At 39.1% G+C, this 107,577-nt stretch overlaps 8 protein-coding genes across 8 annotated transcripts; 1 reads left to right on the top strand and 7 right to left on the bottom strand.

Annotated features, from left to right (window-relative positions):
- Window positions 1-3,044: 3,044 nt before the first annotated feature.
- On the bottom strand, window positions 3,045-8,410 carry LOC145463063 (uncharacterized). Its single transcript, XM_081446776.1, has 4 exons — window positions 8,269-8,410; window positions 5,109-5,452; window positions 4,592-4,743; window positions 3,045-4,205 (listed from the first exon to the last, which is right to left on the bottom strand). Exons 1-4 carry the CDS (start codon window positions 8,312-8,314, stop codon window positions 3,587-3,589), a joined length of 1,161 nt encoding a protein of 386 aa, XP_081302902.1. The 5' UTR covers window positions 8,315-8,410; the 3' UTR covers window positions 3,045-3,586.
- A 4,736-nt stretch (window positions 8,411-13,146) lies between these two features.
- On the bottom strand, window positions 13,147-24,728 carry LOC145463485 (uncharacterized). The gene is made up of 3 exons (XM_081447235.1): window positions 24,640-24,728; window positions 21,496-21,683; window positions 13,147-19,487 (listed from the first exon to the last, which is right to left on the bottom strand). Exons 2-3 carry the CDS (start codon window positions 21,680-21,682, stop codon window positions 18,787-18,789), a joined length of 888 nt encoding a protein of 295 aa, XP_081303361.1. The 5' UTR covers window position 21,683; window positions 24,640-24,728; the 3' UTR covers window positions 13,147-18,786.
- A 55-nt stretch (window positions 24,729-24,783) lies between these two features.
- LOC145463481 (vacuolar protein sorting-associated protein 53 homolog) lies at window positions 24,784-78,121 on the top strand. The gene is made up of 24 exons (XM_081447232.1): window positions 24,784-24,899; window positions 35,443-35,523; window positions 36,010-36,059; window positions 37,054-37,120; window positions 37,977-38,063; window positions 38,642-38,757; window positions 39,853-39,972; window positions 40,676-40,754; window positions 40,860-40,930; window positions 41,553-41,625; window positions 42,177-42,319; window positions 42,679-42,808; window positions 45,044-45,076; window positions 45,637-45,716; window positions 46,432-46,677; window positions 47,740-47,863; window positions 48,874-48,956; window positions 71,686-71,764; window positions 73,006-73,154; window positions 73,950-74,019; window positions 74,639-74,724; window positions 75,418-75,469; window positions 76,254-76,358; window positions 76,868-78,121. Exons 1-24 carry the CDS (start codon window positions 24,810-24,812, stop codon window positions 77,039-77,041), a joined length of 2,388 nt encoding a protein of 795 aa, XP_081303358.1. The 5' UTR covers window positions 24,784-24,809; the 3' UTR covers window positions 77,042-78,121.
- On the bottom strand, window positions 53,245-54,856 carry LOC145463484 (adenosine receptor A3-like). Its single transcript, XM_081447234.1, has one exon. It carries the CDS (start codon window positions 54,842-54,844, stop codon window positions 53,927-53,929), a length of 918 nt encoding a protein of 305 aa, XP_081303360.1. The 5' UTR covers window positions 54,845-54,856; the 3' UTR covers window positions 53,245-53,926.
- On the bottom strand, window positions 58,929-61,248 carry LOC145463482 (adenosine receptor A3-like). Its single transcript, XM_081447233.1, has one exon. The coding sequence runs from the start codon at window positions 59,927-59,929 to the stop codon at window positions 58,943-58,945; it is 987 nt and encodes a 328-aa protein (XP_081303359.1). The 5' UTR covers window positions 59,930-61,248; the 3' UTR covers window positions 58,929-58,942.
- On the bottom strand, window positions 64,864-66,450 carry LOC145463925 (melanocyte-stimulating hormone receptor-like). The gene has a single exon (XM_081447715.1). The coding sequence runs from the start codon at window positions 65,848-65,850 to the stop codon at window positions 64,930-64,932; it is 921 nt and encodes a 306-aa protein (XP_081303841.1). The 5' UTR covers window positions 65,851-66,450; the 3' UTR covers window positions 64,864-64,929.
- Window positions 67,211-70,290, bottom strand: LOC145463499 (adenosine receptor A3-like). Its single transcript, XM_081447247.1, has one exon. It carries the CDS (start codon window positions 69,876-69,878, stop codon window positions 68,922-68,924), a length of 957 nt encoding a protein of 318 aa, XP_081303373.1. The 5' UTR covers window positions 69,879-70,290; the 3' UTR covers window positions 67,211-68,921.
- Window positions 78,122-78,141: 20 nt separating the features above from the next.
- Window positions 78,142-99,643, bottom strand: LOC145463486 (uncharacterized). Its single transcript, XM_081447236.1, has 13 exons — window positions 99,588-99,643; window positions 98,762-99,136; window positions 97,872-98,249; window positions 97,142-97,516; window positions 96,431-96,802; window positions 95,713-96,084; window positions 94,999-95,370; window positions 94,318-94,689; window positions 82,401-82,778; window positions 81,683-82,048; window positions 80,807-81,178; window positions 79,967-80,347; window positions 78,142-78,924 (listed from the first exon to the last, which is right to left on the bottom strand). The coding sequence occupies exons 1-13, from the start codon at window positions 99,634-99,636 to the stop codon at window positions 78,914-78,916; spliced, it is 4,173 nt and encodes a 1,390-aa protein (XP_081303362.1). The 5' UTR covers window positions 99,637-99,643; the 3' UTR covers window positions 78,142-78,913.
- Between the last annotated feature and the right edge of the window lie 7,934 nt (window positions 99,644-107,577).

Genomic DNA, 107,577 nt, shown 5'->3' with positions numbered 1-107,577 from the left:
ATCTATTTTATTTCTTAGTCGTTCTATCACAGAAGAAAGACTTTTAGTCAACTACTTGCTTTTGACAAAACAAGATCTTTATGAAAACCTGCTTCTAGGATTATATTTCAGCAATTTAAAATCACTCTACCTCTGGGTAATGATTATACTGACGGGAAAAAATAGCAAACAATGAAACAAAAACGCTTTGATCACGCATTCACATAAGGCGAGAAAAGTCTTGTCAAAACAAACGAAAAAACTTTACTAGTTTTAGCATGATATAGATTTGACGTTTTAAAAGCTTAAAACCAAGACTGCTCTACTCTTTTAAAAGAAAATACATCTTATTGAAACTCACATACAGACCGCTGTTTGAATAAGTTGCTCTTGCACGTTTTTTACGGCATTAAAATTGCTGGAAAAAAAACACTTTCACTTTATTTGCACCAGCTAATCCATGGTGAAAAACACACTGCCTATTCGTTCTTTTTCATCTACATATACCTTTGTGCTCGGTTCATGTTCAGGAGGTCAGACACCTTGCCGGTCAATGGCCTGGCTTTGAAAAACTTGAAGCTAAAGCGCAAGAAATATTGGCCAAGCTCAGCATTTACACTGCGAGCATTTTGTAACAGTCAAGCTTAAATTAGATAATGTCCAAAGATCATTTTCAATTTCTTTCAGCTCTCTTGTACAGGTTTTAATAACTGCCAAAATTCTTCATAAACGGCAGGCGGCCTTTTATCTTAACTTTAGATAATTCCAAAGCAAAGATCGAAATACAAAACAGAAAGTGCAATTGTAAATAAGCGGAAATTGCAAGCGGCTAAAACTGAGCGGGAAGCTTTGGCAGGGTGTCTTTTATTACAACAATGATATTAAATTGATGTTAGATTAAAACAATAATAATTTGTGAGCTGCAATCTCAAAAAAAAGAACATCTCTCAGCTCTCGTTTGATGATCGAAAATGTCAGCGCCCTCTTCTAATCGATTGGAACGTCACTAACGAAAAGAAACAGGTATAGTTATTTTTCGGGAAACACCCGAAAAGTTTCGGATTTCTATCAAACAAGCAGGACATTTTGCGAGAGCTCGCGAGCACACCGGCCTAGCGCCTTCGGCCAAACTACTCGGAACTGGTGCTTATTTTTAATTCGCGCGCTTTAGAATGGAGAGTATTCAAGTTGACTGACTCTCGCGGGAAATCACTCAAGCCACACAGGCTAGGCTTCTTGTGTTTCTTTCGCTATGAAGCTCAAAAACTTGTATAGAATTTTTCGTTGGTGATCACCAATTGTTTATCATTTTGTAGTTATTAGCCTTGTGATTTTAGGGTCCGCCATGTCTACACAGTGAGTCATATGACTTCAAGTTGTTTATCTTAGTTTATCAAGAGTACATAAGCTCCGAACAAAACCCGATCAATAGTCATGTTCGAGTTTGTCTACTGGCCTTAGTCTTTATCTCCAACAAAGTTCCTGTTTAGGTTTGTTGCATTTGTTCTCTAAACTTTAGTTTCTGTTGGTTGTTTCATGATCAAGAACTTTGTAGTTCGATTCTGAAAGTCAAGTGATAATTAGTGTTTGGGTTAGTATTCCGGCTTAAAAGATGCTCAATCCTCCGAGGTCAGTTCGTGCCGTGTGGCCCACACATGGCTACCGATAGGCTATTTAAGTGCATGAGTAATTGTTAGTCAAATAGTAGTTCTTGAGGAGTAGCACCTTTAGCAGTAGAAGCAGCTGTACAAGTAAGACGGAGACGTCCAAAGAATAAAAGCCCCAGAGACCAGAGTCTCAGGACCTCCTCGCTTTGTCGATAAAGAGAGAGATCCAATACTTTTGTTGTTTAGAGCGCGCGACAGTCAAACCGCGCATCAATTATCGCTGACTTCAAGCTACCCATATACCGAAAAGCCCGAAGAAATGACAAAAGCCGACATTTTCACTTTTGCACACTTTGATGAAACCAAGAGATTATCAAGGTAAGCTTACCTTGATAATCTCTTGATGAAACTCAAAGACCGTAAGATGGGATAACTCCTGTAAAACTGGTGTATTTCTACAGCCCGCTCTCTCGCACTGAGCTCGCTTTCACATGGTAAGCTTATATTTAAGTCCAAAAACAAGTCTTGATAATTTTCATATTAAACTTGCTAATGCCAAGTTCGCCAAGACTCCTAGACATATACAGAGGAAGAAAATAACGGTCATTCAAGCATTCTGAGCAGACGTTTTCATCGATGATTATGAACGCCACTTCATGCATTCTGGGCAGAATAGAAGTTTTCAATGCTGATTATAAACGCATGCGTTATACCCCTTGAGCAGAAGTTTTCAATGTTAATTATGAACGCATTCGTCATGCATTCTGAGTAGAAGTTTTCGTGGCTGATTTTAAACGCATACGTCGTGCATTCTGAGCAGAACAGAAGTTTTCAATGTTGATTATAAACGCATGCGGGCAATCAAAGAGTCTGCAGTCGAACGGGCACGAAGACTTCAAAAAACGAAGTCATGGTGCTCAGTACTCCAATAATCCTGATCTATAATTAGTGAGACAATCTCAGATAGTGCAGTTTACAATGTATAGCTCTGACACAATACTCACAACACAGGTCCTCACCCCTGCCATTCACTTCCGGTTTTCAGTGACTATGGTAGTCAGTTCGAGCTTTTGCCCTTACAGGTCTTCCATCTCGGACTAAGTAGATCGGGAAAGCCTGGAGAAAAGACTTCTGTGGCTAAAAGTGGGGGCCGCGGTTACCTCATGGTTAGTGAGCTCGTCTCCGGATCGAGCACTCCGGGTTCGAGCTCTGGCCGGGGACATTGCGTTGTGTCTTGCGCAAGACACTTAACTCTCACAGTGCCTCTCTCCACCCACGTGTATAAATGGGTGCCGGGGGTGACCCTGCGGTAGGCTAGCATTCCATTCAGGGGGGAGTAGAAATATTCCTCGTCGCTTAATGCTACAGAAACCGGAATAAGCTCCGGCCTGATGGGCCATTTGGCTCGTATGCGGACACATTTACCTCAGAGTAAAAGAAATAGAAAATCGGGAGTGATTTTCAAGAACTAAAACAAGTGCTTGCCTCTCAAACGTTTTTATTTGATTCAACAAACTTTGACATAACTTCTGACAAACCAACACACAAAAATTAATGAGTCCCCTACAACAAATTTGTTACAAATAAATCAGCAAATCTCTATGGTGAAATGAAATATATCTTCTGCACTGAGGTGATATTTGTGATTAGTCGTGCTATGAAAGACCTCGATAGCATTGGCTTGCTTCTAAGAGCATAGGTCAAAAATAGCGCTCATAGCCCCGACTACAGAAGTACTTATTCAATTGAATTTATCGCGAATCAGTAATTTGAGCTTTTGTTATGGCATCCAAATAGCTTAAAAATAAAAATAAATCAGCGAGCTTATCAAATTTTTGAAACGTAATAACTACAGTTAAAAGTTTGACATCTACGTGAAAATTTCAAACATACATAAGAACTTGACCACGATATTAATAAAAGTATTTTTTAGACGATCTCTACTAAGCGAATCAATGCTTAAGGAATAAAACAAAATAGAGCGGAAGACTCTTATGGATCTAATTCTTATCTCCCCTTCGCTTATTGAACCAATTTTTCATCACACTTTTGAGCTTGCTTTTCATGGCTTTTCCTCGCTTCATCCAGTGCTTCATCTTCTGGTTTCTTCGTTCTGACATGAGGCGGGAGAGTATATTAATCCGGGAGGACTCCTCTTCCGATACGGGAGCCTCTTCTTCATCCCCCTCCTCCTCTTCCTCATCATCGTCATCCTCCTCTTCGACTGCTCCTGCCACTGGCACTTCGTCCTCACCTTCCTCTTCTTCCGATTCTTCACCAGTCTGCGCCTCATCATTTACCACTTCTTGATTCCATTCCTCGTCGGGGTACTCCGTGGGCAGTACCTCTGTGGTAGGCGTTGATAGCATCTCAGTTGGCTCGAGCTGGTCCGTGGTAACGTCGGGTGTGCTCGGTAGTTCTTCGGGCTCGGTGGTAATCGAGATCGTCGGGGCAAATTCGTCAGTGAAAGGTCCATCAGTAATTAGCTCATCAGTGAAAGTCGCCTCTGACGCTTCTTCGCTTTCTTCCGCTGACAGTTCCTCTTCTGTGCTGGGTCCTAATTCTTCTGCTTTCTCTTTCAGTTCGCGCAGTTTCACTTGGAAGGCTTCTTTCATCTCTCTGTAGGGAGAGAGAGAGAGAGAGAGAGAGAGAGAAAGAAAAAAGGGGGGATCAGTATGTATAGTGCTGTCTTTTCTTTCGTCAATCTATCAAAGTGGCTATAAGCCACTCAACTTGGAAAATGGATAGTCTGCACACTGTGGAAATTGTGAAGCCACTGCAGTGAGCTTTTAAACCGTGTCATATATTATCATTTATATAACGAGCAAGAGAAATGGAAAGTACCTCTTCTGATTATATATTCAACAAAATAGGAAATCGTTTCAAATCCACTTCGAATTAAAGGTCAGGCTCCCTCGTCCGACTGACCCACTTTCTTGAGAGGGACCAACCTCGTCCCAGAGAGACAGAGAGAGAGAGAGAGAGAGTGAGTCCATTCTACTTACATGATAAGGGACTTCACCCCCGCGCGAATATCCTTAATTTTCTTCCAAGGTTTTTCGGGAGCAGTAGCGTCCAGTCTTTCCTCGAGGCTGTCAATCTCCCGTTTGAACTGCTCAAGGTTTTCCGCTGTCATGCTCTTAAACGACTGCCATTTCTAAAAGTTTAAAAAGACCAAATAAATAACCTGGTCATTCAATAGCCTGCTAGAAGGCTCATGTACACGCACGAACACCAGGCTCCTCCCCGCCAGATCGCTTCGCTCGCGCGCGTGATTAAAAGGCGAGCCTGCTCCCAGGCAGGCTGGCAATTCAGGTGGTACGAGACATTCACGCTTGTCATTGTTAAAGGAGCTCTGCAATAGTATCCTGAGTTATAACTAGTTTACTAAAGTAGAAATGGTTAAGGACGGAGAAGATTAACACGGATTAAAAAAGTCAAACTTGAAAAATTTAGGCTAAAATTTTTAAGATACGTAAATCGTGACGTAGCTTCGCTAAAAAAACATAACGCTACACTGACCTCTTCAGCTTGTTGGCGCCAGGTACCTTTGTTTTCCTTCCACATTTTGACCAGTTCGTCTTTGTTCTCACCAGCTTTGTTTTTAAGTTCCTTATACATTTCTTTCATCTGCTTCTTTCGCTCCTTCCACTCTTCCTTCTGATTGTTGACCTTTTCTTCGATCTTTTCTTCAATCTCTTTCCACATTTTTTTCACCTTTTCGGTTGGTTGTAGCTTCTCTTCCACGGTTTCTTGAATTTCTTCGACATTTTTGCTCGCCTTCGCTATTATCTCCCTTCCAGCTTCTTTGATTTTCTCGAGGGCTTCGTTGCCAGTTTCGAAGGACGGGAACGAGAATCCACATGCTTTTGAGAAAAGGATGAAAAAATAGAGAAATAAAAAGAGAAGAATTAAAATGCGACTGTTAGTCTCACCATTTTCAATCCGGCACTTCCGATATAGATTATTAATTCTTAAGAATTCAAGAATCTTGCCAATCAAATGATGTTCATGTATGTATTTTCTGGCCTACTTTTTTCCTTGTGCCAAGGCCCCCTCGGCTATAAGAGGGACAGACTGCTCTGGGAACAAGGACGAGGATAACCGCGGGGGATAAAGAAAACTTCAAGTGAAATTTTGGCTTCAATACGAGATGTTTCGTTTCCAAAATTACAAAAACTATAATCGACGTACGTTGTGTGTGGGCTCGTTTTCGAGCAATTTTGCACAGTTTTATTAAATTTTTAACTTGTGTCGAATGGGCCTACCAGAAGGACTAACTTGAGCAGGACAAATACAGTTTTGAACAAAAGAGAGCTCAAACAATAGCTCTGATATCACGAGTAAACAGTCATGTTTTTGGTGCTGTATCATGTAGTCCACTTATAGAAGGAAAAACCTTTCTGAAGAAATATTTTTGAAAGAAAGTTCTTGAATTTTGTTGAAATCCGCAGGAGGCGAGAGATTACTAATTTGGACTTTGGTCTCATCTTAACTGCTTCTTGATGAGTTGACAATCTCGTGATTCGCAGATTGTTGTTTGTGTCACCTTTTACAGCTTGAGTTGAGTAAAATAATTGGATTCTACAAATCGACTTGAAGCCTGTGAGAGCATCCGGATTTTTCCGGCTCTTGTTTCTCAAGTTTATGGGGCAGACAGACTGTTAGTCTCACCATTTTCGATTAGGCACAAGGCTCTTGTTTCTCTAGTTTATGGGGCAGGCAGACTGCTTGAGCAGTCTCTGTTTTGAAGCATTTGAAATCGAGAGGAAGAGATGAAGTCGATACACGGCAGAGTGGAGGTGTGATAAACGTGCCGAGGGGCAAGAAAAAAGCAACGAAAAATATTTTGGCCTCGCGCTACGCATCGCGCTTCGCGTTTTGCTCACGAAAACAACAAGCTATCATAAGCTCAGCACACGCGCTAAATCTCAGCCAAAAGGCCAAGGAGACCTCAAGAGCAGCTACTTTCACGAATAGTCATTTCAAAACATCGTTCAAGGTCCGAAATTCTAAGAATAAATGAAGACAAAACACGATGTCATCGAGTCATCGAGGAAATCGATCCTGCAGGGTATGAGCCCCCCCACACACATGCTCTTTGGACTCGTCAGATGTTGTCTGCGTAATAAAAATAAGATCATCGAAGAAATTCGATTCTCGCAAAAACATAATCCGAGATGCTCAGAAGTAAGACTTCCTGGGGTGAGATATTCGATAGATGTTTTATACAACAACCTCAAAGAAAAGGTACAGTCGATTTCTCCAACCCTCGATTTTTCAAATCTCCCCGCGATAACTCGAACAAAAGTCGCTTCTCTATTCAGTCGAACATTGTAATTCTGGAGCAGCCCGATTTTTCAAACCATGCATTTTTGATCAATTTTCGTTTCAGTGGAGGTTCCAAAAATCCGCTGTGTTAATTTTCTCGGCGCGTGAAACGAGAGCTGAAAATACCGGATGCTCTCGCAGGCTAGTTGTAAAGCATATGCACTCAAAACGTCTCAGATTCTTTGGAGTTTAATAAATTAACTGTGCAAAATTCTACGTCACAAACTTGATCCTAATAATATACTTGTATATGTTAGAAATTGTCCCTCGCTTCTAGAAGTTGGAGAAGAACGGACGTCATTTATTAGAACATTAAGAAAATAAACATGGCAGGAACTTCAACCGTGATCTATGAAACAAATTTCCTAAGAAAATCCGAGGAGGGAAGGGAAGTCTCCTAGCCAACCATAACAAGACGGGAAGTTGATAATTGCCGTGATAAGCATTCTTCTCCGAACATGTTTTTCCCTAAGATCATACTGACTTTGTTCAGACCCAGTAAAACAGCACTAGACTTGGAATAAGCCCGGAGTTAATGTCATGAGATCTTCAGGAAATCCTTGAGAAAAGTAAACATGCACTTTGGGATTGAGTGAGCTTGAGCTCATGGTTTCGAGAGATTAGGAAAAATTCCTTCAAATGTATCCATTTACGAATTGCGTTGTGATTTCCCGTTTGGCTACGCAACGTTTGGTGATCATAAAGGATTCTGTAACATTGCGCCGGAAATAGCGGTAACCGAAAAAAAAAAAAAGGAAAAACAGAATTTAACGAAATCTGCAATCAAAAGGCAGGTACAATGAGAAAATCCCACTGATCGCCGTAACAGCCATGACGCTTTTCGTGTTTGGTCTTTTTAGAAGACAAGAATTTCCGGACACCATTTTTTTTTTCTCCGGCTAAAATTCGGACAAAATCAGAGATCAAGTACTGTGTTTTATAGCTTGAGTGCAGATTGTCTTACTCCACTTTCTAGTTTTCTTTTATTTACATGGACAAGCGTGAAGGAAGGATGAAACTTTTCACTGTTCTAGTTCACGCAGCGCGGATTTCGCGTGGTTAGCCGCGCGTTCTTTCTCGCGACTTTATTACGACAAAACGTTTTTCGAGACGTGCGCTAAAGAAAACTCTCAAAACTCAAGCAGTTATACAAAGTATCGAAACAGCCAACCTGAATCTTCAATTTCGGTGGTAAAAAGAAAGGAACATTTGGTTTTAACGTCCAGAAAACGTTAACAAAGAGGTCAACGCCAGAAAGATACTGACAAATATGAAAATGTATCGATGTCAAGAGGTTGTTGCGTTGTTTCTAATTCTTCGAGTAGAGAGGAATCAAAACGTAAACACATACCTTGTTGAATAACTACGCAAACCAGGATCGCTACAGCAACCTTCATCTTGGTATTCCGCTCGATGTGTCCCCAAGTTTTTAGCGAGTGGTTGTGTAATGTGCAAGTGAGGCGTCTCGCAGGACAATCAGGCCTTTATAACCGGGTTTAAAATTTGAGAAGGCATTGACAGAAGTGGCCACGTTGGAATGCTGAAACGGATATTACGTCATCAACAATTGAAGTCAGGTTACAAGGTCATTTGAACGATCATTCGCGAGAAATTAATTGTTTTTTTTTTTCGGGCATAGGCCAGAACTATATATCCTAGCATCTCATCCTCAATTCCTCTCAAAGAACCTTTTAGAAATCTTTACAGTAGGTCGCTGTGGATGCCACTGATCGCTGACCTGGGTAAGGCGGGAAATCGGGCAAATATTGGTGGGAAGTATTTTTCTCAAATGGCAGCTCGTGTTCTCTGCACGCGAAATGACGTGCTTTGATCTCAACAATGGTAGCAGTCGAACTCATCAATCAACGGAACTTGACTACAGGCTCCCCAGGGGGAGGGGCACTCTCTTAATGGGCAATATGGGTATGTGCGGCCCTAAAGGGTTTGATTTTTTTTAATTACAGATTTTCGTCTTTTAAAAAATAGGGTAAGGGTTTTGGGAAGAGGGCCGCACACCCCTACCCGATTTTTCTACGAGTAGCCCCCCGGGCGTAAAGGTGTCTTTGTCAAAGTGTATCGATGCATAGCAAGCTTTAGCCTGCGTCACGAGCGAAGAGTTCCGAGTTTCTCGCCTGCTGGCTGGTCGCGCGAAAATTGGGGCGAGAGCACAAAATTGTCAGAGAGGGGGTGGTAGGGAAGAGCTCTGTACGCTTTCTACTCAGTATGTGAGTACAATTTCGCTAATGATGACGTAATCCACTTTTGTGGGTTTCTTTACGAGGTGCGAAGCCGCGGCATCGAGAAGTGTATGTTTGATTTACACATTCATTCACGCACCCTCTCCGACGAAGGGGACGGAAAGATTGCGCGGTGCCTCTACTGCTGGGAGATCTTGAACCTCGTTCCAGGGCCCTTGCTCTTTCTCTACATAGCCGTTTAGCGGTCTCTAGTATCAGCGCATGATTCTCGCTTCTCGTCTTCAATTCCAGTGGCTCCGGGTTCATAACCAGAGTGCCCACTAATGTTTATACTCTTTTTGTACAACTGGCAGATTTGTACTCATGCCCACAAACAATCCGTGATCACAAAGGCTCATATTAAAAAAAACAAACAACAACAACAACAACAACAACAACAACAACAACAACAAAAAACAAAACCTGGCAATTTTTCCAATTCTCTAGGGCGGTCGTCTTTTCTTTATCAACTGGCAAAGTATTTCACTCGCCCGTCGACACAACCTAACAATTTTTTTTTTAAAGTGCATATTGAATTTTGTTCAAACTTTGATCTCAGGCGAGGCAGATTAGAGTTAATCACTTCCTGCTTCAAGCTTTTCTCAGAAGAGTTGTTTTTTTCTTGCATGTTCTTGGCCAGAGTCACCTATACTCCCAAGAAAACGTGAAAAGGTGCTGGAGGGGTACTTTGGTAGGCTGGGTGGTTATGACCTCCGGTTTTCCAAGTTTAGACCCCGTTTTAGAACGAACCAGCCTTCAAAATGATACCTTAACCTTTAAATAACACATTTGAAAGCCTATATACCTCTTAACGACCTAAAAGTTTGAAGCTTTCGAGCGCACAAAATATTATACCCCATTCTATAAAATGTCTAGAATATGGATACCCCGGTCGTAGTTGTTCAAACGGATGGATAGCACTATCAAACGCATAAATCCGTTCAATATCCAGTGGATAGCTGATGGAGTTTGTTTTGTTAACACTTATCCAATGGATAGCGACTTATCGGGTGGCGTTATCCACCTTTTGAACAATCTACCTTCGGGACTGTCAAATCCCCACCCCTTTGTGCGTACTATTCCCGGTTATTGAGGTAGTTTGGGGGTTCCCGTCTCCCTTGAGATAAAAGGAATACCAAAGAAAGAAAGCTCGCGAGGATGGCGCTGACACTTGTCCAGGCCTCAGTCTTATTTGCGTGCTAGCTTGTAAGCATCCTCGCAGACCCAGGGGACAGTCAGTGGGTGAAAGTCAAAACATCGGGGAACCGTACTTGGGCAAAGAAGGGAGAGAACAACATTATTCTTCACCGAAGGGAGAGAACAACATTTTTCTTCGCCGATTTTTTCCCTGTTGTTTTTAGACTTTCTCTCGCTGATGACTGCCCCTGGATCTCTGATCTGAGGATGGCTTGCTAAGCCCGGTTCTCACTTGCGACGCAAGCGTAAGCGAAGCATAATAAAAGAAGCCTATGCGCTAACTAATGGGGACGACCGGGCATAAGCTACTGTAGGTTCGATTACCAGCCGCTGGTCAAGAAAGGAGCCCGCGCTCCTCCTCCGAAGCCAAGCTCTTCTCGTGGATTGGAGGAACGTGGACCAGACACGAGAGAGCGGCGAAAATCGGGACTAGGCACAAGCATAAGCTGAAGCCTCAAATCCTAGCCTGTGAACAGGCTCTCTGGTCGCTCGAGGATGGGGCGAAAAGAAAGCGGGAAGAAAGAGACCAACCCCCACACCATTCCCCCTTCGGCAACTTTACTTCTTGGCCCAGACCCCTCCAGCCGAAGCCTGCTCACAGGCTGATCAAATCCTTACGTTCTTTTTCTGCTTATGTTTGCTAATTTGACTTTCAGACGGCAAATTCATTTTTAGGAATGCAAAAGGACACTAACGCAACAGTTTGTACGCCTACTTTTTTTTTCACATTTTAATTAGGTGACGTGTAGGCACGTAATGCGTACTAAGAAATGATATTGATTGAACTTGTGAAATTCCTTGGCGACCACCACTAATGTCTGTGGATCATAAATCAAATGTTAGGAATATATTTTTTTTACAACGTGAAAGTTTTACAGGAAAATGTAGAATTCCAAGCGCAACTTAGTATGTGACATGCCGCACTTAAATAATAATATTAATAACAAAGATTTGTGTGGTGCAAATTCAACATAAGCTTTTAAATGTGCCTCACAAAATGATAGAACAGAAAATAAGAAAACAACAAATAAATACATACATAAATAAAATAAATTAGAAATCTAATATTCGTTGATTAACTAATCAATTAAAGGCCAGTTCAAGGATATGTTTTCAGTAAGTGAGTCAATCTGTTAAAGCCGTTGAGGAAGCGTGTTCCACAGTTTTGGTGCTGCAACGATAAAAGCTCAAAAGTAGCAAGTCTTGACAGCAGAAGACCTTAAAAGGATAGGAATTCATCATTTGATTGCAGACTATAACTGGTGCTAGGTTTAAGAGAAATTAGGTCACATATATACTTTGGAGCTAATCCACCAATGGTCTTAAAAAAAATAAAAAAGTAATCACTCGAGAATCATGTATTGATCAAATAGAGACATCAACATTCCTAGTCATTTGATAAGTTGATACACCCTGGGAGGGGGGGGGTGGGGGGTGGGGGGTCGGAATTTGACATCATCCGGTTGATGTTGGGGGACAATACTGTTGGGATGTGTGGAAGGGGATTTGAACAAGTTACCACCAGATCTGGTGAAGTGTTGCAACACTTTTCTTTGTACACAGTGTGGATCAAAAGCAATGCCTTCAAAATGTTGCTACAGTGTTTGAAGGTTAACATGAAGTCTCACTAGTGAAGAATTAGTCCCTTTCATGGTTTAATAATAAATAAAAAAAATCATTGTTCTTAGCACAGTCATGGCTACAAGCAGTTGTTTGCCATTTGAGGGTAACGTTTTTCCTTCTCCACTACTTATTTTTCTGGGGGGTAGGGGCATTTGATCTCGTAGCATGACCCTAAGGCGGGGCCTTTGAACAGAACTTTTAGTCCGGGGGATGGGAATATTTCACCACCTGAAAATCAAAATATCTAATGCCCTTTTTGAGTTTATGGAAATATAAATTTGAATAAACATGTCTGTATGTAGGGGTTACCCAGGGAGGGGATGTTGAAGTTTGGAATTGACTGACACATCACCATGTTTAATTTTATAGAGGAAGGGAATACAGTCTGACAGAGAAGACTCTTGAAAAAGAAGGGGTACAAGGGAAATGATCAAGAAAGCACGGTCCTTCATTAAGGCTGGGGGGTTTCCTTGTATAATGCCCGGATCATGCCTATAAAAGGCATCTGCAGTTGAGTGTTGATTGATACTTGATTGCCACTCCATTGACATCTTGGTTGACACTCGATCGACTAATTTTCGATCGATTCATATGAGTCGGTCGACACGCAGTCAACTATCGACCGACTATTGATCAAGTGTCGATTGAGTGTCAATGGAGTATTGATCAGGATCTCGATCAAATACTGATTGAGATGCTGATTGAGGGTATCGATCGAGAGTATCGACCGCGGATGCCTTTAGCACTTATGATCCTTATGTCTATACTAGTAGGCCAGGGGGTACCTTTTCAGGCTTCAGGTATATAAAAGGGCAGGGATTTTACAAGTTTTGGTGTATGAAAGAATAGGGAAATCTGTCATTTAGTCATTTTACAGGGCATTTAATTAAAATATTTTGAACAGAAGCACCTTATGGCTGTATCAGTTCATTTATTAGGCACTACATGAAAATGACTGGGAGATTTACTTTTTTGGCAACTTATTTATAATATGGGCCAGTTATGAAAGTATGTGAAAGAGGTACCTTAAAGCTGTACGAAAGGAATACCTTCTGTCAAAATGGTATACAAAAGGGTAAGGGGTTGGAACTTGGGGTGAAGGCTCCCCATGTGAAACTTTGTCCCCCTCCCTGGGAATTAAAGAAGATGAAGAATAAGAGAGAATCACATCATTAAGTTTTGTGGTAGTATCCAAGAGTAGGCCATGAGAGGCCAATGTTTAATCTTCAATAAGTTCAATCATCAGTTACAAATACTTTCACACAATTCTATTACACTATTAAGAAACTCAGTGGTGATGACAATGCTAAACCTTGTTATCAAATTACAGTTATTTGCATGTTTTCTCGGAAGTCAATATCTCCGTCTAATGGCGAACCAAAAATAAATATCTATCTTACTTTCTCAGCAAACACACCTATATCTCTCTTGGTCAAACAAAATAATAATTTAAATGTATATCCAATAATTGCCCCACATACATGTACTAGCCAAAATTCAAAAGGTTTTAAAAGCATTGTTTGCTCATTTAATAAACAAGATCAAAACTAAAGTTAGAGGAGTCTTAAACAAACTCTTAGCAAAACTTAGGGTAAATTATTTAGCGGTGCAAAAAAGAAATTTTCTGAATTTCTTTGAATAATCTGTTTCTTTAAGGTCTCCAAACTAGAAACAATGTGCTATAACCCTTTCACCTCCAGGAGTGCTGAATCCCAGGGGAAAAAAAACAAAATAAAATATTAATAAAAATAATAATAATAACGAAAAAAACCAAAACCAAAAACAGAAAATCAAACAACTTCATTTTAATAGTAAAATATTAAAAAAAACCATAAACAAAGTGTTAAACATGTGGAGATAAAAGTACTGCCCGACAAGTTTCATTTAAAAAGGTCACTCACAGTTTTTCGCATGCAAAGAAATTTGGAAAAAATAACACAAAAATAAACAGTACCATGTGAAAGTACTGATCAATAGCTTACAATTTAATGGTCACACACTTAAGTTTGTCAACTGACTTAACAGCACCTAGAGTGTCATTATACTGCTCAAAAGATGCCACTGAACAGTCACAAGAGATTTAATTTGTCCACAGCCACAAGTGTTTGAGCCATCTTAATAAACCTGAGACCTGCCTCTGGGGGTGAAAGGGCTTTGTTAATTAACAGTAACCTTGATTTTAACATGCTGTAAGTTACCGTGCAGAAAGTTCAAAAACAATATAAAGGACTAATAATCTTTTGTAATGTTAATACAGTAGAATCCTAAAAGCTTGAATCCGCAGGGGGAGTGAAACAGTTTGAGCTATTGAGAATTTGAGTCATCCAGTGTGTGATAACTATCGTAGTACTATTAGCACTCCATGTACCAAACTAAATACCCCTCATCTGAACACTACAGTACACTAAATATGGCATCACAATCTTTCCTAATATTTTGGTTCATCAAAACATTGCAATCCTCGGAGCTCATCGAGCTGACAAGTATGAATTATTAGAATATTACCCACCCCCCTCCCCGGTGGGACTCTCATATGACAAGGACAAGGGTGCTTGTCATACCTTTTAGGGTTTAAAAAACAGATTTGATATCTCTTAGGGTGTTCAGCCTAAGAAGATCCCCAGTGGGAGCTTTCGTGGTACCTTTTCTAGGGTATTAAGCTGAAAAAAGTCAATGCCATTTGATGTGTTATTTGAGAATAGGTACCTCTTAGGGGTGATAAAAGTTTCAAGCCACACCCACAAAACAGGACCTTGGTACCTATTAGCGGTTCTTTTCAGCATTTCAAATGAGCACCCCTCTCCTTTTCATAGGAGAGTCCCCACTCCGAGGATATTATCTTCAATCCTGGGTTCTAGTTATCAAGATTCTATTGTATTTACTTCAAACACTAGTTCCAAAGGAATTCACTTTAATTAGAACCTTTATTCCTCTATTAAAGCAACCACAATAACAAAATGTTAGGCAATGTTGTCACGGAGATCCCAGCATGCCTTGCACTAGTCCTCTTTGCATCTGTTACTTAGCTTGTCACACAAAGCTTCTGTCATTTTAATTAGCAGAGGAAACGTTGCAGGGTAATCTAAACAACATTTGCAAAGAAGACCAGCCATTGCTTTGTGTGGTTTTGTAGTTTAGGTAAAGTTAAGACAGGGTGAATGCAAAGGCCACTCAAAAACCTGAAAGTGCAAGTGCCATGAGTTTTAAATTGCTTAAAAAAACTTCAAGTTTTCCACAAGGAATCCAGAATGGTGCCATTGACCTAAATTGGCTACAAGGAACGTGATAGGATTTTTTTTCTAACACTTGTTCATTAGAAAAAATGGCTGCAGTACAAAATGGAATCTAAAAATGGAAAGGGAGTGCTGGAATTAGTGAAATAGCTAACTTTGAGATCATAGATGCTTATGTGTTAGATGTCATGCTAAGATGAAAGTTGCTGGATGATACATGTTGCTTCTGTAATCCAGTATGCAAGTCTTACATTTTTTGTTTAATCTGCCAAAATGTCTTGCCACCAAACATCAACGGTCTCATAATAAGCTATTTTACTATCTTTATCAAACTCTTTCCATTTCTGGTATCCATTTAATTCCAGGACCATTTCTTTGAGGAAGTGGGGGGGGGGGGGTGGGGTGGGGAGGGTGTGAGGGAAGGTCTGTCAAGGTCACATGACAGATCAAGGCAGATCAAATTCTCAAACTTATGACTTGATAATAGCAACAAAAGCTGCTTGGTAGATAAAGGATGTACCTCATGACACTGCACATGCAGCTTACAATATTTTGCAGTTTTGTCTGCAGAAGCAGCTGGATTTTTCCTAGTTGTTGTTTTTTACTTGTTGTTTCATGATGATATGAAAAAAAACCAACTGCTTTCACAGGCTACGGTTAGTTCACACAAAAAACAAATTTTGTCCCATACATATCCATCAGGGAATTCAGATTATGAAAAACTACAGAACTGTACTTATTATTAGCAGAGGAGAAAAAAAAATCTAGTACCTTTTTTTTCCTACATGTACTGGCAACCCATAGGAAAATTCAGAAATACTTTGATTTCACTCGTAGATTGAACCAATTTTCTCTTATACCAAAGCTGCACTTGGAAACTTGTACACTATTAATTTTAAGTTATTCTTCATTCCCAAAAAATGAGACCTTTCCATAACAAGTTTTACAGTGTGACTACTCCAAACAAGGTCAACAGACAAAATTAGAAAATTGCTGAATGAAGACCTTGGATGTTCAATTAATATTAATAATTTTGACAAGTTATCACTCCAACCAAGCTGGGCAGAACAATAAAGGAGATGATTTTGGAACCATTTTTATTGTTTTAATACTCAAACATTACTGGTCAATTTTCCGAGAATTTGCTAGGGTGGCCTTGGTTGGAGCAGTCACACTGTAACCTCCCTAATTTCTAATGAAATAGCTTTCTACAGAAATGTACCTTCATGAGCCTCCGATGCAGATGAGCCTAAAGAAAGTCTGCATAGAAGGCAAGTACGTGTCTCTCATAGTGACGAATATGGACTTCTATTAATATTAACATGCATGGTAACCATGCTACTAGCTAATGCTTACACAGAAAAGGACGCTAGTATGTTTTCTTCCTTGTTACTTAATTGATGTATGTTCCTGCTCCACATGGAATTTATTGTCTCCAGACATAGCAAAAGTATTTTGTACATTCAAAATAATAATTTACTATTAACAATGATTAATTTACTATTTATTAGCTCTTGAAATACCTACAAAGTAATACCATCCAGCAACAATTTATCAATGTCGTTATAAATCAATGAGTAATAATTACATGTAATATTAATTATTGAATCATCAATTGCACAATCATAGTCCATTGCAAGAAAACAGATGAATGGGGACAAGTATGTCAAATCAACTAGATAAAAATGTTTTAAAAGCATTACATGTAACATGCATTTTACCCTAAGACCAGAAACCCAACCAAGTTTGAGTCAGAGTCTTGAGCTGAAATATGAAAAAGCAAGCTGGCAAAAAGAATAATTTAATCACCCACAAAGCATTTTAATTGATGTATGGTTTGGAAACATGTTGATACAATCCATAGAGACTCCCTTAAAATTTGTCAGCATTTCAAGAGCTGTCACCCTAACCTTTGCTAACAATTTGGTGATCTTCATCTGAACAGCTGACTTTTAATAATAAATTAATTAACAGTGTGTTTATAACCTGTACTTGAGTGTCTTTTTGCAATGGGCTATCACTTGCAATTCATGAATTGGTAATGATTACTCATTGCTGTATTCACATAAGCATTGATCTGTAACAGCTGGGACAATGTACAAAATAAAATATTAAATGGTCTACATTTTCTATTTAAATACTCTGACAAATGTTACTATAATAACAAAATAACGCGAAATATTACAATTGTTCTAAATTATAGTACTCTATATTTAACTCTTGATAACTATCTTCTATCAGTTACCCTTAACAGCAAATACTGAAATAAATTAATTATCTAATGAATGTTCAATTCTGCGCACCATAAAATAACTGACATGTACCATACACAATGTATGTCCACAATTGAGACTTGAAGCTATGCTTCAACATAACAAGATTAAGCACTCTAGAACAGGTCTGCATCTTGTACAAGTACAATGGCTCAGAAACTAATAACAGTGTTTTAAGTAACAGGCTTTGCCTTACGCTCAAACGGGAAATAAGAAGATTGGTTTACAGAGTAAACTGTAAATGGCAGGCTGTTAATGGAAGCTCACCTTTAAATCTCTTCCTTCAAAGTGTCTCCAACCAACCAACCCTCTCTTTCGGTGTGATATTTTGTTCAAAACTGCTGCACATCACACTAGCTACCGTGCACTAAAGGAATACTGTATATTTAAGGATAATTATTCACGACACATACAAAAAAAGCTTTACATGGTAATTTCATTACCATAACTCATTTAGAAAAACCTGGTACAAAAATGGGTGTGTGAGCATTTATAATTCTGCTCTGGGGTGACAAGGGATTTTTACTATGCTGGAAATTCATGGTTATAGTTGTTCATCACCCAGTTCAATAATGTATTCTTCAGACTTCTCAAACTCATTAATAATTCAGAGCGTTTAAACAGATATCTGATCTTAATGAGCAGAGATTTTTAAGATTTTTTCCTCTGTTTTGATTGAGAAGATATATATCAAACACTCAAGACATTGTTCATCAAAAGCTCGTCAAAAATAATCCGCTGTGCGTCATATTTTCAACTCTCTTTGTGGTGTCTGGAAATGTGGTGAAAGACTGTCTTTTTTGTTTGATATATTACTTCAACTTCAATGCTTACAGTTCTCACTAAGACTATCAACAATCTGCACCTCTGTCAATAGCGTTTGAAAGTTCGAATAACCTAATATTGCAATGGTAGTCCATTGTTTGGCCTTAGGTGTCACTGTTTATACCATACATTCCCTGTCCCTTCAAACAGTATCATAAATGCTCGCGTGCCCATTCTTATTCCTGGCTATGAGACTTCTAAAATGAGTCATACAGCTGCAATAATTTATCATTTAATAATAACAACTTACAATAATTATGGTTACTGTATTCAAGGCTGAATTCTACAAGTACTGTTAGTAAAAGTGCTAACAGTTGCCTAACAGTTAACTAACTCATTACCAAAGGCTGAGAGAGATACCTGCAGCAAACAAGCATGGCAAAACGTACGTGCACATGTAGAATAGAGCCCTGCAATTATTACATTATTTGCCTGGAACCACTAAAATACAGTACGTCCATTGAAAGAAGCCTATTGCAGTCTACCCAACTGTGAAGTCATGTGGTATAGTGGAAACCGGGATTTCTCGCATGTGACATACCTGTAAACTTGCGCCTGCAGCACCATATGGGAGTGGAGGTTTGAAATTACCACCAAATGTTGGATGATCCATTTTCAAGGGAGGGCTGAAGCTGGGTTGTTTTTGAGGATATACCATGGATTGCGTAGAAACTTTTGTGGTGAAAGCAGGTAAAACCACCCCTCCCCGTGGCAAAGACTTCGGTTTCCTTGACATGGCTTTCCTTTCTGGTTTGGGATCGTGTGTCTTCTTGTGTGAGCGGAGCTGACTGGCCTGGGTGAATGTCTTGTCGCAGTGGCTGCACTTGTAGGGCTTCTCACCAGTGTGGAGGCGGACATGCTGGTTTAATTGGCTAGCTTGCTTGAATGAGCGACTGCACTGCGAACAGTGGTATGGCTTCTCTCCTGTGTGAAGCCTCATGTGTTGTTTGAGCTGGCAAGCTTGCTTGAAGGATTTGCGGCACACCTCACAAGGGAATGGTCGTTCATCTGTGTGCGTTCGCAGATGTTGATTAAGATGGCAGGGTTGTTTGAATCCTTTGTTGCATTGAGGGCATTTGTAAGGGCGATGTTCAGCATGATTGAGCAGATGTTTCTCCAACTCTTCCTCAGTTTGGTACACCCTTTCGCACATTCTGCAATCAAAGGCTCCAGCTCTGCTACCTAAAACAGAAAGTACATGATTTTCAGAGGGCAGAGTTACCGGTAGGTGCCAGCCTGATGGTCCACTAGACTCCAACACAGACTTCAGTTTTATCACAGGCAGCCCAAGCTCTCTCTATGAACCACACAAGCAACACAACACGGCATCGAATTATAAGAGTTTATATGGGATTTTCTACAAGATATCCATGGAGGTAGTTAAAAGTGAAGATTCTCAATAAAAATGGCTGACCTTATTCCAGATGTGTGTTGTTTGCTCCTGGTGTGGTTATTTTACCAATTGAACTTGATTTAAGCGACTTTTCTGAATTCCAATTTTCCCTCTATAAAGAGAGGACAAGGCGAAACACCTCAGTCGGTACAGCCTGCCAAACGAAGTCAAAAATCCCAGGCTAAAATGTACCCACGGCCATAAATCTACCGCAGAATTCAAGGGCAAAGGTTGATCTTTCATTTCAATCCTCTAGCCACACAATTGCAGCCCTGCGAGCGATGCCAGGCGGCTCTTCGTGTCTCCAGTGAAACGATAAAACTATGGAAGAGCTCCGTGCCGTTTGATTCGCGACCCAGCGACCGTTGAAATCGGCTTGGTAACCTCGTCATGTTGGCAAACCAAGACTCACGGGGGTACTAGACCGCAATTTGTCAACTAAACTTCTTGTAATCCCCTCAGGTCGAATTTACAATGCAAAATAAAAATCATACAGAACGCTTTTGCAAAATGGCGTCAAAACCAAAGAAACTTAAGATCAACGGCGAAAGCTCCGTAGAAACTGAGGAGATACAGTCATTTTTGAAGTGGAAGTGGTAGTAAGTTTTCTCGTTTATGCACCTTTGATTTGTTTGTATAAAATATTCCCGAGCTGATAAACTAAATTTGCTTCTCTTAGGGTATTGTGGAATTACGAATATTGTGAGGAAACTGTAATGGAAGCCAGCAAAATTTTGTCTAGAGCATACGAAGAGAAAGAAATTGCCGTAAGCAAATTGAACTCTCTTTTGCTCGGGAGAATTCTGAACGAATTATCGGGAGATGAAGTTAAATTGGTGAGGCGAGGACCAAGTAATTCAAAGGTGCGTAAACGTGAAAACTTACCATGACTTCCACTTCAAAAATGATCTCAGTTTACGGAGCTTTTGCCGTTGATCTTACGTTTGACAAATTTGACAAATTGCGGTCTAGTACCCCCGCGAGTCTTGGTTTGCTAACATGACGAGGTTACCAAGCCGATTTCAACGGTCGTTATGTCGCTGATCAAACGACACGGAGCTCTTCCATAGTTTTATCATTTCACTGGGGACACGAAGAGCCGCCTGGCGTCGCTCGCAGGGCTGCAATTGTGTGGCTAGAGGATTGAAATGAAAGATCAACCTTTGCCCTTGAATTCTGCGGTGGATTTGTGGCCGTGGCCACATTTTAGCCTGGGATTTTTGACTTCGTTCAGCAGGCTGTTCCGACTGAGGTGTTTCGCCTTGTCCTCTCTTTATAAAGGGAAAATCGGAATTCAAAAAAGTCGCTTAAATCAAGTTTAATCGGTAAAATAACCACACCAGGAGCAAACAACACATGTATGGAACAAGGTAAGCCATTTTTATCGAGAATTTTCACTTTTAACTACCTCCAAGGATATCTTGTAGAAAATCCCATATAAACCCTTATAATTCGATGCCATATTGTGTTGCTTGTGTGGTTCATAGAGAGAGCTTGGACTGCCTGTGGTTTTATTTACTCTGGGTCATGCAGAGGTACATGTATGACTAGGAAGAATAAATCAGGCTCATTAACTGGCTTAGCCAGCTTAGCTGTTGCCTTTGCACCTTCCACAATACCCTGGTTTATTTTTTTAGTGAAATGTTAGCCGGTGATGAGCTCTCTTTCAGCTGGGGAATTTGGCTAGAAACCGCCTGTGAGCTGCATCCCTTGAGATAATTATCAAACAGAACTTCAAAGATTTTCTGATTACTAGGCAATGGAAAGAACTTTGCCAAATTCAACTGATCAACGAACCTTCACTTCTTGCCCTCTTTGGTATCATACTGTCACTGAGTTCTTTCTTGCTATACTGGGATGAACGAGTCATCACATCGCAGCCTCTGCTGTCTGGTGATGAAAAGCTAGGTGTTGTCCCATGGACTAAGGTTGAACGATGATCACAAGTGCAAGAGGGTCCAAAATTACACTCCAAGTAGTCCATCCTGGCAGAAAATAAAGATGATGTAAACTCTACTGTCTGTGATATTATAACAGCTGTACAGCAATACCAAAGAAAACAAATAAAGCTGAACTTCTCATTCCATAGGAAGTGGGACGTATGGTGACCTAATAATTGGTTGCTGAACAGGACTCTGGATCAAGTGGCCCAGGTTCGAGCTGTAGATGGGGTCAATGATGTGTTATGTTTTAAGGCAAGGCAAGAGACTATTCTCCCTCCACTCTGGTGTGTAAGGTGGTACTGGTGAATAATGCTGGGAGTAAACCTGCAATGGACTAACATTCTATCCACAGGGGAGTAGAAAATAAACCCTTGTCCTTTACTAGGACATAAACTCTGGTTGTCTGAACTACTTGGCTAAAAACATGTACTCCACTGGGAAGAATTAACTTGTAGTTGTGGAGAGACACTGTTAGCACAAGAAAACCTGGGCATTGTAGAGAATTTGAAGTGGCTCCAAGGAATGAGAGAAATGGTCAACAAGCTGCCTTTTTGTTTCAGCCGCTTGAGTTAAGAGGTGATTAAAAGAAGTGGCCACAAAAATGTTGAAATTCTTCAAATTGTTGGTAGAAAATAAATTATGATGAATACACACAAGCCATAAAAATAAATAACATTATAAGAAAACAATAAAATTATTTATACAGCTCAAATATTAGACCTTTTGATTTCACTGATAATTGGTGGAAAGTATGCCCTGTATGACTGACATTGCTAACACTGCAAAATTGTGTTTGGTTTAGATAAGAATTATCTGAGAAAGTTAGAATTATCCTCAAAGTGCCCACACACATACATTCTTGGTAACAGCCTGCCTATAGCTGCTCTGTAAAAAAAACTAGTAGATCATGAAAGTAGCTTGAATATTAGATCTATCTATGGATCTCAAATTTGGCAGGCAGACACCTAAATAAAGTTTCTTTCTTACTTAAGTGCTACTTACTTACGACTCGAATAAAAAATATTATATTTTGTTAAGCACAAGTTCTCCATGTGTTCTTTGTTCTTCACACTTTCCTTTTTCCTTTAGGCAACCAATCCATTACCACCGGCTAGTTGCATAATTGTTAAATAATCAATAACAGGTATTTCATATTCATGCGTGGCTATGGCAGCTGAACTGGAATGCAGGAGTGCAGTATTTGTCTACTATCCAGCTTGGGGTTAATGGTGTAAATTTGGTTGGAAAGTTTTGTTTGTTTGTGTGTTTGTTTGGTTTTTCTTTTTGCTGGTGATAAACAGCATTTGGATAATCAGTTTCCAAAGTTTAGCGGTAGTTTTCTTGTAAAATATTCGTCATTGAGATGATGCCATGCATGAAATAATCATGTGGTAATTATTTATCCCTGCAAACTATGACAAAAAGGGCATCTGAAAACTTAAGTGCAATGGCAGCATTAAAATTCAAGCAACGAAATCCCTTCTCGCTGAAACATGGGTTTGTCCCAACTGCTAACAAGCTTAATCTTCTTAACAAGCAATCTGCATGAATTACCATGTATAAGCACAGTTAATGCCCTGGCATGATAATTAATCTTTAAAGCAATTCAGATGGAGGATCGCTCCAACTGCCCTGCCGAATTTTCAAGTTTATATTAGTAGTGTACCTCTAATTTATATAGTCCGATGATCGTTTTGTGAAATGCGAGTAACTCTCTTGTTCTATCTTCAAAATTTGTACCTCAAAGCAATATGATTGAATGAATGAATAAATGAAAAAATAAATAAATAAATAAATAAATAAAAAAGTGAATGGATGAATAATTGAATAAATAAATCAATGAATGAATGATTGACTGAATAAATATATAAAAATACAATAAAAAAAAAAATAAATAAGTAAAACACAAGTCCACAGTATCTCTTCAGATACGTAAACAACTTAGTAGCTTCAATCAACAGGTCAGAAAATTTCGTGACTTAAACAATAATTTGGTGTTTTTCTGTCGTCTGTTGTTTCATCATTAACTCAGCTGCAGGCAAAAAGGTTTTTACATATTCAGTTACATAATTAACACAATAAATTTTTGGTTATAAAACATACATGTATTTCCTGTAAGGTGGTTAGGAGTTGGAGATGAGGCTTTGTAAACACAGTCATGCTTTGTTTCGCTTCATTTGATAAAAGATATAGCATAGAATATCATGATCTGAGAACTCGAAAGTCCTTGATACTGATAGACGTGTATTCGCTGACTGAACAACCAGATTTTTGCCAAATGCTTCTGACGGAATATAACAAATTTTGGGGGGGTACAAGTCCAAACAAGTTAAAAAATAAATTTGCTTCAATCAAAAAGTCCTTGTGTTAACTGTTATGATAATATGCCACATGCTTAGACCTCAGGTCTTTCAACTGATGGCCACGCATGCATAATTTGCGATGCATGTACCTGATATCTAATTCACATATTGTTTCAGACAAATTGTCTGACTTGACATGAATTAAGTTCATGGTGACCCTTTTTTCCCCGATATAAAAAACGTGGGTAGGTGGAAAACAACCACGAGGAACGTGATCGTTTCGTTTTAAAGTATCCTAGAAATTGTTTACAAAACAAAATGAAAAAAACGCAACAAGCTCAAATACTGTCATGGATCCAGACAAAGCGTGTGTAAAACCTGTCTGGAATCACAAAACGCGCACGAATCACAATTTCAGACATTGGAGATGGGTAAAAGAACACCAGTGGAGACAAAAATATTAACGATACACTTCTACTACAACATCTTAACGATACTCAAATCCAGGCCTTGGAAACCAGGAAAACTAACAAAAAACACGTAAAAAAATAGCTCGAATTTCAGTCAGACAAGCTTCCTGACACTGTCGCATTCTAAATCGGAAGATGTAGATAATTATGTAACGCAATGGGGCGGCTTATTACGATCTAGCCAACATAACAATCCATAAACAAAGCTAGCGAACTTGAACTAACCTTCCACATTACTTGCGGAGAAAATATCCAAGTCTGGCTGCGAGGAATACAGTTTTTGCGAGACAAAAGCGTTAGACGACCTGAAAACAACGAATGCCAAGATCCCTTTGTAACCGAGCCAAGTGGTGACAGTCTCAGCGGCTTTCACCATTAGCGAGTCAAGGTCCAAGATGGCGGCCGAAGTCGAAGATGATTTCTTGGAAGAGAGCTTGTCTAAACCTATATTCTACTCACCTGAAGTTGAAGAGGCGATATCTCAGGTATTAAAAATTCAGCGAGTGTGTGTATTTTAGTTAAGTACAAGCCTGAAGTAATTTAATAATCATTTAACTGAGCCTTTTAACTACCGTCAGATCTGCCCCGCAAGCAGTTGGTTTCTCCTACGGCGAACGAGATAGAATCTCTCTCGTTCGGCCTAGAAGAAACGAACTGCTCGTAGGGTAAGTCAGGTCAGATGTTAGCTTTGTAAAACTTTGGCTTACTGAATACAAAATGCCGGAAGGTATTCTGTTAACCAACAAATAAGCTTTATTTATTTTTACAGTTCAAGTTAGTACTGAGCATCAGCTGGTCAGTTATAATTATTTTTTCAAAAAGAATTGCATTAAATTACATACATAGAGACATGTAGACATATAAAAGCTTTATATGTATAAACTTGAACCTTCGTAATGGACTTTTTCAAGAAACATTCAATTTATTTTTTTACAAACATAAAATTGTTAATATGCATTAATAAGAATGAAAGTATTTACATTTAAATAGAATTGATGATTTTTAACTTACAGTTGATCTTAATAACAAGAACTTTATAATAAAAAGTGCACATGTAGCTTGTAAAGAGTTTTTGTTGTGGAAGAAAAGAGATATTGGTCATTTATATTGTAATGCCACAATTCTGCAATAAAACAACATGGTGTTAAAACTTTTAATCACAGACATATGAAATCTACAGTTTAACAACTTAACTGAGCACATGGCTATATCACTATACGTCACGTGACTTACAATTCACTAAGGGAGTACCTGTGGGCAATCGCCCCACGCTACACTACTCCCCCCTTTAATGAGCATTGTCCCAGTTGTTTTGTTATGTGTAAATCACTTCAGAGTGAACTTAAAACAACTATAATTTGACACAACAGACTGATTCTCTAAGGACTGTTCCTGAATAAACATGACAATGTCCACAGTTCCTGGAAACAAGCAACATTTAAACGTGTAAACTTGTGTAATTGCCTCGCCTGTATGTTAGTTTCAATGAGTCTTTAAACATTTCATGTTTAAATCACTGAGCGATCAGGTTAACCAGCCACCCAAGTTGCGTACTGCCTTGGTGGCTTTAGCTGCCTTGACAGTCTCCCACGAACACTAGAATCTGTTTCAGGTATGACTTGTACAGTCAATTCCACTGTTTCACTGTTGACGTCCTCTGGGTTATGGTCATCTGCACTTGAAGTTGACAATTCTGTGCAAGGTTCAGGTTCCCTCACATTATCAGGTTGGTTGCTGTTATCTGCCCCAATGCAATCAGCATTCTGAGTTCATCCTCTTCTCCCACCATCCACTCTGCCTTGACAAGCTCAACTCCCTCTCTCCCATGATTGGAGCTGACTCTCCATCTTCGACAAAACACTGGACAATCTACGTCTGATGCCTTTCTCTCCTCCTCTCTTGGTTTCGATAACTGCATCTGCCTTTTAGGAATCCATCTCTCCAGTGCCAGGCTTTAATTGGTCTGAATGAATGACCTTCGGCTTGGCCTTCCTGCTCTTCTGGATTCGGTACACTATATCGGACAGCACTGATATCAGATAAGGTCCCTCCCACGGGCAGCCAAGTTTGACATTTCTCCCTTTCTTTCTCCAAACATTGTGCAGCCAAACAGGATTACCAAATGAATAGTAAATGGTCTACCAGCAAGCCGTTTGTCATAGTTCCACTTCTGGCGTATGGCTGCATTGTTCAACTGGCATCTAGCCTAATCGTTTGCACTGGCCAATCTCTTTTGAACAGCTTGGGTTTAGTCTGTCTTGAGTGGTGGTGCATCAGGAGGTGCCTTGGTTATGGCATCCAAAGGAACTTCCAACTCTCTGCCCAGCATTAAGAGATAAGGCCTAACCCCTGTTGACTCATGAACAGCATCCTGATAGCCATCATGTAAGCTGAAAGATGAAGATCCTTTGGTGTACCTTAATCTTTCAACACAATATTTCAATGTTGAAACGCTCCACCTGTGGAGTTTCTGGCAGTGGCCAAGAATGTCAATCGCAATCCATCCCATGGGAGCTCCTACCACATACTGTTTTAAAGGAGCATGATGTTTCTTCCCCCACGTTTTCTTTGATCCACAGATATGGCAACTGGGGACTAATCCATGAACTGCTGATGTAAATCCTGGCCAATGATAACAAGATTGAAGAGCACTTATGGTCTTTTGTACACCATGATGACTTGCAGTCATGTGACTATGATGAGCTTCAAAGGCAGTCTGTTGGAGAGTGTCAGGAAGAACAACCTGGTTGGTTATCTGATCTCATGTCATTTTCCCATTTGCATTAAAGCACACTGTTCCTGAAGAGCAGCCAGCCCCACTGTGACCATAAGGTCTTTACAGCACTACTCTGAGGCGACATATCCTCCTAGAATGGCTTTCTTCCACTGGCTTTCTTCTATCCAATAATGACCTTGAGATCAGCATCTGCTTCCTGCTGCTTCCTCAAGAGTTGTATGTCCATTTTGGTTCTAACTTGATTGTTGCACAAGGATCACCAACATCACCTTGACAGTTAACTGTTTGCTCAGTGTCCTGGCTAGGGGCATGCATTGGAGTTTGGACACCCACATGAACAAGAGACACTTGTCTCTGAAATTTCCAACCCTTACACCACTTACAGAATTCATCACAGGGTTGGCCGGAAAGTGCATCAGCATTCTGGTGTCGTTGTCCTGGTCAATACTAGATATCAAAGTCAAAAGTACTTAAAGGGACATTGTCACCATTTTTAGCATGATTTTGGAAATCTCAAAAACATGTATCGATCATTTGAAGCTGAACAATAATGGTTTTATTTTGTAGAGCAGTATTTGACAAATGATTAAAACCCACTAGGAAGTGAAGATTGCTAACAATGGCGAGGATGGAAATGGATTGTGATATGGATTTTTGAAAAAGCATCAGGATGTCAGTTTTTCAAATGTTCATGTTTGGCTCGAAAATTGTTGAAATGTTGCAAGAATGTTGCTGCAGTGTGAACTTTCTTCAAGAAATTACTTTTAATCATTTAGTTAGAGCTAATTAAGTTCTTATTACAGAAATTTAGGGACTAGTTTGTGAATTTATAACAGTTTTAAGCAAATATATTGTGACAGTGTCCCGTTAAGAATTCAATCCAACATGCCAGTTGTCCTTCTGGATCCTTAGCTTTAATGACAGAACGCATGTGGCGTGATCAGTTTGAATGCAGAATCAGGTAATGCTAATGTTGCTTCACCAACTCAACAATTGTCAAGAGCTCAGATGAATCGCATGATAGTTCCTTTCAGACTTCAACAATGGTCGACTTGCAAATGCAATAGGTCTTTCCATCCCATCTTGAAGCTGTGATAGCACTGCACCAATTCCATGGTCTGATGCGTCAGTGTCTAGCGCAAACTTCCCCTCTCTGGTCGGGTAGGCCAGGACCCTAGTGGATGTAAGTGAACCCTTCAGGCTGTCAAAGGCCTGCTGACATTCTCCTTTCCAAGCAAATGCTGTCTTTGTTTCTGTTAACTTGTACAGTGGTCGAACCGGCAGTAATAAGAGGCAAGTCCAAGGAAGCTTTTGATACCTGATACCTTCTGTGACCATATGTCCCAGGTATGAAACCCATTTCTGGAAGAGAAAATACTTTTTTGGCTTAAGCTTCAGTGCTGCCCAGGCCAGTCGCTCAAACACCTGTTTCAGCTGCTCTAAGGGCCTGTTTACAAGGAGGGAGGGTTACCTTAGCAAGCAGGTTACCCTAGCACTCACACATTTCCTCTTTTTTACTTCGTTGTGTTTACAAGGTAGCTAGGGTTACTACCTGGGCAATTTTGCTCGTAAATGCGGGGTATCTTTTGTGTTCCAGCTAGGGTTAAACCACTTGCTAGGGTAACCCTCCCACCTTGTAAACAAGCCCTAACTCTTCCTCAAATGTGCACCCCATGACAATCACATCATCAAGGTGAATCAAGCAGATATTCCAATGAAAGCCCTTCAAGACAAGTTCCATCAATCTGGTAAATGTGCTCGGTGCCTTACAAAAGCTGAATGGAATCACATTCCATTCGTACAAGCTGTACAAATGTTGCCATTTCTTGGGTGTTCGTGTCCATTGCCACTTGCCAGTAACCGGAAGCAAGATCCAAGGTGGAAAACCATCGTGGCCCACTTAAAGCAGCCAGTGAGTTGTCAGCGCACGGCAAGCAAAAAGCAACCTTTACCATAGCTGCATTTAACTGGCGATAGTCAATGCGCAGCCTCTGGGTGCCATCTTTTTTGGTCACCAGCACAACTGGGGAGGACCAAGGGCTTGATGATTCTTTCACCTTCCCTTGCTGCAATAGGTCAGTTACTTGTTGCGTGATTTCACCATGTTTCCATGGAGAGGTGTACCAGGGCTGTTGTTGGATAGGGGGCACATTGCTTGTTTCAATTCTGTGCTGGATCATATGTGTGGTGCCTAGGTCCCCATCAGAAAGGGAGAACACATGTTGGTAATTGTACGGTAACTCTTGCAGTCTCTCAGTTTTACTGTCAGTCAAGTACTCAGTGCTCCTTTGTAAAAGTTCCTGTAGGGATTCTGGTAGAGTCCTTTCAATGGTTTTGTGTGATACATGTTGATTGATTACTCTGGCTTGGCCCACAATGGTCTCTTGATTCCCTTAGCTAGGGCAACCACAGTCTTTTAGCCTGGGCAGCCAAGTTGTAAACTTCATCAGAATCATTGAAAACATGTAAGGGAACCACCCTGTCCTCTTTTACATCCACCAGAGTCCTTGCAACATAGAGGCCTTTTTGTTGCAAATGTGAACTAAGGCAAGGCTCTAACAATCGCATGCCCAATTGAGATGCCTTTGGATTTAAGTTAGTAGAACATTTGTGAACAGTGACTGGGACAATCACCTCAGTGTTAGGTTCAATAATAAATTATTGTTGACCGTCACACCATGCATCACAAACTGAGGGGCTGGTTCTTGAAATCAGAACTTACAGTCAAACACTTTTCCATTAATCCACACTTGGTATTTTTGCAATGTCAATGTGCGAATCAGCTTGTGACAGGAAGTCCATACCAAGAATGCCCTCATCCTCAACCTCAGCCACAGTTACATGCATTTCAAACTCTTTAGTACCCAGCCACACTACAACATGTCTCAGACCATGTGTTTTCGCTAGCTGACCATCAGCAAGAGCAATCGCAGAATTGGCTGAACTTAAACTAAACTTGACACTGGCAGGTAAAGAATTATAAATCTTGAATGACAAAATAGACTGAGCAGCACCAGTGTCTATCAACCCCGTAACATGAGTTCCGCCAACAAAGCCTGGCAAATGAAGGCCTCGTAATTTGTTACTAACTTGTGACCTTTCCATGGGCACATCATGACAACCCATATCCTGCTTTGACAATGGCTGTGGAATAGCATTGTTCACATCATGTTCAGCAGTGGGGCCAGCATCACTCTCACTCAGGCATCCCCCTGGCCCTTGGGTGGCACCCTGCTGCCGTTTCCCTAGTCCAGTTTATTGTGGTCAGCTGACTTGCATGCGGGGCAGTTACAACGGTAATGGCCAAATTCTTTGCAATCCCAGCATGGAGCATTTCGACTGAAATATAGTGGAGCAGGTGGGCGTTGCTGGTTTTCAGAGGTGTTCAGAGACCTTGACTAGGAGAGCCGTCGTATCTGCTGAACTAATTGTTGAAGAGCATCTTGCTGAGTCTCCTGATGTTGTTGCGCTCGAAGGTCAGAACGTAACATTTCCATCTGAGCTTTAAATAAATCAGGCTCTGTTTCAACTTCATCAACAGAGCAAACCTTCGGAGAGCTTCCTTGCCAATCCCCAGACAAGAGACAAAATGCTTCAAGTTCACAAGCCAACGACAGTGTTTCATCCATGGTGCATGGTTTATCTCTGCATAATCCAAGCCTGTCATCTTGATCTTTGATGTCATCAAAGAAATTCTGGATGACAAATCTTTCCTGAGTGCCAGGAGACAAATCTTGATAAGCTAGACTGGACACAGACCAGATATTTGCAGCAAGAGCTTGAACACTCTCATTTTCCTGTTGGTGATGACTATGCAGATGCGGCTGGTGCAGCTTGTGTTGTTTTTTAACTCCTAACCGAAGCTCCAGTCTGTCAACAATCTTCTTGTAATTTTGAGAGTTGGTATCACAGGCCTTTTAGCACCTTTTGGGCTTCTCCATGAAGGCTTGTGGCCAGGTATACAGCGGCTTCTTCTTTGCTCTAACCATTAACATTAGAGCAACACTCAAAGTGTTTCAAATAATCTCGTAGCGACTGAGTACTGTCATAATCCGGAGGATTTTTGACAGGTATCATAAACTCCTGGTGGTGTGTAAAAAAATTAGCTGAATAATTACTTTGTTCTCTGGCGCAAATGGGTTTGCAGAGTGAGATTGGCAACTTGAATCAGACTCTGGTGTAAATGGATTCCCTGGCTTAAAAGGGGTAACTGGCGTCGAACAACTCATCTTTTTGAATTCTGACTCCACAATTGAGTTTTCCGCCATTGCAAACTGATGAAACCCCGCAAGCAAACACACAAGCTGCCAAATTTCCACGCAGAACCACACAAAACGATGATATTCAGTTGCAAAAGCCATCAAAATATCTCCATTGACCACAGGTAGATGTAAAGTTTGTTTTGTTCACTGCTGCCACCAATTTAAAACCACAATTCTGCAATAAAACACTCTGTTAAAACTGTTGATCATGGATCTATGAGATCTACAGTTTAACAACTCAACTGAGCCCATGGTCATATCTCCATACGTCATGTGACTTACAAGTCACTAACGATAGAATATTTATGTTGCGCTTTTCTTCTCTAGCATGGAAAACTCTGGTCCAAGCAATGCCAAGCTGTGGCTGAAATGTGCAGTTCCAGAAAATATCCATACCCTCCCTAGGAAGGTTAACAGAAATTCAAATGGGGAGAGGGGTTTCAAAAACAAAATTTTTACAGGAAAGTAGGAAGCAACACCAGAATATTCAGAGGGGTGGGAATCTCAAACTAAAGAGAGGCTTCCATGGGAGGGGTATGAATATACAAGTAGTCCCTCTTTTGCTTAGTCTGTTGACTGCAACTGTAAATAAACCACAAGGAAAAAATGGCAGTGTGAAATCCTGGGGGCAAGACATGTACCAAAGAAGGGCCGACCGCCTAGGCCAGAGAGTTTGAATTATGTGTTGCTCTCACACGGCAAAAATATGATTGGCTTATGTTAGGAGCATTGACAACACTTTGTCAACATTCAGGATATGTGTGATGTCTTGCAGGAATGTTTATCTCGCTTTCTGAAAATAGAAAGCTTTGGAACTGGAGCAAATCAAAGCATCGGAATTGCATCTCACAGGCAGTGATGTTCTTGTGATTCTGCCAGCAGGCTATGGAAAGAGTTAAATTTATCAAGTGTTTTGTTTGGCAAAGCTTTTCGCCTGGACCCCGAACGAGAGCATGTTAGTACTTTTGCCCCTCAACACCAGGTCAACAGCATCGTTGAAGAACAATTCCGTAAATATGAATTGACTGAACTTGGCCTTTCTGCCCTCCATTTGAAAGATTGAACCAGACTTTCAATTGAAACCGAACATTCACTTCAAAGATTTTGCTGCTATCAGCAAACATGGCACCGCAGTTTGATGACTGAAATTTGAAATTTTGCAACAACATTTAAATTTAAACTTACAAACACAGCAAAAAAATCATTACAAGATGCCTCCTTTGCCGTCTTCTTTTCAAAACTTCTTAAGCAGTTTTGCTTAACGAACAAAGATACACATCTCATGGCATGGTTTTGCCCTGCTACTTGAAGAGAAAAGCGATTTCATTGAAGACATCTCCTGGGATTGTTAACAGCAGGTGATAATGACAGGATTAAAGATTTTAAATTCAATGTAGTGTCTGCCTCAACTGTGCGGCATTGTGATGATTATTTTATTTATATTTGAACATTTTATGATGTGTAAATATTGTAAATATAGATCAGGTTCTTATAAGGTCAGTAGTTTTTAATTTTTGCTTATTATTACATAGTTATCAGGTCTTTTATTTTAGACACGACCCCACAAGCTTTTAGCTTTTAAAACTTATCGTGTTAAAATAAAGGCTTTCTATTCTATTCTATGTAAAGATGACAAATCCTATTGGATATGTGTAATGAGATTGCAAATTTATTGGAAAAATCGCTCGGCCATGAAAGGTCAAACTCTCTGGCTTAGGTGGTAGTCCCTCCTTTCACCTGCTTCTCATCCCCAGGAGTTCATATGGCCATTTATTCTCTCACAGTTTTCTTTCGTATCATGCATGATGGACTAAGCGAAAGAGGGGCTGGGGTGCCTGCCCTTCAATTAGTCCTCTCAAATGGGTGAAGAAATAATAATACAAAATATTGTTTGTATACCTTATGCCTTCTGTTAATTGCTGTGACTATAATTTCTAATTAAGGTGAATTATAGCTAGTTAACTTGTCGATAAGCAATATTCAAATGGAGGGTACAGCTGTAGGTGCCAAATGAAAGCAAAGCAAGCAATGAGCAAGCGAGTGCGGGCAAAGTGCAAATAAAGGGGGTAACCATGCCTACCTCTGACGGGTAACCTCCCCATGGCACCTGTTGCACTGAATTCTCAGTGGAGAATAAGCATACTTACCTAGGCACAGGGCCCACCATGAACCAAGAGGTGGTTGGGGGGGGGGGGCAAATCAAAAGCAAAAGTGACAAAGCTAGGCAGAGCAAGACCATGAGGGCAAAACTACACAGCAATGGTTCAACTACACATGCCCAAGTCGATCACCTGCTGGCCAACAGCAGATCTCCCAGTTAACTCTGATTATAGATACACTTCATTATTGATAATCTGATTAAAATTGAAGTCAGAGAATGAGTGGTATGTTGCTACAAGAATACATCCATAGTAGCATGTGTAGCACAAAGGTATAAGCCAAAGGTAACTGTTAGCTGAATTGCAGGAGTGAAAGTTATGGTAAGGGTAGGTTTCATTTTTATTTTCATTTTATTTATTTATTCCATTCTAAAATTACAAAGATAAATATAAGGTAAACAAGCAAGAGGAGAAATGGAAAGGGCAAAAATATAGCAAGCTAATTAGATGCCCTTGTTTAATTGACAATAATAATTAGGGTAAAAAAGTTAACTTAACATAGGAGAGGAAGAGGTATGAATTAATTAATACTGAGCAAAATAATACTGGAAGAGTGCTTTTTTAAAACGTTTTCTAGTCGCTAAGTTACGTATAGATAAAGGAAGGTCATTCCAATAGTAACATCCAATAACAGTGGGGCAAAATTTCCTTATATTTATTCTGGAGAAACTGGGATTTAAGTGTTGTAGGGATGCACTTCGAGTAACGTAGTTATGTTGCTCAGATACCAGAGATAAGGTGTAATTAGATGGTTTTTCATCAATTAAGTGGTCATATAATAACTGGCAGGTATATAGTTTAACAATGTCAGGAAGCTTAATAAGACCAAGGTTTACATAATGGGGAGTAATATGATCACGAAGTGGCACATTGTTGATTATTCTAATAGCTTTGTTTTGTAGTCTTACCAATTGTGACAATGGAGCCTCGTAATAATATTTATTAATATTAATAATACTATTTATTATTACCCCACAGTATGCAACCATAAGTTAAATAGGGATATATAAGCCCATAATAAATACTTGTTAGGGATTGGGATGTCACATAGGGTTTTAGTTTTGCAATAGCATTTAACAGTAGGTTGGTGTGGCATTCTGAAAATATTGATAGAATTTCATGGTTGTTACTTAGTGATTCTTGAAATTAGCAAATAATGTGGATTAAGTAATGAGCCTCCCATAGTGTAGTGAATCTAAATGAAATTTTATATTTTACAATGAAACATTGCAAACTGATACTTGTACATGTAGTTGATATTACAAGCTGTGTGAGTTAAGTTTATTTTTGATGCTCCTTGAAGTCAAGGGCAATTGATTTAAAATAGTAAGTCACAAGAAGTTGTGGAAATTCTTTCAAGAAGTTTTACCCTCATTTTCATCTCTGTATATTGAACATAACCTGATCCCTTCAATTTATATTGGAACAGTTTTAGTTTGCACTTTCTGTTCTGGTTTGCCTTTAGTTTCTAGGCCTCAATATTTTGCCATGGTCAATGGTTTTAGGGTCATGTGGTAGGAATGATAAAGTCGCTCTACGTTTCAGTAATGTCACAAAATGTTTGACCGTGATGGCCTGGGAGAAAGCTGTAGTATTAATAGTAACTAGCCAAGGTTGCAGTCATCTACATACACCTTTAGTTACTCATTTTACAATTAGCTACATGTACCTGGAAGTGTTGCTCCTTCAATAGTAGTGATCCAATGTAGGAAAAGCTGTTTAATCCAAAATTAACAAGCTGCGAAGGCTAACCCCCTACGTGGTGGATTCTTTGGGTATTGAAACCGAAACTATGGAAAATTAACAAGGGTTGTTAAAAGAGTTTAAAGCTGGTCTCTGTTTTTGTGTTCTGTTAATCTTTTTTGATTAGGTTTTCAAGAGTGATGATCCCTTGGACGGCAAAGATTTTAACCCAGTGGACTATATTAATTCACTCTTTCCCACTGAACAGGTTTGTTTAAATTCAGTAATTTAAGTTTATTATAAGGAATACTGAATGCAGAAATCACATCAACTCACAAAAAATTCCCAGGTCCAGATGGGATTTGAACCCATGACACTCCGTGATCTAGCTGGACGCTCTAACCACTGAGCTACTGGAGACTCTATGGTGAGCGAGGGTGAAGTTTGGGTCGTTGACTGGGACCAGATCGCGTGGTCACACAACGAAATTTAAGTTTAGCGTACATAAATTCACTAAAATTTAACAACAAATGTGGATTAGTCTCTTATCCTTTGCACATTAATAGTTCCTACTTTATCAAACATTTCATTCCTCATATAAAGCAGTTAGCACTGAATCTTTTGAATGGTGTAAATGAGGAACAGTGAGTTACAATGTAGCAATTTTCTTATCAACTTTGCATGCTACACATGAACTGATGTGTCATTTATTATTTTTAATTATTTATTTTTCTTTTTATTAATTAAATTTCAGTCCCTAGCTAATATAGATGATGTTGTTAGCAAGATGAGGCTAAGAATCAGGTAAGAATTACAAATCATATACAACTTTTTTCCTCTCGGAGAAACAACATTCATTATAAAATTGGCAGATCTGTAGTGGAATACTTACATTTTGTATTTAGACCTCTAGACAGCCTTGAAAATAAGCACAGTCTTTATAAGATTATTTTATACTAAATCTGTGGTTGAGCTGCCTTGGATGTGCTATAGAAGAGAATTAATTTAGTTGCAGAGGTTAAAAATGGGCAGTGAGAGATGCTGCTCAATACCTCATAAAGTCTGCCTACCAGCAACTAGGAGTATTTCTACTCCCCTTCTGGATGGGATGCCCGTCCATCACAGGATTACCCCCAGCTTTAAATTAGCCGGTACCCATTTATACACCTGGGTGGGGAGAGGTGTACTGTGAAAATAAAGTGTTTTGCCGTAAAACACAACACAAAGTCCCCAGCCAGGGCTCGAACCTGGACTGCTTGATCTGGAGACAAGTGCACTAACCATGAGGCCACCGCACCTCCTAAGACCTTAAGGCCCCATGGTGGTATGTTAAACCCAGAATCGAGTGGTTTGGGTTTGGGTCTGGCTAGGGTTATTGCCAGATACACGCATGTCTCGGGCTTGGCCAGATGCTTTTACTGTCACATTACCCCACTCCACGTAGATGTAAATTCTATGGACACTGGCAAATTGTTAACAAGATAGACTGACAAAATACAGTTCTAATGGGGTAAACTAGCATTCGACTAATATGCATCAGAGACAGTAAGATCATAAGTATGTGTTGTGTCAAGTGGCAGACTCTTACTATAATTTTCTTTGCAAGGCTAAGAAAGTCTAGGGCTTGCGGGAAAGTAGCATTTCTCTTGCTGTCTTGCAAAGTCTTGGATTTAACATTTGCTATCTTAGAATATGTTAACCGATGGTAAAAATATTTATAGTAGAGTGACCAGCAATTTTTTGGATGCATGTATTTTGTTTTTGTTTCAAATTATGGCATTGATTTTACTTTGAACAGGGGTCTTGATGAAGAAATAAGGACCGTTGTTAGAGGGCAGACTAACATTGGTCATGAAGGAAGACAAGTGAGCAAGTTTTATGTGTAACTGTTGCAGGCCTTTAAAATAATCAAATAAAGCAATCACTTTGAAGAATAGAACTTTCCAGATAACTACAGATCATTCATCTTGTAGCCGCTTAAGAAGTTGTAATAAATCTGTACTTGTTACACTTTTAGTACCTGTGTCACTGAGCTGACTTTTAAAGTTGCTGGATGAAATTGACAAGGTCATTTTCCATTAGACTCAACTATTCGAACTGCAACTTGTTTAGGTATTTGGAATGGTCAAGAGGTTTCCCAATGAAACACTTTTCCAACTGATCCCTAATAAAACACAACCTTAGCTGATGGGACCATTTAACATCACATTGAAACTCTCCAAGTTTCTGGATGTACCGGTAACGCCAGTATTGAGTAGCACTGGCATTTTACTACTTACTGTTTATTGCGCTACAGAGTGTGGCTCTAGGTAACTCTCAAGTCTGTACATGTATGCACAGACTTGGGAGTTATCTAGAGCCACAAGAGTTGTAATTTTCTTGTTTTAATTGTTAGACTTGATCCAATTAATGCTTTGCTTTTTAATATTTTAGTGTGTATCTTATCTTAGTTTTTTATATTATCGTTGCATATTTGAGTATCTTTCAATCTATATTTTTATTTTTTAACATGTCATCTTTTTCTTCTGTAAATATTTATATGAGGGCCACTGATTTTTCAGTGATTACTGTTGTGTTGAGGAGAACTTTGTCTTGCACATATAACGAACAGTTTTTCTAACTCAAGTCTGTGAATACAACTCAACAGTGTCACACTTTATATCAAGGCTGTTTGATGCCAATATTTCCAACTTAAATCTGGAATTCTGTTTCTGTTGCTAGGCTCTTGATGAAGCCAAACAAGCAATTCAACAGCTGTTTGCCAAAATTATTGACATTAAAGAAAAGGCAGACAAATCAGAACAAATGGTAAGCCAACCCGTCTCAATATTTTTTATCCTCAACCCAGTAAATGTAGTACTACTAGTTCTATAGAACTGAACCCTGAACCAAATCCTCCTGTACCCACTTTCCCACATTCTCATTTTTCTAGTCACCCACATCTCCATGTCCCATGTCTGCAGTCATGCTAGTGGATTCTTTACCAAAATTTTTACCGTGGATAGATAAAGATTATCTTATCTCAGCTGACCTTCACTTGCATAAGGCAAGTAAAATTTTGCAGGAAATACAAGTGACAGATAAAAGTACTGTGAGGGTTGAAATTTTTGTCCAGAGCTAGTGAGAATGGCCTTTGGGTTATTGAGTGGTTTTCTCTGCACACTGTCCAGTTGCCAAGCCCTGTGCCTCCATAATGCTATGTACATTTAACAGAAGGGTCATATTTTTATGTCTCTGTCATCTTCTACCAAACATTTTGAACATTTCGCCTCATATCCCCCTTTCCCATGTCCCCTAATATGCCTACGTCTCCATGTTTTCATCCTATTTGTGTCATCTCTGGTACATCTGTAAGTCTGCAATTATTAAACAATTAATTTTTACAGGTAAAGGAAATAACAAGAGATATCAAGCAACTAGACCATGCTAAACGACATTTAACAAGTTCCATCACAACTCTAAACCACCTCCATATGCTGGTGGGTGGAGTGGACACTCTCATGTAAGTAGGGTGTGTGTGATAAACAAAAACCTCCCTGCTGAGAGGTGTGGTCAGTTCATACAGTTTTAATGATTATTTAGATGCAATGCAGTGTATGGGTTCCCAGTTGAACCCACAACCCACAACTCCTCTCTTGGGAGACAGAAGTAAGTGTTAAAGTGCCATTTTTACACAAAGTAAAGAAGGCATGAATGGCGATGTTCCACCTCATCATGCTTGTTTGCTGTATGCTTGTAGTGGAAGAAAAAGTTATTTGGAACCAAGTGTAATAATTAAACAGAGCTACTTTAGGATGGGTGATGGCCTTAAATGTTTCGCTTACTGGAATCTGGATTGAGTGGTGTGTGTTCCTGGTTTGGGTTACACTCCTGGGCAATACACTTTACTCTCACAATGGCTTTCTCCATCCAGGTGTATGAAATGCATACTGGGCCAATTTTAATGCATAGGTTAACCTTGCAATGGACAAGCATCCCATCCAGGGTGATTAGAAATATTACTGGCCTCTTCAGCTACAGCTGAAACTGTAGATTTGCACCAGCCTGACTGACAATTAAGCTCAAATGCAGATTTTACCTAGTACCTACCTACTACCTACCTGCTTTCTTACAAAATAGTCTTGAAAGCTTGCAAGATGTTGTTTTGCTCCAATCCATATTAAATGTAAAATGCCCACGGAACTGTCTGGGTCGAGCTTGGAATCATTTATTATTTCCAGCATTGAGCTTCATTTTTTATTTAATTTTAAAAATGTCCATGAGTGCTGCTACTCACCCTGGATGACCACTACACATGACATGTCTTCTAACCAGTCGGGTACTGCTGAAGTGTACATGGCCCCCTTCACACCTGCACAGAGAGAGGCATGATATGTAAGAGCTAAATCAAAATTGTGTGCTCAAAAACACAGTCCTACAAGGAGCAATTCCAGTGAACTAACTTTTAGGCTAGTGTACCTGTCCTTCTTGCTTGTTCTACAAAGGGGACAGTATAGTTAATGGGGGAGGGGAGGCTAGTGGGAAGGGCTATCCTGAGGAGAGAAGACTGTCAAGAAAACTGACAAGAAAACTGACATTTGTAAATTTGTAACCTAAGGAATTTAACAAGAAAGCGGCACTATGGAGAGGTGGCTAATCTCTTGCAAGGAGTTGTCAATGTTCTGGAGCACTTCAAAAAGTACTTTGGAATTGCTCAAATTCGACAGTTAGCTGACAAGTAAGTGATCCTCATTCGTAGCCATAATTGTAACATCCCTTAGCCTGAAAGTTTGAAGGGAGCTTCTGGGTAAAGCAAGATGTTAGCTAAGAAAATGTTTGATGATGACTAAGCTATCTCTTATTAGATGGTTTATGGTACTCACTCATTTATAAATAAACCCAAGAGAATTGTAGTGAGAATGATTAAGAGCATAAATTAAGTACGTAACAGAAGGTCAAATTACTATATTATTAATTAAAGTTTCTTGCCAGTAAGAAAGTTGTTGGCTGTTTAGCCAAAGAATACTGTCATCTGCAATCCACCGTAGGAAAAAAGATGGCGGCTGTACATTTTACCACAATGCCTTGCGAACCTAACACAGCCTATAAGGCACTGAGAAAGCCAAATGTTTATAATGTTTGTCCCTGTGCAAAGGACATTGAGTAGCCTGGGTTTGAAGATTTTATAACGTTTCGTTACGCTTTTATAAACATTTTTAAAGTTGTCATGCGCTAAGAACTGTGGGTAAATGTACCAGTCACCATCTTTTTGCCTATGGAGGATTAGCGCTATTTTGATGCTGTACTTACAAGTACATCATAGCACATGCACTTTGGACCACACAGCAGTACTGTAAGTTTTAAAATAATATGTCTGTGACAACAACTACTCAAGATGACTCTGTCTTACTGACATGTACTAATGATTTTGTACTGTTAAGGGTTAAACAAATCCAGAATGAACTTGGCACTCAAATTTTGGCAGATTTTGAAGAAGCCCTATCTGTCAAAGGAGTGAAGGTACATGAATAGTCGTCATCTGCCTCCTAAACCAGTAGTACATTTTATTTCTACAATGACTATTGACTATATCTATTTATATATAAAATAACTATTTTCTCTCAGCCTTCTGCAGGACCAAACTCACAGTTAGCTGAAGCATGTCAAGTGGTGAATGTCCTGGATCCAAAAGTCAAGTGAGTGTTCCAGCTACATGTAACAAATCAATGGAAGGTCCTACATTTTTTCAACTCTGTTATAGCTTAAATCAGGGGTTTCATGAAATTATATGTTTTCAGCAGGAAGGCAATTGGTTTCCACAGGGAGGTGAAACTTTTTTAACTGAACTTCTTTATAAGTTAGAAGAACTTTCCTACAGATGGTCAAACCAGGCAAACCAATTTGATCTTACAGCCAGTTAATTTGTTCGCTGCTTGACCCTGAATGAAACCCCTGAAGTTCTTTGAACACAGCTTCTTGTTCTTAACCAAGTCTGGCTTTCTCTATAGAGTGCTGATATTGACTTATGTATTATTTACTGGGACAACATGATGAGAATTGACCAGGAAAACTACATGTACTTAAAGTTGTATGCTCTTTTGAAAAGAGGCTTCATTTTCGGACGAAATTTTGGCTTCACTGGTACTCTAGAAACTGCCCTTCTGTAAACTAATACATGTACTCAGTTTTTTTACCTGACTTTGTTGGTGACATGTGGTGTGTGTTTTAACTTTGAAAAATTAGAATAAAGTGTTTTAAAATTCAATTCATTTGTTACATGTCCAGATGACATTGAACTTCTTCATATTTCCTTCGCAGAAATGAACTGCTGATGTGGTTTGTCAAGCTTCAGTTAGCAGAATATCAGCAACTGTTTAATGAATCATTTGAAGTAAGTAACAGCTACATAACTTACTATGTTTTCTTGAGTAGCTGCCGCTGGCATGGTATTGAAGCTTTGTCTAATAGACCAAGCCTTTATTCAGGGTCTAGCAATTTATCCTATCCAGTGTTTTGACATCTTTTTGGCTTGTAGAGGCATGATATTTGAAAGATCAAATCGTCGAGTTTCCCAGAATGGCATGTTTAAACTTTTTTGCAAAGTTTGATTTTTTGGCATTTGATCATCATTTCTGTCCATCACCCCTTTGGAGAATTGGGCTACTGTTGTTTTTATGGCATTTAGGTGATCATGTACATGTATGTTTGATGGCACATTTATTTGTGAAGATAAGATATGCTTTGGCAGGAAAATAATTATAATTAGCAAAGGCCTAGAAGTTTAATGTAGTTTTTGTTGTTCCTACAACACATAGAACAAGGCGTGCAAGTAGAGACTATTTCTTCAAAGGTATCCTATTAACAAAATGAGTAGTACTTAAATTGTGCTTTGCGTCTCATACAGATGTACTTTACATTGTGCTTTCATTGTTGCACGTCCAGGTTGCATGGCTTGATAAAATTGACCGCCGTTACTCCTGGTTAAAAAGAGCTCTGGTCAAATTTGATGAAGACTTTCAAGGAACGTTTCCTTCTGAATGGCATGTGGAGGAGAGAATTAGTGAAGAATTCTGCAGAATAACCAAGTATGACTTTGAAATGTTAATTTTCTCTCATACATTTTAAGATTAAGACCTCCACTGTAAAGTCCAGTTAGCCACACATACTCATGTGCACCTATTTTTATGAGAAAACTTTAATAAAATTGAGCAAATCAATAATTAAAATTGCTTGGTCATTGTGATCATCAGCTTTCTTAATCACTATGTCAGTTGCGTGTGGTAGTTTGGCAGTTTATTAAGGTTCTTCGACTGAAACAAAGGTGGTTTAACCACATTTGCTAACAGCTACAGCTGTAGGTATTACAATGTATCTGACGATAGACCTGCATTAAACCATGTGTTTTTACACCATGTATTTGTAATACTTCTGATTTGACCTGCAGGAAAGATTTGTCAAAAATCATGACAGCCAGAGTACAAGAAATTGATGTCAAACTACTGCTATTTGCCATCCAAAGAACAACAACCTTTGAAAGTTTATTGGCACAGAGGTTTGTTCATCATGGTTATGAGGTAAGAGAATTATTATAATTTGTTCTCCAGTTATATGTAATAATAATTGCTATAATTCATTTTTAATGTTTATGCAGAGAATGGTAATACTACACATGAACAGTGGTAAGTCATTACTAGGAATTATAAGTGCCATCTCATAAGTTGATGCTTTTTGAAGTTTCTGTGTCATTTATTGAACGTTGCACTAAAGGAATGGATTACCACAGCAAAAATAATGTGGAATTAGGCAGGACTTGGTAATTTACACTTTGGGGAGCTAGAATGTAAGCTCCTTCTATGTTGCTTTTATTTTGTTGTAATTATTCAAATATCTTTTATCAATAAATTAAAACCATTTTCAGTAATTGCTTAGGATTATAGTACTCACACTTCTGTCCCTTAAGAAACGTTCTTGTTGGAGCTGCTAGTGTATTTAAGACAAGAAGCCTGCAATTGACCAATTTAGTTATATTAAAATTCAGCCTAAAACAATAGACCTCGGTACGAGGTTCGGGGGAATAACTGCAGAGTTTGTGGGGTTTATTCCCCAGAGCCTCGTGCTGAGGTCTACTGTGTTAAACTGAATATATCGAAATTGATCTATTGCAGTTGCTTCCCGTCACCCTCTTTTCTTGCACCAAACTCCTCTAATGGCAGTAAGCAATGAGAGATGACAGCACTCATTGGCTGCTTTACTTCCCATTTAGTATCCATTAAGATGAAGTGCTTCCATAAAACGTTTAAGCTTGCATTCATTTGGCTTTGCAACCCCTTCTTTTCTTTTCAAATCAAAACACATAGTTGTAAAGCTTCGATGCCCAGATGCAATAGCAGATTAACGAGAGATTCACTAGCCTTTGGTGGGTCAGCCTACTTATTACTAAGGAGTATTTTAAAGACTTTCTTTTCAACAGTTCAACTGCCTCCACATCCCGATATAGAGAAAGTGATTACGTGTATTTTTAGAAACGTGTAATAATTTAAGCCTAGATTGATACTTTGATCTTAGCTGCGTATTTACTATTTTACATGTATAATTATGTTTCAATGATCTTGTTTTAATTCAGTAGTGTGCACAACCCCACGAGCTTTGTAGCTTTAATTCTTATCATGTTATGTTGTTATGCTATGTTACGTTATGTTGTGTCATTTTATGTTATGTTATGTTATGTTATGCTATGCTATGCTACATGTATGCTATGCTATGCTATGCTATGCTATGCTATGTTATTTTCTGTTATGTTCTGTTCTGTTACGTTACGTTACGTTACGTTATGCTACGTTATGTTAAAGCCAGTAGACATCCAGTGAGCTTACTTGGAATGGGTGTAGCTATTAATAGCTATTGGTTATGAATGTTATTGATTATAGAATTTTGAGCATTTCTGTAGTTTTTTCATGGGTGAACCTTGCTTGAAAGCAGTAGTACTATAAAACACTGTTAATGACTAAGGTTTTCGATAAACAATTAAGAAAAAAAGCAGCGATATTAAAGAATGACATTTCGACGGCTCCATGCCATCATTCTCAAATTCAAATAAAATACATTATGCGAGTTCATTATATAGTAAATGTACGTGTGAAGGTCTCAGTGCATGTGATTAAGAGAAAAAAATTATCGATGAATGAAAATACCAAGCATGGTGCGCTTGGACTGTCAAATTAAAAGTTTTGCTTTAATGGAGTCAGATTGAGTGTTAAGTGTTGGGTTTTTGTTTTTGATGAAGAGCATTTCATAAATTAAACAATCCAGTTTCCGACGGCATTTCTTGAGGATTGTAAATTAGTCATGGGGATCGTTGTTCCTCAGATTGTGTACGTCCCGCAGGTGTTTATCAATGACAGAATACTTATGCTCATTAATGCTCTGAAATAGGTTTCGGCATGTATAGCCCACATAATCTGCATCGCGCAGATCACATTTGTATTCAAAAACAACGCATTGTTCGTTAACAAGAGGTGGTTTGGGTTCCGTCACTTTGATCTCATCAGAAATTAAAGCAAAACTTTTTATTTGACAGTCCAAGCGCACCACGCCTGGTATTTTTATTCATCGATTATTTTTATATCTTAATCATATGTACTGAGACCTTCACTCGTACATTCACTAGATAATGAACTCACATAATGTATTTTATTTGAATTTGAGAATGATGGCATGGAGCCGTCGAGACGTCATTCTTTAATATCGCTGCTTTTTATTCTTAATCGGAACATTTTAGTTTTGACAAATCTGCCCTGTTTCTTTTATAGGACACTGAAGAACCAAAGGAGGCCACTGGCAAGGTCTGGCTTGTTCAGATTCATTTGTGTTACTGATATGAACGTAACTGAATTCTTATGAAAAAGGAATTATAATTATTTATCTGCCTGCTTTGTTGAAAAGACACGAAAAGACTCTTGTCATAAAACGGGAGCAATGCAGTTCAATCAATTCAATGTATGTTAGTCACTTACTAAGGAGTTCCAGGGTTCATTTACAATTTAATCCTAGTTGGATATGCAGATCTACATGTACTTTGAATTAAAAAAAAAAAAATAAGCCAATAAACTCAGATGATACATAATTGCAAGGTTGCTCAATTACATTTACATTTGGATTCTTGTAAAGTCACCCAGTGGCATGAGTGCAAGATTAAACAAACAAAATTTAAATACGACTAAAAATGTTAAACAAGACATTGTCAATTGTAAAATGTAATGGTTTTACAACCTTTACAAAGAGATGCAATGGAATGTAATTTCTAGTCTGCTCATATAAATAATTTCACGATATCACTGCTGGCATACAGTACATTTGTAGTTATTAATCAAATAACGTTTTAAAATTTCTTTCCCTTTTGTAGCCAAAACAGTCAAAGTTCTTGGGGATCATTTCAAGATGTTTTGAGCCACATCTTCATATTTATATAGAATCGCAAGACAAGTAAGTCCAATTAGCATTCTGAAACATGTATCACCCACATGTAAACCAGTACAAAAGCTCGCTCGCAAAACAAGTAAATGCAAAGACAAACCGAGGAACTAGTGCTAGTGTGGTTTGAAAAGGCTAGAATTTATTCCTAGTGAGGACGCCTTAGTTTGACTTAGTTTGCCTCGATGTTTACAAACTGAAGGATGATTATTAAACTATGTTTCTTAATGTTCCTTTGAATCTTTGGAAAAATGAGAAAACCTCGCGATTTTGTAGAGGACCTTAATTCAGCCACTGCACAATAATGACTGTTATTCTATGGCTAGCTCCGTGATCAAGCAAGATGAACTAAATCCTGGGCTGTGATTGGCTACCCATGCGAGATAGATGATGCTATCTTGCCTGCTCGGGACTACCCGCTGTGTCCCGAAAGAACCTTTTCTCGGAATCCATGTAGTAAATCCTTTATTGACCATTTGTTCGGTCAAGATGGCCTCGTTATTTTTTTTGCGAGCTTATGAACCTGGACTCCACACGCAAAAAAATCTATAGAGCTTGGCCAATATCCAGCCATCTTGACCTCACGCATAGTCAATAACCTATATATATTATTTGATAACTTAGCCAATCAGATTGAAGCATTTGCATTTAGTGCTTAATTCTAGAGAAGTGGCATGCCTTTTGTGGCTACCATTAATCACACTTTGAACATCATATGTTTCAACAGAAACCTGTCAGAACTGATGGACAGGTTTGTCCAAGATTTCAAGTCCCTGGGGATTCCCATGGTGGAAGGAGATGGCAGCAATGTAGTGTTTCCCAGTGCTGGTGAACTGTTTGTATTCTACAAGAAATGCATGGTCCAGTGTTCGCAGCTCAGCACAGGGCCTCCTCTGCTTTCACTAACAGCAGCATTCCAGAAGTTTCTTAGGGAGTATGCCACTAGAGTCCTGAACAGTCATCTCCCTGTAAAGTGAGTATTACTGGTAGATTTATTGTAGACACTTATCACAAATCTGATTGTTTCTGTTATTGTTTGCTATTTGACAAGTAGACAATGAGCCTGAGTTTTGTATGAGCGAATTTCTACCGAGGAGTAGGTGAGTTGGTTATCGCTCAGAGAGACGTCAGATTCACGGATTTCAAATAGAACACAGCTGAGTTACTAACTAAGCACCATGATAGTTGACTCGGGCTACGTCCTCGTCAACTAACATGCATAGAAATCGAGAGCGAATAATCCAATTGTTTTAGTATAAATCTATTAGTCGTTCAAAACTTTATCTAAAACCTCTTCACAGATACTTCGAAAATGCCAAGGAGCGGCCTTTCTTTTGTTAAAAAGGGCACACTGTTACGCTACTCACTGTTTATCACAGAATAGATAGTGAGTAGCGTAGCCAATCAGAGAGCGGCATTTGTGATAGAACGCTAGTAGATTTATAATAAAACTTGCTAGCAACACGGTACATGTTTTCTACTTCTTAAATAAAACAGTCATTGAAAGGGGAAAGGGGATAGGGACTATGATTCTCTGTTGTTCGCTTTCTCTCCACTGCCTTAGAATCAGTCTACTTGTTCCCCCATTGAAGAGTAGGGAAGGGAACTTTGGCTTATGAGCACCTAAAATTGACCGTGACAGTGATGGTGTCTTCTGATAAAGTTTCATTACTCACCACGAGTTTCTGTGAATGACAGCTGCAATCAATTCAGCTGTGCCAGAAAAATATTTCCTCCATTTAAATCACACGCTTGGTCACGTACTTGAATTCCTAATTTGTGAGAGCGTTGTTAACGCAAGTACAGAAAAATAGCCCAATTTTGGCGATTATCGCATGTTTACCTACAAGAAGGTCCTGAAGTTTGGTCTGATGCTTGGACAGATAATATGTGCGTGCGTTTTACCCACCAGCCACGTTGTTTCTAAAGACTTTTGAAAAGTACCTTACAAGGATTAAAATATCCACAAGTCTTATCTGTCTTAACATGGTGTAGAATGTGAAATATTATATGTAACAATCTTTTGCTTGGACAGAACCACGGGTGGTCTTGCCAGCATCTTGAAGGATTCTAGTGAAGTGAAATTCAGCAAAGAGGAACAAAGCCTGACGTGCTGTATCCTATGTACAGCTGATTACTGTCTGGAAACCACTCAACAGGTGCGAAATCAGGACTAACATATTACGCTGGATCATAGGTACGCAGTGCGTGCAAAAGGCTATTCAACCTGTACGTAGCTCCATGCACACATTGCATGCCTGTTATACTTAACAATTATTCCATGAGCGCGCGTTGGATATAAGATGGTTGGCTATAATCATCTCATATCCAACAAGCGCGAGTGGAATAATTGTTTTATTAATAACGCCCCCAAAATATAGAAAACTAAACTAAATTAAGAATAAAAACTCCCCCAAAAATCGCACGTACGCTTACCATATTTGTAGAGCGTGCCATAATACCTCATAATCCATGACGTCTAAGCTAATGAAAACTCTCGAATTGCATTATCCAATGATCCAGTTTTTAATAATATGTGATATATGAAACTCGAAAGACCGTGTTTGACCACATGTCCAAACACCGAGAAGAGAGTTGAAAATACGACGCGCAGCGGAGTAGTTTTGACGAACTTGACGAGGTGTTTGGAAATGTTGTCAAACTCCGTCTTGATTGTTTGATATATTCTCTCGATCGAAACTAAAACCAGGGAGAAAACGGAGAAATAAAATCGTAAAAATCTAAGCTAATTAAGATGAGATATTCAAAACGCCGTCACGGTCTTGATTTCCTTTGTTTAATGAATAATTAATGAGTCTGAGAATGTAATTTGAAAAGTCTTGTGGAGGAAGGTCCTATGTACAGTTTTAGGGCAGTTTTCAAATAGTACTCAAGTAACATCAGTATCGATGTTAAAAAATAAAATAAAATTAGATTTGAAAATTGAAAACCAGTTGTAAAATGCTAACAGGCCCTCTTTGCGTTTCAAACATCTAGTGAAGTTGCCATTTTCTCAGTATCATTCTACAAAATCTGACAATTATTGTTTTTTTTTTTTTTTGTTCTTAACCTACAGTGTACGTATGTTTTTGAACAGAATCGTTGTGAATGTGATCACACTCACTCTGCGATGACTTACTTTTTGACTAATTTACCTTTCCTTTCTCAGCTGGAGGAGAAATTGAAAGAGAAAGTTGATCCCGAGTTGGCAGAGAAAATTGATCTCAATGGTGAACAAGATGTATTCCACAGGTAAGTGACATACACTTGAAATCTTAACATTTTGAAGACCTGATCTCGGAATCAACGTAACTGTCGTGAACTAACACCCAGAAAAAAAACCCACACTTTAGACTGATCTTTGAAAAACAACAACGTGAATCGAGAATATTCCAGTTATTGGATTTGAGAAGAATCCTAGCTGTATTTTAGAGTTTAATAAGGACCTGGTGCTCTTCTTTGTGATTGACGAATCTTGAATTGCTTTATCTAATTATCTTAATTAAGCCAGTCCTATTAGATGATTTGGTTATGTAGAAGTTTTGTGATATGAATTATCCTGTGAGGGACTTGGGTACTGTTACAGTAACTTATCGTCGGTCAGTTGTTGTTGAACTGTTGGATGAAAGCGTCGCTTTGAGGAAATTTAAGGTCATTCCTCACATTTGCATTGCGCATCCTTGCTGCGCAAAATTTATGGCGTCATTAGCGCGCGCTCGTGCACGCGCACATTGAAAACATGACGGATTTGCCTTGATATTGAACTCTGTCAGTTGAAAAATGGTTCTAGCTTACCAACGAGCACGGGCACCCCAATTTTTTTTCCATTCATTGTAATCAACTAATCATAAGCTTTGCGTGAGAAAAGACTGATCTAATTTCTATTGCTGAAAATTGAATAAATAAGAAAAAATAGCAGATACACGGTGGTCTTTTTTATTTGGCAGTCGGTAACCACGTCAAGAAATTTTGGTTCAAATTTTTAACCAAGGATTTAGCTTTCTCTCTGAATCAAACTTAAAACGTTTATTTGTGTCCGACACAATGTATTGACTGTAGTTTAATGCGTGTTCTTATGAGTCCGGGCTCACAAAGATGTTACAATTACTGGGAATGCGTTCTTATAATAATCATTAAATAATGCCAAAATGGGGCATTTTCAATGCCTCACTGCTCCTTAATGAGCACGGGCACCCCCCTTTTTTATTTCAAAATTGAAGTTATCATATGACAAATATTCAGTAGACAACGTTTGAACAAAAATCTATTGTCACTTTTATTTCAGAGGAATTACCTTAAAGCTTTCCATTCAAACAACTCATTAACCTAAAATTCACGTAAATTATTGAAAAAGGAATAAAATTTTGTTGCTGTTATTTCGAAAATTTCGAAACGGATACGAATTGTTGAATTTCCGAAAAGCGAACTATTCAAACGAAAGTTGTGGAATTTCGTGGGGAAATCAATTTGGGTATACCTCGCGAGGTTGTTTGATTAAATTCCATAATTTCCGGAAAATCAGGCTGTTCCATTCGTCACTGAAAATTCCAGAAATTTTTACCAGAATTTTCCTTAGAAGATTCGTTTCACTTTTCGAAAAGTCGCATGCAAACGTTGGTATCCTCATGACGGTAGAATGTCGAGCAGCATCTCCCCAAAAAGGGCGGAATTTCGACGATGTAAAAAAAAAACCCACTGTTGGATCGAAGATTTGCGGAAATTTTGTTCAAATTTCGTGGCGTCATCCTCGGAAAATTCGATCTTTACCTCCATTTCCCGTCGAAATTCGTCGAAACTCGCTCTCAATAGTTTGACACAACACTGGGCCTTTGGAACCAGTAAAGTTGAACCCTGGACGATTTCTCATTACGTCAGATATTAAACCAAGGTCTCTCACTCTGTTATATTTAATTTTGTAATATTTGTAGTAAAACTCAGCTCAGCTCTCTCCTCCTCATATCCTTTCCTAGGCTGTCAAAGAAACCATTTCAGTTCAAAACAACGCGCAGTGGAAGTAACTTTTTAATTGTTTTTCCACAACAGTACATTCATCAGAAATAATTTCACTAGCAGCAAAGCATTTAGGTTACTAGCTAGACACAATGCACCCTTTTGACAAAAATAAATTACTGAATAGAACCAGCAGTCATTATATAAGAAGACCAATCTCGTTCCCAGAGTCTTCGTTCCCCTTGACCAGAGAAAGGGGCCATGACTTCATACTCCCTGAAGTAAAAACGGAACGATTCAAACGGGCTTTTGTAAATAGATGTCTTTTAAAATTTATTTCTTAAAATTTTTCTTGTAATACATATGATAGGTTTTTTCTAGTTTAGCTTAGTTTGTTATTGATTGTAAAGCCACACGTATGTTGTGACTGATTTCTTAATAAAGACTTCTACTACTACTATGATCTTTCATATATTCATTTGTCGTCAGTATATAAATTGTGATCTATTGACATTGAATAAAACTGCGTTTTCACGGCCATGTAGTCGAATAAAAGATGTTACTTTCTGTAAGTAATATTACTAAAAATATATTGCTAATTTTAGAACTATTCTTTGCTTGGAATACTTTCTTATGGATTAATTTGGTGCCAGATCGATCAAACCACCGTAACCTTGGAGGAAAACGAGCGAGCGTTGCACAATCACTTAGCATCTCAAATTTATACTTTCTGTTTCTCTCCTACATTGTATGATCTCTCATGCTTTAAAGTATCACAATGACTTCTTAGTTTTGATTAGAGCGATCTCTCTCACTGCTTCATCGGAGAACTTGACATAAGCAACATAACTAATAAAAGTTTTAAAACTGAAGTGTTCGCAAAATGTTTGCTGTTAGATCAAGTAACGATATTGTAGCTAAAGGCTACGTCGCCATAAATATAAACTAATAAACTGGCGCTCAAGTTGAATGCACTTAGTATCCGTAGTTATGGTTGGGATTCAAGTGAAATATGAAGACAAAACAAAACTACCTAAGTACAAATATTCCGGCGAGAACCGTTGAGAAAATTACAAAACTTTCAATCTGTGGCGCATCCTCTCTTTATGATCCTAATCTATTTGGCAATCCAAAGTCTAATCTAAATGTCGCGAAAGCGAACTATCCACAACAACGATACAAGATCCTGAAAAAAGCTGCGAAAGCCGCGCGACACTAGAATTTATTAATGTATGTAATATGTGTCGGTATTCAAATGATTCCGAGTGCAATTTGGAATAAGTAAGCACAAAATATTACAGAGACTGAAAATGATTTGACCTTTTCAGTGTCCGGGAAGCATCCTACAATCTGAGAGGCACTAGCGTCAATTTATGTTTACCCAAATTGAAATTAAAGTTTATGAAAAACTCGTTTATCTACATTTGTGCGCGGCTCTGGAATAGATCACCTACAATAGCGAAACTGGCCTGGGATGTTGCTAATTTTAGTAGTAAATTGAAAACTGTAGACCTTTTGACAGTATATTTACAGGCCTATCATTATTTTATTCAGATTTCCACTGTGCACTAGCTGAATTTATAGTGTTAATAGTACACATATAAATATGATTAGGCATATTTTATACTATAGATACTTAACTATATTGTTTTGGTGATAATGTAATTTATTTTTGCGTTCGAAGAACGCAAGCCTAATTTTGGCCTGTGGCTTTCCAGAGTTGGGTGCCCTTTGCACGTTTATATGCAGGAAAACTCCACATTCCTGTAAGGACACCAAAATGGCCACCCTGCTTGAGTTACTAAACTGCTTCGACGGTAACATTTATCGAAATCTGAGCGAATTGTTCTTGTTTATTTTATATGTTAACGAACACGACTTTGAATCGCCTTGGCTTTGGAATGTTAATTTTGGGAACAGCTATCTTTTGATTGCATTTGTTGATTAGTTCCAGTCGCGACAGATACATGTAGCTCAGTCTTTATCCTGTCAAATATTGTTTGGAATCGGTGGAAAAAGATCCATAAGAGTGTGCATGAACCAAGGAACGGCAAATTATGTAAATACTGTCTACTTTATTTATCAGGGGAAACACTCGAATCAGTCGCACGGAGTTTGTTTACGCTGACGATAAACGAGCACAGGACTGCAAATGTACCGCTTATATTTGTGCTTCCAGCTGAGAATAATGTAATAAAATATACGTTTTCAAATTAACTTTTACGCTTAATTATTACGAGTTAATGTGAGAATATTTAGCACGAAATTTGAGTCTACGGAAACTGGCGCTGTCACGCAACGAATCAACAAATCATAGTTAGTACAGGGACCTCTTAAACTGACATGGACTTTGACACTATATGATATATCCGTCTGTAAAACCTCGGTTGTCGATGAAAAACGTTGATTTTAGCAATAGACAGAGGTTGAAAGTCAGCTAGTGAAACCATTTATTTAAGGTATATATATATTAAAGTGACCGCGTCGAACGCGCTCTCATAATCTTTGATTACTGCTAGTATTATATATTCACGTTTTTCCATACACGTTCGTAGTTTGATCGAGCTTTCTTAGCTCTTAGGCGTAACGTGTTTAAATAGTGTTGATTTGATTGATTCATTGTAGTCTTTGAAAAATTTTCGATTGATTGCTAATTTATTTATTCCAAATTGTACGAGAAAAACAGGAGCGTGTTTGCGGTGCTAAATTGTGAATTTTATTTGAGGGAACATTTGCTTTGAAAAAAAACATGATTTCGCATGCGTAACTAGTGCCAGTCCCAAACCGCGCGTTAGAATTTTAAATGCCAAAATTTGGAAGAAAAGAGAATGAGTTCTGATTTATCTTATGAACCAGAAATAAGTTAGCCTTCTTTATAATCGTTCGCTTGGGACTCTCGTTTACACATAAGTGAGGAAAGCTGCCGTAGAAAGTCTGTTAAGACGGGGGTTTATCTCCTCATATCTTTTATGATAATGCGAGTTTCGTAAAACCCATGCGTCACATTAAGAACACGGACGTTCTTAATCTTTTGACACTGATTTAAGTTTTCGGATTGAGATGGCGTTTAAGTGTAAGGGTTTTTTTCTATTCTGGTCACATGACTGTTCAAATATGGCCATGATTTGAAACTTTTACAGGACTCTTCAATGGAACTAATCTGTGCATAAAGCTTATTCTTAGGAGGTCTGGGTTTCAAAATTTGACGGTTAGAAACCTTCCTTAGCAAAAAATTCATGCCAATTTGTAGTCAAGAAGGACCCCCATAAACGTTAAGAACAGGGCAGCTGTCTGATTGTGGCTTTCACTGCTTGTCTCACTGCTTTGATCTTCCAACAATACAGGATCGGGTTAAGAGATGAGTTTATATAGACTAGGATCTCTGTAGCTATCCAAGCCACGCCATTTTCTATCCCGTTCGCATCTAGCACAGCCACAATGCCAAACGGGACATAGCAGGCAACTAATGCCAGCTGCACCCATAATATGTTAGAAACTGACTTTCTGTATCTTGATATGTTCAGTGGAATCCCTCGTCCCTTCGCTTGTCCTTGGGAGACATTGTTTTGTATTTTGGCTTGATTATGTCGTAGTTTGAGGTGGATCTTCGTGTAACAGAAAATCGAGGTTGCCAGGCTGAGTATAATGGAAACAAAGACTTCAATGAAGCCGATGTTTGTTCTCCAAATCTGGATCAATCCGTGAGAAGCACCAATTATCCATAAGCAAATGATAACTACACGAACTCGCCTTAATGTTACGACATGTCTGTATCTGAGTCGCAACAACAGGGCGAGAAGTCGGTCCACGCTAATTGCGACCGACGTCGAGATAGATACTGAGCACAACATCCAACCACAAGCACGACGATAGTTCTGAACATGATAGATAACAGTCGAGTTCATCTTTGTTATACGAGACATGTAGTCGATTGTAGAGAGTGGTTGTACAACAAGACCAACGCAAAGATCAGTGACCGCCAGACATCGAAAGAAAAGTTTCGTCGGAGGATAAATAGAAGAGACTTTGTGAAGAGCAATAAGGATCAGCGCGTTACCTAGAGATGCGGTTATGGAAAGAAAAATGTTCAAAGCTGAAAAAAATTCTATACCAACTATACCAACTGATGATGTGCTGAGTGCTTGGCTCAGTTTGCTTGTGAAGTTTCCATCCCCAGTGATGTTCGCCATTGTCTTTGGTGGTGAGATAGTTAAACTTGTTCTGACAGGGTACTTTTTGTTGAGAATAAACCCGCATCTGCTTTATAAGTTGGGTGGGGATTTGACATGTTGCTACTGAAGCTGTTTTATTGGTCTGTATAAGAATTTTTAATTGCGCTGGATATTAATCTGGTGACCTGAAATGTCTCTATTTTTGAATTGATGTTGTTAAAGAAAACATGACGTCGCGTTTCTGCTAAAAAAAACTGACAGACTTATCAAGTGCTTTCGAATATAACGAGTGTTTTGTTGGTCCGTATACGGAGTTTTAATCGCGCTGGATTTTAAACATCTGGTCACGGTTAAATCTTTCCATTTATAAAAGCATGAAATTTCGTTTGTGCTAAAAACTGACAGACCTGCCAACCGCTTGCGAATATAGGCAAGTTTTCTAATGGAATATGAATTTTTAATTGCGCTAGATGTTAATTTGATGACCTGAAATGTCTCTATTTTTCAATTTACATTTTTATTAAACGCCCCTGGCGGGTATTCCATTTGGCTTTCTTTTAAAATCGGCGTCGATCTGACTTTGGCAGTTTAATCGAAGCTGGCGTTTATTGGAGTTTGTATTTATTTTGTTTGAGAGCTTTATATGCCTTGAATATTTGAATTCTGTGATGATGATATTTATAAATCTAGCTGGCTGACCCGGCGTTTAATCGAGAACTTATGAAAAGATATTGAACACACTTTTGTATTCCTCTCTGCCCAGCTCCAACAGGATAAAATGAATGAAAAAAGCAGTCGTAAAGATTAAAAGAATAGCATCAGTTACATATCATTTTACCAATTGTTTTTTGGAGTCTATTGATTGAAATATTACTAAACAACTGAAAACGGAGTCTTTGTGTCGGCAATTAAAATAATTTTTTTTGCTATTCGGTGACAAAAACATCTTGCTTGATGATTTGAAAATCCTTTTAACAGTGTTTGCCTAACATGCGTGCATTGAGTAAACTGAAAAAAAGATATCTGTTTCTTCTCTGGTTCGTAAACACAGAATATCAAAATGTAATTACACGTAGGGAATTGCGGAGGCTGTCCGCTCAAGCGTTTACGAGTCAGTGGTGTTCGGGAACACAGCATGTTAAAATGTATATTATATGTTGGGAAATCCTGCAGCTGTCGGTCGAGTTTTTGTCGTGTCCTAACGGTGGCAATTACTGATCAACGAATATTGCAATAATCTAGCAAATATTTACATATTCTTGCAAGACTCATCAAATGATTATACGGAACTCAGCAGCCTGCTCAGTGAAGGTTCGTAATTTCAAATGAAGACATCCGCATTAGAAGTGATAAAAAACTTGGTAACATGAAAGTTATCGTACAATATATTTTACAAAAGTGAGTAGACTGGAAATAATTTCACTGAGTTGTAATACCCATATTCGACTAAAATATCTTTTTTCACTTCTTACAGAGAGGAAGCTTTGTCACCATGGTTGCTATTTTTTTAAGACAGCTTAGTTTAAAAACCAAGAATCTTCGCTCAACCCTGAATTCGTTATCGTACATTGGTTTCACAGTGACTTGGTAAAAAGCCTGTTGTGCAGTTTTCGACTGTACATGTACAATAATGACAATATTTCCACGATCCAATCTTATGAACACGAGCCTGTGTATAGAAGAATCATTAACTGAATCATCTTGAAACTAACACTATCTTAGTTCTAAATTTGAAAGGCGAGAAATCGATGTAACCTAAGGGACTCTGAGAATAAACTCAATGTTCCATTACCGCGCACAAACTATTACAAAAATAGCTTCGGCTATAGTGGCGCCACTCTCTGGAACAGCCTTCCTTGTAACTTAGTACGCCGGACAAAAACTGTTCTGTATCGACGTTTTGCCGCGAAAAATGAAAACAAACATAGTGACACAAAAAATTTTGAGATTGTCTGAAACTTTACTAAATTCCACACATGGAAACTTATTTTTATATGGATTACGCAAGAAAGGCTTGCGTTACACCTTGTCCAAATCTGGTAACTGAGTCACAAAAGTATTCACAATCACGTGATTTCTGAGAAAAATGAGTCACATTTGGAGTGTTTTTTTGCGAAGAAACTCTTTATGTGCCGGTAGATTTTTTTGTCACGATTTTGACAAGAAAGCATGAGAAAGACTTACAACTTATTTGGCCACTGAAATACAATATGATCTTAGAACTCTGAACATATAAATATGATTAGGCATATTTTATACTATAGATACTTAACTATATTGTTTTGGTGACAATGTAATTTATTTTTGCGTTCGAAGAAATCAAGCCTAATTTTGGCCTGTGGCTTTCCAGAGTTGGGTGCCCTGTGCACGGCTATGTGCAGAAAAACTCCACATTCCTGTAGGGACACCAAAATGGCCACCCCACTTGAGTTTTGCAGCGGCATTGTCATGGTCAGTAAACTGGTACTGTTTAATACTAAAATATGTGAGTACATGTCATAAGACATGTGGCGAACATGTGAGCATGTAAGCAGGCCATGCGAGCTCGTCTTTGCGCTGGTTTTTTCTCAGAGTTCTTTCCATTCAGTCGCCGTGGGCTTCGCTATTTTGTGCTCTCAGCGTTGGACATTGGTGTACATACACGCTTCGACGATAGCATTTATCAAAATCTGAGCGAATTGTCCTTGTTTATTTTATATGTTAACGAACACGACTTTGAATCGCCTTGGCTTTGGAATGTTAATTGTGGGAATAGCTACATTTTGAGTGCATTTGTTGATTAGTTCCAGTCGCGACAGATACATGTAGCTCAGTCTTTATCCGGTCGAATATTGTTTGGAATCGGTGGAAAAAGATCCATAAGAGTGTGCATGCACCAAGAAACGGGAAATTATGTAAATACTGTCTACTTTATCCATCAGGGGAAATACTCGAATCAGTCGCACGGAGTTTGTTTACGCTGACGATAAACGAGCGCAGGACTGCAAATGTACCGCTTATATTTGTGCTTCCAGCTGAGAATAATGTAATAAAATATACGTTTTCAAATTAACTTTAACGCTTAAACATTACGAGTTAATGTGAGAATATTTAGCACGAAATTTGAGTCTACGGAAACTGGCGCTGTCACGCAACGAATCAACAAATCATAGTTAGTACAGGGACCTCTTAAACTGGCATGGACTTTGACACTATATGATATATCTGTCTGTAAAACCTCGGTTGTCGATGAAAAACGTTGATTTTAGCAATAGACAGAGGTTGAAAGTCAGCTAGGGAAACCATTTATTTAAGGTATATATATATTAAAGTGACCGCGTCGAACGCGCTCTCATAATCTTTGATTACTGCTAGTATTATTTATTTACGTTTTTTCCGTACACGTTCGTAGTTTGATCGAGCTTTCTTAGCTCTTAGGCGTAACGTGTTTAAATAAAGTGTTGATTTGATTGATTCATTGTAGTCTTTGAAAAATTTTCGAGTGATTGGTTATTTATTTATTCCAAATTGCCCGAGAAAAACAGGAGCGTTTTTGTAGTGCTAAATTGTGTATTTTATTTGAGGAAACATTTGCTTTGAAAAAAAAAAAAACATGATTTCGCATGCGTAACTAGTGCCAGTCCCAAACCGCGCGTTAGAATTTTAAATGCCAAAATTTGAAAGAAAGGAGAATGAGTTCTGATTTATCTTATGAATCAGAAATGACTTAGCCTTCTTTATAATCGTTCGAATGGAACTCTCGTTTACACGTAAAAGAGGAAAGCTACTGTAGAAAGTCTGCTAATACGGGGGTTTATCTCGTCATATCTTTTATGATGATGCGAGTTTGGTAAAACCCATGCGTCGCATTAAGAACACGGACGTTCTTAATCTTTTGACACTGATTTAAGTTTTCGGATTTAGATGGCCTTTAAGTGTAAGGGTTTTTTTCTATTCTGGTCACATGACTGTTCAAATATGGCCATGATTTAAAAGTTTTACAGGACTCTTCAATGGAACTAATCTGTGCATAAAGCTTATTCTTAGGAGGTCTGGTTTTCAAAATTTGACGGTTAGAAACCTTCCGTAGCAAAAAATTCATGACCAATTGGTAGTCAAGAAGGAACCCCATAAACGTTAGGAACAGGGCAGCTGTCTGATTGTGTCTTTCACTGCTTGTCTCACTGCTTTGATCTTCCAACAATACAGGATCGGGTTTAGAGATGAGTTTATATAGACTAGGATCTCTGTAGCTATCCAAGCCACGCCATTTTCTATCCCGTTCGCATGTAGCACAGCCACAATGCCAAACGGGACATAGCAGGCAACTAATGCCAGCTGCACCCATAATATGTTAGAAACTGACTTTCTGTATCTTGATATGTTCAGTGGAATCCCTCGTCCGTTCGCTTGTCCTTGGGAGACGTTGTTTTGTATTTTGGCTTGATTATGTCGTAGTTTGAGGTGGATCTTCGTGTAACAGAAAATCGAGGTTGCCATGTTGAGTATAATGGAAACAAAGACTTCACTGAAGCCGATATTTGTTCTCCAAATCTGGATCAATCCATGAGAAGTACCAATTATCCATAAGCAAATGATAACTACACGAACTCGCCTTAATGTCACGACATGTCTGTATCTGAGTCCCAACAACAGGGCGAGAAGTCGGTCCATGCTAATTGCGACCGACGTCGAGATAGATACTGTGCACAACATCCAACCACAAGCACGACGATAGTTCTGAACATGTAAGATGACAGTCGAGTTCATCTTTTTTATACGAGACATGTAGTCGATTGTAGAGAGTGGTTGTACAACAAGACCAACGCAAAGATCAGTGACCGCCAGACATCGAAAGAAAAGTTTCGTCGGGGGATAAATAGAAGAGACTTTATGAAGAGCAATAAAGTTCAACGCGTTACCTAGAGATTCGGTTATGGAAAGAAAAATGTTCAAAGCTGAAGAAAATTCTATACCAACTATACCAACTGATGATGTGCTGAGTGCTTGGCTCAGTTTGCTTGTGAAGTTTCCATCCCCAGTGATGTTCGCCATTGTCTTTGGTGGTGAGAGAGTTAAACTTGTGTTCTGACAGGGTACTTTTTGTTGAGAATAAACCCGCATCTGCTTTATAAGTTGGGCGGGGATTTTACATGTTGCCACTGGAGCTGTTTTATTGGTCTGTATATGAATTTTTAATTGCGCCGGATTGTAATTGTTATGATAAGTAATGGTAATAGGACTGAGTGGAGGCCAATTCGATCTGTTATCGTAAGAGTGATAACAAAATTACAATTTCCGAGAAAAGGAGAATAGCCAAGATGTGAAAGAAAGGAAACTTTGCATTATAATACCTACAAAGGAGATGTAAACATTGTAAGGCCACCGCGCCTGCAGTTAGGTGCCGGCAATTAGGTGCCAAAAACAGAAAAGCAAGCGCGCGCCTGCACGTAACTACAACTTTGAATGTGATTGGCTTATTGAACTGTCCGATAACAAACTGTCCAATAACAAACTGTCCGATGACAACTTGGGAAGTGAATAAGTGGAAAATAGGAGTTTTTTAAACCAATCACAATCGAGGAAATTGTAATTGTTATGATTAGTAATGGTAATAGGACTGAGTGGAGGCCAATTCGATCTGTTATCGTAAGAGTGATAACAAAATCGGATGACCGCACAGCGGGAGTCCGATTTGTTTATCACGAGTATGATTACAGACCGAATTGGACGACACGAAGTCTTATTACCAATTAATCATAAAAATTACAATTTCCGAGAAAAGGAGAATAGCCAAGATATGAAAGGAAGGAAACTTTGCATTAAAATACCTACAAAGGAGGCCACTACGCCTCCTACCGGCAATTAGGTGCCAAAAACAGAAAAGCAAGCGCGCGCCTGCACGTAACTACAACTCTTAATGTGATTGGCTTATTGAACATTCCGATAACAAACTGTCCAATAGCAAACTGTCCGATGACAACTTGGCAAGTGAATAAGTGGAAAATAGGAGTTTTTTAAACCAATCTCAATCGAGGAAATTGTAATTGTTATGATTAGTAATGGTAATAGGACTGAGTGGAGGCCAATTCGATCTGTTATCGTAAGAGTGATAACAAAATCGGATGACCGCACAGCGGGAGTCCGATTTGTTTATCACGAGTATGATTACAGACCGAATTGGACGACACGAAGTCTTATTACCAATTAATCATAAAAATTACAACTTCCGAGAAAAGAATAGCCAAATTATGAAAGAAAGGGAAAATTTGCATTAAAATACCTACAAAGGAGGCCACTGCGTCTCCTACCGGCAATTAGGCGCCAAAAACACAAAAGCAAGCGCGCGCGCGCGCACGCACGCACGTAACTACAACTTTGAATGTGATTGGCTCATTGAAATGTCCGATAACAAATTGTCCAATAACAAATTGTTCGATAACAAGTGAATTAGTGGTAAAATAGGAGCTTTTTAAACCAATCATAATCTAGGAAATTGTAATTTTCATGATTGATATTGTTAAAGAAAGGACGAAGTCGCGTTTCTGCTAAAAGAAAACTGACAGACTTATCAAGTGATTTTGAGTATAACCACTGTTTTGTTGGTCTGCATACGGATTTTTAATCACGCTGGATTTTAAAAATCTGGTGACGGTTAAATCTTTCCCTTTATTAAAAGCATGAAGTCACGTTTGTGCTAAAACCTGACAGACCTGTCAGCTGCTTGCGAAAATAACCAGGCGTTCTAATGGAAAAAATAATGAATACATTATTTTACTAATTTTCTGTCCAGCTTTCAAGGGATGAACTAAATGAAAAAAAAAAAAAAAAAATGCAGTCTTAAAGACCAGACTAATTGTCTCGTTCAGATATCTTTTTACCATGTCTTTTCAAGTCTAGTGATTAATATAACAGCTGAAAACAGTGTTGTTATCTTGGCTAGTAAAATAACCCTTTTTTCTAATCGGTCACATAAAACATCGTGCTTGATTATATGAAAATCTTCGTAACAGTGACTGACTTACACGCGTGTGATGAGTAAGCTGAAAAAAGATATTTGTGAAACTTGTTCTTACAGAGTACGGTTTGTTGAGAATAAATCCTCAATAGCTTCATAAGTGAGACGATGATTTTATATGTTACTACGAAAGCACGTAGTTGTGCTTTAGAAACTGTTTTGTTGGTCTGTTTATGAATTTTTAATTGTTTTAGATGTTAATTTTGTGACCTGGAATATCTCTGTTTTTGAATTTATGTTTTTGAGGATAGCATGAAGTCGCGTTTCTGCTAAAAAAACTGAACGCCCCTGGCTTTAATCTCTAATTTGGCTTTTTTTTAATCGGCGCTTATTTGACTTTGGCAGTTTATTCGAAGCTGGCGTTTATTAGAGAGCTAAATATCTTATAATTATAAAGTTTAAAGCGGTTTCAATTGAGTGTCGAAGATAATCAGGCGATAACTTTTTTGGTATTGGTTTTATTACGGTTTGAGATTTGCTGAGTTGTTGAATTAGTAAGTATTTGGTTTGATTTTGGTTTAACGACACTCAATTGAAAACAGCTGTATTATATATAACTCGAATATATGAATTCCGTGATGACATTTTAAATCTAGCTTGCTGACCCGGCACTTAATCGAGAAAATACGGTACTAACTGAAAAATATTGAATACACCATTGTATTCTTCTCTGCCCAGCTCCAAAGAGATAAAATGAATGAAAAAAGGCAGTCGTAAAGATTAAAAGAATAGCATCAGTCACATATCATTTGTATTACCAATTTTTTTTTTTGAGTGTACTGATTGAAATATTATTGAAACAACTGAAAACAGAGTCCTTGTGTTGGAAATTAAAATAATATTTTTTTTCTAATCGGTCACAAAAACATCTTGCTTGATGATTTGAAAATCCTCATAACAGTAATTACCTAACATGCGTGTATTGAGTAAACTGAAAAAAAAGATATCTGTTTCTTCTCTGGTTCGTAAACACAGAATATCAAAATGTAATTACACGTAGGGAATTGCGGAGGCTGTCCGCTCAAGCTTTTACCAGTGGATGGGATGGGGAATGGCTGAAAGCAATATCGTGGAATAAACTATGTTGTTTTAATTTGCTTGTGTTCGGGAACACAGCATGTTAAGATGTATATTATATCTTCGGAAATCCTGAAGCTGTCGGGCGAGTTTTTCTCGTGTGCTAACGGTGGGAATTACTGATCAGAGAATATTGCAATATTTTGACAAATATTTGTATATTCTTTTAAGACTCGTCAAATGATTATAGGAAACTCACCAGCCTGCTTAGGGAAGATTCGTAATTTCAAATAAAGACACCTGCATTAGAAGTGATAAAAAAAAAATTGGTAAAATGAAAGTTATCTTACAATATATTTTACAAAAGTGAGTAGACTGGAAATAATTTCACTGAGTTCTAATACCCATATTCGACTAGAATACCTTTTTTTCATTTCTTACAGAGTAGAAGCTTAGTCACCATGGTTGCTAATTTTTAAGACAAGTTAGTTTAATTGTTAGGGCTTTGGGGACGAGCACGGCCGATGTTGATTTCCGTTTCGTAAACGGTTGATGTCATCATTGGTAACCAAGCCTTTCAGAATGGACGATGCCATATCTGCTTTAGTTTAGGCCTGGACAAGGTAGAAACTGGTCATAATTTGTTGATGGGGTAAACGCACTCACCAAATGCCTAATTCATATTCACGTTGGTTTGCTCGCGGTTAGTTTTTATTTGATGGTTGGGGCAACTCTATCATTAGTATTTAAGAAAGTCATGTTTTATAATTAAATTTTGCGGAGATTTGGCGGATCAACCTGGTAGTGTAGTGGTAAAAGAGGGATGTTAGGAAACAAAAGTTCCGGATTCGATGCTGGGTGGTTATATACAAATTTTCTTTTTTCTTTAATTTTGATAGTAGAGAAAAATTCGTTGATAGTTAAAAAAGTGTCGCGAAAACGGCATCGACCGGACAACTGCCGGATGCTGTCCTTGCGTTGTGTTGCATATGCTGCGCTATGTTGCAGTTTTTGAACACTCGATCCTCCAGCTTGAACCTTAAATAATGATAAATTTTCCTGTTCTCAGCCAGTCTTGATCACAGTGAAATGATTTTCACACAGGCAGTCACGTAGTAAATCACAATGCAGTCGAACAAGCAGGTTCTTAAAGAGAACCAAGAATCTTCGTTCAGTCCTGAATTCTTTATCGTACATTGGTTTTACAGTGAATTGGTAAAAAGCCTGTTGTGTAGGTTTTGACTGTACATCTACAACAATGACAATATTTCCACGATCCAATCTTGTGAACGCAAGCCTGTGTATGGAAGAATCATTAACTGGATCATCTTTAAAAAACGCCTTTGAAGAAATGTTGTCGGATCCTACGTAACTTCCATGTGTAGATTCAGTTATTGAAAATTAAATTTTTTCTTATTACCAGTGACTTTGCATCGTAAGTAAATTATACCTGGACCAAGTTCCAGTTTTGCCGTTCGTGTTTAGTGAGCTGCTTAACGGATGGTTTTGAAGATTTGCTATTTGTATTTCATGTCAAACTTCTCCAGTGGTGACTATCATTGTTTCTTTGTGATTTATTTTTACCTTTTTGAAACTATTAGATCGAGGTTCCTTTCGAAGCGAAGACAATTTTGCTCTTTGCAAGACATGGCACCCCTCCCCCCCCCCCAAAAAAAAAAAAAACTGAAGAAACAACAACAACCTTTATTTGTACTTGCTCTCGCAAATTTGTTTTCATTTGATAGAAAATTTAAAACTTAATTGACCACTTGCGTCCTGGAATAACAATTGAGGCTAGCAGAGCCAGGGAAGCAATTTAAGTTATTTTTTTTTACGTAGATAGACTGAAATAATTGTCGTTTCACTAAATTACACACATTGTAGCTCTGTGCTAAAAACACGAAACAAGCAGTGTCGTAGATACTCTGATCTAAAGATGATACAAGCATGTCTAGCATGGAAGGAAACTGCGGACAAGAAAGATTAACAATGCTTTAACAATAGCGTGGAATAACTTGTTCTTTTTCACGCTTTTACTACAGAGTATTTGAATTTCACATTAGCAATTCAGTTACGTCGATCGTTGTAGCTAAATTTTTTGAAAACAGTTAAGGTTTTTGATGGTGTCTTTCACTGACTGTTTGATTTCTTTGATCTTCCAACAATACAAGATCGGGTTTAGAGACGAGTTAAAGTAAACTAAAGTTATCGTGGCTAACCATGGCCCTTCAACCTTGATTCTGTCAGGATCTAACACAGCCACAACAACAAACGGAACAAAGCAGGCAACAAATGCCAACTTCACCCACAATATGCTAGAAACTATCTTTTTGTATCTTGCTGTGTTCAGTGGAATCCTTCCAACGTCCGCTTGTCGTTGACGGAAATGGTTTTGTACATGGGCTTGTTGATGTCGTAGTTTTAGGTGGATCCTCGTGTAACAGATAATCGAAATTGCCAGAGAAAGTGTTACGATAACAGCGACTTCGTGTAGCGAGATATCAACTCTCCACAAACGGATTAATCCAGCTGAAGCACCAATTAACCAAATACAAATTATCACTGCACGAACGCGCCTTAAAGTTACAACATGTCTGTATCTCAGTCCCAACAACAGGGCGAGAAGTCTGTCCACACTAATTGCTGTCAACGTCAAGACAGATATTGCATACAAACTGACGCTTGAAACTCCACAAGCTTCGTAAATATAGTGTACAACAGTTTCGTTCATCTTTGTTACAAGAGAAATAATGTTAATTGTGTAGAGTGGTTGCACAAAAAGACCAACACAAATATCAGTGACCGCCAGACATCGAAAGAAAAGTTTCGTCGGAGGATAAATAGAAGACACTTTCTGCAGAGCAATAAGGATCAAAGCATTGCCCAGAGATGCGGTGATGGAAAGAAAAATGTTCAAAGCTGAAAAAAATTCAACTATACCAGTTGGTGTTGTGTCGAATACTCGGTTCAGTTTGCCTGTGAAGTTTCCATCTCCAGTAAAGCTGGCCATTTTTATTGGGTTGCCAAAAAATTGAACTTATTCTGAAGACCGCTTTTAGAAAGTGTTTTCACTCATCAAATGGCCTTATGTGCGACCAAAGCACAAAGTTGCAGTCATCATCCCGCTATTAAAATGCAACCTAATGACGCGAAAACTATCTTATGTGCTTTTAACGGGACCGTAGGTTAAAGTTTTACGTTCGCGGTGTTTATTGTTTTCGACTGTTAATTTAGTTATTTGTCCATTTTCGTGAACTCATGAGGACTCATTTGTGTTTAAATTAAAAGAGATGTACCTTTTTTGCATACTGTTGGCATACTGCATACTGCTACCATGGAATTTTTTGCATAGTGTTTACAGCATGAACTAAATAGACCGAAAGAAAAATTGAACAGGAGCGGTTGCTTTAAACCTTAAAACCTAAAACCCTATCGTGAGACTGACGTCAAAATTTCAAATTCAATTTAACAAATTGACGTCAGTTTTTTATGCGTCTGTGGTGTTATTGATCATGAATTTCGTCACAACATTGTCAAAGTAGCTGTGGATCCACTCGGCGATTGCCTCGTGGATCCACAACTACTTTGACAATGTTATGACGAAATTCATTGTCAATAACAGGACAGACGCATTAAAAACTGGCGTCAATTTGTTTTTTACGATAATAACTTTTCAAGTTGTCCGCTCTCGCTCGTCGACGCATCGCATGAATTATAATTTCACGTGTCTGTCCGCTTATTGACAATGAAAATTGGCCGATGAGCGCGCGAGAATTTCTGCAGTTATCTTAAATTCATTGACGGAAACCTGTCCAATGTCCAATGGGACAAAGCACGACGTTGTGCACATTACACAGGTCAGCATCTTGTTGTTGTATGATTTGCAGAAATAGAGCGGGAAGACGGATGATAATGTAAACTGAATTTTAGGGAAATAAACTGGTTTTACATCAGACCTTGTTTGTTCGAAAGGTGGATAACGCTATCCAGCGGATAAATTACTGCCTAGAAGATAGCGCGGTTTGTTTTGTCAACACTTATCCACTAGATAGCGATTTATCTGGTGGATACTAGCGTTATCCAGCCTTCGAAAAACTGGAGCCAGGATTTTAAATTTCGAGTCTTTAACTTTTCTTTGGTGGGTGTTTATTTTCCGATATCTTTTTTTTCGCGAGTAGTAAGTCCTGCGAAACTAAGAATCAATATGTTGTGTGGTGATAATTTATTCACACATGTGCATGGGAAAATTTCATTATAACTAAAGGCAACGTTTATCTCACCTAAGAAGCTAACCAGCCTTCGTTCGCTATCTGGAGAGAGAATTTTAGCAAAAAACATTTGCAGTGGAAGTAAAAATGGTAAAGTGGAAGTTTTATTTTCTTTTTCAAAACAATACATTCATTAGACCAAAATTCCGCTGAGGTGCGAATTTTAAGTAATCGGGATGTGAAGAAAGATTTTACAGTGATTTTACCGGAGACGGAAAACTTCGGGAAGAAAAATAATGTGGAGTCCAGAATATTCTCAAATTGTATTAATACTCTTCTTGATAAATGCAGCGTTTATTTCGCTGAACGTCTTTTATTTTCAGTGAAGTTTTCGCAAAAATTGAAAGCGTGAAAATTTATACTAAGAGCGAAAGTGCTCAATTTTATCACTCATTTTCACACGAATTCCAAACGTCGCGAAAAGTTGTTGTATGTGGGTAATGACATTTGTTCGCTATATGGTGAAACAATTTTAGTTCAAAATCACCCGCAGCGGTATAGGGACTTAGTAAAATGGAAGTTTTATTTGTTCTTTCATAACCGTACATCCATCGGAACTAAGTTCACAAAGGGCAAATGTCAACTGCGATTTGAAAGAAATTGCATTATTTTAAGTAAAATAAATGTCAAAATACAACTAGGAGCCATTTGTAGTGATATATCTTGCTTTTTTTTTTTGAAACTGTGTTTTAACGGACTTTGTCACCGGAAATTTGAATGATAGACTTTTCATTGTATCTGAGCTAAAAACTGGTAAGATTCCATGGTGACGTTCCATCTCTCCTAGCTATTTATCTACTTTAAGGTAACCGGCAAAGCAAACAAAGGGCTGAGGCTCGAAATTTTACCGTCACTAGCTCGCTAAGGCGGTAAAATTACCTTTATTAACTTCAAGTTGATAAATATCAATTGGAACCCACTAATTCGAACTAGGTTATTTCGAATTCCCTGTTATTTAGCGGGAGTTCGCAACAGCCCATAGTAAATTTCTATGGAAAATATAACTTCTCCTTTTCTGTATTTCGTAGTTACCTTCTGTTTGGTGAATGCTCTTTTATCGAGCGTTATTTAGTCCGCTCATGATATATTTCATTTCAATGACTTGTTAATTCAGTGGAATTACAGAGATATCTGAATTCTTCGTTGTGGAACTTGATCTAAGTAAAGTTGTAATCAAAGCCTAACGGTTACCAAAATGTTTTCATATGGCCCAAGTTGCAATAAAAGTGTGGATCGTACCCATGCAATGAACAACTCAGTGTCTAACGAAAGAATGGATTAAAATTGTCCCATTCAAAATCCAACCTAAATTTGAATTTGATTATTACATTTTTAGCCTTACAATTTCCACAAAACTACATTTTGTTGGTTTCCTGTTAGGAGATGTGACATAAAAAGTGCGCCGTTATTTTCACTGTGTAATTTTGTGTCTTATTCTATTCAAAGCCCTATTTTTATTCCATCACTATTTCCTTTTAGGTTTTTCTTCGGTATTTTGTTTGCCAGTTCTTTGAGAGCATGGTGAGAGTGCTCGCTTCCCACCAATGTAGCCCAGGTTCGATTCTGGCCCGGTGTTATATGTGGGTTGAGTTTGTTGTTGGTTCTTGCCTTGTTCCGAAGGTTTTTCTCCGGATTCTCCAGTTTTCCTCCCTCCTCAAAAACCAACATCTCCAAATTCCAATTCGACCAGGATAGACCAGCTAAGGCTGATGTGGCGTCCTCTCCAAAAATTGTTATTCTTGTAGTTTTGCACGTGGTAGAAGAGACTTGGCCCATTTCTATACTTCTTTTTTAGGCTATTTGTCCGCTTCTATTAGTTTTTGCGACCATATGTCGATCTACACTGCTGTTTGATAGTATCTTTCATATGTTGTCTCACTTCTCGGATCTTCCAACAGTACAGGATTGAATTCAGCGATGAATTGAGGTGGACTAGACTTGAAGCCGTTGACCAGGCTATGTCGTATTCGATTCCATCTACATATACATTGTGTACCACTTCTGTTCTTTCATTAACACCAAGCACGGCTACAATGGTTAGCGGAATATAACAGGCAGCTAATGCCAACTGCACCCACAAAGTGCTAGAAGCTGACTTTTTATATCTTGCCATGCTCAGTGGAGTCCTTCGTCCGTTCGTTTGCCCTCGGAGGAAATGGTTTTGTACTTGGGTTTGTTGATGTCGTAGTTTGAGGTGGATCCACGTGTAACTGAAAATCGAAGTCAGTACAGAAAGAATTACGGCGGCAAAGATTTCCCGCCTAACAGTATCTTCTCTCCACACCCAGACCACAGCGCCTGAAGCACCAATTAACCAAAAACAAAGTATAACTACCCGAACTCGCCTTAATGTTACGACATGTCTGTATCTCAGTCCCAACAACAGGGCGAAAAATCTGTCCACACTAATAGCGGCCAGCGTAAAGGTGGATACTCCACATAAAATCATACTTGAAGATGACCAAGCTTCGTAAACATAGTTCACAGTTCTCAAGTACATCTTTGTCAAAGGAGACAAGTAGTAGGTCACATCAAGTGGTTGCACAATGAGACCAACGCAGAGATCAGTGACCGCCAGACATCGAAAGAAAAGTTTCGTCTGAAGATGAATAGAAGAGACTTTGTGAAGAGCAATAAGGACCAGAGCATTGCTTAGAGATGCGGTGATGGATAGAAAAATGTTTAAAGCTGTCAAAACTGGAAGCGCACTTGCTGGTGATGTGCTGAGTACTTGGTTCAGTTTGCTTGTGAAGTTTCCATCTCCAGTCATGTTCGCCACTGGGTGTTGTGGTCAAAAAAATAAGGTTACTGCGAAAAGTATTTTAGCTGATCAGCTTGCAGCTTTATTATCGAGATGGCGATTTTAAATGTCGTTGATTATCCAGTTGCGCGGTATAACTGTTTTTTACAAGACTGCTTGTTACTAATTAAAGCTCACCGAGAGTGTTTACTACATTAGACTTTGAAATCTCGCCTACTGGTCGAGTTCTCGAACTTATCATTGAAGGAAAGTTTGTGTTGAAAATTAATTAAGACATGCCACTGGCTTGAAAATATTATCTCGCTTTCCACTTAGATGAAACAAAGAAATGAGTGTTAATCGTATTTCTGGCGGTTTATGCATGAACTAATTGAAAACAAAAACCATCCAGAGTTTGATAGAAGACATTTGGCACATGTCGTTTTAGTACAAAGGTTTTGGAAAGGAAAAGGCGCCTTTTCATTACTGATTCACTTAAATGTTGTAAATTGCTTGTGTTCTTAGCAATTAGAATAAGGATATGCTTTAAAGAATATCCTTGACAATGCGTTTAGATGTAGATATTCTCACTATACCCACCACAATGTTTTAGCTTGGCGAGATTTTATCTCATTCTACCAGGGCAATTATGTGGTGCAGTAAAAAGTTTGCATATTCCTCGAGGTCTTAACATTAAGAATATTTATTTAACCAACCTTCATTAGCCTAAATTGAGGCAGGATGTCTTCTGGAGAAGCGACGGTTATTTCAAATGAAAACACCTGCATGAGAAGTGAAAACTTGGCACGTGAAATGAAAGTTAAAGGGATAGTTTCATGTGCTTGTTTTTCAATTTGGATGTGGAACACAGATTACATGGAAATTGCACCTGCGTTCCAGCCTCTATTGCCATCTATAAATAGACCGCTGGCAGCCGGATTTTTTCGTAAAGGTCACTTAGACGAATGTTCAGTCCTCACGAACGCCAAATCGCGGTATGTCCGTGGCCGAGTAGGGAAGAAGGCGAGACAAGGGCGCTGTGGCCGAGTAGGGAAGAAGGTTCGTCCCATTCCCCTTTAGGCAAAAGCGTTTCGCCTCATAACCCCTGCTGAATGTTGAGAGAAAAACAGACTGCCAGCAGTCTATCCGGCTATAAACTGTTTTTCAAACTGGAGTTTTGAAACAAAATCAAAATAATAATCAAGGAACAAGAACTTTTCCCTCTTGTTGATAAGCTGAGTAAAAAGTATTTTCGTAGTTTGATATCGTTCTTTAGCTTTGTATGTAGCTTAAGATAATATGCGGCATACCGTCTTTTTGTATTTTTCGTCGGTGAAATTTCTCCTCTTTTTGATTGCCCTTGGGGGGCATTGTTTTAAGGGTTTGCTTGCTGATGTCGCAGGTTGAGGTGCATCACTGTATAGTGATTTATCTGGAAGATCCACTCTTTGTGCAGCTGAGTCTAGTACTTTAATGTACCCATTTCATTCATTTTCTGTTAGAATAGGCTATTTCCGAGATTATTTACAAAATAAATATACCAGCAGCATTTTCGTCTGCAGTCCCTTGCTACATTTATACTCATTTCCGAGATGCTCGTTGCGTCGCTTTCTAACTCAGAACGGGGCACGATATAAGACCTTTCATGTGGCATGAGTTTACAGTAAATAAAACGTTGTTGTTGTTGTTGTGATTTCCACTATAATCAGCTTTAAAAAAGCTTGAAATGATAGGCTACAAGAAATTAGCATGTGTGAAACTCATTTTCGTGCAATATGTTTTCCATCACTCATACATAGCTTATTAATTTAATCCTTATAATTCTTTTTTGTTTCAGTGTAATATCAAACTGCATCCAGCTACTTGTGCAAGACCTGGAGAATGCTTGCGATGCTCCTTTAACAGCGTTGATCAAGGTGCAGTATTTCACTATAAATTCTCCTTACCTTTTATGGCAAATCTAACTTGGCACGTTATGAGAGTGCACGACTTGATCATCCCATGGAGGACGTCTTGACTGGAGATGGAATTCACCCAAGGGGAGATAAAGCAAATGTATGAAATCCAGAAATGAGAATTTCGATCTTCAGCTCAGACACAACAGATCGAAACAATGTTTATCCCGGCATAACTCGGAACAAGATATCTGAGGGAAAAGTACGGTCATTGAAGAAGCGTGAGGTCGACATTGCCGATTATTGGCCAAGTTCTTTTTTGCTTGGCCAATATCCTGCCTTCTTGACCGCATGAGCTTGGCCACCGTATTATATGACACTTAAAACATAGCTGCTGTACTCTCGGGGGTTAGGAGAATTCTCGAAAGTTATGCAAACCTGAGACGCAGTTGATGGTTTACATAACTGTCTGGAATTCTTCCAACCCCCCGCTTGTTTAGACGAGGCTATGAAAACACGGAAAAGGTCCTCTGTTGCTTAAATAGGTGAAGAGCATGGTTATGTTCTTTATCAGAGTAAAAAGACAGAAACAGATTTATTATTGCCAAATATCTCCCCTTCTCAGATGTACATATTTTCGCTTTTTTTGTCCTATATTCTAAACCAAATAGAAGATGGTGCTTTTATGTTTTCTTCTCCTCCGTGTAATTTCAAGACGAGGATCTCAACCAACGTTTAGTTCAGTAACATATGTGTATTTTGTATTCTGTTTTTGAAGTAGATTCCATGTTGCCGTGCGTCTGTTCAGTAATAGATCACAGATGACATCAAAATGTGATAAGAACAAAAAAGTGGCACACGAGGCGATTCTCTTTATTCCAATTCCCCATAATTCACTTTGTTTGCACCCCAAATTTTGCTTAAGCTATTGTTGTGAAATGCTCTTGAGAATATGCAGACCTCCCCAAAGCAATTGAAAATAATAGTTTATGGGAAATTTGGGGGGTAAACAGAGTGAATTATGGGTAATTGGAAAACAGAGAATAGCCGAGAGCGTCTTTGATGTTCTTACCACATTTTGACGTCTCCTGTGATCTATTACTGAACGGACGCACGGAATATGGGATCTAGTTGTTTCATGTAATAACGAAACCAAACAAATGTTAATGACGTCATCTATACGTCTGTCCTCCAATAGATCATAAGTATAAGAACCAATGGAAATGCGAAAATAATTTGACTTATGATGTAATTGCCTATAGGTGAACTGGCAGAGCGTGGAAGCTGTGGGAGACGAGAGCTCTTACGTGACAGCGATCTCTAATCACCTTAAGGAAGTTGTACCTCTTATACGAGATTATCTATCGTCAGCTAGGAAATACTTCACTCAGTTCTGCGTCAAGTTTGTAAAGTAGGTTCCAAGAATTATCAGACACACAGACATCCGGGTGGACTATCAGGGAGGGGTTGGGGGGGAGGGGGAAGGGACGATATTGTTTGTCGTCTCTTTCAGAGGTGTAAATAGCAGATTTTGGTACCACTTATGGTGTTAAGGACGGAACGCTTATGTTTTTGCCCCTTGAGGCATTTTTTACAAAGTTGATCGCGGAGAAATGATGAAATGCTGACATATTGTGTTGGTGGGGACGGCCGATCAGACATAAAACCTCCTCTATCGTCTTTGTAGTCGCTGTTGCTCGTATTTGTGTTTAGTGCGGTATCCTTTCAGGGTCAAATTAATCTTGCGCCACGCCCAGATTTGCTTCCTTAAAGGGGGAGTTTATTCCAAATTTAGGAGGAGCATTTCCCTGCCCTTTTAACAAGGGAGTCTTCCCGGGCATAACATATCACTGTTAAACGCCAGGGGCCTCAAAATTGGCAACTTCTCAGTTATGGAATCCTTCAAATCATGGCCCAAAGTATGTTGTTTTTTATCTTAATGGAAAACAGATTGTAACCACACGGACAATTAGTGCTAACTATGGATGTTCAGTTTCAAATTATCATACCAGTTTCCATGACTGGCCGCATTTCAGGCCGAGTTTTATTACAAATTTTCAATTGTTTACTCGATTGGGGACGCATCATGTACCCAAAGAGGATTTTCCAAAAAGAAATGTTTGATTGATTTATTTGGCCATCAAAAAGTAGGTGTGTAATGATCCCATTAGTGTCAATTAGCAGTATTTTTTCTTATTTTCCTCAGCTCTTTTATCCCGCGGTTTATCAGCAACTTGTACAAGTGTAAGCCAATCAGCACAGTTGGAGCGGAACAGGTAGCTTTGATAAAATCGTACACGTTTAAGATTTATTCCCATCTATCAGATCTAGCCGGCGTCACAGACACCCTGTGACACGTCCGGCTTCACCGCAGGTTAACCAGATCTCGTGTGGAGTGAGTGTAGCTTCACAAGTGAATCTGCTTATCTCATCCTTTATTTGAGCATATTTGCCAACTCAGAAATTTTCGAAATCCGAGAACTTTAGAACATTCGTGGGGATGGAGGTGGGGAGGTGGACGGGGGTGTGAGCTCAACAGTTTGAATTGCTAAGGTTTTACGTAAAGAGCTGTGTAGACGAAAAGAGAAGTTGTCCGACTCTGCATCTTCTTTGTGGGGTGGGGTGGCGAATGGGGGTGGATCTGTACAGGTAACAATGCTTTACCCTTTCAATATTCAGAACCAAGAAATGCCAGAACTGATATTTTTGTTGCTCGATCAGCAACGCTTATGCTAATGAGGCAAATATTGTAAAACAGAGATTCCCCTTTGTGGGGGATTAGCTTACTTGCCCTCCATCTTCTTGTGCCGTTGTCAAGCTCCCTCCTCCCACTAAACAACCTAGCTCTTTGTTACTTTGTCGTTAACGTTTGTTTCTCTTTTCTTTCTTCCACAGTTGTTACTGGATACTCATTCTCTCAAGACAATTCTGTTGGATCTTCCGTCCATTGGCTCTAAAGTGCAGAGAAAGCCTCCAGCGAGGTAATCATCATTATGGATCAGTCTTTGCGCGACTTTTAAAAGCAATGTGTTTGGCTTGATTTGCCGCGTTGTGTGCGTGGTCCGTGCAATTTTTGCAACTTGCTGTAACCAACCCGAACAAGAATGCTGCTATTTTCGCTTTTCAGGATCAGTAGAGCCAAATACTTATCCCTTTTTTCTCGCGCTCGATGGCGCTCACTTTGAGAGACCTCCTATAGACGCTGTAAAAACACTCGCCTGCGGTTCGCCTTCCCACTGCATTCCAACTTCAGCAGAAATGTAAAGAAATGTTTTTTTTTTTCATAATAATCTCATCAAATTGTTTCTTTAAGTGTATCGCTTCCCTTGTGCTATGTGAAGTTATTCTATTGCTCGACATCTCAGTTCTCTTTGCTAATTTTTACCACACGTTTGTTCATATGGTAGTAGTGAGAATCTGATATTTGATAAGGTTTCCTGTCTGCGTACAGTGTCATTTTTTTTTCTCATTGTCTGTCTTTTATAGTGTCAGTTAAAACTGCAAAAAATATTTATCTTCTCAGCTGTCTTTAATGTCTCAAAAAAATATGTTTTTGTTTTGTTTTTGTTTTCTTTTTAATGCAACTGACACGCTATTAGATCTAGAGTATTTTTCTAATTAGGACAGCCTTTGTCAAGCCTTAAATGTTCACCGGGATTTTCTCTTTGTTGCAGTTATACTAAAGTCGTGGCGAAAGGAATGAAAAAAGCAGAAATGATATTGAAGGTAAATACTCTAGGTTTCTTAGAGTTTTCTTGTGCCATGTCTCTCGTTGAGTACGAGGCTGGCGATTAAAACACACCTATAGTGAAGGCAAAACTACCGCGCAAAACTAATGAAGAGTGTTGAATCTTTTTTAAGACCTGGATCAGTACAAATCCTCAGATAATAAAACCGCCCAAAGGAAATGCAAAAGATTCCGTATTATTCAGGTGTCCGTATAAAGCGAACTCTAAGGATAAACGTCACGGACAACGGGCTGACGGTTTCCACGGTTAGACTGAATTATGAAACGACTTTTTGCCATGCAATTAAACATACGAAAATGGAGTTGCTATTGGGAAAGCGTCATTTTGAATAGCAACGTACCCTTAAGCTGCATTTGACCTTCGCTACTCGGTAGTGGAGAGTTCCAAATCTCAATACGGTGGATATACTGCAGTAAGAGTCATTACTATATGGCTAGCTCCATGCGCGGGCAAGGTGAATCACATCCTGTGCTGTGATAGGCTACCCGAGCGGGCAAGATGGCGTCCGCTAGGGATTACGCGCTTTGTCCCGCAAGAAAACTTCCCGGAAGCGATATAATCCTTTATTGACCAAGCTTGTTCGGTCGAGATGGCTGGATTTTGGCCTTGTTCTTTGGCGTGTTTATCCCGAAGGATCGGGACAGAAAAAAAGATCTTGGCTAATATCGAGCCATCTTGACCTCACGCTTGGTCAGTAACCCTTGTGTCACGCCCGTCAAGAGCTCGTTGATTGACTTCGCTTATTTCTTTGTTGTTGTAAGGTGGTTATGTCTCCACACGACCCCGCGGTTGGGTTTGTTGACAATTACATCAAGTTGCTTGCAGATACTGATACTTCCAACTTTCAAAAACTTCTGGACATGAAGGTTAGCTCACAGATTGAATTATGTTTGTATCAGTTCACCCTCTAAGTCGGTAGTTGGATCAATACGAAAACACTTCGTTGCATGCAAGAACCACTCACGTCTGAGGGGAACAGGATGTTTTAGATCAGGCAAAAAGATACGAGATGGGGCATGCATAAGGGAGGGCCTCCCCGTGGTTTTGGGGGACAATGGAACACGGTTGTCTATCTCTAGGGAACAAGGGGTATTTTGGTGATTAATTTGAAGGAACAAGGTATATCTCTACCAATGACAGGACCTTTGGCGAGAAATCATAGGAAACAATGGCTAAAGGACGAAAATGTGACATTCTTAAGGGATTCCCGGAAACATTTATACCGCATGGGGGCCCCTCATAAGGTCAATAACAGTTTCAAGCCAAACGAGGAGAGTTAAAACTATTGTCAACCGTCGTTCCCTGGTTGGTTACCCTGCTTTTAAGTACGGTATTTCTCCGCTTGACAATTCTTTTCGCCACTATCCCTCCCCAGGGCTTAAAGCGCAGCGAGCAACACAGCATGCTGGATCTATTCCGCTCCCGTCTCCCCTCCCCTCCTGCAGGCAGTGTACCTGGAGAGTCCGTGACCGCTCAGTCCCATGCCACGACCGAGCAGGAATCGAGCAGAATAAAGAAGCTGGAGAGACTGATCAAGAAACCGTTCTAGCTTATCGCTTGATGTGGGGGTAGAGGTGGAGGGGATTTACGTTAACATTAAGAACTCTGATGTGGAAAGCAGTGCGAGCTTGATGTTACGAACTCGTTCGGTTCCGACAAAGTGGTCCGATTTTGTGGTATTTTAATTCCGGATTCATGAAAAATGCAGAGAGTATTTAACCCTGATTCATTCACATGAATCGGGACCAAAACGTTCCGAATTCGTGACGGATCCGGTAGTTGAAGAGCAGGAGCAAGTACTAGATAAGGGAGAATTCCTTCCTCCCAAGGGCTAAATGACTCCCCGGTTTTCGGCTTCACCGAAATTGCCAAGCAACGGACGTAACCAGATGTCTTTCGGAGGTGCAAAGACTCGGAAAACTCTTCAATTGGTATAAGCCTCCTGGATAAGGTCTTGAATTCTTGAGTTCTTGGGACAAACATGTCTGTAAATATGCTTAAATTTAAAAAGAATTAATGGCGGAAAATTCTATTCGAATGTTTTCACGAAAAGTTTCCTAAAATGTAGATTAGTAGATTCATTTTATTTAAAATGACGAACATATATTATCACGAATTAAATGTCAAACTCCCCCAGCAGCTCTAACGGTTATGGTTTGCAATAAAATCTCTCTTCCACACAGAGGCTACCAAGGTGACTATAGAAGCAAGGGGAAGGAGGGGAGAGGAGGGTGCGAGGAGAGTTTCTCTTCCCGTCGTGCACCGTTCGCCTTGTTTTTTTCACTCCAATCTTTCCACGCGTGCTCACATACAAACACAACCGAAAAACCTTTGCGTGGTACACAGGAATAAAATTTGAAATGTATGCTTACACTCCAATTGCATTTGAACGTTTACGTTCGCCATTGCTGTATTAAATTGTACTAAAAACCGAAAATGTTTCATTTCCAGTGACGAGAATATAATAGTAAGTGCTTGTGTAGCCTAATTGTTTGTCATCTTTTCATGGAAATAAATATATTTCCATGAAAAGATGACCCTTGATTGCGTTTATTTCTCTCGTAATTGTTTACTTGCCTGCAAAAGCCAAAAGAAAAGTTTCCTAACTATCCATTTTTTTTTTGGAGGGGTGGGGGGTGGGTGGAGGGGTGAGGTGAGGGGAGGGGTTGGAGAGTGAGGTTATTGTAGGGTTTAGGAGGGTGCAGAAGAGATAGGAGGAAAGTGATAATCATATATTCATGGTTTGAAATCTAGAAAAGTATGTTTTTACTTTGTATATGCCAAGGGAGACTCGGATGTTTTTCTCAGTTTGCTTGAATGGTGTCTGGGAAAGCCAGAAACTGCATTTGTGGCTAAGGAAAAGAGTTGTTACAGTCGAACTAAGCGAAGCGTACCCCTCAAGATTACATTAATGAATTGATTATTACAATATTTGTGCCCGCCAGTCGTTTCAAGAATGCAATAACAAAATGATTTTTTCTTTTTAAATACTGAACCCGCTACCCGTATTCTTCAAACGACTAGCGGGTTGCATAATCAAATATTCAATTCATTAATGTAGTCTTTAAAGGTACGCTTCACTTGGTTTGACTGTAAAAGACCATTGTCCCGCTGCAACGAAGGGTGTAATTTTTGACGTCGCTTTGACAGCCTTGCAATTCAGCTTTGCCTTGAATACTGGGTAGAGGAGAGATGGGTGCTACGACAATACAGAGAAATCCATATTCCGGAAAAAAAAAAAAAAACAGACAAAGGTGCTTTGCACGTCGATTTATTTCTATCAGCTGGACATATAACTAATTGTTAATACCAGCTACGTGGAAAGGTTGATATTAGGCTTCACGAGAACGCATTCACACTGTTGCTGGCGTCACTAAACCTCATTTAACGCTAGTCCAACTGAGCCCAGTCGAAGGTTAACTCAAGGTTCAGCTGTGAAACAGAAAACAAAACGTGAATCAATTCTCTTCAAATACAAAAGCAACCAACTGCCGACGTGACCTACGCCTTCCCAAAAAAGAGAAAAAGGAAAGGAAAGGGACAAGAAAATGTAATTTAAATCTTGTACATTACTGTATGTACATTTTTGTACCTAATCTTCGGGAAATGTATCTTTTTGGTAAAAAAAATAAAGCTTTTGTTGCAAAACTAAGGCCCATTTAGCCTCATGGCAGCCAAAGTACTGATTTAACGGTAAACGGCTTTTTTGGCGGAATTTTTGAATTATAGGGTTAAGTTGTTCATGTTTTAGGTTTCTTTGAGCATGAACAAGACAACTTAAACTTTTCGTGGCGTCACTTTTCCCTTACATTCAAAAACCTTACCGATCCAAATGTCTCCCGGTGGGAAAATTAAGACACTGCGCTGTTTAGGAAAACATCCACTATTATAAAATCCCATTTGGGGTAAAGAGGAGTGTGTAAGAAAAGGACTCTGTCAAACCATACAGTTATTTTCTTGTTCAGGAAACTTTTTCGATGCTGACTAAGACCTGATCAATATCGGCAAAAGTCTCCCATCTCAGATTGCTCAGTAGAAACCATCTTAAAAGACATAAATCGGGAAACTACATGTGTATTCTGTATAAGACAGATTCAGACTTATGTTATCTCAGAATTATATGCACTGATGTGCTACCTTGACTGGTTAATGGTTATTGAGCAGACCACTACACCAGTTTTGATAGAATCACACTCGCGCAGCGATTCTAAATCACTCGCCAGTGTATAAAAGAATCTAACACCGTGCGTTCTTTTAAATCTAACCTTAAACCCTATCTTTACGTACACATTTTATTCCTAAATTTTTTTCACTTTCTTATATTGTCGTATTTATATTACTAGGTTTTTTCATTCCGGAGAGTGCCATAGAACTCGAGAGTAAAGTGCTATTAAATTGCTATTATTATTATTCTTACCATATTTATTGTTCAAAAATAACATGTACGTTTTCAGTCAAAATCATTAATACTCACCACAGTAGCGAAGGTAACACGCAGGCGTTTTTTGCAGCTCATACACGTAAAACGCTCCACAGTTCTTGACTTTAATGTTGTTTTTCCACTGACAACAGTTGTTTGACCAATGATAACAGACTGTGCGAGTCACTACACCGTCTGCGACAGAAGGATGATATCCATTCATCCATCCTGGAGCATGCGTACGACAACGATTCATGCTTGGACAATGAGTGGGCATCTTTGGGTAACCATAGCCATAACTACTCACAAAGCGATACCAGCCAGGAGTGATATCATACTTATCGCACCTGACTGAACTTTGACCAGTGTAAGAGGTTAGGCGGTCGGCTGCATAGAGGCTCTTGTAGTTGCTGCATGGATCCTGGTAAGCTGCAACTGTTGGAACAAGTCAGTGACGTGTTAAAACACCTTCGCTGAATAAATTTTGACACTATTGTCTACTGACAAATGTCAAGAAAAAGTTCTGTTTGATACGATTTTGTGGAAATGAAGGCACAAGAATTTTTTCGAGTAGGATAACCCGCAATTATGTCTAGTTTCCAACTGGAAGCGTGGAAGTTGTAATGCGGCGAAGCCATACAGGAAGGTTGCCAGACGTACAGATGTTTCAGTCAATTTTACTGTTTCAATTCACCTTATGCCTTTCTTTAACGCAAACATAATTTGTCTACATTGCTTGAGTGTGTACATCTTTATCAATTAAAAATAAATACTAACCACAATATCAGCGTAAGTCATTCAGTTTAAATGACTGTTTCATGCATGTTATACCTTTCCTTACCTACCTCAATTTTACCTTACATGCGTGTGCCTTTGCGAAACGCTAATACTAACCACAGTATCGAAGTGAGCATGCAGGCGTTTTTTGCAGCTCATACACGTAAAAGGCTCCACAGTTCTTGACTTTAATGTAGTTTCTCCACCGACAGCAGCTGTATGACCAATGATAGCAAACTTCACGAGTCACTTCACCGTCTGCCACAGAAGGATGATTTCCATTTATCCATCCTGGAGCATGCGTACCACAACGATTCTTGCTTGGACAATTAGTGGGCATCTTTGGGTTACCAGAAACACCAGTGAAGCGATACCATCCAGGGTTGATATCTCTCTGATCGCATCTGAGTGGGAATTGACCAGTGTAAGTGACAAGGCGGTTTGCTGCATAGAGGTAGTGGTAGTTGCTGCATGGGTCAGGAGCTTCAACTGTTGGAAAAGCATATGTCAAGGAAGCGTTAGAACACCTTTACTGTCAACAATCCCACACTGCAGCCTACTAACAAATTCCAAACAGCTTCATTAGACATTGTTTTGTACAAATAAATACGTGACAAACAATTTTAATATGGAGCGCGACGTGGAGTTCTTAAGGCTTCAAAATCGAGCGGGAATGTTTCCTTCGGTTTAAACGTTCTAGTTAATTTGACTTTCCTGCACTAGCTCTACGTCTTCCATTACCACCAGGGCCGTAGCTAGTAACAGACAAACCGAGGCACTTGCCTCAGTAATTTTTTCGTTTTTGTTGTTTATAGTCATCAAAAACACTAAATTCCAAGGAAGAGAATTAAACCATAGACATTGCCTCAGTCACAACTCATTTCTTGGACACTGCCTCAGTCATAATTTGTTTCTGGCTACGGCCCTGACCACAGGCATATGTCTATATCGCCTGAGTGAGTACTTTTGCACCCGAAAAATGTCAACACTCACCACAGTATCGAAGGTAACACACAGGCGTTTTTTGCAGCTCATACACGTAAAACGCTCCACAGTTCTTGACTTTAATGTAGTTACTCCACCGACAGCAGGTGTTTGACCAATGATAACAGACTGTACGAGTCACTACACCGTCTGCCACAGAAGGATGATATCCATTTATCCATCCTGGGGCATGCGTACCACAATGGTTCATGCTTGGGCAATGAGTGGGCATCTTTGGATTACCAGAAACACCAGTGAAGCGATACCATCCAGGGTTGATATCTCTCTGATCGCATCTAGCTGGACCAGTGGAAGTGACAAGGCGGTCTGCTGCATTGAGGTAGTGGTAGTTGCTGCATGGGTCAGGAGCGTCAACTGTTGGAATAGCATGTGTTAATGAAGTGTCTGAACACCTTCACTGACTACAATTCCACACTGGAGCCTACTAACAAATTCCGAACAGCTTCCATTAGACATTGGTTTGTAGAAATAAATATATGAATAAGCAATTCTATTATGGTGGGTAGGGAATTGTTTCTTGTTCCAAATTGGAAGTGTGAGCTTGAGTTTTTACGGTCTCAGAATCGAGCAGGGATGTTACCACCGGTGCAAACGTTTTAATTAATTTCACTGTTTCATGTACTAGCTCTCTGTCTTCCATTACCGCAGGCATTTGTCTATATCGCCTAAGTGAGTACTTTTGCATCCGAAAAGTGTCAACACTTACCACAGTATCGAAGGTGACACACAGGCGTTTTTTGCAGCTCATACACGTAAAACGCTCCACAGTTCTTGACTTTAATGTTGTTACTCCACCGACAGCAGGTGTTTGACCAATGATAACAGACTGTACGAGTCACTTCACCGTCTGCCACAGAAGGATGATTTCCATTTATCCATCCTGGGGCATGCGTACCACAACGATTCTTGCTTGGACAATTAGTGGGCATCTTTGGGTTACCAGAAACACCAGTGAAGCGATACCATCCAGGGTTGATATCTCTCTGATCACATCTGAGTGGGCTTTGACCAGTGTAGGTGATGAGGCGGTCGACTGCATTGAGAGTGTTGTAGTTGTAGCATGGATTATTGTAAGCTGTTGGAACTGACGAAAGGACACGAGTCTGTAAGTGACAAGTTATTGGGACTCGATAGAAGGCTTGTATCGTTTAAAACCCTGTCATTTTGATAAAATTAAGTATGCAATGCTATTATGTATTAATAATAATAATAATAATAATAATAATAATAATAATAATAATAGTTTAATGATATTTTAACGGGAAGCTTTCTCACCCGTAGGTGATCTACAGAAAGGTCCCGATCCAAAATAACATTAAATTATTAAAAAATAAATACACAAATTAAAAAATATATTAAAAATACAAAAGTAAATTATAGACTAATAGTAATAATAATAATAATAATTCTCTTTTACGGTCAAAAGGGATATCTTATTTGTAAGAGGAAAAAAATACCCTCCATAAAACACAGACTTGTTCAATTTTATACGGTTCTTATCTGCTCCAATTCAGTGCACATACGTAAAGCCTTGGCATTTTTTAGGCTGCGCCTCTGAACTACCTAAGCCACCAAAAATTGAAGGTTTTTCTGAAACGCTACTCCAAAAATCGATTCTAGTCACTACTCATAATCTTTCATTGGTGCTTCCCAAAGGAATATTTTATTTACCTTGTGCTAAACCAAGCAGCAACAATAAAATACCGTTCATTTTCATGCTTGATCCTAGGAGAAGAAAGTACATGGTATTATCGACTGATTTGAAAAGTTAACTAACCCATCGAACCTGATGGTTCACGTAGGGGAGAGAATTTGGATGGGGCTTAATTCATCGGCCACTTTAAGCTGAGAAAGATGCGTTTTTGCTGATAGCTGAGAAAAACTCAACCTGAGAAATCGGTTAAAAAAAACCCTGAGAAATCGGCAAAACTTTAAGTGATAACTGAAATTACAGCAGGCCCATTCAGACCCTCAGGGGAACTTCACAGAGCGACTAAGAGTATGGAAAAATTAACGATGAGGAAATTCATGCACGTACAGTGGTGATGGATCTTGTATTTTGACATGGCAACATGACACCAGGTGATATCTTGAAAATTTTGATTCGGGCCTCGCTGTCTCGTTTTTCCCGTGCAAGACTGAGAAAGTCTCGAAGTACCGATTTGTTTGTTTGTTCTTTTTTATATAAATGGCGCTTGAGCGTCTTAGAACCTGCACGTCTCAAGCTCGCATTTAAAGAACGTTTAAGTCTCGGTATCGCAATCGAAGAATTCAACGAATGTCTTGGGCACGGAAAGAAAACGTCAGTCTCGCCTTCTCGCAAAGTCTCGCAGTTACCATTCACCACCCCTAAGACAAACTGGGACTGACTGAACAGGGGTGGGGTGGGGACCTGTGTGGGTACTACGTGTCAGTGTTGTACGTTGCACTCTTCGTTAGTTGAGATTGTCTCACTAGTTTTTATCTCGCTCGGTAGGGTCAAAAGGAGTTCAGTCTCGATATTTTGAGTCACGCACAAAATTACTTTTAAATTAAAGGAAACCTGAAAATGATAGTTTACTAAGATAAGAAATCACCAAAAAGATAATAGTAAACCATAAAGGAACAAGGATGGTTAAGGATGGAGAAGATTGACAAGGATTACAAACGCCGAACTTGAAAAATTTAAACTAAACTTTTCAACATGTTGAAACCATGACATAGCTCCTTTAATTTAGTGTAATTTAGATCGATGGTATTAACCCGACGAAGTAAATAATTCTTTTAACAAAAGTTCTTGTGTTAATTTTGAACTTTTGTTCCGATAAGCCATCCTTAAAGGACTTTATACACCACTGTGAGTGTCTTTCACGTTATTATGTCAGCGAACTTTCAGTGTATTAAACACTGTTAACAATAAATGCTTCTACGTATCGTATAAAATCAATCTCACTTGCAATGCTTTTTAATTTTGACTACATCTCGATTGATATGCTTTTGAGTGAATAAACTGTTGTTGGAACCAAAACCTAGTTATCGCTGTCGCTGCCTGCCGTTATGCTCTTGGGTACCAGGATCTAGCCACAAAATGGGCCCTTCGTTGCAAGCGAGTGCCCGGTTTGTTTGAGTCTAATTTTGCCTGCGTGTGTCGTCGTAATTATTCCGTTATCCAAGCATTTAGAGTTCACCCGTTCCTGTTCGTTTACAGTAAAAGGACCAACCATCACAGTTTTTCAAATCAAAAGTTATATTTAGTTTATTATAAATCTGATTGATCCTTCCGAAATATCTAACGCGCGAAACTTGCCTTGTTCTTAGAATGCGTCCTTCTATTAGCAATCGCAGGTTTCTGAAGAAATTTGAAAACAAATGAATTTCAAGTTTCCATTTTCCTTTTGTGAATTTGCCCGAAAAGAGAATTTCGATCTTCATTGTCGATTTTCGTTCATCGATCTTGGCTTTCGAAATCGTAAATCACCGAGAACGAAACTCAGTCAGACGTCAACAGTTTCTTCATTGTTTGGCAAAACACGTAAGGTTGAATCGGTTTTGTATCGGTGAAAGTTTTCAGCATAACACTTTCGCCAACATTTTTATGAAAATATGTTTAGTTTACCCACCTTATACAGAGAAAAACAAAGACCAAGAGGAAGGAAAGTCAGAAGTCAGCACATATATCGCTGTCAGTGTTTAGCGAAAGTTAGTTTCCAACATTTTATTTTAGTTCATATGGACCACCGCCGTTGAGAAAAAAGCAAATTAAAAGATAATTTAAGTATTGCAATAGTTAAATCTACTTTTGCACTTACCTGAGGTAAGGATGCTCCGAGCTAAGCTATCATGGGAAACCAACTCCCGAAGTCTTGTGCCGGCGAGAGCTAAGAAAGTATTGAACCGCTATGCTTTCTTTATAGGGACTTGATCCACGATTCGGTCTTTCAACTTGACAGTTTAACCGCAGCTGAAGACTGAAATGTCTACAAAGCCGTGAGAAGATACAGTCTATTTACCGTTTAACTCAGTGGCTTCAATATCACCTCTTTATTTGGAATAAATAAAAATGCGTGATCAATTCATGATCAAATCTCCGATTCGATCTTTGACCGTTTAACGCAGCTGAAAACTGTAATGTTTACAAAGCCGCGAGAAGATGCAGTGTATTTACTGATAGCTCAGTGTTAAACCGGCTTCGACATCACCCTTTAATTTGGAATGAACGAAAATTAATGATCAATTACTAATTTTTGTGCCGTTAGGATGCTGAAATCATTGTCTAATTGTGTAGTGGCGAAAGCTGGCTTTAAAATTGCTGCTTTTTGGAAGCAGACATTATTTACTCAGTTTGCTGCTTTTTAGAAGCAAACACTATTAACCTAGTTTAGCATGATGAAGTTTTGCTAAGGCAAGTCAATTATCCATATCCTCGAACAGTGAGCATGTGTAAATAATATATTAATTAGACTAAGTATATTGACATTAACCAAACTTGTTCCCGCACGAAAGCCACGGTGCATTAAAGACAGCGGTAGCTAACGGTTGCCAACTTACACAAATTTAAAATTTTCCCCGCCAGAAAAATAAGCTTAAGAACTCACTGTGACGTTTTGATTTAGATATAAAAATATTGCTTTGGAAAAGTTGTGTCAAACCGAGTCTACGATGTATACTAAGGAGAAAACCTGTCCGGCATATAGATATGCTAAAAGCTGTTTACAGTATTTTTTGGTATCCATTTAGGCAACGTGGAAACATTAGGCAATGTTGAAACATAGGTAAATAATATATTAATTAGAATACGTATATTGATATTGACTAAACTTGTTTGTGCACGAAAGCCAAGGGTCATCGGTGACTGTAGTGACTTACACAAATTCTGTAAAATTTTCTCGCCAGGAAAATTAGTATGAGAACTCAATATGTGTTTTAAATATAATAATGTTACTGTGGAATGACGGCTTTCCTGTTTTTCGCTTAGGCAATAATAAAAACCAAATAACAGTCTAACTTAAGCGCTTTTAACGTGATTTGTCATGGGAGATCTGTGTAAAACAGATCGCTCATAATATCGATTTGGTTTCAGGTTCAGACAAGACAAACAAAGCTCCAAAATTATCCTCAGAAAATTTTTTGAACTGCATTGAGGATATTTGAATCGAATTTCCTATGCATGGCTTGTGACTAAGATAAACTGCACACCTATCAAGGTTTTCTGAAAGCTGCTTCACTAGTATAGCTTACACCATTTTTCTTGCATGATTTAACATTTGTTCTCTAACGCCAATTAGCCCCAAACCAACATTGAGCTTTAAAATATTCTTGACAATGTTTACAACGCCCACATCATCCGTCTGTGGGAGTAATTGTCCAACTTGGAACTACACAGTTTATCGATCCTGCCTTTTTCGTGTTTAGCAAATGTTGCAAAAAGCTGGGAATATAGCGTCTGAACGGGTTTTCTAGTGGGCTATGAGGCGAAAAAATATCGAATAGCTATTTTCTTTTCCATCTCCAGACTTGCATAGTGATTTGGCACAGCCAAATATTGCGTTTATCGTGAATAACCATTACAATTGTTAATTCTGCAGTTGCCAATCTAGTCAGCCGAAAGTCCGTCTTTTGTCTTACATCTTAGAGTTCGAAAGGAGAAAAAAAGAGGAGCTTGAATGAAAAGAAAGAAAAAGAGGGGGCTTCTCTTAAGTCTCGGTACTAAATACAGTAGATGGATTTGCCCACGAGTGGAGCTACAATAGCCGAGCTGCAAAAGCCGAGCTATGAAAGCTGAGCTCCGAAAGCCCAGCTCGGGGAGAGAAAGACTTTGTTTGTCCGCGACGTTCAAAACCCGAGTGCGTAGAGCGTTAGAAAGAGGAGGCGGGAGCACCTACGAAAGACTTTGTATTCTCCTGAATACGAAAAGGAACTAAACATGAATCCGTCTGGGTAAACATGCCATATATTGTCTAAAAGCTAAAATATAGTGAAAGCCCTCGTAAGCGGACACCCTCGGGACGCGAAAAAGCTGTCCGTAACTGGAGCTGACCGCTTACTAGAATACTTATCGTAAGCGGCCATTAGAGTTGTAAAGGAAAGTTGGCCGTCTACGAGAGCTTGTTCAGCTTACAATAAAAATTGGGAATGCAAAAATACCATCAAATTATTTTTTGTTTTGTTTCATTGCCTTGTGCAATGATACAGTGATAGCAGTGATACAGTTTACAAATGTTTATAAGTATCTTTCAATGTCGTCAGGCTCAATTCCTTTCATGTGTTTGTTTACGGAAGCTTAAAAACAAAGGAAAAGTCTTGATAGTACGCCCTCAAAGAGTCCGCGGCCGCTTACGAGAATGTCCGTTTACGGGAATGAATAAATACAGAGTTTGTAATGGGAGTTCAAACGGGATTTTGTGAAGGCGGTCGTAAGGAGAGCTGTCCGCTTACGACGAGTGTCCGCGGTTAAGAGAGCATCCTCTGTACTTATGAATCCGAAGAAGACTGTATTTTTCAAATAATTTTAAGGTCGTAATAGAGAGAAATCATATCTAAATTGACATCCAGAGAAAATGGCTGGTGAACGAAAACGTTATTTGAAGTTTATTGCAAGGTGAGAAATGGACGTGACTTGCCGTTGGGAAACTGTGCAGCTGCTGTTATGATAGCAATTGTCGATAATGAAGTGTTTCGCAATCAAAAACGGCAGCAACAGAGAGATGTTATCAACGTGCATTAAATGGATTCAGATAAGATTTATGAGACTCGTCATATGATGACTGTAAACATGTTATTGTCAACAACTTGCAGCGGACAGGATTTGATCTAAGGGCGTCTCACCGTCTGCACGAAGGCTTAACGTTTACACAGCTTTATATATGCATTTCGAGAACTTCCTCTTTGAGAATCCTTTTGCTGGTAAATATAATTTTTCGCGGAAGAAGAGTTATGTTTACTTATTTTAAAGGTCTAATGCGCCAGTGCATGTAAGAATGAAAGACCTATTAAGGGTTTGTTGTGTTCAGTGTTTTTTGTCTTGTTATTCCAGGAAATTGAAAACGTATTTGTGGTGATATCAAATCTTTGTACTGGAGCAGAATTACAAATTTAAAGCAACAATAACGCGCTAAGTCACATTCATTGGTACGCTTTGTATCATATCTCCAGAAGTGGTTTCAGAGCAACGGGATGTGCGTCAATTTCAGTTAAAATTGCAAGATTCCAACATTCAAATATTTAAGAGACTCGGCACTAGCTTGCCGAAACCTATCAGTTACTATGAACCATTCTACACCTATTAAAATAAAAGCAGACATGACTCATGTATTTTTAGCCTTTTCATGATGAAAGACGAAATAAATTGATCAAATGTTTTTGCTTAAAGCTTTCAAATAATTCCTTTTGTACGAAGTTTCGTTTGAAATGAATGAACTCTTTATTAAAGAGTTCCTCTCCTCAGTCTTTCAAGGAAGAGAAAAGCCGCTATGAATTTGTTTGTAAATAAAAAATTGAAGAAGCGAAAACGTCTACGTCCATAATTAGCCAATTATTCACTGAGTAGCCTAATTTTAGGGACCAATTTTAGAGATTTAATGAGCAGTACAATGGCTGTGCACGTGCGTTATAAATCCTTGTATTTTTCTTAGCCGTCCTCTGCAAAACAATTTTGCAGAACGCACGACGGCTAATTTTTCGTATTTTCTCTTGGAATTGAAATTTCCTCAAGCAAATAATAAAACAAATAATCTTCGAGAACACACCCATGTGGCTTCATAAAACCGTTCGAAAACGAAATTTGTTTGATGAAAGCTTTTAAAACGAATGAGTGGAATTTATGCCTAAGGAGCATTCTGTACGACTGCTGGATGCAAATTTAATTATCTGCAGCAGAAGTAGTCAAGACACCAGGTATACAAAGAGTTGACAGAAACACGGCCAGATGAGTCACCTTTTCACAATTTCTATACACTTTGAAGCGAGAACCAAAATAACACACCAACTCTACCCTTCAGCAGGTTAAAAATATCTAGCTCTCTTGACTTTTGATGAGTGCATGGCACCGTGGAGTCAGGGCGCAACGTCAAGGTGGTGGTCGACTCCGACCGAAATTAGTTCAAAATCTACTGATAAGGGTGGTTTTTGAACGGCATGGAATCATAATGACAACCAAGGGAAGACTATACAAGGCAGGTGACGAGATTCAACTGAGGACTAACCAAATTCAGCAAAGAAACCGGCCATCATGGATGCAACCGACACAAACGACGAAAACGATGACGAAGGCGAGGAATCAGAAGCCCAAGGTTTCGAACCAAGTCTCAAAGGAGTTAAAGAAATGCTTTCGAGCGTTCAATTACTTTATAATTATTATTGTTCCTGAAAAGCCCCATTGGGGGCGGGGGGGGGGGGTTCAATAAAGTATTCATTCATTCAGTCAGTCAGTCAGTCAGTCATTCATTCAATTCACGCTTAGAGGTTTTCAGCTAGAAAACTAGAAAACAGAATGATGACGAGAGAACTGGATGAAAATCCGAGACTGATGAGTTGTACGAAAGTTAAGATGATATTCAACAATATATGCGAAAGAACCCTTTAGAACTACATGGCATTACCGGAAACGTCTATACTTTTACGGAAGATCCGGTCATCAAGTTAAGGTGAGGTGTTAAATTTGCCCATCTCGAGTGAGGTACATCTCACATATGTTACATAATGCAAAGAACAAAACAAAAAGCGTTATTGTTGAGATCATAAGCGACAAGATGAACACCGAACTCTATAGGAAGCGAACTGGACTAAAAAACTTGAGCATTTCATATTTATTTCCGACTGTTTATCAGCTCCACCTATTCATATCAACGAGAATCTAACGCTTTTTCGAAGAGATCTGATGAAGGAGGCCAGTCAGACTAGGACGTGATGTTTGTTAGCGTTTGATCACTTGATGGGAAGAATTACGTTAAAATTTTAAATTTCTCCTCCATCGTCATGATGCTGAAAGTATTAACAAATGCTAATTTTATCACGCGAAACAACAAATAAGCATTAATAAATTTAAAAGTGCGTGAGTCCGTGTTTTATACCCAGTCGGCATTCCGCAGTCCGCAGTCCGCAGTCCGCAGTCCGCAGTCCGCAGTCCGCAGTCCGCAGTCCGCAGTCCGCAGTCCGCAGTCCGCAGTCCGCAGTCCTCACTTTGCAGTCCGCAGTCCTCACTTTGCAGTCCGCAGTCCACAGTTTGCAGTCCGCAGTACGCAGTCCGCAGTCCGCAGTCCACAGCCCGCAGTCCGCAGTCCGCAGTCCACAGCCCGCAGTCCGCAGTCCGCAGTCTGCATTCTATATTTTATACTGACCGTGCAAATCGACACAAACGATGCCTGTTCCGTCGGTATGCGAGACGACGTGCTTTTATTACCAAAACTAAGACAATTATTCTGTTAAAGAACACGACTTTGAATCGCCTTGGCTTTGGGGCAACAGCTACAGGGCATTTTCACTTCCAAAACAATGAAACGAGGACATGTTGGTGTACCAAAGCAATCCTGTGGGAGTTGAACTCTTTACCTATGTAAACACTTTCTTTGCGCGCAGAAATCTAGGCCAGCGAAATGAAACTACACACTTCCTCCTTTGATTTATTCAGCAAAAAGCAGCGTTGCTTTTGGTCCCAGAAAAGAGGATACACAACACGCAGCCAAACTACAGCTTTCTGTTCGTTCGAAAAGTCGTACACATTTCGTGACGACATGTCTGCAAGGTTTTTAAATGCCATTAACACTGACTTCGAACTTTAAATAAACAACTTATCCGCTACAGTCCACAATTAGCTGCTTCGACACTCAATAGTCCGCAATATTGAACAACACTCGAAAGAAAGTACATGGACGAACATGGAGATGACGTCATTCGCCCCTGAAGAATTGGTGTCCAATTGGTGTCCATAGAAAGACACAAAAATTCGAATTCTTCCGCATTACCCGATTAGAACTGAATTCTCTCGAACGCAATAACCAGAATGAACGACCGAGTGAATAACGGAAAACTGGGCACCAGTAGTTTAAATAACGTTTTCCCCTCAGATTCTACCCCGATCACTCTACGTTAACATTTCAAGAATTAGAACAAACATTCATGCAAAATCAAATCAAATTTAACTCTAAATTCATAAATGGCGCACCTCTCGGGTAAGCCTCAGTAGGAGAGCATGAAACCACGCGCTCGTGTGGGAATAGAATCGTTAATTTCAATATGGCGCTCCAGTTTTACTGAAGGAAAGAATTTCCCCGCCATGCGAGGGTTATTATTGTCTATCGCTAGAATCTCCAAAGCCTGAGGAAGGCGCATTTACACTTGGCATTCAATTTTTCGAGTGACATGACGCGTAATTTCTTTGTGACAAATTAAATGGTGCAGGAAGTCGTGCCTGGTGTAATAAGCCCAGAAATATGTATGTCACACAAAGTTCAGTAAACCACTTCGGGGCCGCTCCATTCTGGTATACGGCTGCAAACTACTTTTTCAATGCGATATTTCACGGATAAAATATCTTGCAAGCGCGCGGGCAATGGACAGGAGAATTGTGGGACAAACTATGAGCACTTTCCTTTCGACCAAAACTTACAGTTCGAATTTCCGCCAAGTTTTTAGTGGCGAATGGAACAGATTTTGTTCGTAATTCCCCCCCCCCACCCCCCCCCCCTAAAAGAAAACATTTCTAGAAAAGACAGCAACCATTATCTCGAGATATACCCCAAAATATTTAAATTTTTCTTACCCGGAATTTCCGTTCCATTTGATTTTGCTCCCGGAATGTGCCAAAAATCTCGGTTCAATGGTTCTTATTTATGAAATTCAACAATTCTTGAACTTTCCAGAGACTTTTCGAAGAAGTTTCCATAACGTTCACCCACGTATTTTACCATTCTGTATCATTTGCCCCCGTCATAGACCGGAATTTTGATCGAATGGGAAGCAATCATCGTTCATTGTTAAAGTGCCTTAATGGAACTACGTCACGTTATGCGCATCTTGAAAGTTTAGCCCAAAGTTTTGAAGTTTGTCGTTTCAGTCAATCAGTCAATCACTCAAACAATCAGAAAGTCAGTCAGTCAGTCAGTCAGTCCACCAGTCCATCAATCCATCAATTCATCGGTCAGTCCATCAGTCAATCGGTCAGTCAATCAGTCAATCAATCAATCAATCAGTCAGTCAGTCAGTCAATCAGTCAATCAATCAGTCAATCAAACAATCAATCAATCAAGCAAGCAAACTTTATTTTAAGAGAGACACTTGACAGTTATGAAACAAATGAACGTGTGGCTCTCTAAGCCTCACTAAGCCATGTGATTGTGCTGCGTCGACAGACCGTTCAAGGTGCAGCTGCGGAACAGAAAACAACACATGACTCAGTTCTCTTCAAATGCACCTTTCCCAAATCCTATTCAATCTTCCTCAATTTTGGCCACAATTGTGGCTTCTCGGTTTACCATCCCAGTTTTGATTTGGCTTCATTTCAAGTAACATATTACATTGCTCTAGAACATGATAATCAAATAAGGTGAATCCAAGTGAGAAAGGAGCGAATTAGTGCTGTTTACTATGACAAAGGAAAACCAAGGCCAACCGCTCACCCTCGACAAAATCTAGAATAGCTGTTTTGGGTTAGAACTGAAACTAAGATTGCTGTTGGGAATAACCGAGCTCGCACAATTAAGATATAATTATTTAGTTTAGCAGCACTTTTCTTGTATAAAGGCCACAACATTTAAGAGATTAAACGCTTATAACAACGTTGGAATTGTTCTGTAACCCTAAATCTTAGACTTTCAGGGACGGAGAGGGGAGCTTCAGTGGCCCTAACCTGGCAATTATAAAACCGCTGATGCTGTCGCCATTAAGGTATTAAAGAATGGTGCAGAGATTAATTCAACTACCTACAGATATTTTGGTGTCATTCTGATGTGAATTGACATTACTATGACGTCATTTACTTGCTTTTCTGTGGCTAAGAAAACTATTCATCAATTTTAACAAATTTCAATATACAATAACAACAATTTAACAGTAAGGTGTTTGATAAAAATCTGGTGGCCGCTAATCCCTCTATTTGCATTAGTAGTACCATAGTTAATTGAAGGAATGGTTAGGAAGACCGGAAGACATCAAAGAAGCAAACAGAAAGGCTACGATTTATGTTGGAAGGTCCTTGACCCTGCACATAATTTGTTTTTTGCTCATTGACTATGCGTGAATTACATAATCGTAATGCTTCTATTGGTGAGTTGTACGAGCACAATTTACCACCTTTTGTATTTTGCCAGGTTTTGAGCAGGATTAACCCCAAAAGAGCCAACAAAAACATACAACAAAGAACTTTGCCAGGTTTCCTAACCATTTCCCTCTATTAACCATGGTAACACGAATGACGTCATTATAGTCGATTCTTTTAAATAACTGAAGATGATACACCACCCAATAAAGTTTCCTATAATCGGATTCGCTGTTGATCATTATACTAGATACATTGCTTTGAGGGAAATAAAGGAAAATGCCTGCATTTCTCTGGTTTATTGCTTCAATTAGCCATGGTATACTAACATAATATAGCAGTAGTCTCTATATTACCTAACATGTGGATGTCTTTATGAAGCCTTAATACTCACCACAGTATCGAAGCGAGCACACAGGCGTTTTTTGCAGCTCATACACGTAAAAGGCGCCACAGTTCTTGACTTTAATGTTGTTTCTCCACCGACAGCAGTTGTTTGTCCAATGATAGCAGACTTCACGAGTCACTTCACCGTCTGCCACAGAAGGATGTTGTCCTTTGATCCATCCTGGGGCATGAGTACCACAACGACGCACAGGTGGGCATGTAGTGGGCATCTTTGGGTTACCAGCAACACCAGTGAAGCGATACCAGCCAGGGGTGATATCATTCTTATCACATCGGACTGGGCTTTGACCCGTGAAAGTGATTCGACGGTCCGCTGCATTGAGGCTCTTGTAGTTGCTGCATGGGTCATTAGATGCAACTGTTGGAATAATAAATACCAATGAAGTCACCTTCATTGACTAAATTTTCAAACTGGAGGCTATTAAAAAAAAGGTCAAGGAAAGGTTGTTCAAGATAAGGTTTCGTAGAAATAAAGGAAAAGGCAATGTTGAGGTTGTGGTTAGGGAGGAATGTCTAGTTCGTAACGTGAAAAAGCCGTGTTTGTATGTCAAGCGGCACTAGTGAAATTTTTCAGTTTATATGAGTGTTTCAAGCAAATTATTCTTTCTTTTAAAGTACCTCTATATTACCTAACATGTGTATGTCTTTATGAAACGTTAATACTCACCACAGTATCGAAGCGAGCATGCAGGCGTTTTTTGCAGCTCATACACGTAAAAGGCGCCGCAGTTCTTGACTTTAATGTTGTTTTTCCACCGACAACAATTGTTTGTCCAATGATAACAAACTTCGCGGGTCACTTCACCGTCTGCCACAGAAGGATGTTGTCCCTTGATCCATCCTGGGGCATGAGTACCACAACGACGCACAGGTGGGCATGTAGTGGGCATCTTTGGGTTAGCAGCAACACCAGTAAAACGATACCAAGCAGGGGTGATATCTCTCTGATCACATCGGACTGGGCTTTGTCCAGTATAGGATTCGAGGCGGTCTGCTGCATTGAGGCTCTTGTAGTTGCTGCATGGGTCATTAGATGCAACTGTTGAAATAATAGATGTTGACGAAGTCTAAAAACACTTTCACTGTACAGAATTACATACTGCAGCCTATTATTTAACAAATGTCAAGGAAAAAAAACATCTTAGATAACAAAAAAAGTTGAAATGAAAGAATAGATACGAAGTCAGAGTGTTTTGTTTCACGTCAGGTTGAGTTTGGAAAACCTCATAGCCTAACAGGAAGCTGCCATCAGTACGGTCGTACTGTTTGAGTTGGTATGACTATTACATGCACTCCATGCCTTTCGTCACTACAGTGATTTCTCTCTTTTTAATGTCTATTGTCTAATTGCCTCACGTTATCTAAGAGCGTCAACACTCACCACAGTATCGAAGCGAGCATGCAGGCGTTTTTTGCAGCTCATAGACGTAAAAGGCACCGCAGTTCTTGACTTTAATGTTGTTTTTCCACCGACAACAATTGTTTGTCCAGTGATAGCAAACTTCGCGAGTCACTTCACCGTCTGCCACAGAAGGATGTTGCCCTTTGATCCATCCTGGGGCATGAGTACCACAACGACGCGCAGGAGGACATGTAGTGGGCATCTTTGGGTTACCAGCAACACCAGTGAAGCGATACCATCCAGGGGTGATATCTCTCTGATCACATCGGACTGGGCTTTGTCCAGTAAAGGATTCGAGGCGGTCGGCTGCATTGAGGCTCTTGTAGTTGCTGCACGGGTCATTAGATGCAACTGTTGAAATAACAGATGTTAACGAAACCTAAAAACACTTTCACTGTGCAGAATTCCATGCTGAAGCCTAATATTTAACAAATGTTAAGGGAAAACAGTCATATTAGATAAAAGTAAGTTGAAATGAAAGAATAGATAGAAATCCAGATTTTTTTTAATGTCAGGTTGAGTTTGTAAGACCTAAAAGCCTACCAGGACATCGCCATCGATACGGTTGCACTGTTTCTTTAGTCATGACTATTACGTGCACTCCATGCCTTTCGTCACTACAGTGATTTCTCTCTTTTCAATGTCTATTGCCTAATTGTCTCACGTTATATATATATCTATGAACGTCAACACTCACCACAGTATCGAAGCGAGCATGCAGGCGTTTTTTTCAATTCATAGACGTAAAAGGCACCGCAGTTCTTGACTTTAATGTTGTTTTTCCACCGACAACAATTGTTTGTCCAATGATAGCAAACTTCACGAGTCACTTCACCGTCTGCCACAGAAGGATGTTGCCCTTTGATCCATCCTGGGGCATGAGTACCACAACGACGCACAGGTGGACATGTAGTGGGCATCTTTGGGTTACCAGCAACACCAGTGAAGCGATACCATCCAGGGGTGATATCTCTCTGATCACATCGGACTGGGCTTTGTCCAGTGAAAGATTCGAGGCGGTCGGCTGCATTGAGGCTCTTGTAGTTGTTGCACGGGTCATTAGATGCAACTGTTGAAATAATAGATATTAACGAAGCCTTAAAACACTTTCACTGTGCACACAAGTCCATGCTTCAGCTTTATATTTTACAAATGTGAAGGAAAAAAATCACATTAGATTAAAATAAGCTGAACTAAAAGAATAGATAGAAATCTTGAGTGTTTTTAATGTGTGGTTGGGTTTGTAAGACTCCAAAGCCTACCAGGAAGCTGCCATCGATACGGTTGTACTGTTTCAATTGGTGTAAATATTACATGCACTCCATGCCTTTCGTCACCACAGCGATTTCTCTCTTTTCAATGTCTATTGCCTAATTGGGTCACGTTATCTAAGAACGTCAACACTCACCACAGTATCGAAGCGAGCATGCAGGCGTTTTTTGCAGCTCATAGACGTAAAAGGCACCGCAGTTCTTGACTTTAATGTTGTTTTTCCACTGACAACAATTGTTTGTCCAATGATAGCAAACTTCACGAGTCACTTCACCGTCTGCCACAGAAGGATGTTGTCCTTTGATCCATCCTGGGGCATGAGTACCACAACGACGCACAGGAGGACATGTAGTGGGCATCTTTGGGTTACCAGCAACACCAGTAAAGCGATACCATCCAGGGGTGATATCTCTCTGATCACATCGGACTGGGCTTTGTCCAGTGAAAGATTCGAGGCGGTCGACTGCATTGAGGTTCTTGTAGTTGTTGCATGGATCATTAGATGACGTAACTGTTGAAATAGTAGATGTTAATCTAGTTTTACAACAGCTTCACTGTTTAGAACTGCGTCCTGTAGCCTATTATTTGATACAAGAGAAGGAAAAATCATTTTAGATAAAACAATTGTTGAAATGAAAGAAATGATAGGAAGCTAGAATGGTTTCTTTAGGTCCAGACTAGAAGTGTTAGATCGCGTTTGCAAGACCTGAATGCCTGCCGAGAAGCTGCCATCTATATCGTTGTACTGTTTCAATTGATATGACTATCAAATGCACTCCATGCCGTTCGTTACTACAGTGATTTCTCTCTTTTCAATTTTTTTTTTGGCTAATTGTCTCAAGTTATCTAAGAACATCGAAACTCACCACAGTATCGAAGAGAGCATGCAGGTGTTTTTTGCAACTCGTAAACGTAAAAGGCACCGCAGTTCTTGACTTTAATGTTGTTTTTCCACCGACAACAATTGTTTGTCCAATGATAGCAAACTTCACGAGTCACTTCGCCGTCTGCCACAGAAGGATGTTGCCCTTTGATCCATCCTGGGGCATGTGTACCACAACGACGCACAGGTGGACATGTAGTGGGCATCTTTGGGTTACCAGCAACACCAGTAAAGCGATACCATCCAGGGGTGATATCTCTCTGATCACATCGGACTGGGCTTTGTCCAGTGAAAGATTCGAGGCGGTCGGCTGCATTTAGGATCTTGTAGTTGCTGCATGGGTTATTAGAATTAGATGCAACTGTTGGAGTAATAGATGTTAATCAATCAAGCAATCAATCAATCAATCAATCAAACTTTATTTATACAACTGATAAACCTGTGGTCCTCGAATAAGAATTATAAGAGACTTATTATCAATATTTTAATGATCTAAATTAAAAATATAAATATACCAATATAATCTAGTTTTAGAACAGCTTCAGTGTCTAGAACTGCATACTGCAGCCTATTATTTAACAAATGTCATGGAAAAATAATCTTAGATAAAAACAAATGTCGGAATGAAAGAAAAGATACGAAGCTAGAATGTTTTCTCTAGGTCCAGAGTAGAGTTTGTAAGACCTCGAAGCTTACCGGAAGCTGCCGTCAATACGGTTGTTCTCTTAATTGATATGACTATTAAATCCATTCCATGTCTTTCGTTACTGCAGTCATTTCTCATTTTTCACTCATTTTTTAAAATCATTTTCAGTCATTTTTCAATGTCTATTGCCTAATTGTCTCGCGTTATCTAAGAACGTTAATACTCACCACAGTATCGAAGCGAGCATGCAGGCGTTTTCTGCAACTCATACACGTAAAAGGCACCGCAGTTCTTGACTTTAATGTTGTTTTTCCACCGACAACAATTGCTTGACCAGTGATAACAAATTTCACGGGTCACTTCACCGTCTGCCACAGAAGGATGTTGCCCTTTGATCCATCCCGGGGCATGCGTTCCACAACGACGCACAGGTGGGCATGTAGTGGGCATCTTTGGGTTACCAGCAACACCAGTAAAACGATACCATCCAGGGGTAATATCTCTCTGATCACATCGGACTGGGCTTTGTCCAGTGAAAGATTCGAGGCGGTCTGCTGCATTGAGGCTCTTGTAGTTGCTGCATGGGTTAAGAGCTGTCGTAGCTGACGAAAGTACAGGATAATGTAAGTGAGTTGTTTTCAATCGGGTTTATATAGAAGACTTAAGTTGTTTAAGATCCTGTTACTAAGCTGTTTGGTAAAATGCGTTAGGTCCATTGTTGTCACAAATTAATTGGTGCCTTCAACACATTGATTTTCTCTCTTTCGGTGGTTGAGTATTCTTCAAGGTGAATTTTTTTAATTATTTCCACTTTGAATTCTTAAAAGTTACCTTATTTGTAAGAGGAACGAAATACCCTGCGGTTTCCATCTGTTCCACTTCTCTGTAATATTTCCAATCCACCTCCCCCCCCCCCCCTCCCCCACACACACAAAAAGTGATGCCTGCACTAAGCCATGACAAAATTGAAGGTTTCTTGCGAAATACTACACTAAAAATTGATTCCAGTCAGTGCTTTTATCTTGGTGCTTCTCTAAAGAATGTTAAACTTACCTCGGGCTAAACCAAGCAGGAAAAACAAAACAACGTTTTTCATTTTCATGTTGTCCCTAGGACTAAAAAAGGGACACGGTGTTAGCGATTAATTGATCAATTCCGCAATCGAGCTTAGGGGTTTACGTAGAAGAGACAATCTGGATGGGGTTTAACCCATTCCTGAGAATCGGATAAAAATAATCTCTCAGCTGAGGAAGCATGCGTTAACGTTCTTTAAGGTAGCTTAAAACAGTTTCAGCGCTATCCAAGAGTTAGATTTTGATGTAATGTATCTAATACTCGAGAGAGTGTTTTATCGGGATATCCAAACACCGAGAAGAGAGTTGAAAATACGACGTGGGGCGAAGTGTTTTTGGCAAAATTCTAGGTGTTTGGATAGCTGATGAAACACTCTCTCGAGTGTTTGATATATCTTCTCAATCGAAACAAAAACTAAGTAGTAAACGGAGAAGTAAATCGTCAAAATCTATAGTAAGACCGGGTATCCAAACCTCCTTTACGGTCGTGATTTTCTTTGTTTTAACTTGATGAATTATTAATGAGTTTGAGAAGGGTCATTTTAATAACTCTTCATCACTTGATGCTACAATCAGGGTATCAGAAAACTTCCCAATCATTGGTGAGCACGTTGTTATCATTTTCGTAACAGAATAGGTTACCATAGCAACAGTATGAACTGCTAAAAACACCCTTAATTATAGGCTTAAGAGCTTATAATTCAAAAACGGCACGGTGAAATTTTTTATATCATCAAATTTTCATAAGCAGGATAAGACGCAACTTTTGGCAAAGTTCTAAAAAAAATATCTACATGGGTTTCAGAACCACCTTAAAATCATACGATGGTAGTAGCATCAACTGATAAACGGTGGTTACAATGGCAAATCGAAGTCTTGGATAGTGCTGGAAACTATTTTGCGCGACCCTAATTGATAGCCGAGATCCGCAAATTTGTTGATAGGTGAGAATTGGGCTAAAATTTTAACCGACTGACACCTGAGAAATTGCCAAATACTGTCATCAAACAGATTTTAGAACTTTCGAGTTCAAGGAATTCTACAAGAAAATATATCAGACGAGTAGTATGCAAGTTTTCCTTTAGAAGTGCGAGTATTTCCTAGTCCAAAATAAATACTTCGTTATCCTTTCTTTAAAGAGGTAATTGCTTATTAAATACTTGCCATCTTACGGCAATTGGCTAGATGAAATAAATAATTTCTTTACAAATTCCGACAGCTGATTCACTCTGAAATTAACAATAACTACGAAATTACAATTATACACTATGTGTCAAAAGAGCTTTAATTTTGCAATGGTTAATTTTGCAATGGCTACCCGATCCAGTTTGTAGTATACGGCATGCACGTTCTTTTGTATCTTTCCTGCTGCCTAGTTTTCTTTCACAGCCAAAACAGAAATAATTTCAGTAGGATTTTAAAAAAAATTGAATGATCCTTTATGTGAAAGAGCATTTTCTCTTTACATTCATTGAAGCATGTACTTCATTGTTTTGTAGTTTAAAACATTTTAGTCAAATATTATGCTAAATTCCATTTGTCTTAAAGTCGTTTATACCGGGTTCTGCAGACACGGTTTTGTCGTGTCACTAGAGCTTCTTGCTTTTTTCTGTAAAGGAGGATAGAAAGCGGCCGCTTTTTGTTCAGATGGGCTGATGTGGATACTCTCAGAGAGATTTGGAAAGTTTGAAAATACTTGCAAACCTTCGTTTGACTCGTATATTTATGAAAAGGCTTTGTAAATGTGCGAGTCACTGAGTCATTGTCGAAAACGCCCTCCAAACCGGTTTTTTGTTTTCGTGTGGACGGAAAGCATTTTGAAAGTCTTGAATAGTGAGTTTCTCGAAAACGATGACGTCACGATAATCATGTGATATTCCGTGGCCGAGTTTTCCTCAAACACAAATCCAAAATGACCGGTGATTGTGGAGTTTTCAAATTTCTCCGGCGCTGTGTAGACGGAAAAAAATTTTGATGCGTTTTCAGAGTGAAACCTCCGTTTTCAAATTCTTCCGGCGTGGTGTGAAGGCAGTAGAGACCTCAGGTATATACGACGGCGACGGCAAGGATAACGCCCTAAAAAAAAAAAAAAATTGTGTTTCTATTTCGCCCCTGCTGAATATGCTATGCATGCATTCAGCTCCAAATAGAAATACTAAAAATTAGCCGTTGTGGTTCACGTTCTCTGGACAACGCAGAATTTGTTCATTTCACGTTGTTGTTTTGAAGAAGACGGCAAAGAAACTAAATGAACCAAGAATTATAACGCACGTGCACAGCCATTGCTTTGCTCATTAGAAGTTTTGTTGGGCGACGTTCTCGTTGCCGTTGCCGTCGTGTTTGCGTAAGGTCCCTAGTGATGACGAAAGACGACGCATATTTAAATTGCATCGTCAATTTTAAATATTCGTCGATATAGTTCAATTTTTTAACAATCTTAGTTATGCTTAATATGTCTATCGGTTACAAAGCTAGCTCTGATAATGTTTAGTAAGCGCTCATTTTTCCAAAGAAAGAGAATTTCTCCAAGATCGCCGTAGTGGAAAAACACACAAAGAAAGTGGCCATTTCACATCGTTGACTTGCCGAGTATTGTAAAACAATTCAAAGGCGCGGATGTGAAATTCTCGTGCAAATCTCATTGTTGTGCTTATTAGTCTTCTGTTCGACAACATTTTTGTTGTATTGTTGTTCTTCTTCATTAAAATCCATAGTCGCCGTCACGGGATTTTCACATCCTTGTGAATTGTTCTGCAATTCTCTGCGAAACAACGATGTGAAAATCTCTCTTATCAGCTTTTTCTCTTTTTCTTTAAGGCTGTAAAAAAACTCTCCGAATTGTCAAACTTGCCAATAGTTCGAACAAAAAGTCGTTCCACTCCCCTCTGTTGAACATTGCAATTTTCTCCCTGATTTATTGAACCAACTTTTCCTTAAAGATTCGAAACATCGTGGTTCCACTTTAGTTTATTTTTTCCCAGAAATTCTACTATCCCGGCAAATTAAACTGGGACTGCTAGAGGTTTGCACAATTCCGCTCGGAACTAAATGTGCAAAACCATTATTTGTAGTCCGAGCTGTCCCAGAAACTCAGCTATTCAGATTAAACTGGCACTGGGAGAGCCTCACACGATTTCTTTCGGACACACATGCAGAAAGCTATTACTCGTCGGCTTTTCCCTTGCCAAGGCAGGTTTTAACCTGGTTTTGACAACTAGAATTCGAAGGCGGCCATTTTTGTGGAAAATGGGAGAGTTACTCACCAGCTGTCTCAAAGAATTGAAGTCCGTGCTTTGCTCTTGATCCTTAATCAACCGTCTAGCTTCACAAGGTAAACAGTGTTCAAATCCTCGTTGTTATTCACTCTTTTATACTTTGTGGCTACGAAAGCGCATGCGCAGATGTCTTAAACGACAAACCCTCGAGTACCCAGTTGAAATACAGCCAAAGGAAAAACAACAAAAGCCCATGCTAATTGATCTTTTATGATGTGAAGTACGCATTCTTTTGTCACTTACTGTAGATGCGATTCTCAAACTTAAACTCCTCACTTTATTTTCGTAAGATAAACCTTGGATATTTTCAACATTTTTAGGGGGAAGAGGGTAATTTTCAAACCCAATTTTCTCTTCCATCCTGTCATGGAAAGCTTAGTATTTAGAATTAAATTTATTAAGGTGTGATCTTATTCATTAACTAGCTGCTTAATTTCTTCCCATAGGATCAGCTTTTAAAATTGTATTTATTCTGTAGCACCTATTACGTAACTTATATTCTTTTATTGCGTAACCAGTTCTGTTCTATGCCCTTGTAATCAATTTTTGTCCAATAGTTTTCTTTCCCTTTCTCTTATTTTACACCTCGCGTTTGCATATTTAGGGTTTTGGGGTGATACTTGTTGAGAGGTTTAACTGTGCGCAGAAGAAGGTTGAAGTGTAGTTACGAGCGAGGTTAGAAAGTGGCAGAAACACGTCCGAAAGCACATTTTCATTACTGCGAAGCCATCAGTAAACCATTCGTAAATTCACGACCAAGAGCCATTTGCCGGGGAACGCGAGTGCTAAATAGCTGGTCGAAGCAATCGAAGGACAAGCGTAAATTTCTGTCGAAGTAGGCCGTTGTAATTCGGACAGCTGGAGTAAACAGGACAAGTCAAGTCGAGGTATACCGGACTGAGTGAAGACGTAACCGAAAGAAGTAAGTTGAAAAGTGGGAGTAATAAACGGGAGTTTGGTTCGTTTTGTGTGTCATGTGTTGGTGGAACGTTGTTGGGGTCAAGTTCAAGGACAAGGACTTCATATGCAAGGTTAACTGAACTGAACTACGGAAACTTTTTTTAAGGAATATTCTTGTAAATAGATTAAGTGTGCTGAGCTATTTAGCTTGTTTATTATATTCTTGTAAATAAATTAAGGTTAATTATTTAGCTTATTGTATTATTGTTAGTGACCCTATTTAAAGTATAATGTTTTTTTAGTGTACTTGTTTTAATAAATGCTTATAGACTTATGTAGTTGTTACGTGTTTTCTCGGGTTTGTTTATGCTTAGTGTTTTTTTTGTTAGAGAGCGCCCACCTATGGCGCGGTTTCATCACACACACCCCACCCCCACCGGGTCAAATATTGAATACGTGCTGCAACGTATATTTCTGTAGATTTCCAAGATAACTTTACTCACGTGTAAAGTACGTTAGTGCACAAAATCGAAAATAGTTGATAAATTAGAAAAATAATCCGAAACTAATAAACTAACATGCTATTCGTTATAAAACATCTTTAAATATCAGAAATACATATCAAAACAATGAGAAAGTTGGCAACAAATAAAACCAAAGAGCTGGAAAAAAAAATATTGAAATATATTGCAGTGACATTGCGTTTCCACACTGTTTTAAAATCTGTGGAAAGCAAACTAATAGTTGAAATCGGAAGAATCCGTTAATTACTGAATGAGCAGCCAAATGTGAACGCGGGAGAATTTTTCAAACTGGTTTGTCAGAAAACTAAAATTCTGTGTACTTGACAGGAGCACACTGTATAAACGAACATGGCACCATCATAATGAGGGACACTTAAATAGACTCTTGAGACACACTCAACATGTAACTATAAAAAAACTATCCCAGAAGTATGAATAAATCATGTATTTAAATTCGTCAGATTTTTTTCTAGGAAAACTTTCGTCGACTTATAATAAACTGTGGCTTTCGTTGTCAGAATAATTATTTTTCCTACTAAATGCCAAGCTTCCTTTCCTAGCCTGCATGGCAACGGTTTGATGTGAAAGAAGTAATTTTTTAAGGATTATTCACTTTTTTACCTCTCTCCTCTTCGTCTTTGTGAAAGAGACCTTTTTGTTGTCTTCCTATTTTTCTGATCTTGTCCCTACAAGCTGAGGCCGACTCCTTGACAGCCCTTTTTATAGATACTCATCAACAACGGGCCGATACATTTTTGACCAAATGTACGTGTCAGGAGTGGGTTGGTTTTTATCGAGTTTAGCATATGCAAATATTTCACGTGGGAGGTATATTAAGTAAGCCCTTTAAAAGTGGAGCCATGAACTCGTTTATGGAAGTAATCCCTAAGCTGGAAATTTCGCCATAGTCACGTTAAAGCCTTCAATTCCACAAATATCCGGATTTTGTTTGGGATATTTAAAGGTTTCCGACATATTCAGAAAATAAGAAGATATTTAGAAAATTAAGATATTTGGATATATTCATGGCATTTTTTATTGAATCAATATTCAGTTCTATGCCAGAAACAATCCAGTTCAGCGATTATTAACTCGAAAAATATATTCCATATCACTAAAAGCGCTAAAGCAGTAATTTTCCTAAATGGCAGATGCTGGAAATATCGAGGTACCTGAATCTTTCTCCCCAATTCCCATTGCTGCAATAAAATTTTGAAAGTTTTGGTCTAAGTGATTCAAAAACGGTGTATTTTGAGGGCAAAAATAAAAGGTATTTAGAGGTTTTCGGGGATATTTATAATTTTTTTTTTGTGATATTTAGAAGCATTTTTGAGAATTTCCGGAGAGATAGTTAAACGATTTTACGTGATATTTGTGGAGAGGCCTTGTTTGAAAAAGCATAACTTGGGTCTGTTCATTGCTGTCGTTTGTTCCGAGGCCTACAGGGGACGTTGTAGTTCTTTACGTGTAGTTGTTTACAACATTGCACCTAAGCTCAATATATTGATTGCGTGTAAGATATCAGAACAAGGCTAGTAACCCTGAGTATATCTTGGCGAAACAACTGATAGCCTTTGAGCGATGGGCTCCGGAAACAATTTTATAGACATTTTAATTTTCACTGTATTCACTATAAAATGACACCTATCTCGGGTGTGGCGGCGCAGTTTTCGTTGCTCCAGTACAGAAACTGCAGTGAAACAAAGCAAGCGAAAGCATATTAATAAACCCAATGAGTCTGAAATAGGAGATAATCGAAGTGCTGCCTGATAGCTATGGAATGGTAGCTGGTAATTGGACAAATCTACCTTCGAAATGACAGAAATGTAAACAGCACTTGTCTAAACTAAAGAGGCTTGTATGAGTTGCATTGTGTTACGCTGAACCGATCAGTTGTACTCAATGATTGTTAGCATTGAAACCGGAATAGCGAAACGATTACCAAATGAGGTGGTATTGGGCTTTCGCATGGCTGAGTATGTATTTTCGAGACAAGCTTAGCTACATTGACAGATCCAAAAAGGCACTTCACATTGTTTCAGGGCATTATAAGTTTTAATTGCTTTCTACGAATACTTTGTTGATCTTTTTTAAACTTTCCTGACTTCAATATGAACACATACATTACATTTTATCCTCTGGTGCTAAAACTCACTACCGATTGAGACATAAGTAATTTTACCTAAAAAGTTTTACGGAGTCTAATTTGAAAGTTATATAACATAATAGCTTTTTTAATTTGTATTACATTGTAATTAAACTTGGATGAGAGGCAATTTCGGGCAGAAACTACAAACATTGCCTGGAATTGTCTCACAGAGATTTTGAATTATATTGCAATGCAAAGGAGGCACGTGAACAGGGAAAAAGGGAAAATAGTCTCTTATCATGATATTTTGTAAGTCTAATGTATAGTTAACCGCGCGGCCATGGGCCGAGCGCGGTTCATGTTCTACCCTTGGTTTATTTATTTATTTTTTTTATTTGTCGGAGACCAGACGCAGATCTCCACTCGGCCAACTTTGAATTACGCAATCGGTAATGTTTACTCGCCAAACCTTGTTTCTTCAGGATCAACAGAAATCTCAGATTACAAAATCACGCCGAACCTACACGTTGCAAAAAAATCTCTTCAAAACCCTGACATCGAAGCGATATATCACTTTAGCGTTAATAGCTACCTCATATCGGCAGTATTAAAATCTATTCGTTAACAATCCAGCTTCATCATATTAAAATTTCAACGAAATCGAACAAAACCAGAACTAAATATTATTAGCTTTTTTTTGTAACCTAGCTTCATTGCGTGAGTCGACAAAGGAAGCGACGGTCGCCCATAGCCACCGAAACACATTAACATAACCAGTGAACCTACGTTTCGGTCAAAAAAAAACCAGGATTATTGCCTGAAAGCTGAAAATTCAAGAGGAACATCTTTTTCGAACTTTTCTCAAGTTATTTAGACGAAAAAATGACCTCGGCGGACTCCAAAAGAGAACGAAACAAAAAACAGAACGAGACAGTGAGAAGAGCCGATAATTTATTCACCGCGTGGCCTTCGTTACGTTCACGTTAAAAAAACCTTACTTCTGGATAATTTCAGCCTTACAAGTCAGCAACTGGTCCCAAATTACTTTCTGTATCCTTACAAATGTCCTGACTTCCATCTCCGAAAGATTTGGCCGCAATTTTTTAGCAAATAAACATTTCGCCGACAGCAATCACCATTACGGTGGCTTGCAACTAATTCGCTAACTTTACAAAACCCTCC

The sequence above is a fragment of the Orbicella franksi genome, chromosome 12 (genome assembly GCF_964199315.1).
Source record: "Orbicella franksi chromosome 12, jaOrbFran1.1, whole genome shotgun sequence".
NCBI classification, from domain to species: domain Eukaryota; kingdom Metazoa; phylum Cnidaria; class Anthozoa; order Scleractinia; family Merulinidae; genus Orbicella; species Orbicella franksi.
This window is presented reverse-complemented; position numbering and strand designations above follow the sequence as displayed.

Excerpts from the sequence above, each read along its gene's own strand:
- LOC145463925 (XM_081447715.1), bottom strand. The coding sequence starts at position 65,850 with ATGGCCAGCTTTACTGGAGATGGAAACTTCACAGGCAAACTGAACCGA.
- LOC145463481 (XM_081447232.1), top strand. The coding sequence starts at position 24,810 with ATGGCGGCCGAAGTCGAAGATGATTTCTTGGAAGAGAGCTTGTCTAAA. Across the intron at positions 47,864-48,873 it reads GTCTGGAAACCACTCAACAG|CTGGAGGAGAAATTGAAAGA; the intron begins GTGCGAAATCAG and ends TTCCTTTCTCAG. Across the intron at positions 74,725-75,417 it reads CAGAGAAAGCCTCCAGCGAG|TTATACTAAAGTCGTGGCGA; the intron begins GTAATCATCATT and ends TCTTTGTTGCAG.
- LOC145463499 (XM_081447247.1), bottom strand. The coding sequence starts at position 69,878 with ATGACTGGAGATGGAAACTTCACAAGCAAACTGAACCAAGTACTCAGC.
- LOC145463485 (XM_081447235.1), bottom strand. The coding sequence starts at position 21,682 with ATGGACTACTTGGAGTGTAATTTTGGACCCTCTTGCACTTGTGATCAT. Across the intron at positions 19,488-21,495 it reads AAAGAGGGCAAGAAGTGAAG|GTAGCAGAGCTGGAGCCTTT; the intron begins GTTCGTTGATCA and ends TTTCTGTTTTAG.
- LOC145463484 (XM_081447234.1), bottom strand. The coding sequence starts at position 54,844 with ATGGCGAACATCACTGGGGATGGAAACTTCACAAGCAAACTGAGCCAA.
- LOC145463486 (XM_081447236.1), bottom strand. The coding sequence starts at position 99,636 with ATGAAAATGAAAAACGTTGTTTTGTTTTTCCTGCTTGGTTTAGCCCGA. Across the intron at positions 95,371-95,712 it reads ATGCTCGCTTCGATACTGTG|TTGCATCTAATGACCCATGC; the intron begins GTGAGTGTTGAC and ends TTATTTCAACAG. Across the intron at positions 81,179-81,682 it reads GTGTTACCTTCGATACTGTG|TTGAAGCTCCTGACCCATGC; the intron begins GTGAGTGTTGAC and ends CTTTTCCAACAG.
- LOC145463063 (XM_081446776.1), bottom strand. The coding sequence starts at position 8,314 with ATGAAGGTTGCTGTAGCGATCCTGGTTTGCGTAGTTATTCAACAAG. Across the intron at positions 5,453-8,268 it reads TTGCGTAGTTATTCAACAAG|CATGTGGATTCTCGTTCCCG; the intron begins GTATGTGTTTAC and ends TTTTCTCAAAAG. Across the intron at positions 4,744-5,108 it reads GGCGCCAACAAGCTGAAGAG|AAATGGCAGTCGTTTAAGAG; the intron begins GTCAGTGTAGCG and ends TTAAACTTTTAG.
- LOC145463482 (XM_081447233.1), bottom strand. The coding sequence starts at position 59,929 with ATGCGGGTTTATTCTCAACAAAAAGTACCCTGTCAGAACACAAGTTTA.